The sequence below is a fragment of the Mytilus galloprovincialis genome, chromosome 13 (assembly GCF_965363235.1).
Source record: "Mytilus galloprovincialis chromosome 13, xbMytGall1.hap1.1, whole genome shotgun sequence".
Lineage (NCBI taxonomy): Eukaryota > Metazoa > Mollusca > Bivalvia > Mytilida > Mytilidae > Mytilus > Mytilus galloprovincialis.
Window position 1 is genome coordinate 29,627,397 of NC_134850.1, and position 144,179 is coordinate 29,771,575.

General features: G+C 32.2%; 5 protein-coding genes across 7 annotated transcripts; 3 read left to right on the forward strand and 2 right to left on the reverse strand.

Annotated features, from left to right (window-relative positions):
• Positions 1-47,283: 47,283 nt before the first annotated feature.
• Positions 47,284-59,834, forward strand: LOC143057642 (NACHT and WD repeat domain-containing protein 2-like). Of its 2 annotated transcripts, none has more exons than XM_076230993.1 (9): positions 47,284-47,365; positions 48,015-48,230; positions 50,123-50,211; positions 50,519-50,635; positions 51,089-51,292; positions 51,837-52,231; positions 53,574-53,733; positions 55,031-55,201; positions 55,569-59,834. In XM_076230993.1, exons 2-9 carry the CDS (start codon positions 48,128-48,130, stop codon positions 59,334-59,336), a joined length of 5,007 nt encoding a protein of 1,668 aa, XP_076087108.1. In that variant the 5' UTR covers positions 47,284-47,365; positions 48,015-48,127; the 3' UTR covers positions 59,337-59,834. The 2 variants fall into 2 exon arrangements, with proteins under 2 accessions (XP_076087108.1, XP_076087109.1); XM_076230994.1 differs by having other exon boundaries at positions 47,290-47,319.
• Positions 59,835-65,938: 6,104 nt separating this feature from the next.
• On the reverse strand, positions 65,939-73,736 carry LOC143056357 (globin-1-like). Of its 2 annotated transcripts, none has more exons than XM_076229447.1 (4): positions 73,667-73,736; positions 72,652-72,777; positions 67,631-67,856; positions 65,939-66,265 (listed from the first exon to the last, which is right to left on the reverse strand). In XM_076229447.1, the coding sequence occupies exons 2-4, from the start codon at positions 72,762-72,764 to the stop codon at positions 66,050-66,052; spliced, it is 555 nt and encodes a 184-aa protein (XP_076085562.1). In that variant the 5' UTR covers positions 72,765-72,777; positions 73,667-73,736; the 3' UTR covers positions 65,939-66,049. The 2 variants fall into 2 exon arrangements, with proteins under 2 accessions (XP_076085562.1, XP_076085561.1); XM_076229446.1 differs by lacking the exon at positions 73,667-73,736 and adding an exon at positions 73,292-73,374.
• Positions 73,737-79,842: 6,106 nt separating this feature from the next.
• Positions 79,843-98,187, reverse strand: LOC143056960 (fumarate hydratase class I, aerobic-like). Its single transcript, XM_076230171.1, has 13 exons — positions 98,096-98,187; positions 97,207-97,371; positions 96,734-96,861; positions 92,740-92,878; positions 91,966-92,066; positions 89,060-89,266; positions 87,621-87,747; positions 85,138-85,328; positions 83,970-84,080; positions 83,244-83,450; positions 82,043-82,162; positions 81,244-81,361; positions 79,843-80,316 (listed from the first exon to the last, which is right to left on the reverse strand). Exons 2-13 carry the CDS (start codon positions 97,364-97,366, stop codon positions 80,216-80,218), a joined length of 1,710 nt encoding a protein of 569 aa, XP_076086286.1. The 5' UTR covers positions 97,367-97,371; positions 98,096-98,187; the 3' UTR covers positions 79,843-80,215.
• Positions 98,188-98,245: 58 nt separating this feature from the next.
• LOC143056961 (uncharacterized) lies at positions 98,246-112,814 on the forward strand. Its single transcript, XM_076230172.1, has 8 exons — positions 98,246-98,387; positions 100,338-100,509; positions 101,259-101,395; positions 102,102-102,287; positions 103,269-103,385; positions 104,419-104,505; positions 105,346-105,490; positions 106,216-112,814. Exons 1-8 carry the CDS (start codon positions 98,292-98,294, stop codon positions 106,317-106,319), a joined length of 1,044 nt encoding a protein of 347 aa, XP_076086287.1. The 5' UTR covers positions 98,246-98,291; the 3' UTR covers positions 106,320-112,814.
• A 5,918-nt stretch (positions 112,815-118,732) lies between these two features.
• LOC143056511 (uncharacterized) lies at positions 118,733-123,952 on the forward strand. Its single transcript, XM_076229591.1, has 6 exons — positions 118,733-118,900; positions 119,719-119,937; positions 120,724-120,941; positions 121,216-121,354; positions 121,746-121,958; positions 123,734-123,952. Exons 2-6 carry the CDS (start codon positions 119,721-119,723, stop codon positions 123,811-123,813), a joined length of 867 nt encoding a protein of 288 aa, XP_076085706.1. The 5' UTR covers positions 118,733-118,900; positions 119,719-119,720; the 3' UTR covers positions 123,814-123,952.
• Positions 123,953-144,179: the final 20,227 nt, after the last annotated feature.

Below are 144,179 nucleotides of genomic sequence, written 5' to 3' on the forward strand. Positions count from 1 at the left end.
ATGAAATTCTGATATTTTCTTTCAAATATATGCATTGTAACTGTTTGTTTCAGACTTTTGTAATTTGGATATGTGTTTTAGTATGTTATAAATCAATTATGAGAATTTGAGTGAAATCAAATAAAATGATATCTTGTGGCCCTTTAAGGCAACATTAGTTCAGTCATGTTCAAATCCCGTAAATCGATTGAGAAGAGACTGATAAATATTAAAAGCCAAAATAAGAAATTATGAAATGAACCAAAAAAGAGAACGAGACTCGATGCGTCTTCGGGATAAGGGTCTAATGCTTGTATTTATCATGTGTACCGTTATCCTTAAGCTTGGTGTGTTGTACTATCTTTTATTTTTAGTAAATACCGTTAGCCTCTATGTGCTCTTAGAGAGCAATAGACATATGATTATATTGGATCGTATAGATCTACTTTCACAGATACTAAAATAAAATCTCACAATTTTAAAACTTTAAAACGAATAAAAGATAAAAACAAACGTGTCTGTTTAATTCAAAGTACAAGCAAAATGTCAGAACATATTTGAGGTTGACCTTTCTTTTTAGTTAACTTAGGTTCGACAAGATTTAAACAGTACGAAAAGGCAAAATTTAATTAAATAAGATTATAATACTGTTCATTTATATGTTCAGCTTTTTTGAAATAATAAATTATGTTACATGTCTTAGTATTATCTTTTTGAATTGGATTTCTTAATGATGTTATGCCGAGGTTGTCATTTGACTTTTAATTTCTGAATAATTTGAATAGGTTTTTACAGTTCTTTTGAATTAATTTTAAGTGTTAAATCAATAATCGATGAACTTTTTAAATTAAATAGTGTAAAATTATTGCATGCAGGTGTTGAGATCGTCAATCTCATTTGAAGTATTTGGAAGAATTATTAGAAATTAAATTCTTAAAAAATTAAATGTAATTCACACGAAATAAAAAGTCAATTATATTAAATTTTATTTTCAAATATAATATAATCAATTTTCGTGTTATTTCACACAAACACTTGTTGATATTCAGCACTGCAAACAAGAAAGCCATCATTCAATATAACATAGCATGAGTGCGTAGATTCTTAATGTATTCACAGGATATGAATTATTAGCTATGATGTAACCTCAAGAATAACATGCACATGATCATCTGGAGAATTACATATTTTTACTATGTCCTTTTATGAATGTACCTTAAGTTCATTCCACCAAAAAGAACTAATTTAAAATTCGGTAATGGAACAAACAAGTAAAATAATTCATGCGATTAAACTTGAAATTTCACTTTTGTTGTTTGAATAGCTTTATTTAGAAAATTTAAGTTTTTATAACTTGGAAACAATTCATGTGATGTTTACGTGAAACTATTCGGTTCCCATGAGTTTCGTTTATCAGCTTATATGAGCTGATTTGAGCTGAAGTTCACGTGAGATTCACAAAAATATCAATTATCGCAAAAATCACGTGAGTGAAATTTCTCAATGTATATTATTATTGTATCAGAATTGGTGTGTTTTACTATACTTTGGTCTTTTAAAAGTTGTGTAAACGAAACGCGCGTCTAGCATAAAAAAAAGATAAATCATGGTATCTATGATAAGTTTATTTAAGGATAAAGCACCTCATATTAATGGGCATATTTAAAACATTATTTAGTTCTAATGTTAGATAAGCCGGAAATTCTTCACTATACATGTACATATCCAACAAAATAAAAACATTTAATTTGTAAGTCATAAATGAGTATATATAATCTGGCCAGTATAGAATCACAGTAACATGGGCTTAGTAGCACAATTGGTTTCAGAAGTTTATCAGAAGAGTTAGTATTGCTTTGTTTCATAATTAAATGGTGAACGTAGATACAAGTATCTTATCTTTGGGAGTGATAAATCCTACCTTGTAAAGAATCATTCTGATTCAAACAAAACATTCTCTGAAACTGACATTATTAAAATGGTTGATTTCTTGATTGACAACATATTTGTTACGTTTAGGGAACGCGTTTTTCAATAGACTGTCGGCATTCCAATGGGAATCAATTATGCCTCTCTTCTTGCCGACTTGTTTCTTTATTATTATGAGGCTGACTTCATATAGAAACGTCTTAGGAAGCAAGATAATAAGTTAGCTTTAACTTTACTTCCCGCTATGTAAATGATATTCTCTCACTAAATCATTCAAAAATCGAACTGGAAATAAAGGATACAATAGATACAGTTAAGTCTGTCTCATATCTTGATCTACATCTAGAAATTGACAAAGAGATCGGTTGAGATGATTGCAGCTTCCCAATTGTGAACTTTCCAGTTCTATGTAGCAACGACCACGCAGCGCTTGCATACGGAGTATATATCTCCAAATTGATACGATTTGTCGTAATTACAATCCACTTCCCTTTTCACCACAAATATGACCTGCCAAATTAGACTATTTATCGGGTTTGAAATAACATGATCAACACAACGTTTGCCACTGGAAAAGCAGGATCTTCTTACCCTCCCGGAGCACTTGAGATCGTCCCACTTTTTTGGTAGGGTTCGTGTTGCTAAGTCTTTAGTTGTCTATGTCTCGTGTACTAATATTTGTCTGTTTGACTCTTTAATTTTTAGCCACGGCGTTGTCAGTTTTTATATCGACTGTCTCCCTAGTATAGTTAGTCCCTCTTTGATCGTAAAATTAAATTGGAAACTAGCTTGTAATTCTAAAAGAGGGGTGTAAGATTCAGTCAAACTTATAGATCGAAAATAAACATAAGATAACATTAAACATAAGGTACTCAAAATTATGACATAGATTAGATAATTGTTATAAGAACCATCAAACAGCTATTTAATGATTGAGGGCAAGAAAAATATCTTCATACATCTATATAATTAATAATGATGCAAATGTTATTATATGGCATTACAAACTACTAATCGATGCATTTGAATGATTTAAAAGCAATTAAACTTACAAAACAGCATTCTGAAATATAGATAAAAAGGTTTGAAATATTGTGAATGAGATGTTAAATTATAAACATAAAAGAAAACCTTTTATATAAAGCGAAGTGTAATTAATTGAAGACTATAATTATTATAAAGAGATACATATACTACAATTAATATACCAAAATAAGGAGATGTGGTTAGATTACCAATGAGAAAACTTTCCATCAGAGTTAAAAGGACCTGAATATTAGTAACTGAAGGTTACCGTAAGGCCTCCAATTTTCATGTAAACACATGCCGTTTAAACATACATGCACAAAGAAAAAGATTTAAGCACCCCCACGTTTTTTTGAATTGACAAATATTACGAAAAGGGACATGGGATCCTTGGACAATTGCTGTCATAATTAGTAATGCAGACTGTAAGGATATAACGTTAGCTTTAAGTTATACACAACAAATTTTAACAAAAATGACAATTTAATGAATAGATTGTCACAAAGCCACAATAGATATAGGAAGATGTGGTGTGAGTGCCAATGAGACAACTCTCCATCCAAATAACAATTTATAAAAGTAAACCATTATAGGTTAATGTTCGGCCTGCAACACGGAGCCTTGGCTCACACCGAACAAAAAGCTATAAAGGGCCCCAAAATTACTAAATCAGAACAATATAGCATTGTTCAATGACAACATATAAGTATTGAAAGGATATAGAACTAAAAGTGTTCTAGTTGTTCAAACATTAATAAAACATTTCAATTAAACAAAAAATACACTTGTTACCAAAATGTGAAAGGGATAAACAAGCTATTTTGAAAATCAACTTTTTCCTCAATTTTTTATTCTTTAAATTTGTTTCTTTTCGGAAAAAAGATGTTCACAGGCCAGGATAAGTTTTCTTTACATAAAGGTATTCAGTTACGTGTGGTAACGACATCACTGACGAAATAATTTTCAAATAACACACAAAAAAGTCAAACAGATATAGATAATACAAATAGCCTGAAATTACATTTAAATATATTAAATGACGAAAATGGGAAAACACAGATCTACATAGAAGTATGTATATTTTGATACAATGTTCCAAATTCAAACATATAGAAACCATCATATTCTTATTGCAAAATCCTTTAAAAAATGTCACTTCATAACACTAGATTGATAAGGCCAACAGCAGATATAGTTGTCTCATGTTTAAATCCTGTAGATCGATAAAGAAGAGGCAAATAAAGTTAATAAGCAAACAAGCAAACAATAGAATAAAATGAACTAAAACAAAACAAGACTCGGTTGGTTGACAGGGTAACGGTCTTATGTTATGCATGTATCATATATTCCAGTATCCTTAAAGTCATATGAAACGAGACTGGTGAAAATTCATGTTTATCCAATTCTTGAACCAATGCATGTATATATATCATAAACTTAGTCCTCAGTGCACGACATTTTTTATATGTTTTACTCAAACATATTGTACAATCGTCAATTTTTTTTTCTCTGTCTGTTATGATGTGAAAATATGCAGATTGTCACCTTATAGTAAACAATCAACAAAGAAGCATGGATATTGAGCATGTGTATAACATGTACAATCAGATAATAGTTTATTTCAGTGGAATATCCATGCGTATTGCGATTACCGGATGTTTACGAGAAGGTACACACTAAGGTCACTTGCATATGGAAAATATGTCCGCGAATTGCTTCCTGGAAGCAAGCAATTAAAAAAAAGTAAACTTCTTCTAAATGTTGACAAATTAAAGTATTTCCTTCCGAAAAAAGTACATGCACATAAGTTTAATAATGAAAACTATCCATTTTGGTATAAAAGATATATGCATCAATTTTTATTTCTAATTTGAGGTTTCATATGACTTTGAGGTTAGTGTGTTGTACTGTCTAATATTTTTTTTAAATTTAATCTAATAACTTTAAATCGAATAAAAATTTAAACAAATGTTTCTGTTTAATTCAAAGTACAAGCACAATGTAAGAATATATTTGATGTTGACCTTTATTTTTAGTTAACTTAGGTTCGACAAATTTAATTAAATAAGATTACAATACTGTTCATTTATATGTTCTGCTATTTTTAAATAATCAATTATATTATATGTCTTTTTGAATTGGATTTCGTAATGATGTTATGCCGAGGTTGTCATTTGACCTTTAAGCTCTGAATAATTTGAACAGGTTTTGATAGTTGTTTTGTATTAAACTCAAGTGTTAAATTAATATTCAATAAACTTTTAAAATTAAATAGTGTGATAATATTGCACGTAGGTGTTTAGATCGTAAATCTCATGTGAATTATTTGGAAGTATTATGTGTTGTTAAATTCTTAAAAAAATAAAATTAATTCTTATGAAATAAAAAGTAAATCATATTGAATTTAATTTCCAAATATAATATAATCAACTTTCGTGTTATTTCACTCAAACACTTGTTGATATTCAGCACTGTAAACAAGAAAGGCATCATTTAATATAACATAGCATGAGTTCGTAGATTCTTAATGTATATGAATTATTAGCTATGATGTAGCCTTAATGATAACATGCACATGACCATCTGGAGAATTACGTATTTTTACTATGTCCTTTTATGAATGTACCTTAAGTTCATTCCACCAAGAAGAACTAATTAAAGTTCGGTTATGGAACAAATAGGGTAAAATAAATTATGCGATTAAATTTCACATTTGTTGTTTGAATAGCTTTATTTAGAAAATTTACTTTTTTATAACTTGGAAACAATTCACGTGATCTTTACGTGAAACTATTCGGTTCCCATGAGTTTCGTTTATCAGCTTATATAAGCTGATTTGAGCTGAAGTTCACGTGAGATTCACAAAAATATCAATTATCGCAAAAATCACGTAAGTGAAATTTCTCAATGTATAGTATTATTGTATCAGAATTGGTATGTTTTACTATTCTTTGGTCTTTTAAAAGTTGTGTAGACGAAACGCGCGTCTGGCATAAAAAAAAAAAGATAAATCATGGTATCTATGATAAGTTTATTTAAGGATAAAGCTCCTCATATTTACGGGCATATTTAAAACATTATTTAGTTCCAATGTTAGATAAGCCGGAAATTCTTCACAATACATGTTCATATCCAACAAAATAAAAACAGTCAATTTCTAAGTCATAAATGAGTATATATAATCTGGCCAGTATAAAATCAGAGTAACATGGGCTTAGTAGCACAATTGATTTCAGAAGTTTATCAGAAGAGTTGTTATTGCTTTGTTTCATAATTAAATGGTGAACGTAGATACAAGTATCTTATCTTTGTGAGTGATAAATCTTACCTTGTAAAGAATCACTCTGATTCAAACAAAACATTCTCTGAAACTGACATTATTAAAATGGTTGATTTCTTCATTGACAACATATTTGTTACGTTTAGGGAACGTGTTTTTCAACAGACTGTCGGCATTCCAATGGGAACCAATTATGCCTCTCTTCCTGCCGACTTGTTTCGTTATTATTATGAGGCTGTCTTTATATAGAAACGTCTTAGGAAGCAAGATAAGAAGTTGGCAATATCCTTTAACTTTACTTTCCGCTATGTATATAAACTCATCATAGATACCAGGACTAAAATTAGTATATACGCCAGACTCGCGTTTCGTCTACAAAAGACTCATCAGTGACGCTCGAATCCAAAAAAGTTAAAAAGGCCAAATAAAGAACGAAGTTGAAGAGCATTGAGAACCAAAATTTCTAAAAGTTTTCCCCCAAATAAACGATGTTCTCTCACTAAATAATTAAAAAATCGAACTGGAAATAAAGGATAAAATAGATACAGTTAAGTCTGTCTCATATCTTGATCTACATCTAGAAATTGACAAAGATATCGATTGAGATGATTTCAGCTTCCCAATTGTAAACTTTCCAGTTCTATGTAGCAACGTTCACGCAGCGCTTGCATACGGAGTATATTTTCTCCAAATTGATACGATTTGTCGTAATTACAATCCACTTCCTTTTTTACCACAAATATGACCTACCAAATTAGACTATTTACCGGGTTGGGAATAACATGAGCAACACGACGTTTGCCACTTGAAAAGCAGGATCTTCTTACCCTCCCGGAGCTCTTGAGATCGTCCCACTTTCGGTGGGGTTCTTGTTGCTAAGTCTTTAGTTTTCTATGTCTTGTGTACTATTATTTGTCTGTTTGTCTTTTTAATTTTTAGCCATGGCGTTGTCAGTTTAATATCGACTGTCCCCCTGGTATAGTTAGTCCCTCTTTTATCATGTTCATAAAATTAAATTAGAAACTGCGCTTGTAATTCTAAAAGAGGGGTGTAAGATTCAGTCAAACTTAAAGATCGAAAAAAAACATAAGAAAACATCAAACATAAGGTACTCAAAATTATGACATAGATAACATAAATGTTATAAGAACCATCAAACAGCTATTTAATGATTGAGGGCAAAAAAGAGTATCTTCATACATCTATATAATTAATAATGATGCAAATGCTATTATATGGCATTACAAACTACTAATTGATGTATTTGAATGATTTGAAAGTAATTAAACTTACTAAACAGCATTCTGCAATATAGATAAAAAGGTTTGAAATATTGTGAATGAGATGTTAAATTATAAACATATAAGAAAACCTTTACTATAAAGCGAAGTGTAATTAATTGAAGACTATAATCATTATAAAGAGATACATATACTACAATTAATATACAAAAATAAGGAGATGTGGATAGATTGCCTATGAAAAAACTATTCATCAGAGTTAAAATGACGTGAATATAAGTAACTGTAGGTTACCGTATGACCATTTTCATGTAAACACATGCCGTTTAAACATATATACTCAAAGAAAAAAGTTAAACACCCCCACGTTTTTTCGAATTGACAAATATTACGAAAAGAGACATGGTATCCTTGGACAATTGGTGCCATAATTAGTAATGCAGACTGTAAGGATATAACGTTAGCTTTAAGTTATACACAACAAATTTCAACACAAATGATAATTTAATGAATAGATTGTCACAAAGCCACAATAGATATAGGAAGATGTGGGGTGAGTGCCAATGAGACAACTCTCCATCTAAATAACAATTCATAAAAGTAAACCATTATAGGTCAATGTACGGCCTTCAACACGGAGCCTTGGCTCACACCGAACAAAATGCTATAAAGGGCCCCAAAATTACTAGTGTAAAACCATTCAAACGGGAAAACCAACGGTCTAATCTATATAAAAAACGAGAAACGAGAATTACGTATAAATTACATAAACAAACGACAACTACAAGTCCAGTTTAAACACTAAAACGTGTCAATTTTAAGTATGGACCTTCTGAGTTCGTTATGCATGATGCTAATGTCATTTCACTTAGAAAACGTCCATTATAAGTCTATTAACGTTATCCATAGGTCATTATTCAATATCGGGTGAAAGCAACACGTGATTGGATGCAGGCCTCAACTCTGTGTCTCATCCCTCCAGTTAGTCATCGGATTTCCTGCTGTGGTATTTGCCGCCATTCCCGGTGCAACGCTGCTTACAACTGACGTAAATTTTGAACAGGTGGTTCGGTTGCCTCTACCCGACGTCCTGACGTGTCCCAAACATGCTCTATCAGATTTAAATCCGGGCTCATGGCAGGCCATGGAAGAGCAGTAACTGCTTCGCCTTGCAGAAATGCGGTAACCGCCCTTGAACGATGCGGCATAGCGTTGTCATTCATAAACACAGGTCTTGCAGCTAATGGGTGGTCATCAAAATGAGGCACAACTACTGGCCGAAGAACGTCTCTGATGTATTGATCACCATTAAGGTTTCCTCGTATAGTGACCAAGTCTAATTTGCAGTCATGAGAGATGCATCCTAATACCATCACAGAGCCTCCACCGTAAGGGACAGTTGCTTTGATGTTCCTTGGGGTATATGCTATATTTTTATGTCTCCAAACTCTCAATCGTCCATCTGTTACATGCAGAGAATCGGCTCTCGTCTGACCAATGGATTTTGCGCCAGTTCCTCAAGTTCCAACCACGAGGAGCTAAGCACCATGCCAAACGCAGTTGTTGATGTCGGTCAGTTAACATGGGACGTCTTATTACCCTTCTTGATTTCGGTCCTGCTGATTTCAACCGGCTCCTCAAGGTTCTGATTGATAGCTGTCTATGAGGTAACCATTATCTTTTCAGAAGAGGACTTGTTGCGAATGGCAGTCGTCTAACAAGGCGTTGCAGTGCCCTGTCTTCACGCTGCGATGTTACAAATGGTCTACCGGATCTTGGCAAGTCTTTAACGTTATTGGTTTGGATGTGTTTCCGCACTAGCCTGCTGACTACAGTATAATTGTAGCCCATATGACGCCCTATAGCTTTATAAGATAACTCGGATGACCGCATGCCGATAATCTGCCATCTTTGAGCCTCCGATATTCGTCTTCGTACCATGTTCACAGAGTGTGAATAAAATTTTCAAATACTCAAATTTGAAGCGCGGGGAAACTGCATTTTGTAATTTGCACGGGAGGCATGGTTCAAGTGCATGATACGTCGATATCTTAATAACCGGTCAAACCTGTATGGTCACATCTTTTTAAAGAAACATTGTTCTTGTTAAAATCTATATGTATATTCAAATTAACATTTTGGTAAAAAAAATATAATGCATTATATTAGGGGTGCTTAACTTTTTCTTTGTGTATATATAAAAGGCATCGACATGTAAATTGATACATCAAACGAAATTGTAGCATTGTAATCTTTATATAACTCAACCTAATGTAAAATGCTGGATAATGATAAGATAAGAGTATTGTTAATTTTCATCAATTTTCCATGCATTGAGATTTTCTTTTGCCTGCTGATGTATTTTTCGTGAGGGAAATCCATCTGCCGAGCTTTCTGCAGGCGGAAAGGAAATGAAAATAAATCGACTTTCGAATACCTCTAGACTTCTCGTAGGATACACAATTATAAAAAAAAATGTCTGATATCAAGGTGAAGACAAAAAGTATTGGGTAATATTAAACCAGATCAAATTTGTTAAGGGAGCTCGCTTCTCAGTTTCAAAATAATTAACTTTTTAAAACACTAGTTTATGTTGATAGGGGTTAAATAAAGGAATCAAAAGAGCAAAAAAAATATATAGGTCAATGTGCTTGTTTTCGAGATATTAGCCATTGAAATTTTGGCGGGAATATAATCTCTCTTGACTTTTCATAGCTCTATCATTGACAAGTTAAAGTTCTCAAAAACTATTAAAATATAATTCAAAGGTTATAAGACTTTTACAGATGGCTTACCATTATACATATAAAGGATTTATAAAAAGAAAAATGGGGGTCAACGGGCAAATATTTTTAAGGCATTCATATAGATAAAACCAGAGAGACAAAAATCCCAAAAAATGACAAGCGAACTTCCTTAACCTCTCAACCGGTAATTTTGGTAAAAAAGCCTAGTTCAAAGCATGATATATTTGTATAAACGCGCACTGCATTAACTGCACATAATATTATCTAACACATACATAGTGCCTCTGCCCCTCTCAATAGTATAAATGCCTCAAAAACTAACTCTTATGAAAATATCATGAGCGCATCCATTACAGGATAAAGGGCGATTGTAAAGCGTGATGTATGTTGCGACGGCGGCAGTTGTGTTAAGAATGTTTCAATTTGAAATTAGCTTCGTTGATTAGACCCATATAATTGGTATGTAGTTGTATACGCATTGAAACGTTTCATTAGAAAAAGGAGCAAGACTGGTATTGTGGATTGAATAAGCGTCTCCTGCTAAGAATGCATTAGAAGGATATTGTATGTAGTTTTACAATAAAATTTAAAACATCATTGAATAAGAAGTAAAAATATTACTGTAAAACTCGAAGTAATAACACAATGTATAAAAATTATTAAAAGTTATTTATATTTGTTATTGAACTTAATATCAATCACGAAGAGTAAGTGTGAAAAGGCTTAATGTAATTCAATAAGATTACAATACTATTTGTTAATGAATTTTGAAGAAAAAAAATGATGTAAATATCGTTTCATTATTGTTTTGAAATTGAATTTTGTAATTATGTTATGCTGCTGCTGACATTTGAATTGTAAGGTACCAATAATATAACATTTGGCATAATTTTAAGAGTTTTTATTGTGTTTTTTAATCATCTATAGAATTAAAATAATATTCAGTGACCTTTTTAAATGAAATTAATATAAAAATATTATCACATGCCAATGATCAGATTATGACGTAAATGTGAAAAATTTGGCAGAATTGTTAAATGTTTAATTCGTATTTCATTTCATTTTCAAATATAATATTATGATTTTGAGAGGCTTTCGTGTTATTTCTCTCAAACACTTGTTAATATTCGACACATTCTAATGAGACAGATTGCAATGCAAACATAAAAGTTGTTTATTCAAAATAAAATAGCACAAGTGCATAGAAGGTGGGTATCTGTGTATCAAAAGATATTTAATTGATACCTTTGAGGAAGGGGTTACTGAATAAGAAAATATGCAAGCGTATTAAATTACTATATAGTATCAATGATTCATAACTCATGTTCAGTTCATTGTACCTTCGTCAATATGGCCCTTCACTCATCGGGTACTTTTAAGGGATTTATCTATAAATGTTACATATATACAATCTAGATTTTCAAATGAAGTTTACGGAATACTTAAAAACGTCAAGCATAATATACCGTATAGCGGGTTATTTTCGCGGATAGAACAAACATCGCCAAAATAAATTAGTTTAAAAGAGAACATGCAAAGGTATTGATAAATGTGTTGGATCTACCAGAAAAATAACCGCCAAAATATTTCGTATACCTTATTCAATGAAAATCGCGAAATTTTACACCCGCGAAATCAACCCGGTACTCGATCACACGTGTTATAAGAACCATTTTAAAACAACAATTAAGTGTTTGAGAGTTAAAAAGACTATCTTCATACATTCATATATTAGATAATGATAAAAATGGTGATTGTACCTAATTTCAACCTTCTGATTGATGCATTCAGACGATTTAAAACCAATTAAACCTACTTAACATCATTATAAAATATATGCATAAAGCTTTGATATATTTTAGATGAGATATTGAATTATAAACATTTAAGAAAAAATTAATTTCAAACAGTGAATTGTACATAAATAAACATTATAATTAATATAAAAGATAGTTTAATTTATATAAAAGTAAGGAGATGTGGTAAGAGTTAAAATTATGTGGATATAAGCAATTGTAGGTCACCTTATTTAAAGACATCGACATTAAAAAGTGAAACTTTGAACTGAAACGAGAGAAATAACGGCCTGATTTTTAACAACAATATTTACTAAGAACATAAATGACTGCAATGATCTAACAACAACCACTGGATAACAATGCTCCTGACTTGAAACCGGCACATAAAAATTAGGGTGGTATTAAACATTTTTGTAAGCGCTTAACCTTCTGCCTCTAACACGGGACAGTTGTGTTATAGAACAACATAAGAATAAACTGTCTTAACTATATAACTAGTTGCTTCACTCAATATATCGGTACGAATACAATGTATGTTCTTAACGAAAAAAAAAGTATATAGAATATTTCTATATTTAGGACATCGTTTATAAAAACAGTTTTTAATGGAACTTCTGTTAGTGGAAACCGTATAAGATTACAAACCGTTACTGAAAGATAGTTAAATGATTTTGCCATTTGATTAGGTATTTTCCGTTTTGAGTTTTTCCCAAAGTTCAGTATGATTGTACTTTCTTTTTTTTTCAAAGACTTTAACAACTAATAAAGGAATGAAGTTTTCAAAGATCAAGTAATTTATCTGTGCATTATTATTTTTTCTGCAATATAGCTGCTCCGCTAGAATCTGTACATCATGTACTGTATATCAGCCATAATTGCAGTCGTCGATGAAAGACATCACTCGGGCAACAGCAGATACATTTTTAAAAATGGCTGGTCAAAACATCAAGAGCAACCACATCTCAAAATATAATGAATGAATTTACATTTCTACTAAAATTAACATGGTGTTTAGTATGTATGCTATATCTAGCTTGCTACATTACAATAGAAACTTACATCTGTCGATTTTGATGTGTATCTTGTAAATTCTCCACTTTAACTAGAAAAAGTGTGTTCAAATTAGTAATGGTCTTAACCTGTAAATCTTTTCATAAATTGTCTATGGCAGATTTGCATACTACGTAGTTTTCCGTCACAAAAACAATACGCCATGTAACGTCGAAGCCGCTATTGACGACGACGGTTTTGTTATATAAAAGGAAAAGAAAAAGATCGAAAAGCAAGTTTGCAAGGATCCAAGTAGGAAATACTTATTCCTCCGGGTTACATTATTTCAAGCCTAAAGTCTGTGTTCATTATACAAACAATTATGGAAATGCATCAGAGTACAAATTTGTTTTTCTTATACTGGTTTTTACTTTAAACAGCTCTTTCGGTACCTTTGGACATTTCGACCGGGAAATCATTTGTCAGATATGTACTGACTGGTCCGCCTTTTTCAGAAAATTTGTTAAAGATTTGAAATCTATAAATTTGTTATAGATTAGGAAACTCAAAAAATATCCATGGATTAGGAAACTCAAAAGTTGCCATAGATTAGGAAACTATAAAAAATAGCCTGGATTAGGAAACTAAAAAAATAGCCTGGATTAGGAAACTAAAAAAAATTAGCCTGGATTAAGAAATAGTTATCAAACGTACCAGGATTATGATTTAGTACGCCAGACGCGCGTTTCGTCTACATAAGACTCATCAGTGACGCTCATATCAAAATATTCATAAAGCCAAACAAGTACAAAGTTGAAGAGCATTGAGGATCCAAAATTCTAAAACGTTGCCATAGATTAGGAAACTAAAAAAATAGCCTGGATTAGAAAACTAAAAAAATAGCCTGGATTAGGAAACTAAAAAGTTTCCATAGATTAGGAAACTAAAAAAAATCTGGATTAGGAAACTAGAAAAAATAGCCTGGATTAGGAAACAAAAAAAATAGCCTGGATTAGAAAACTAAAAAAAAACTAGCTTGGATTAGGAAACTAAAAGAAAAACTAGCCTGGATTAGGACACTAAAAAAATAGCCTGGATTAGGAAACTAAAAAGTTGCCATAGATTAGAATTCTAATAACTCTGCAATAGATTTGGGATGACATGAAGTCATTTGTCATAGATCAGCTTGAACCAACCATAATTTGAGTCCTACATATTTAGTGAACTTATGTTCAAAAACATGCAGATATCACGAATGTAAGTACGAAAATTATTATACAAAATTTGATTACTTAAGATTACAATGGAATTCATTGATGTAATCCATTATTTTTAATTATATTATATGATTTCAAATATCTTTTCATAATCTTTATGAACTGAATTTCGTAATGATTTTATGCCGTGGTTGTCATTTGAATTGTTATGTACCGAAGATGTAGCATTTTGCTTAAGTATTTAAGGTTTTATTTGTCGTTTTGAAGTGTTAAAGTAATATTTGATGATTTTTCCAATAAAATATTGTAATAATATTATATGCAGGTGATGAGGTTATGAATTTTATGTGAAAATATTTAGAAGAGATGTTAGGTGTTTAATTCTTATGAAATTAAAAATAATTCATATTTCATTCAATCTTAAATATAATATAATTGAAGCTGAGATGCTTTCGTGTTATTCTGTCTTAACAGGTTGTACTGCAAACACGAACACTATGTATGCAATATATGAAATATCACGAGTGTGTATGCATCTTGTTTCTCAAAAGGTTTTAAATCCTTGCCTTCGAGGTAGAAATACATGAATGTAACAAGTCAGGAGTATCTGGTCTTTGTAAGTTTTGTATGCTTTTTTAATTTTAGTTCATTTATATGTTTTGGAGTTTAGTATGACGTCCACAATCACTGAAATAGTCCACATTTTTTAGGGGCCAGCTGAAGCACGCCTTCTTGTTCTGGATTTTCTCGCTGTGTTGAAGAACAATTAGTGGCTTTCAGCTGTTTTCTATTCTTTGGACGGGTTGTTGTCTCTTTGAAACATTCCCAATTTCCATTCTCTATTTTATGAATGTCTAGATGGTTTACGGAATTGAGAACAAAGTGCAATATATAAAATATATTTAGAATTAGACATGTTTAAAATGAATAACAATACCATGTTATTATGACCTATCTTTATATTAAATTGTCTTGCCTGATAAATGAATGTGCTCATATGTAATCAAAATCTGCGTGAAAACGTACAAAATTGAATCTGAAAATGATGGCAAAAGTAGTGCATGGAATGAGATTAACTATACTATAATTCAACTGACAAAAGATTATGCAACTAGGACTTGTGTCTTACAATCTATTCATGGTTGATTAAAAGAGTGACTGTTTTTAGTTCAAGTACTCGTCTAATTTTCTAGAATGCATTACTTCATTTAATGTATTTGAGGGTGCAAAACTATGTACCTCGAGTATACCACCTTAAACCTTTAGCCCAGAAGAGATATCTCACATACACAATTAATCCACTGCGCTTGCCTTAATACAAGGAAAGATTGATAAATCAATATTATGGAACAGAAGACGTTTTTCGCATACCTTCTACCATGTGGCCTTAATCATATTTGTCTTTTGTTATTTAATATTTTGAGTTTACTGAAATGCTGGTTTACATGTATCTGAGTACTAATACTCGAGCCTATCTCGTGCAAGGATATATTCACAATCCTTATGTAACTGTTTGCATGTAACACATTTTAAAAATTGTGTATGCAGTGTCTAGTAAGTATATTGATTGATTTTTGACCTCATCCATTGAATGTAAGTATTTGCCTTTTCTACATGTATGTGTAAAGAGTATGTCTTTCTACACACTTTATGTTATACATTATAAATAATATTTACTATTAACAATTCTACCATGTGGCCGATTATTAAATTTTTGTTGGTTATTGACAGTTGTAATCTTACGAATTAGCTTGGTAAATTTGGGATTGTTAAGTCAAAGTATGTTGACCATATAGTCATATGTCATTCAATAAATATAAGAATTTGCCATCTTTATCGCGATAGAGCATGTCCTTCTATGTACATTGTACTATCTGTTATTCATTATAATTGATTTTTATTGTGACATGATTTATTCTAAAAGTACAGCATAGCCGCAGATAAAGGATGCGCCTTTTAAAAGTCAGGAAGTTCATCAGAGATTGCATATATATTTGTCATTTAGATAATTTAAATTCGCCTGTCAAAAGACGGAAGCTCGGCTATGATTGGTTATAACTCTTTGTCCTTTAGGGAATTTGACGACGAAGCAGACATTTTACAGTCCGAAATAGATTTGTTCGCCTGGTTTTGAAATAGTATAACTCCTATAATAGTCCTTGTTGGCTTTGAACTAGCTTTCAGTTACTGCGAGTACTCTTATATCGGTGATTGGTGTCTAGTGTTTAAATTTTAATAATATTGTATTTTGTGCTTCATACTTATCGATTAAGTTAAGCCATTTGTAATTGATTTTCACAGTTTGTTCCTATATTGTGCATTTACACCACTGTCTGTCCCCGGTTAAGTGAGCATCAGGGTTGATTGTTGATATATATTCTTCTGGTGTCTGTCTCAAACAATGAGCATGCAATTCATTTGTTGTCGTTGGTGCATTTATGTTTCATTTGTTTTACGTAAGCTCTATTGTTATTAATGATACTGTTGGTTTTAACGTTTTTATTTCGGGGCCTTTGATAGCTGACTATACCATACGACATTTTTGTCTCCTAAGATAAGTCCTTGGTTATTAAGATGTACATGTACGATACGAGCCTATATTTGGTTCTTGAATTATCATAAAAGGTAAAATTCTCATCTCCCATTTCCTTCTAACCGACCTATCTCTCCTCTCTCCTATTCCCACTCTCACTCTCTCTAACACTCTCACTCTCTCTACCACTCTCTCTACCACTCTCACTCTCACTCTCACTCCTCTACCACCCTCACTCTCACTCTCACTCCTCTACCACTCTTACTCCCACCCTCACTCCTCTGCCACTCTTACTCTCAGTCTCACTCCTCTAGCACTCTGTCCTCTCTCACTCTCACACTCACACTCAGTCCTCTACCACTCTCACACTCAGTCCTCTACCACTCTCACACTCAGTCCTTAACCCCTCTCACTTTACCACCCCTCTCACCTAACCTCTCCTCTCACTCAACCCTTCCCACTTAATCCTTAATCACTCCCACTTAATCCCTCTCACTCAACTCCTCCTACTAACCCTCCCATTTCCCCTTCCAACTTAACCCATCCTACTAACTCTCCCATTTCCCCTTCCCAACCCTCCCCACTAAACCCTTCCCACTAAACCCATCCCCGTCCCATGTTATTACCCCTCCCATTATTTTATCTTCCCATCTGAAGTAAACCACAGACTACGACTTGACAGGGTTCTGCTCCGTCAGGGCTGTGGACCATCGAGGAGGACACAAGAGTCTACCATTATCTGGGATTTACTGGTACACAAGCCTTCAGTAAACTTCATTAGGTATGTGTACCCGATTGTTGAATATAGTGTTTTAATTAAAGACGTTTTATTACAATATAAAGTAGATGTTTTGTGGTATTTTATTTTTTTTTATTTGGCAATTTTATTTTAAATAATTGGTTATTTTTCTATTTTGTTTCAACTTACATATCTATTTTTTGATACCTTATCAATAGTCTTTTTCACTTTGCTATACATATTGTGTTGTTTTTTTATCTTAAAAAAACTTCATCTGGATGAAATAAAGGGTGCTAACTGTGATTTCTTTATATTTCATAGTAATCAATAAGAGAGTATAAAACCAGTTCGTGTGTAATCAGTGAAGCATTGAAATGTAAACATAACCTTTGGAGGCAATAACAAACAGAAACCAAATCTTTGTAACCTCCCTCAAAACAAGGTATGTTTTTTGTTTACTTCAACGATATGTCATTTCAAAAGACCACTTCATGAGTATATATAGAGGGAAGTGGGGATGACACTCGACCTCTTTTGGTATCGTTGCCAGCTGAGATATCGATACCTCATCCTTTTCATCTATGATGAATAGCAAATACATAAACCTATTATATGTTTGGACAAAAATATATTTACATCTATCATGCTTGTACGCTATTATACGGAGAAGTTTACAGATTTGACAAATATCTGATACATTTGCGACTGCATCTGTGAAAAAACATCGAAATCTTATAAGTTTTTTAAAGTTTTTATCCTAAAGTCAACCCTGGCATGTGTCAGATGTGGATTTAGGAGGGAGAGGGGATCCGGGCCCCCCTTTGCTGGGAAAAACTTGGTTGATTATGTAGGGAATCACTGACGCATGACCAGAGCGGGACCCCCCTTAGACAGTCATTTCCCCCCCCCCCCCCCCCCATGTGAAAATTTCTGGATCTGCCACTGTGTGTTTCGTCTTGATTTCCCGACCTTATGATATATAATGTAGCTGGCAATAATTACAAAAAACAAGATAACGTATAGCCCTTTTCGTTTTAGTCACAAAATGTAGAATCATACAATATTTCCATCTCACACCGTATCGACCATCCTGATAAAGGTCATCTATATTTGATATATGGGATGGTTGTAAGGTGTGCATGGCTGTCTGGCAGATGAATGACATTCGACCTTGACCTCATGTTCTTCGCTCGTTGGTAAATATAAAGTATTGGTGTTTTGGACTTTTTTTCAAATACTATAATAGTTGGTCTAATTTATTTGGTGTAAGATATACATGTCTATCTGTAGGAAATAATTTTACCTTGACCTCAATTTCATGTTTCTATGGTCAATAGATATAAGAAGATGTAGTATGAGTGCCAATGAGACAACTCTCCATCCAAGTCACAATTTATAAAAGTAACCCATTATAGGTCAAAGTACGGTCTTCGACACAAAACCTTGGCTAACACTGAACAGCAAGCTGTAAAGGGTTACAAAAATGACCACTGTAAAACCAACCAAACGATAAAACCAACGGTCTTATCTATATAAAAAAAACGAGAAACGAGAAACACTTATGAACCACATCAATTAACGACAACTACTGAACATTAGATTCCTGACTTAGGTCAGGTGCAAACAATTGCAGCGGGTTAAAACGTTTTAAAAGGTACCAACATTTACTCTTATCTCAAACAATAGTGTAACATCACAACATAGAAAGACACACTATAAAGATCAATTGAAATCTCTTAACACAATCAAAAGACATATTAACACAGGTGAACATACACTGAACGCATTAATTTGATATATGAAACAATTTTCGTTTTTGATTTTAGGCTAACCTTGACCCTATGGCCATGGCTATTTTAAAAAGGTTTAGGTTACGTGATATTTAACGTATAGACAAATATCAGATTGCAGGATATGCTTAGTACCCTTCCGGTGCACCTGAGAACTTCCCCAGTTTATGGTTGGGTTCGTGTCGCTTGGTATTTAGTTTTCTGTGTTGCGTATTGTGTACTATTATTTGTCTTTTTCTTTTTAGCCATGTTGTCAGTTTATTTTCGATCTATGTGTTTGACTGTCCCTCTGGTATCCTTCGCCCCTCTCTTATTATAACGATGGAAAATATAAAATAACTCGAACTTTTAAATAAAAATAGAATGTATATTGAACACAATTTAGTCTCACTAGACTTGGGTTGGTTTTTTTTGTAATTAACGCCACTTTCACGGACTTTAACTACATCATGACGCCCAAAATGTATAAGAGCTATTTTCCTAATGCGTGTAGTTTAAAGGTTTGGTTGGCTTGTTTGCTTTGTTCATGTTGTTTGTATAACTGTTTGCTGTTAAACCTTTAAACTACATGCATTAGGGAAATAGCTGTAAAACTTTAAACTTCATGCATTAGGAAGATAGCTCTAAACGACCTAGAGAACACTAGTGTTATAAGAAACATCAAACTACTTTTAAACGTTTGAGAGGTGAGAGAAAAAATGAATATCTTCAGACTTTTACATAATTTATTATGATGGAAACTCGGACTTTATTTCAACCTTTTGACTGATATGTTCAGATATCTAATTTGAAACGATTAAACTTACTTGACAGCAATCTAAAAAATAAATATAAAGGTTTAAGATATTTTAAATGAGCTATTAAATTAAACTCTTGGAAGATAACAATTTAATTGCTTACAGCGAAGTGTATTTTATTGCATACTACACTCATAATAAAAAGATAGTATAACTAATATCAAAAATAAGTAGCTATATAGATGTGGTAAGATTGCCCATGAGACAACTATTTATCAGAGTGAAAACGACGTGAATATAAGGGAGCAACCATTTAACTTCAAGAGGTGGGTAATTGGGGGCGGGGTTCTGAGTCCGACCTATTGGAGGAAATCTGGATTCAGAATATTATATTTTGTACACTGCTTGAACAGACTTTTTTTTTTTCATTTAATCGATGATCAGAATATATTTTTAGAGAGAAAAAAAACATCCCCCTCCCCTTGTTTGAAGTTAAATGGTCGTTCCCTTAGCAATTGCCGGTCATAGTTTGGTTTTTAGCTATGAGAGAACTCCATGTCGTTTAGCCAGTTACAAAGAGCCTCGACCTGTTATGTACGAAACACTGAAGTCAAACGAAGAAACTAACAGTCGTATTTATAGCAAAACATTTTACAATAAGCAAACATGACGAATATGCATGAACTATTGACAATCTCTGAAATACATGATCCTGACTTGGGACACCGATAAAAGAGTACTTGCAAGTAAGGCAGGCACAGGCACTCAAAAAGCAGATTAACATTTTGTTTATCAATGTTTTTTCAAATCTTTTTTTCGTTATTCCTGTCTATTTGTATTATTTAATTAACGTATTTAACGTTGGCATCAATATTTCTTTGTTTTCTAGCAATGTGCAGTTTACTATCCATATCCGTATATATACTGAAAATCCTAAAGAGATCTAAGTCGCCATTTTGAATAACCTACCTTTGTTTAAATAAAAAATAATCGAAAAATATTCCTTTGTGACAATATGTATACCTTACAAAGACACTCATGTCCTTCCTAAATGATTCTTCTATCAGAAGTATGCATTGAGTTTCCTATCAACGACACTCGGCTATCGTTTCATGCAGGCCAAAATATTGCAATTCCTCGGCGAAAACAACGTAACTGTTGAACGTGTCGTTCTTCAATAACATGCCATGCACAATCACTTGTCAGTTTTGATTAACATCTTGTTAAATTTTTGAAATAAAAAAAAAAAAAAAAAAAAAAAAAAATCTTGTTCCTCTAATTACTCTTAAGCCATGATTTATATTTTTTTGTGACAAATATTCCATTAAAATCCTTAGAATCTTTTGATAACCTGCAGTGTGTTTCTACTGTCAGTTGTTATTACTACAATCTTAATGCAACACTGTCAAATACATTAATCAAACAAAATTTTTCTAATTTAATTGCGTTTTAGTTCGAAAAATCAGAATGTAACAATATATTTTTCATCCAAAGTATGTTTTAAAGGTGAAAGGGACAACGCTTAAATGTATACCAGTTAATAAAGAATAATTCATATGCTGCAGTATGTGCAAAGGTTCTGACAAAAGCATAAAAAATTGAGATGTTTTCAAAAGTTAAGCTAATGGAGAATACCCCTAATACATTTCGACTGTGTTAATCAATGTAGGTCAATCATAAAGAGAGTGGTCGATGTAAGAACGTTTTTGAATCTCATTCTATGGATGAACTTTAAAAGACCTTTCAAAACATCAGTTATGCCTCCAGATATCAATTATTTCTACGACATTCATTCTCTTGCAACAATTCCCACATTTCTTTACATACCAATGTAATGGCTCCTTTTGTACTTTTCTGTCTTATCCGACATTATAAGTAATAGCTCTTCTTGTTATGATATTGATATCTTTTAACGAATAAAAACGATGTAACTTTCTTTCCCCGTAATTGTTTTTTTTTTTCCGTAGATGTTCCGGTTTTATCATGAAGTATTCATTTCATTGTTGTTTTATTTTGTATGTGTCTGTGGTGAAGGAATTGTCGTATTGTTAATTGAAGTAGCACTCGTTTTTATTACAATACTTGCATTGAAGTCAAAATTGCATCAGAGATACAAATATCATAAAAAAAAACGAAAAACATGTGCCATAATAAGTCAGGTTCTTTTGAACAATCAGTATCGTTGACGCATTTTGCTATGTCTTAAGATTTGTGCAACCATCTGTTGAAAGTTGAAATGAAGATGAAATGAAGATGTCATGATAATAAGTTCTACCCTCACAAATCGTCTGTAAACACAGATTAGATTTTTAACTCATCTCTCATCTATATATAACTCAGTATCCGCTGTTCGTCATGCTTGTCGAATGCGTTTTGTTAATTTGTTAAAATATATCTTTTCACCTTTTATGACTTTTGGAAAATGTTGTTTTTGCTGTATTTAGACCCCTCTACCAAGAAATTTGTTTTGCATGCACACGTATAAAAATTACTTTTTTAATCAAACTCAACCCTATACATGTACCTTTAAATTTGAACGTTGTTTTCAATTTAGAGTTGTTTATATCTTTTTCGTTTGGACTTGTATTATATTTGTCTTCGGTGTTGTATGATCTGTTCATCCTATTTCGACTCTTCAAAATTTAAGAGTCCTAAATTGAGGTGAACTATATGACCTTCCAAAGACCTTTCCAATTCCTAATATCACCGGAGAGACATTAATTGTCGAAATCCGGATATGGTGTACTAATTTTTGCAACTTTTGTGTGCGGTATATAACTTTTCCGCAAGTTTATTGTTACTGAGTTTATTATTACTGTTTGGTATTAAATTAATAATTAAGATCCATTTTGTTACATCTGGTAATCCGTTTATTTGGCAATCGCTAATGGCAGTCAGCAGGGTTTAAGAACATCCATTGTTCGACCTGCTAGTCAAATTCGTTTTGTTAAAAGAATAAACGAAACTGTGACAATTCTTAGGGGATACGCTGGTGACCTGTATTAAATCACTGTTTCGGTCCTTTTTCGTCAGTATCAGTCTAGATCAATTTCCAAACATTCATCCTAATCGATAAATTTTCCAGACCTGGCTTATTGCATTTATAGACATATCTACACTTGTATGCAAATATGTCTACCATTTCTTAAAACCACACAAATTCCTATAAAATATTGCATCACAATAATATTTGACGTCAGAATTCAAAAGTGTGTGTTGCATGACGGATCTACAGTTAGTCTTAGACAATTCAGGTTAAAGGTTAAATATGTCTATTTGTTATAAATGGTTCTCGTCATGAAAATGGATAAAATAAATGTTACTTGACGTCAAGCAATCAATTCAATTTATCAACTTTCTCTTCGTAATTAGATTTTGTCGGACGTATTTAACATGTAGATGTTTCGCACTTGAGAAAACTAATGAAAATTGGTTAAACCGTGATCGAAAAGCCGTTGAGATCTTATTTTTGTTCCGATATATTACCATATCCCATTAAGACAACTGCGGGAAATAGTTTTAATATCATATCAATTAATAGTCATCAATCTCAGGATATCAACCTTGATATTTATTAAGATAACCCGAATAATCCAGTCGTTATATTTTGCTCACTACAATCACTCCATTATAAATAATCTTGAGAAAATTGACCCTAAGAAGGCGCTATTATATTAGATAATTATTAAGGTTGATACCCTTTTGGTTAGGAACATAAAAATAATCCTAGAAAAAAAATCATTGACTGAGGGTTAAACCGGAGTTAATGGTTTATCATGCTTGGAAACCTATTACGATTTGTATTATTTATTTACTTAAGCTTCGATATATGCGATTTACTGATGTGAAATTAATAACAGTAAAGACTATATTAATGCTCTTTTATTTAAACGAGAAGGTCTCGAGGTCACAAAAAAAAAAACAATTATGAGACGACTGTGATTGCCATTCTAATGTTGAAGACCGTACTTATAGTGTAAATTATGTAGGCAAAGGTAATATCTTTGGTTAGCTTGCTTGTTAGCTAAACCGTGAAGTCATTGTTAGGTAAGGTATACTACCCTCCTTTCGAAGTAGCCTGGTCCTACAGACAGAAAGATGTGTCATTTGTCGGACTAGTCGATTCTTAAAGTAGGGTAGTTTACATAACCTAACAATGACTTTTCTGTTCAGCAAGCAAGATAACCAAAGATATTCCCTTTGTCTACACACTCATTGAAATCGGCTTTTATATTGCAAAAGTTCTAGCAATTAGGGCAAAACTTACCGAGTAAAAAAAATTCAAAAGGCCAATGTCTATCTACCTTGCACATTTCAGAAAATTCAGATCAGATAACGAAACTGGGTCCAGCAACATTTATTAGCAATTTAAGATTTTGACCCTCACAGTTTCCATTCACCACAAATATTCTCGTTATAACGAATCATTTTAAATACAAAAATACCAGTTGCAGCCTTTTGTTTATCTATTAATATATGTATACGGATAAAGTTATGAAAGGCAGCAGGGTCACCAGGGTGAGGAGTCCATGTCATCTGAAATAAATGCTAAGCATAAATCTAGAAAGCGAAAGATAATCATGACATTAAAAAAACTCTCTTCTTTTCGACTTTTTTCGAACAAATTGACACATAAAATGAATTATATAGTATTGTGGAATTTTTAACTTGTGTTCAATTCATTGGTTACACCTTTTACTAGGATAACAATCCTGTCAAGTATGAGCTGGGTACAATATTTCAGAAAAGAAGATGGAAATGTAAAAGTTTCCGTGCGTCAGGTGCAACAGCATAGTTACGAACAGCTAACATGCCTCGTCAGGATGGAAGCTAAAAAGTCCACGAAAATTTGATTTAAAACCTTTATTCGTTCCAACAAAGTTATTGAGATTTTGTTGAGGATTTAACCATCTACGACCACAAGAATTTTTTTTTTTTAGAATTTACAGCTCTTCTATAAATATATGCAAAGCAAACCATTGATCAAATTGCTTGCTATGATTGTTTGGATGTTTGTAAACGACAGGTAAGTAGTCTGTTTACTATATACTAGAATTTGTTTGGACAATAAACATTTACTTCAATTCCTGTCAGTTTGTATTTGTCCAATCAAATCCCAGTATGTATTGAAACTCCGCCTACCTATTGTTTGAAAACATCCAAGCAAACATAGCAAGCAAGTCAATCAAAGTTTTTTTTTTGCATGCTTTTATAGAAGAGCTGTACTATATAATGCAAAGAAGCGTTTAAGTCTTTCGCCAAAAAATACTATCAATTTCTTTTTGTCCTATGTAAACTTCCGTACCATTTCCTTCCATTCATGATCATTAAATTGAACTGTAAAATATTTCTTGGTACCTTCTTAATTCCTTTATAAGTCTTATGTAAACATAATTATGACAATAACTGTTGAGAGCACAAGATTCACTGCACACTTTTAAAGTTCTGCTTCATCAAACATTAAAATGTGAACTTAAGTTTTGAGACTTTTTTAATCGACACGATTGGGATTTTTGTATATGAGAACATGGTTTATCTATTTGTTGAAAATGCGGCTTTGAACTAGCTTTCAGTACCTGCGAGCATTCTTTGGTCAATAATGTGTGTCTTTGTGTTATTATTTTATGTGATAAATTGTTGTGTTGGTACACCACTGTAACAATGAAGGAGGAAATGAGGAGGGTTGGTTGGGTGGAAGTGGGGGGGGGGGGTATGCGGAGCGCTAACAAACATGTCTATGCGGCATGGGCTTTAATCATTGTTGAAACATCAATGTAAGGTGCATTTAATATCTTAATAAAACTATTCTTATTTTAGATACTATATATTGTTATCTGATATTGGACGAAAGATGTTGCCCTTTTATGTAATTATGTAATACAAGTTACGATCATTTGAAAACACATATTAAACAGCCAAATGGATGCACAAGAGCTAAAATAGGAGTCATAGATCCTATTGACAACAATTATCTGCCCAATTTTATTAATTTTGTAACATTTGTTTCAAATATGACCAACTTCTTATCCAAAATCACCAGCACCGTATCAGGACCCACCAGCACAATGACAGGACCCACCAGCACAGTATCAGGACATGAATAAATTGAGAAAATGATAAATTTTAATAAATTGCAATGTTTTTTCACAAAATAGTTTTGTCATGTTGATTGTGGTATTAGTCCGGCGGCTACAAGCATATTTCTGACGAATTGTGCACATCCTGCTACAAGCATGAAATTTGGCATAGACCTTCCGCAACTATTTGTCTTTTATTTCAGATAGGGAGGCATTTGAAAAAAAGGTCTCACATCCGGTAAAATCCAAAATGGCGGACATCATACTGAAATCAGCCCTATATCGAAGGCTAGTATGTGAAAAGGTGTTATTATCATAGTACTAACATAATATTTGGTACCAACCTTTGTTATATACTACTGTTGGATATATAATATAGATAAGATGTCTTCAAAAACCCTACTTCCGGTAAAATCTAACATGGCGGATATAGTACTAGATTAAGCTTTTTTTTTAGGGAGGGTAATTGAAATGTGTTTTAATGTAATGCTACTATCATTACATTGGGCAGGAACCTATCTTTTGTGCTTCTCATGGATACAATGTATAAGACATCTCTTTAAAAACCTTACTTCCGGAAATATCCAGAATGGCGGACATAGGCATATCAATTTTCTATTTTAATATTAAACTTTTTTCAAAATGTAAAGAAAATGTTTTTGTTGGGGTTTTTTTTTGCTTGTCATTAAACTATTGGTAGTTAGTTATCCTCAAAACTACTAATTTTATTGTATTGTAAATTTTTAAATCACACTTCCGGTAAAAAAAAAACCAATATGGTGTAAATTTCAAAAATGAGACTTAGATAGATTGGTTAAAACAAAATGAAATTACTGAAGTACTAAAACATTTTTTCAAATTTCTACTATTTGGCTAAAAATACATGTTTATTCACAGTCACCACCACATGCAAACACAGCAGTGCACGGGAGACCCGATTTTCCACATTAACAACGACCGCGACATCCTCTGTATCTGTATAATATGTATGCATACGTTGTCGATACCAATTATGGCTTTAACGGTTTGAGAGAGCGCCGCCGATTTATTGACGAAGCGTTAGAGCAGATTTGATGTTTTCTACGCTTAATGCACGCACTACAGTGTCGTCTAGCTGATTCGACGCGATCACTGTCTTTACAACGAATGAGATTGAGTATTGTGGTGTTTTGCTGAGCGGAATGTCAAAACACTTAGAGTGATTCTTTACTTGCTTTTCCACAATATTTGTTGCGTGGTATTCTTCGAACTTCTTGGCAGTTATGATTCTCATAGGACGTCCTTTTTTGAGAAATTCGTCTGGTTCAATAGCGGGAATCAGCCCCTAAACCACTTTGTACATAAATATCAACTTCTAGCTTGTTTGTCTTGCAATTGTCTGGAGGTATGGTAGTTCCAGTTGGGCAAGCATATTGGAGACACACCTGTCCTCTCTTGACTTGTAATCTATGGTGATAAATCTTGCCGCTTTCCGTTGTATCCTTTCTAGCTTATTTATGTTTGTTACCGTGTAGGGGTCCCATACTATGGATCCATATTCAATCTTTGATCAGCGAGTGAGATGTAAGCTGTTTGTTTGCAGTCTTGTGGGTAGTATTTCAAGTTTCTTCTTTGAAAGCCTAGTGTTGAATTTGTTATCTTTGCCACTTTAATATGTGGGTGGTCCATTTGAGGTCTTCCGAAATTTGTAGGCCTAGGTACGGGTTATATTTGACTTGTTGTAGTATGTGTCCATTTAAACTGTAGATTTTATGGCTTTTGTTTCTGATGCTTAGGATGTAGCATTTTTTGGCATTGAACCGCATTCCCCAGTATATCCACAATGTACAAGCTTCTGCCACAATGATGAGGCCTTAGAAGAGTTATTTAAAAGTTATCATCTTTGTCCCTTCGCCATCCATTAGAACCTGATCTGGGTAGCATAAGATTCAATTCCCAGCTCGTCCCCCTAAACACCTGCCTTAGTATATTGCACGTTTTACATGCTGGAAAAAACTAGACCAAGTTGAAAGAATACCCTCAATTAGTCTTCCCTTTTGCGCAAATAGTTATTTTCTTGATTCGCTAACCGTGTTAACCCCATCTGATAAGTTTGTGTGATCTTATCGTTAAACCTCGGTGATTTAGGCTGATCAATCATCATTCTTTATTTCAAAATCACATTTTCAAATGCCATCAATGTCAACCACGCAGTCTTTTTTCCTTTTCAAGCAATCAGAGAACCATATCTCGACTGGTAAAGACATGGATCACAATAAGTATGTGTAAGCACTCATTGCCAGGTGCATTTGAAAGGTCATTGATATACATTTATCCAAAGCTTTTTGCCCTCCCAAACACAATCCATAGTTCGTCTAGCCCTGTCAAGGAATAGCGAAACAGTAACAACTATTCGAATCATGACTTATTTTAGTTCGTGTTTCATTGCATTAGACACATGCACCATGATTCTATTGTCAGCCCCTTAATGTGAACATTGTGATAAACTTGAAATACATCTCGAGGTAGATAAGATAGAATATCATGAGCACTTGTTATAAGAAGGAAGAGCTACATTTAGGGGAAAAGGGAATACACAGACGAATCCAGAGTCAAAACAAGATTACGACTATAAGAAAGAACGTTTAAGTTTTCATTCGCAACAGCTTGCTCAATAGATTTTGAGGAAAGGGTAGTTGTATTAACAATTGCTCTGGATGTTCTGTGTTATCCACCACATGGTGATATTTCATGCTTAGCATCATGTTCACGTGAAGAGGCTGAAACTTGAATCAAGATGCATGTGTCTAATGCAGTGAAACACAGACTTAACTGAGTCATGACTCGAACAGTCGATACTGATGTTGCTGTCATTGCTGTTTCGCTTTTCAGTGACATAGGGGCAGACAAACTTTGGCTTGCATTTGAAAGTGGGAAAAGCTTCAGATATATATCTATCCATGACCTTCCAAATACACTAGGCATTGAGAGATTACACGTTTGCTGGAAAAGGAACTGCGTTGGTGACATGTATGGTGTTTAAAGATGTGACTCTATCATTTAGAATGATGATTGATCAGCCAACATCACCAGATATGAATTTGACAATGTCATTGATAGAACGATACGTGGTTTTGTTGTAAGATCGAACAAACTTATCAGATGGGGTTAACGAAGCAAGTAAAAATGTGTTTTCGGAAGAGGAAATACTAATTGAGGCTATTCCCACGACTCTAGTCTTTTTCAGCAAGTAAAACGTGCAATATACCATGGCGGGTACGAATGAGTAACAAACTGGGTATTGGTTCCTATGCTAACTAGTCCATGGCTTATGAATGGCGAAGGGGAAAATATGATCCATGGGAACCCTTTTGGACAACTCTTTGTGAGACATCTTCATCTTATCAGGAGCTTGTACATTATAGATGTAAGAAACAATACCACGATAATTGTAAATTTGGAAAATAAGCTCCCGCATTTGAATAAACATGTATTTACGGCCATAAATAAGTCATTATAAACTTAAGATGTTTAAAACTTTAGTGATTTTATTTTTGTTTTAATCAGTCTATCCAAATCTCTACACCGAAGATATGGATTGAGGACTCATCTTTGTAATTTACGCCATATTGGTTTTTTACCGGAAGTGTTAATTTTGTATTTAAACATATATAGCTGAATAGAATTAGTGGTTTTGAGGATGCCGTAAAGCCAAAAATTTAATGAACAGCTAAACAAAACCATTTTAGTTTAATTTTGAAAAATGATTAAAAAAAAAATGAAAATGAAAAATTATCAATATTTCTATGTCCGCCATATTGAATATCACCGGAAGTAAGAGTTTCAAAAACATATGTCTTATACATTGTATCCATGAGAAGCACCAAAGAAAGGTTCCTGCACAATATAATGATAGTAGCAATACTTTAAAACACATTTCAAATACCCTCCCTAAAAATAAGCTTATTCTAGTATTATATCCGCCATGTTGGATTTTACCGGAAGTAGGCTTTTTGAAGACATCTTATCTATATCATATATCCAAACGTAGTACAAAACAAAATTTTGTACCAAATATTATGATAGTAGCATGTTAATAACACCTTTTCACATACTAGCCTTCGATATAGGGCTAATTTAAGTATGATGTCCGCCATTTTGGATTTTACCGGAAGTGAGACATTTTTTTCAAATGCCTCCCTATCTGAAATGAAAGAGAAATAGTTGAGGAAGGTCTATGCCAAAATTCATGCTTGTAGCAGGATGTGCACAATTTTTCACAAAGCCGCCGTACTATATAGAAAGCGGACTCTATGAGCATTTTTGTTTTATTTTTTCAGTTCTAGATTTTCTGAAAATGAGCATTTTTGTGTTACGCTTACTGAAACAGTTTAGAGGGTCAACTTTTTAATGGTTTACATATGAACCCATAAGAAACAAAATTGAAAAAAATCCAACTGTTTTCTTCCATTTTTTATGAGTGAAAACGTCAAAAATCATCACTTTCGTCTTTGTTTACATTTTTTCATTGATCACCAGCACCCGTCAGGATCGAATCACCAGCACAGAACGTTCTCTCGCAGGACAACCATACCCACCGTGTACTAGGTCTATCACCGGTTTGACTTGTCAACAAAACTAGTCGTGAGTTAGGAAGGAAAATTACAATTTATAAGGTCTAGTGCAGGTTTGAACAACACAACTAGTCGTAACTGAGGAAGTAAAATAACAATATACTTATAGGTCTTACGCAGGTTTGAACAACAAAACTAGTCGTAACACTATCACATGCATATGAATGCACTTTTGAAGGATTTTCTTCCTCAGGAATATATTGCCTTACATATATTTGGCAAAATATTTTTTAAAATTGTTGGTTCTCAATGCTCTTCAACTTCGTACTTTATTTGGCCTTTTAAACTTTTTTTATTCGAGCGTCAATGACGAGTCTTTTGTAGACGAAACGTTTGTCTGGCGCCAATATAAAATTTCAATCCTGGTATCTATGATGGGTTGACCTTCTCCACTACTTGTCCAAGTTCGGGACAAATCAGAGCTTGGAATAAGATCTGAATGTGTGACTAGTGATCTTATTGACATGTTGACCTTTAAATGTTTTTGTTTTTGTTTTATTGCATTCTTTGCTGACTCATTTACACATATATCTATAATACTAAAATAACAAGGTCCAAATTGTCAGCCGTCATGGGATAAAAACGACAAATCAAAGAATTCAACTTTATTTATAGCTAATATAGGACAATGGTGTCAAATAAAAATTACACCACTCAAGACCCTTTTGTTTTCCCATAATTGATCATAATTAATATTGCCAATAATTAACAAGTTCCGGGTCGAATCCGATACCGATACCAATAGTATATTCACATATGTTACCTATTACCTTATCTGTACGTTCCGCATCTGACAGGCACACCACCAAACGGTGTATTTAGGATTTGTATACACGGGTCATAATCACAGGGATGACATTACTAAATTATATCATTGTCACATTGTTTCCTATTGTAGTATTCCAATCAGTATGACTTTAAAAGATGACAATACGAATACTAAAAATCTAGACTTAAAATAAGGCGTAAAGGTACAGTTTCCAATTTGTTAGCCCACATGACGCAAACAGAGAAACAAAGAATTCAACTTTATTTATAACTAATATTGGACAATGCTGTTGATAAAAAAAATACTCCATTCCAGGCCCTATTGTTTTTCAAATAATTGATATTACCAATAATTGATAAGTTCAAGGTCGACGAACAGAAAGATTTTGAAAGTAGAGAAAACTGTACATCTTATAATCAGCATGACTTTATCAGATGACTGGCAATATCAATACTAAATAGCCGGTCTAAAATAAGGCGTACACATAGTTACATGTATATACTTTGATTAAGTCACGGACCAGCGATTTCACGGGTGTGTTCTAGTAAATTATATAAATCACCATTAAATTTATATAAACAAGAAATAAAGGAGAGGCTCTGGCTGTATGATTGAGACCACATGAGAAGAATGTTTTAGTCCACAAGTGCTATATTACCAGCTATGAAATACGGATATTATGTTATTGAAATTTGTTATTAAAAAATTATACCGGTATATTTCTTGCAGGCAAAGCTCTTATTCCTTGCAGGCTTTGGCTATACTTTTTGTCATGTTTGGTTTTGTCACCACTTTAATTTTAAATAAGTTTTGGATTTTTAAATATCTTGGCCTCGAGCTTCACTGAAGAGTCATTAATTGCTGAAATACGCATCGGGATTCTGGTGCAGTAAAATTGGTAGCGTTAATGTTTTTAAAATTGCAGGTCTCCATACGAACATGAAAATGAGTTAATTCCATAAGGTAGAGTAAGCCATTTAAGGCTCCAAGAAAACAAAATATGAAACATTAAGAACTCTCTTTACTCTTTTTCGTCTCATTTATTAACCTAAATCTATCGTTAAGAGACGTTATAAACAGAATCTTAACAGCATGTCGAAGAGAAACAACATAATAGCGAATTAGCCAACTTGAATCAATTCCTTGTGTAGGATCCAAGAAAGTTTCCTATTTCATAGATCGTCGATACCCCTTTTCACTTTTTTCAGGAGGCTTGTTGATTACATTTTTTGAAACGCTTTTTCCGCCATCAACATATATGGTATCATAATCAAGACGTTGTAGTCAATTTCGATCTCATTCTAATGTTTCAAGCATGCGTTTTGTCTATTTATCATATACTTAATTAGCATTGATATGATAGCGTTTGTATATGTGTAATGAGCGTCTCGACTCCGTCTCGGGCTGATATGGGGGTCTCGGGATGATACCCAGGCTGATATGGAAAAGGCCATGTATTAATCTCTATGTAATATGATTTTTGACAAACAATTACGTGTATACAGTTGTCACCATCAAAGGGAATATTGGTAATAATAATTTCAATATATTCAACGTTATATCGAAACCCTGTATTAAAATCTTTATTTTTGAGAAAATCCCATGTGTTTAAAATTGAAATCATATTATCAAGCAAAGAGAATGTTGTTTAGACAATCTTTGCCTATACTCCATGGAATACCTCACAAGGTGTCCGTTTAATGTCAGAGTAGTAGCTTGATTCTTTTTGGAATTGGAACCAATTTGATTCCTACAGTTGAAATATATTTTCAAATTGCTACCTAGGTGGTCCTATCACGCCTGTTATTCCGTAGAACAACATGGGTTTTGTGAACATTGCATGGGTTCTGCTCATTGTTGCTAACCATTTGGTCTCTGATAGAAAGTTGTAATAGGCAATTAGACAATCTTCTTGTTTTATTTTCAAAAGTCATATCCTCCACACAAACGTAGTATTGTACATAATTGACACAAGAACTGCGTTTGCTGGTAATGTTCTGTATGTCACTATATTGAAGGATTTCATACCTGAAATATATAACAGATTTTGTTGATCCTGTGTAACTATAATTGAAACGGAAAACGGAAATCTTAACAAGATCGGACAGACGGACGGACGAACAAGAAATTGACATAAACTCACAAATTTGGCAAACGCATTTCAAAATTGAATAGTTATTCAAAGTGAATAATTGTTGTTCATGGCGAATAATAACTGTTGAACTCAAAAAAGGTTTAAAAAATATTAAATGAAAAAGTTAGTGAGAGCATCAAACTATTTCAAATTTACGCAGGAGGTCGTTGGTTCGATTTTATTCGGGTCAAACGCTAGGAATTTGCTGCTTCTCCACAAAGCATGAATGTTACATTTAGGTTGGCCCGAAGTCGGAATAATGTGCCCTAGAAGGGTGACATGTCGTCCTGCTGACAGTCACTTTGTGAACAAGCACGTTAACATTCCGGCTTAGCGTGCTGGACTTCTTTTTAGCAGGGTTCATATTAGGTTATTTTAAGATGTTATAATGTCATGAATGGAATATGTATTCAATTTGTCACTGGAAATTACATATCAAGCCACCATCATCATATTCCCTGAATATGCAAGTTAATAAGTGTTCATGATATTTCTCGTTTGTCGTTTTAATATATAGATTAGACCGTTGGTTTTCCAGTTTGAATGGTTTTACACATATCATTTTTGGGGTCCTTTATAGCCTGCTGTTCGGTGTGAGCCAAGGCTCCGTGTTGAAGACCGTACTTTGACATATAATGGTTTACTTGTATAAATTGTGACTTGGAAGAAAAGTTGTATCATACATCTTCTTGTATTTAATGGTAACCTCTTCCGTTTACTCATAAAAATAAAATCATCTTGTTCAGCCCTGCTGCTACATGTACTCTGACAGCTCACTATAGTCAATACTTTTGGTACTGATATAGTTCATAAGAATCCTTTCTAAAATTTTATTTCGGTCCTCTTTCATCATTGTCTTTCGAATATTTGGCTTTGAGCGTCCCTTATTAAGAAAACTCCAGATAACCTCTTCGGACGTATACATTTTTTAAAGTTTTGTCTCGATTTTTTTCTGACAAATTCACAAACAAATTCTATACGCGGTAAAAATGCTTTATACATGTAGGTCTCAAGCCTTATGCATGTACATGTAGGTCTCATGCTTTATACATGTAGGTCTCATGTTTTATACATGAATGTCTCATGCTTTATACATGTAGGTCTGTTGCTTTGTACATGTCTCACGTTTATGCATGTAGGTCTCATTTTTTATACATGTAGGTCTTATGCTGTATGCATGTAGGTCTCGTGCTTTATACATGTAGGTCTTATGCTGTATGCATGTAGGTCTCGTGCTTTATACATGAAGGTCTGTTGCTTTGTACATGTAGGTCTGATGCTTTATACATATAGGTCTCGCGGGGCTTGTGAAATGTCGATTTAACTCTTATACAACATATACGTTGCTTTTAAAGGGTTCGTGTTATTAAATCTATATATGGTTGTCTTCAAGAGATTTTTAATTGAGTACACATTATCGCTCTTTGTATTTTGGGTGTTTTCTTCTAGCATTTGTTTTGATCATAGTACAAACTGTACTTCGACATCTTTTTTTATAGTCCCTTAGTAACCGAAATGTTTTACTTATACTCAGGTTGTTGTCTCTTTGACACATCCCCCGTTTCAATCCACGTGCACCATTTTCTACATTTGAAAATGCCTGTACCAAGTCAGGAATATGACAGTTCTTGTCCATTCGTTTTTTGATGCGTTTTGTTATTTGATTTTGCCCTGTGATTATGGACTTTCCGAATTGATTTTCCTCTGAGTTCAGTATTTTTGTGATTTTACTTTTCATTCTCAATTTTATCAGAGAGATACAACTATAGAGATTTCTCAAAATTAATGAAACATGATTGAAAACAACCTTTATTCCTTATGGTTATTATTATGTTTCTTAAAAAACTGTTTGTCAATCATAGATTCTATTTACTTTTACAGTAAATTTAGTAAATAGGTATAGTGTAGACTCGTTTCAGTATAGATTCATTAGATAGAAGATAAAGTGCAGAATCGTTTCAGTATAGATTCATTAGATAGAAGATAAAGTGTAGAATTGTTTTAGTATAGATTCAGTAGATAGAAGATATAAAATTAGGAAATTGAGACTCTACCAAAATCAGTGAAAATGATGAAAAATTAGATGATGACACCTTTAATCATATGAGTGCCAATGAGACAACTCTCCATCCATGTCACAATTTACACTATAAGTACGGTCTTCAACATTAGAATGGCAATCACAGTCGTCTCATAATTGTTTTTTTTTTTTGTGACCTCGAGACCTTCTCGTTTAAATAAAAGAGCATTAATATAGTCTTTACTGTTATTAATTTCACATCAGTAAATCGCATATATCGAAGCTTAAGTAAATAAATAATACAAATCGTAATAGGTTTCCAAGCATGATAAACCATTAACTCCGGTTTAACCCTCAGTCAATGATTTTTTTTCTAGGATTATTTTTATGTTCCTAACCAAAAGGGTATCAACCTTAATAATTATCTAATATAATAGCGCCTTCTTAGGGTCAATTTTCTCAAGATTATTTATAATGGAGTGATTGTAGTGAGCAAAATATAACGACTGGATTATTCGGGTTATCTTAATAAATATCAAGGTTGATATCCTGAGATTGATGACTATTAATTGATATGATATTAAAACTATTTCCCGCAGTTGTCTTAATGGGATATGGTAATATATCGGAACAAAAATAAGATCTCAACGGCTTTTCGATCACGGTTTAACCAATTTTCATTAGTTTTCTCAAGTGCGAAACATCTACATGTTAAATACGTCCGACAAAATCTAATTACGAAGAGAAAGTTGATAAATTGAATTGATTGCTTGACGTCAAGTAACATTTATTTTATCCATTTTCATGACGAGAACCATTTATAACAAATAGACATATTTAACCTTTAACCTGAATTGTCTAAGACTAACTGTAGATCCGTCATGCAACACACACTTTTGAATTCTGACGTCAAATATTATTGTGATGCAATATTTTATAGGAATTTGTGTGGTTTTAAGAAATGGTAGACATATTTGCATACAAGTGTAGATATGTCTATAAATGCAATAAGCCAGGTCTGGAAAATTTATCGATTAGGATGAATGTTTGGAAATTGATCTAGACTGATACTGACGAAAAAGGACCGAAACAGTGATTTAATACAGGTCACCAGCGTATCCCCTAAGAATTGTCACAGTTTCGTTTATTCTTTTAACAAAACGAATTTGACTAGCAGGTCGAACAATGGATGTTCTTAAACCCTGCTGACTGCCATTAGCGATTGCCAAATAAACGGATTACCAGATGTAACAAAATGGATCTTAATTATTAATTTAATACCAAACAGTAATAATAAACTCAGTAACAATAAACTTGCGGAAAAGTTATATACCGCACACAAAAGTTGCAAAAATTTAAATATCTTGGCCTCGAGCTTCACTGAAGAGTCATTAATTGCTGAAATACGCATCGGGATTCTGGTGCAGTAAAATTGGTAGCGTTAATGTTTTTAAAATTGCAGGTCTCCATACGAACATGAAAATGAGTTAATTCCATAAGGTAGAGTAAGCCATTTAAGGCTCCAAGAAAACAAAATATGAAACATTAAGAACTCTCTTTACTCTTTTTCGTCTCATTTATTAACCTAAATCTATCGTTAAGAGACGTTATAAACAGAATCTTAACAGCATGTCGAAGAGAAACAACATAATAGCGAATTAGCCAACTTGAATCAATTCCTTGTGTAGGATCCAAGAAAGTTTCCTATTTCATAGATCGTCGATACCCCTTTTCACTTTTTTCAGGAGGCTTGTTGATTACATTTTTTGAAACGCTTTTTCCGCCATCAACATATATGGTATCATAATCAAGACGTTGTAGTCAATTTCGATCTCATTCTAATGTTTCAAGCATGCGTTTTGTCTATTTATCATATACTTAATTAGCATTGATATGATAGCGTTTGTATATGTGTAATGAGCGTCTCGACTCCGTCTCGGGCTGATATGGGGGTCTCGGGATGATACCCAGGCTGATATGGAAAAGGCCATGTATTAATCTCTATGTAATATGATTTTTGACAAACAATTACGTGTATACAGTTGTCACCATCAAAGGGAATATTGGTAATAATAATTTCAATATATTCAACGTTATATCGAAACCCTGTATTAAAATCTTTATTTTTGAGAAAATCCCATGTGTTTAAAATTGAAATCATATTATCAAGCAAAGAGAATGTTGTTTAGACAATCTTTGCCTATACTCCATGGAATACCTCACAAGGTGTCCGTTTAATGTCAGAGTAGTAGCTTGATTCTTTTTGGAATTGGAACCAATTTGATTCCTACAGTTGAAATATATTTTCAAATTGCTACCTAGGTGGTCCTATCACGCCTGTTATTCCGTAGAACAACATGGGTTTTGTGAACATTGCATGGGTTCTGCTCATTGTTGCTAACCATTTGGTCTCTGATAGAAAGTTGTAATAGGCAATTAGACAATCTTCTTGTTTTATTTTCAAAAGTCATATCCTCCACACAAACGTAGTATTGTACATAATTGACACAAGAACTGCGTTTGCTGGTAATGTTCTGTATGTCACTATATTGAAGGATTTCATACCTGAAATATATAACAGATTTTGTTGATCCTGTGTAACTATAATTGAAACGGAAAACGGAAATCTTAACAAGATCGGACAGACGGACGGACGAACAAGAAATTGACATAAACTCACAAATTTGGCAAACGCATTTCAAAATTGAATAGTTATTCAAAGTGAATAATTGTTGTTCATGGCGAATAATAACTGTTGAACTCAAAAAAGGTTTAAAAAATATTAAATGAAAAAGTTAGTGAGAGCATCAAACTATTTCAAATTTACGCAGGAGGTCGTTGGTTCGATTTTAGTCGGGTCAAACGCTAGGAATTTGCTGCTTCTCCACAAAGCATGAATGTTACATTTAGGTTGGCCCGAAGTCGGAATAATGTGCCCTAGAAGGGTGACATGTCGTCCTGCTGACAGTCACTTTGTGAACAAGCACGTTAACATTCCGGCTTAGCGTGCTGGACTTCTTTTTAGCAGGGTTCATATTAGGTTATTTTAAGATGTTATAATGTCATGAATGGAATATGTATTCAATTTGTCACTGGAAATTACATATCAAGCCACCATCATCATATTCCCTGAATATGCAAGTTAATAAGTGTTCATGATATTTCTCGTTTGTCGTTTTAATATATAGATTAGACCGTTGGTTTTCCAGTTTGAATGGTTTTACACATATCATTTTTGGGGTCCTTTATAGCCTGCTGTTCGGTGTGAGCCAAGGCTCCGTGTTGAAGACCGTACTTTGACATATAATGGTTTACTTGTATAAATTGTGACTTGGAAGAAAAGTTGTATCATACATCTTCTTGTATTTAATGGTAACCTCTTCCGTTTACTCATAAAAATAAAATCATCTTGTTCAGCCCTGCTGCTACATGTACTCTGACAGCTCACTATAGTCAATACTTTTGGTACTGATATAGTTCATAAGAATCCTTTCTAAAATTTTATTTCGGTCCTCTTTCATCATTGTCTTTCGAATATTTGGCTTTGAGCGTCCCTTATTAAGAAAACTCCAGATAACCTCTTCGGACGTATACATTTTTTAAAGTTTTGTCTCGATTTTTTTCTGACAAATTCACAAACAAATTCTATACGCGGTAAAAATGCTTTATACATGTAGGTCTCAAGCCTTATGCATGTACATGTAGGTCTCATGCTTTATACATGTAGGTCTCATGTTTTATACATGAATGTCTCATGCTTTATACATGTAGGTCTGTTGCTTTGTACATGTCTCACGTTTATGCATGTAGGTCTCATTTTTTATACATGTAGGTCTTATGCTGTATGCATGTAGGTCTCGTGCTTTATACATGTAGGTCTTATGCTGTATGCATGTAGGTCTCGTGCTTTATACATGAAGGTCTGTTGCTTTGTACATGTAGGTCTGATGCTTTATACATATAGGTCTCGCGGGGCTTGTGAAATGTCGATTTAACTCTTATACAACATATACGTTGCTTTTAAAGGGTTCGTGTTATTAAATCTATATATGGTTGTCTTCAAGAGATTTTTAATTGAGTACACATTATCGCTCTTTGTATTTTGGGTGTTTTCTTCTAGCATTTGTTTTGATCATAGTACAAACTGTACTTCGACATCTTTTTTTATAGTCCCTTAGTAACCGAAATGTTTTACTTATACTCAGGTTGTTGTCTCTTTGACACATCCCCCGTTTCAATCCACGTGCACCATTTTCTACATTTGAAAATGCCTGTACCAAGTCAGGAATATGACAGTTCTTGTCCATTCGTTTTTTGATGCGTTTTGTTATTTGATTTTGCCCTGTGATTATGGACTTTCCGAATTGATTTTCCTCTGAGTTCAGTATTTTTGTGATTTTACTTTTCATTCTCAATTTTATCAGAGAGATACAACTATAGAGATTTCTCAAAATTAATGAAACATGATTGAAAACAACCTTTATTCCTTATGGTTATTATTATGTTTCTTAAAAAACTGTTTGTCAATCATAGATTCTATTTACTTTTACAGTAAATTTAGTAAATAGGTATAGTGTAGACTCGTTTCAGTATAGATTCATTAGATAGAAGATAAAGTGCAGAATCGTTTCAGTATAGATTCATTAGATAGAAGATAAAGTGTAGAATTGTTTTAGTATAGATTCAGTAGATAGAAGATATAAAATTAGGAAATTGAGACTCTACCAAAATCAGTGAAAATGATGAAAAATTAGATGATGACACCTTTAATCATATGAGTGCCAATGAGACAACTCTCCATCCATGTCACAATTTACACTATAAGTACGGTCTTCAACATTAGAATGGCAATCACAGTCGTCTCATAATTGTTTTTTTTTTTGTGACCTCGAGACCTTCTCGTTTAAATAAAAGAGCATTAATATAGTCTTTACTGTTATTAATTTCACATCAGTAAATCGCATATATCGAAGCTTAAGTAAATAAATAATACAAATCGTAATAGGTTTCCAAGCATGATAAACCATTAACTCCGGTTTAACCCTCAGTCAATGATTTTTTTTCTAGGATTATTTTTATGTTCCTAACCAAAAGGGTATCAACCTTAATAATTATCTAATATAATAGCGCCTTCTTAGGGTCAATTTTCTCAAGATTATTTATAATGGAGTGATTGTAGTGAGCAAAATATAACGACTGGATTATTCGGGTTATCTTAATAAATATCAAGGTTGATATCCTGAGATTGATGACTATTAATTGATATGATATTAAAACTATTTCCCGCAGTTGTCTTAATGGGATATGGTAATATATCGGAACAAAAATAAGATCTCAACGGCTTTTCGATCACGGTTTAACCAATTTTCATTAGTTTTCTCAAGTGCGAAACATCTACATGTTAAATACGTCCGACAAAATCTAATTACGAAGAGAAAGTTGATAAATTGAATTGATTGCTTGACGTCAAGTAACATTTATTTTATCCATTTTCATGACGAGAACCATTTATAACAAATAGACATATTTAACCTTTAACCTGAATTGTCTAAGACTAACTGTAGATCCGTCATGCAACACACACTTTTGAATTCTGACGTCAAATATTATTGTGATGCAATATTTTATAGGAATTTGTGTGGTTTTAAGAAATGGTAGACATATTTGCATACAAGTGTAGATATGTCTATAAATGCAATAAGCCAGGTCTGGAAAATTTATCGATTAGGATGAATGTTTGGAAATTGATCTAGACTGATACTGACGAAAAAGGACCGAAACAGTGATTTAATACAGGTCACCAGCGTATCCCCTAAGAATTGTCACAGTTTCGTTTATTCTTTTAACAAAACGAATTTGACTAGCAGGTCGAACAATGGATGTTCTTAAACCCTGCTGACTGCCATTAGCGATTGCCAAATAAACGGATTACCAGATGTAACAAAATGGATCTTAATTATTAATTTAATACCAAACAGTAATAATAAACTCAGTAACAATAAACTTGCGGAAAAGTTATATACCGCACACAAAAGTTGCAAAAATTTAAATATCTTGGCCTCGAGCTTCACTGAAGAGTCATTAATTGCTGAAATACGCATCGGGATTCTGGTGCAGTAAAATTGGTAGCGTTAATGTTTTTAAAATTGCAGGTCTCCATACGAACATGAAAATGAGTTAATTCCATAAGGTAGAGTAAGCCATTTAAGGCTCCAAGAAAACAAAATATGAAACATTAAGAACTCTCTTTACTCTTTTTCGTCTCATTTATTAACCTAAATCTATCGTTAAGAGACGTTATAAACAGAATCTTAACAGCATGTCGAAGAGAAACAACATAATAGCGAATTAGCCAACTTGAATCAATTCCTTGTGTAGGATCCAAGAAAGTTTCCTATTTCATAGATCGTCGATACCCCTTTTCACTTTTTTCAGGAGGCTTGTTGATTACATTTTTTGAAACGCTTTTTCCGCCATCAACATATATGGTATCATAATCAAGACGTTGTAGTCAATTTCGATCTCATTCTAATGTTTCAAGCATGCGTTTTGTCTATTTATCATATACTTAATTAGCATTGATATGATAGCGTTTGTATATGTGTAATGAGCGTCTCGACTCCGTCTCGGGCTGATATGGGGGTCTCGGGATGATACCCAGGCTGATATGGAAAAGGCCATGTATTAATCTCTATGTAATATGATTTTTGACAAACAATTACGTATATACAGTTGTCACCATCAAAGGGAATATTGGTAATAATAATTTCAATATATTCAACGTTATATCGAAACCCTGTATTAAAATCTTTATTTTTGAGAAAATCCCATGTGTTTAAAATTGAAATCATATTATCAAGCAAAGAGAATGTTGTTTAGACAATCTTTGCCTATACTCCATGGAATACCTCACAAGGTGTCCGTTTAATGTCAGAGTAGTAGCTTGATTCTTTTTGGAATTGGAACCAATTTGATTCCTACAGTTGAAATATATTTTCAAATTGCTACCTAGGTGGTCCTATCACGCCTGTTATTCCGTAGAACAACATGGGTTTTGTGAACATTGCATGGGTTCTGCTCATTGTTGCTAACCATTTGGTCTCTGATAGAAAGTTGTAATAGGCAATTAGACAATCTTCTTGTTTTATTTTCAAAAGTCATATCCTCCACACAAACGTAGTATTGTACATAATTGACACAAGAACTGCGTTTGCTGGTAATATTCTGTATGTCACTATATTGAAGGATTTCATACCTGAAATATATAACAGATTTTGTTGATCCTGTGTAACTATAATTGAAACGGAAAACGGAAATCTTAACAAGATCGGACAGACGGACGGACGAACAAGAAATTGACATAAACTCACAAATTTGGCAAACGCATTTCAAAATTGAATAGTTATTCAAAGTGAATAATTGTTGTTCATGGCGAATAATAACTGTTGAACTCAAAAAAGGTTTTAAAAATATTAAATGAAAAAGTTAGTGAGAGCATCAAACTATTTCAAATTTACGCAGGAGGTCGTTGGTTCGATTTTAGTCGGGTCAAACGCTAGGAATTTGCTGCTTCTCCACAAAGCATGAATGTTACATTTAGGTTGGCCCGAAGTCGGAATAATGTGCCCTAGAAGGGTGACATGTCGTCCTGCTGACAGTCACTTTGTGAACAAGCACGTTAACATTCCGGCTTAGCGTGCTGGACTTCTTTTTAGCAGGGTTCATATTAGGTTATTTTAAGATGTTATAATGTCATGAATGGAATATGTATTCAATTTGTCACTGGAAATTACATATCAAGCCACCATCATCATATTCCCTGAATATGCAAGTTAATAAGTGTTCATGATATTTCTCGTTTGTCGTTTTAATATATAGATTAGACCGTTGGTTTTCCAGTTTGAATGGTTTTACACATATCATTTTTGGGGTCCTTTATAGCCTGCTGTTCGGTGTGAGCCAAGGCTCCGTGTTGAAGACCGTACTTTGACATATAATGGTTTACTTGTATAAATTGTGACTTGGAAGAAAAGTTGTATCATACATCTTCTTGTATTTAATGGTAACCTCTTCCGTTTACTCATAAAAATAAAATCATCTTGTTCAGCCCTGCTGCTACATGTACTCTGACAGCTCACTATAGTCAATACTTTCGGTACTGATATAGTTCATAAGAATCCTTTCTAAAATTTTATTTCGGTCCTCTTTCATCATTGTCTTTCGAATATTTGGCTTTGAGCGTCCCTTATTAAGAAAACTCCAGATAACCTCTTCGGACGTATACATTTTTTAAAGTTTTGTCTCGATTTTTTTCTGACAAATTCACAAACAAATTCTATACGCGGTAAAAATGCTTTATACATGTAGGTCTCAAGCCTTATGCATGTACATGTAGGTCTCATGCTTTATACATGTAGGTCTCATGTTTTATACATGAATGTCTCATGCTTTATACATGTAGGTCTGTTGCTTTGTACATGTCTCACGTTTATGCATGTAGGTCTCATTTTTTATACATGTAGGTCTTATGCTGTATGCATGTAGGTCTCGTGCTTTATACATGTAGGTCTTATGCTGTATGCATGTAGGTCTCGTGCTTTATACATGAAGGTCTGTTGCTTTGTACATGTAGGTCTGATGCTTTATACATATAGGTCTCGCGGGGCTTGTGAAATGTCGATTTAACTCTTATACAACATATACGTTGCTTTTAAAGGGTTCGTGTTATTAAATCTATATATGGTTGTCTTCAAGAGATTTTTAATTGAGTACACATTATCGCTCTTTGTATTTTGGGTGTTTTCTTCTAGCATTTGTTTTGATCATAGTACAAACTGTACTTCGACATCTTTTTTTATAGTCCCTTAGTAACCGAAATGTTTTACTTATACTCAGGTTGTTGTCTCTTTGACACATCCCCCGTTTCAATCCACGTGCACCATTTTCTACATTTGAAAATGCCTGTACCAAGTCAGGAATATGACAGTTCTTGTCCATTCGTTTTTTGATGCGTTTTGTTATTTGATTTTGCCCTGTGATTATGGACTTTCCGAATTGATTTTCCTCTGAGTTCAGTATTTTTGTGATTTTACTTTTCATTCTCAATTTTATCAGAGAGATACAACTATAGAGATTTCTCAAAATTAATGAAACATGATTGAAAACAACCTTTATTCCTTATGGTTATTATTATGTTTCTTAAAAAACTGTTTGTCAATCATAGATTCTATTTACTTTTACAGTAAATTTAGTAAATAGGTATAGTGTAGACTCGTTTCAGTATAGATTCATTAGATAGAAGATAAAGTGCAGAATCGTTTCAGTATAGATTCATTAGATAGAAGATAAAGTGTAGAATTGTTTTAGTATAGATTCAGTAGATAGAAGATATAAAATTAGGAAATTGAGACTCGGCTGTAACTATTATTATTACACATTTGATTTGTATTCATAAAAATATTTAAATATAGAAAAGTAGGACACATTGTTCACTTCCTCCCCCGTAATTCTTTATCAAAAATATTTATTTATTTTGGAATTTTGAAATGAAAAAGCTAAGAAATCTTAGTTTTGTTAGTGTTCTCTAGGTTATCTCGTCTTCATTCTCTGACATATTCTAGTCTGCCCTTTCATAAAATAGTGATTTTTTTGTAGTGTTCTATCGAACTTTCGAAAAAAAAAAATACCTGATAACCGTTCAGACAAAAAAATTATGTTGAAAAAATCTTACAGATACAGCAAGTGATTCTTAATAGCTATAAGATACATTTTTCTTTTAAAATACAACTTTTAAATCTTACGGGAAATTATTCCAAGCTTAAAACTTTCACTGTAACCTCGCTCTAACTTATCCCCCCCCCCCCCAAAAAAAAAACAAAAAACAACCCAATACTATTGTCATTCTTATAGTCAGCACTAAATTGTTCACAAACAATTGTGTTTTAAGCTGCTAAAGACATATGATTCAAACGCTCAGAAAGTCCTTTGTTCTATATTTTTGCTCTCCATTTTTATGCAAAACCTTTTACATTTTTATTTTATGGGTTATTGTTGAAGGTCGTACGATGATGTATGGTTGTTAACACATACTTCCTTTGGTTTCTTATGGAAATTTGTCCATTGACAACAAACATACCACATCATCTACTTTATATAAGTATTGTATAAATTACAACGTATTTTGGTGATCTTGCAAAATGATCGTAATCCCGAAAATCGTAAACACATTTTCTTATCTGAAAAGGGGGCAAGAAGGTTTCCATTAACAGGCCAATAAATAAGATTACAGTTAATTTAAAAAAAAATAAAAAAATAGGGGTATTTTTCTCTCATAATAACAGTAAACAGATTCACAACAAGTCAATTTCAAGAAAGCAGACAACAATCAATTAGTCAATAACAGTACAGCATCAATGATCTTGAATATATGCCACTTTAACTAAAATATAAAGGCACAGAACCAGGACCGTTTTTCTTATCACCAGCACAGCGTCAGGACAATTCCATTTAACGAACTTGCACGACTTTTGCAATATAATATTGTTGTAATATACTTTGCATGGTACTTATGACGCATCAGAGAAAAATTAAGCAACAAAACAGTCGTTTTATTGCCGTTCTGATACAATGTAAACAAACCCACCAGCACAGAATCAGGACCCACCAGCACCTGACAGGACCAAATCACCAGCACAGAACGTTCTCTCGCAGGACAACCATACCCACCGTGTAGTATGTTGTAACTTTTCTTCCCCGATAAGTGAAATAAAGTTGAGGGAAAATAGTCATACCAGCAAGAAAATTAACACTATCCATTTTCTAGACGATGATTTACTGTTTATTGCATACTGTCTATTGAAAAATATTTTGCCATGACGCACAGTACTTGATAAACAATTAAACAAGATACACCAATCTCGTATAAAACAATTTCATAGTATTATTCATGTATTTGGAAACAATAAAATCGTCCTTTATAATCTGCGTATTTCTATTTCTATCTCTATGATTTTGATTTTTATATAACAAGCCATACCTTGACCTATAATGGTTTACTTTCATAAATTGTTACTTGGATGGAGAGTTGTCTAACGGCACTCATACCACATCTTCCTATATCTAATCAGAGTGGTATATAGCAACAACATAGCGTATGGTTTACCAGTAAAATGGTCTTCGGCACAACCTAGCTGATAGCTCAAATATTACAAAAATAGATATCTCATGTAATTGACAAAATGTATAACAGTATGAGCAACCACAAACAGTTTTTTTGCGGAATTTAAATTTGTATTTTTTGTTTTATAGAAATGAATACTTTTATTTTGCATAAATTGCGATTTTAAAATATAAGTTTTAATTATTATATGTGTCTCCGCTTGATTTTTTTTATTAAAAAAAAAAGAATCTAAATAAAGACAAATTTATTTTATAAGTCCACCTTGGATATTAGAGTATTTATTTATCAAAATAAAAAATATATTAATATATACATGAAGATTTTTTTTTTCAATTCTCTGAATATACAAAAACACGGAATTGTAACGTCAAGACTTTTTATTCAAAGGTTCTAAATTTACAATTATGGACAGATCGTTTAAATGTTTGATTAATAACAAGAATATAGACCGGTTTAGTGCGTTTATATGACACAGGTATCCATGAGAATATGTAAACAATCACATCACCTGTAATTACAGGTAAACTTATTTCATTGTAATAATTAGACTTTTTATGGTTTTAGCGGTACGTATCTTCATAAATGATAATATATTTAATAGAATAATTCTAATGAATAATGATATATGAATTGCATATCTCATTTCAATTTACCCATTGAACTTGATGACTGATAAATCAATTGCAGAAGCAAAATAACATATATAATGCCAATAGATCAATACAATCTGTTTTTATAATTGTCGTGGACTGTGATCATTTTTTTTTAATTTTGATATAAAGTACATATGTTGTAGTCGTGTGATCAGTCAATATCTATATGGAATTCATATTGCAACACCACATAATTTCTTCGTCCGTAACATCGATAAAATATTTGCCACTGGACGTTGCTTTACCAACAATCAATCGTTGTATTTGTCACTTGGTGTTAAACAAAAATCCATCCATCCATGAAATGCTTTAAATGGATTTTGTTTATAGTCCTTACAAATCCTGAACTGAATGTTAAGCAGTTTTCTTTTTTCTTTTTCATTCTTTATAGACTTCCTTTTATAACTAGGCGTGTCAGTATTTTCCACTAAAACTGGTCACTTCTGATGAATAAGTACTTATATATGCTGCTAAAAGTAATAACGTTTATCCTTCAAAATCACTGACAAAGTAGTTCCTGTATTGCTATATATATATTTTGGTATGATACTGTACATTTCAGTATAATGGGGATATATGTCATATTGCCGTGTCCCCTACAGTTAAAGATTAAGAAGACCATTCCAAAATAGCTTAGTTCCCTTCCTGTTAGACAGTGAAGATTGTCGTTCAAAGATGGACAACTCCAGAAAGATGTCTGTCCTGAGAGGATCTCTTGACAATCTTCCAGCGTTGAACTCAAGAGTTGTTAGAATCTTCATCAGTTCCACTTTTACAGGTTTGTAAATTCGCCGTTTCAGAATCTAATGCATCCTGGGTAATATTTTCAAAAGCGTACACCAAAGCGTTTTGATTGGTTTAAAACGTTATAAACAATGGAAATTCAACCAATGACGTAACGTTATTCTCACTTTGGGGTACGAACAATGAAATTACCCATGATGCTTTAGATTCTGAAACGGCTAATTAAAACATACTTTAACATGGTAATATATCAATTAACTAAATAAATTATAAATGGAGATTTTATTGTCAATTAACACTGCAAGAGGGACAATTTTCGGCTCTCCCTTGACACCATCTGCGAGTATGGTCTTGAGGAAACGATGATAGTCCGTCGGAAGGGGACGATAAATGGCTGACCCGTGTTAAGAGAGAGCCATATCTCTTGCACGTTAAATACACCCTTGTAGAATTCGAAAAAGAGTAGGCTAATGCCGCTACAAGGCAGCACTCGCACCCGCAAAGTGGAAAGGGATTAATATAAGTTGCAAAACTTATTTCCCAATCCACTCTAAATAAATATGTTTAAACTAAACTAAGAGGGACAAAACACGTACATTAATAGATGGGAGCCTTTAATTTTTTTTTAAATAGGACAACTGTCCTTAAATGTCGAACAATTCGTATGAATACTATACAATAGTAATTTATGTTAGATGACACAATTTCTCAAATGGCAAATTGTGAAATGCATAAACCATACGGTGGCGATGACATGATGTTGGTACATGTATTTATCTCGAGAGAAATTCACCGTGCGCATAAGAACTTTAGTTAAATTTATTAATTTGTCTTAAATATAACATTATTATTGACACTGGGAAACTCAGTTGAATCTGGGATGGTCAATATATTATGTCTTAGGTTAAATGCAAAATGTCCCAGTTAGCCCATTAAATCTTTAATAGCTTCCACTTTAGCAATGACGATCAATGACAGACTTTCAAAGTATAAAAACATAATCTTGATAATATTGCACTTAAATTCGTAAATGCACTGTTTTGTTGATATTTAGGATCTTTTGTCCTTTGAAAGAAATTAATGCACTTTATTACCAACTTCGTTCTGATATTGATTGAAATATTCGCCATTGGACGTTAAGCAAACAATCATATCAATCTACCAACTTCTTGCAAGCTGTTGTTAGTGTTATCTGGTATCGGTGCGTTGATAATTCATACTTTTTAGGCAGTTCTTCAAACTTTATTTTGTGTGTGATTGACTTCTATCTCAATCGACTAGGATTGCCTTTTTTCTTAATAAATGTGGGTTGTTTCTTTCGGAGGGTCCGGCTTCCTCCACCATTAAAACCTACAGTCAGTGTTTAGCCAAAAGTGTTAAAAATAGCGGTATATACCAAACATCAATCAGTCAATTTCGGAGATTTAAAAAACCCGTCCTCAGCAAAACTTAATAACATTTGGATTTTATAGATATGTCACATAGTGTGTAGTTGTCGGTCATGATTTTCAAATTCTACCAGATATCATGGACGTATTTTCCCCCTTAAATTAAACATTCAAATTAAATTGGCCTACGTCTATTGTGGTCAAAACACATTAAATGTACACGATAATATTCATGGGTTAAACTCAAAGACCAATTTGGAAAACAACATATAAAATCAAGAACTTAATAAAGGCGGAACAAGGAACTTTAAAAAAAAAAAAAGGAGAGGGGGATGTAATTCCATAACTGATTAGCGGATTAATGACCCAAATGTTTCGACGACTTCATGCAAAAAAATCATGTAAATAGTGTGGAAGATGAGATTTATTTTTGCACCAAAAATGGGAGCTTACTTCCTCAAAGCCATATCCCAAATCCGTTACTGCTACTATATGTTCCATATATGAATATATTTAGACAATTAAATTTGCATTGCAGATACGTATGAAGAAAGGAATATGCTGATGGAAGATGTTTATCCAAAAATAAAGGCTCACTGTAAGGAAAAACATGGACTTGAATTCCAGGTAATTACTTTTTCATGTACCTGGCAACTTTAAGCATCCTTTCATGATAGATAAGTTATGAAATTTCACATTTTGCATTAGATTAAATACTTTCATGGCAATTTGTATCGTTTTATAATGATTTCTTTCTCTAGAATGAAGTTTGAATAAGAAAACATGTTCATGAAGGAATGAGGGAAAAGCGGAGTATACACAATGCTTACACGAGTAGTTTTCCAATATTTATACAATTAAATGTGTGCATATAAAGTGGTAAGAATCTAAGCAATAATTTTCAGATCGAGTTTATTTTGTACATTTCCTTTAGGTAATCGACATGAGATGGGGCGTACCAGAAGAGGCTTCAGATGATCACATGTCTTCTTTGCTTTGTTTACAAGAAATCTACAACTGTCAAAAGGTGTCAACTGGTCCAAGTTTTGTGGTAAGTAAGAAGGTGTTCTACTAATTTAGATTACTTCTTTCGTAAAGAAAAAACTGTCATTATTCGTAGTTTAGTATCCAGCAGGGTATATCGTCCAACCCAATGGGAATATGGTAATTTAGATTTATTCCATCTATGCTAAAAGAAGGGCGTCCGTTTGGATTTATATAGGTTGTTAAAGACACCGGTGTGTGACACTACACACGTCGATCTGGCGTGATAAGGGTTTGAGATACCATGCCGAACTCGTTAATGGTTGGCTTCATTTGAATGTCAAATGTTGTGTTTTGTCTTTATAAAAATTTGTTGTCGGTTCGATAATTTTTAAAGTCGAAGTAAAATTTGTTTTATCTTTTCTATGGCCCACATGCAAAACACATTGCACACACAAATTGTCCATAACACTGTTACCATCCACATTTTTTTTTAATGATTTTTACCGTTATTTTATAGACCTTCTTAAACCAAAAGCATGGCTACCGACCACTACCACTTACTATCGTCAGTTCAGAATACAACTTATTAGTACAAACATTGATTGATTCTGGTGAAGACTCGGCGTTGCTTGTCAAATGGTACGAGGAAGACCTTAATGCAGTTCCACCTGTCCATGTTCTACAGCCAATCAGTGCAACGATACCAGACTATAAATCAAAGGTTAGTACTGATTCACCATCTATGCATTGCGGGTGGACGTTTCGTTCCCGAGTGTATCATCAGGGCAGTAGTCTACACTTTTGTTAATTTTCTATAAACTTGGCTTATAAAAAATATTGTATTATTCAAAACACTTAGTAGATACAAGAAGATGTTGTATGAGTGCCAATAAGACAACTCTCGCATCCAAGTCACAATTTGTACAAGTAAACCATTATAGGCTTGTTTATCCCCGATGCACAGATTGCCTTAGATGTATTTCTTATATGACAGACTCTTAAAGACAATTAATGAACTTAATTTAAGAAATATTTTTTTTCAAGAATTCAAATGCTCTTGGTAATTATGCAGGTATAAGCGGATTTGATGTTTAAATTATATATTTCTATATTTCTAGCTTAAACATTATAAACAATTTAACATAGTGTTAATGAAGATAGTACGGTAATTGTTATGTAAAATTCTGGTTGCGTCTTTCTTGAAAAGTTTTTCAGCTATCTGCAGGAATCTATGACTCATGAAACATTCTTTTTTCTTTTTTAAGACACCCGCTGAAAAATGGAAAGAATGGCAACCAATCTACAATACTCTAGGACAGAAGTTAAGATTGTCCAGTCAAATATGTTTTGAAAATAAGAAACTTAGCGAGGAAGACAAACTTAAATATTTCATGTCCGTAACAGAAGAAGAGATCATTGCAGGTTTACTCAAGTTACCCGGTAACGCCTCGGAACAGTGCCTCTGCTTCATCAGATTGTTTGAGGACATTGACCTCAATGATAAAGTTGCCCCGAGGTTCATCGACATGGTAGAAATTGGAAAAGATGATAAATCTGAAAAGCTAAGAATTATTGACGAAGAGGCACAAAAAATATTGGAGAAACTGCGAGATGAAAAAGTAGCCAACAAAATAAAGGATAAAAAAACAAGTTGGTCAAAGTAAATATTTTAAAGATTCTGCTTTAACCTTACTTTATTACACAGATTCTCCTGGTTTTGCAGTTTTTTACTCTCAATATAAAGCTGTTATCCTGATTCTAGTAAGTTAAAACTTTGGTTGAATTGCTTGCTTTGTTTGCATGGATGTTTGCACAATCATTGTAATTAAGATTGACATATGTAATCAATAGATAGGCATGTATGAATTGCTTAGCTTCAAATGACAATGATAATTATAATATATACATGCTGAAGCCCTGCCTGTCTATTGATAGAAGATGTCAATTTTAATTACAATGCTTGCATTAACATGTATACAAACAGAGCAATCACGTCAAAACCAAACCTTTAACTTGCTAGGATAACAGTTTTAAAAAGACACGATTCTAACTGAACTACATTGTATTAAAGTTTGCAATCAAACATGTGCTTTGACTATAAACCAGTAATAACCATAAAAGTATCATGCAGCTATGAAAACTGGAAAAAGTTAAGAATTAAAAAATCAATTTTAAATGTGAAGTGTGTAAGAACATGTATTAGCTTTTATATTGTAATATACATTATATGTCATACATGAGAGAAGTTAAGCTAGCTATAAAATCAGGTTTAACTAATCATTTCTACATAAGGAAATGACCGTACCAAGTTAGTATTTATGATATTTGTATTCCATTTGTTCAATTGTTTGAGCTTTTGATTTTGCCATTTCCGTTTTCAATTTTCAAGTATGTTAAATTAAAAAAATAATAATAAAAGAACCTTTATCATGTTTACGCACAGCTGTAATAAATATCTTTATACGTATACATAGACCAGTTAATTTGAATTTAAAGCCATTTGATGTCAAAAAAATACACACAGGGGAGGTGTCTATGTTTATTTTCTCCAAAGAGCACAATACAGATGCACTCACAATCTAGTTTTAGTATCGTTTATAAAAAATGTTATTGAAGCCATGCTAGTGCAGACATTTTGAAAGGACATGTGTCACGTAAAATGTATACTTTACATGTTGCTTTGTATTCTCGTCCTGAATATGCAACTGGGGTACAGCAAACTTCAATCAACCAATAACATTATCACATTTAAGACAATATGTTCATACATATTGTTAAATGTTGTTATCAAATTCGCCGTTTCAGAATCTAATGCATCCTAGGTAATATTTTCAAAAGTGTACACCAAAACGTCGTGATTGGTTAAAAATGTCATAAACAATGGAAATTCAACCAATGACGTGACGTTATTTTCATTTTGGGGTACGAACAATGAAATTACCCATGATTTTTAGGATCTTAAACGGCCAATTGACTAAAATATTTTTTGTTACTTATGTCAGATCTCTTGTGAAGTGGGCTCCTGATACGGGAATAAGAAAAGACTTCCATGAATCGTACCTTAAGGAATTTGGAGACAAGTTTTACAATAGTATGATCTCTTTGATTGACAAAGCTGTCACCAACAAACAAATGTTATTACAAGATAGTTTGTATACTGAGGTATAATTGCATAGTATTATCAGATAATAAATAATTATACATTGCATCAATATTAAGTTGACAAAAGGTAAAAATATAAAATTCTTTATGTCGATGGTTATTTCAAAGACCTAGAAATATGGAGATGTGGTATGAGTGCCAATGAGTCAATACTCAACCCACGTCACAATTTGTAAAAGTTAACCCACGGGGGGGGGGAGTTAACTTCGATATTTTATTGGTAGGGGTGTGCCATTTTTGCCTCAAAAAACGTACCCATTTTAATATAACATTCACTGAAATTCAGTACCTATAGTTATATAAATATTTAAGAAAGAATGACCTATATTTATATATTTCCGGGGGTTCATTTGGGAACTTATTTGAATGGTGAACTTTCAAATGAATTGATTTAATTTAATATAATAATTGACCATTAATAATGTAAGATTCGCAATAGCATATTTATAAATGATATGTAGATCATACCCCAAATCAATATACAGTTATCAAACGTAAATGCATTTTAATATAGGATGTCATTAAAAAGGAGGGTCATTTTTATATAAAATCTCGCAAAATTATGACCCATATTTTTGGCACATCCCCGTATACCCAATAATAGGAAGTTACCCCCCCCCCCCCGTGAGTTAACCATTGTAGGTCAAAGTACGGTCTTCAACACGGAGCCTTGGCTCAGACCGAACAGCAAGCTATAAAGGGTCCCAAAATGACAAGTGTAAAACAATTGAAACAAGAAAACTAACGGTCTAATATATGTAATAAAAAAAAACAGAAATGAATATAACACTTATCTTATGAACGACATCAACAAACGACAATAACCGAACATCAGACTGTATACACTTCAACAAAAAATGTTTTTTTTATTAGCAATCATACCTCCGAACTCCGAAACAGCGGTTACGTCCTCTTTACTACGCTACGTTCACTTTAACTAGTTTAGCGAAGCAACGTCACCACTGTTTCGGAGTTTGTCATACCTCATGTCTTTCTTATTCTATTCACTATTCATTACGAAGGTATTTTCAAATAAATCGAATCACTGGGTCACCTTTGATATGATAAATTATTATATTGACACATTCCATATATGCTGTAGTGATTGTTAAAACACTTAACCCAAATCATTCCTTGGATATAAGAATATATATAAAATTACATATTTTCATCTTTATCAAATTGATTCTTATTTTGTCTGAAATATAGATTAAGTACATTTATAAACTGTTGATACGTTTTAAATGTAGTCTATAGATGATTTTTAAACATACCAAATTTATTTTATATGTTATAGGTTTTACAACACGCAACAATGGCAAGGGAAAGATGTGCAATATTCCACGGTAGAGAGACAATCTTAGACAAGATTGCTGATTACTTACAGAGAAAAGACAAGTCGCCGCTTACTGTGTATGGTCCTTCTGGCAGTGGCAAAACCTCTATCATTGCAGAGGCGGCAAGAAAGGTATCTAATATTTTACTGATCTATACATATTTTTACACTCTATACATATTTACACCCAAGGCTTTCAATTTGTTTTTGTATCCCAGATAAAGTTATTCCAGAAAAGCTTATGGGACGCACCAAATTTATAAATCTAAATGGTATCTTAAAGTAATTGCATTTGTTCTTCCAAATTCGTTAAAAGTTTTATGGGTGAAGGATCAAGTATTAAATTTGGAAAGAAAAGCAGCACAGGAGTTATGAGTTAATCAAAAGCCAGGATGAGAAATTTATCAAAAATATTTTTCCCCTGTCAATTCATCTAAATGCTCCCCTCGCTAGAAATCAAATGGTAGCTCTCTAAGGTAAAATTCTTTTGCTTTTACAGGTACAGTTTGTAAAACACAAGGATGCAATCACTATTTTCCGTTTTCTTGGAACTTCACCTGACAGTAGTAATGTCTACAGACTTTTACATAGTCTTTGTCAACAGATAATGTTGGTAACTACAGGGAAGGAGCCGAGTTTACCTCAGGATATTGATGATTTAACCCGTTTATTTCACAAACTAATCCGGGAGTATAAATCGAGTAAACCCTTGGTAATACTTCTCGATTCCTTAGACCAATTGTCAAAAGAACACGCCGCTCACAAACTCCATTGGCTTCCTAAACAACTTCCCGAAGATGTTAAGATTGTAACTTCAACGTATATTGAATCCACCGATATAATTGTATTGCTTAAATCTTTGTTCTCTCCAGACAGTTTTATTCTGGTTCCTAAGCTCGGGGAAGAATTAAGCTGTAAAATTCTTAAATCATGGTTGGATGTAAAAAACAGAACTTTAACACCTGAACAGTTCAATGTAATAGAAAATGCATTTACACAATGTAGTTTGCCAATTTACGTAAAACTCGTTTTTGAGAGTGTCCTGAACTGGCGATCGTATACGGTTGTCGATGATAACAGTCTTGCTTTTACTGTCAAGGAGAGTATTATTAAACTTTTTGAACATCTTGAACACAAACACGGAAAGATGTTTGTATCTAGGGCTTTTGCATACATCACTGCTTCCAATTCTGGTCTCAGCGAAACCGAACTGGAAGATATCCTTTCAATCGATGACACGTTATTGACTGATGTGTTCCGAATCCACGTGCCACCAATAACAAGGATTCCTCCGTTATTATTTGTGCGCTTGCGCCATGATATATCATCTTATCTAGTCGATAGGGAAGTAGATGACACCACCGTATTTTACTGGTACCACAGACAATTTATAGAGGCAGCTCAATCAAGATACCTGTCCGATGAGACATTTGAAGACCAAATCCAATCTACATTGGCAGATTATTTCATTGGAACTTGGTATAACAAACCAAAACCATTCACATACTCAGATTACCAGGTCAAAAGGTTAAAATTATCCGCAAATACTATTGATACTGATAGGAAAACATCTCCACAGCCACTTACTTTCAAATACAAGGTTGAAAACAGAGAAAAAGTGAGATTTAATAAACGAAAATTAAATCGATTACCCTACCATCTAACTATGGCAGGACGCATAGACGAAGTGCGTTCTATGTGTCTATTTAATTATGATTTCTTGTCAGCGAAAATCAAAGCTGTGTCTGTTCAACAAGTTTTGGAAGATTTCACTTTGAGTAAGAATAACGGGAGTACATTGTTTAGTGTACTCAAACAGATTCAGTCGTCGCTGATGGCGTTTCCAAAGACATTAGCAATTGAAATTTCTGGGCATTTGACCCCATTTCTAGCACAGAAAAAATCATCTTTAGAAAAAATGCTTGTTGAAAAATGTTTTAACGTCATCAAATCTGACGAGATGCCTGTACCTTATCAGACCTCTTTCACAATACCACACAACGCGTTGATGTACAAATTCGAACATGAAGCTGTTCCGTTTGGTTCAAAGGTAGCAATGATCTCTAAAGATTCAAAGCATCTACTGGCAATGACAGCTGATAATGACTTGGTTTCCTGGGACCTGACAACAGGAGAACTAGAGAAAGAAATCCGCTTGTATGATCCTCTGCTGTTAAAGATGAATATTTTTACCGTTGACAAAGAAAAGGATGTTTGTTATTTGTGTTCCAGCTATCAGAAGACATCTAATATTCTGATTGTCGTTAACATGGCCGCTTGTGAATTGATCAACACAATTTCACTTTCAAAGACCTACCCCGGTGTTGGTTTTGCCGACAGTTTAAAATTCGCTGTCACGAGTGATAAAATTTTCTGTATGTATGTTGGACACAACATTGATGTTTTTGATAAGGCAACTGGAAAGCATTTGTTTGCTCTGGACCAAGTACCAGATAAGTTTCTGATGTTACCAGACGAAAAGAAGGCTTTGATACATGAGAAAAATTCAACAAAGTTTTTCATGTACAACATTCTGAACAATAATATTGAAAGTCAATTCAACATCAATGAAAAACCTAAAGATTTTATTTTAGCTCCTGTTGGAAAAGAGATCGTAGTATTGTATCGTGATTTGTCATTGGTGAAGGTGTTTAATATAGATGCGACCGAAGGAAACGTTGGCGAATTGGTCTGTGATGTAAAAACAACGGGTAATGAGAAAATTTTATCACTGGAATTTTCAAGCAATGAAACATTTCTTATGTTGAAATATAATACCGGTGTGTATTTCTGGAACTACAAACTTAATAAAATGCAACACCATTTTCGAATTCCGGACGAGGTGAAACCGGTTCATAGGGTCACAGACTTTTTTGGACATTTAACGCCTGATGGTGAACTGTTTGTAGTTGCATACGAAGGGTTTCTTGTTATATACAGTATAAAAACCAATAAAGTAGCTAACATTATTGAAATCAACAGATCAAAGTCTGAAATATTTCTGATGGCCTCTAGTGGTGAATTTTTCGTCAACACGTCATCCAGAGGAAACGCTATTTCAACATGGAGGACATCTGCGTTGACCATGAGTGATAATCAAATTCAACCAATGACGATGAAGACAGCACCAAGGTACATTGCAATCGCGAGGTCGGGTAAAGTGGCGGCAATAAGAGGTAATTTAGGAGGAGAACTTGCAGTTTTTGATTTGATAGCTGGAACTCAAAAATTTTATATTCAAGGGGATATTGATGTGATGAAACCCACTGTAACATGGGATGGTAAATATGCTGTAGTCCGGGAATATCACTCAGACGAAGCTGTTAAAATATTTAACACCACTTCCGGTGCTTTAGAGATGCCATTACCATTAACAAGCTTACAAGTTAAGGGAATCACTACGTGTACTACAATGGTGGCAGTATACGTCCAGGGCGATGATGATAAAGTTACTTATGTAAACTTGTATAGTGTACCAAATGGCAAACTCTTACATAAACTACATAGTGGCAGACCGTCCTTACATGATATGGTTTTTGTTTTCACCAGCAATGAAGAATTTTTAATCGTTTCATCTCCTCACCTAGAAGGTGACCCTACAGTAGCGGATATTACTGCGTATGATGTAAAAACTGGTGAAGAAACCTACTTCTTAGAAAATTGTAGGGTGAGGTTTACTACTATGATACTGAATGAACCAGCTTTATTCATAACGCAAAACGTGAGACAATCTGGTGACATTGTTGTTGTAGTAGATCTCCAGTCAAAAAAGATACTAAGGGAAGGGAAATTGGAGAACATGGACAATCAAAAAGACTGGTCGGCAAGTCCAGATGGACGTTTCTGTATTGACAGAGACCGCCAGCTTTATGACGTTATCAATTTTCAATTTAAGTGGAAATACGATGCCGATGAAGAGTATCGAAAGCAATCAACACAACAAACATATCCACGCTTTCTCTATGACAACCACACGGTTATATTTCCAAATATTACTGCAGGATTATTGAAACTTGCAACCATTGATTCGCCGGAAATCAAGTTTGTTTGTCCGGTACACGGGATACCAGTATGCCTTGACGTGACATCTCTTGGTATGATTATAGTTGGTTGTGATGATGGTCGAGTCATGATGCTCCATAAATCTAATAAAAATGACATCGTTACATCAGCAGGTTTAGACGGTGTAGTTAAAAGGGAAGCAATCCGTATCAAGAAACAACCAAAACAGAAAACAAATAAATCGTCCGTTTGTACAATTATTTGAATACATGTGTCTGTGCAAGAGTAAGATTTGTCATCATCTGTGATAATCAGAAGAAGTGATATATAGTTTCACCATATAAATTAGAAAATGTTCCTGATAGTTTTATAAATTAGATAATTGCACTAGAACTAAAGTGACAACTCTAAATGACAAAGAAATCTTTGATGATTTATCATATTATTTAGACCACTTTTGGGATGTTATCATTTTTTTTATTTAGTTGGCGTACTTAATTTTTTACACTTGATAGATAAAACCTATGTGTAGTCCACAAATATTTTTAGCATGCATTGATTATGGACTTTCCTTTTTGAATTTTCCTCGGAGTTCAGTATTTTTGTGATTTTACTAGTTAATACTTAACATACGTTAACAGAAGTTAAATTTGAAGGTTGTATCTGATTTGTTATAATATATTTTAATACATTTAGTGTAATTGGTACTTGAACATTGTATCCAACTATTGCGCTTATTTAAGGTAGCACAATACAAAGATTTTTCATCCCCAATCAGACATCTTTAAAGTGATGTTATTCCATTCATCCTTCTTTAAATTTTATAAATGAGGTACCAAAAGAAAGAAGAAGGATTAATCTTTCGAATTGTGATAATTTCATTATGAAATAATTATTACATAATTAATTGTTATGTAATTAGTTGCTATATTGTGATGTCCATATTTGAATGAATTTAGCTTCTTTGTTATTCACAGCATCCCAAAATATTTTATAGATTCTTGCAGAACACAGTTTGACCTCCAAAACTGTGTCTCAGATTTTTCCTATTGTATTTAATTCTCTCATAAATCTTCAATGAAGTTTGCAACATCAATTCATAAGAGATCACTAAATTCAATTGGGTATAAAATTTGTTCTATTGATGTTTTTGGAAATCGGAGACACAGTTTTGGAGGTCAAGCTGTGTTCTACAAGAATCTATAAAATATTTTGGGATGCTATGAAAAATAAAGACACTAAATTCATTCAAGTATGGACATCACAATATAGCAACTAATTACATAACAATTAATTATGTAATAATCATGTCATAATGAAATTATCACAATTTGAAAGTTTAATCTTTCTTCTTTCTTTTGGTACCTCATTTATAAAATATAAAGAAGGATGAATTTATTTTATTTTTATTTAGATTTTGATTGGGACTTTATTATAATTATGCATATACATGTACTTATCTTCTCAGGTAATGAAATGATATTTTAAGACCTTCTTTGCTTTTTATTTATTATTTATTTTCATACTAGAATAAATTAGCTGACTTATCCGGATATGAATAAATTTTAAATTAGGCCAAATAAAAATATGTGTGTGGTTCCAGTAGCAATACTCCCCTACTTTTAATAAGAGGCTACCCTTAAACAAGAACTATCTTTAAAAAAGATATCCCACGTATTTAAATTTGGGTATATGTTTAAAACTATCATTTCGATAACCCTCAGAAGCACAAAGATACCATTTAAATAACGTTTTTAGGTGCGTTCTAAAAGTCATGTACGTTCGTACAACAAAGTTTACATTAAACATTATATAATTGTCTCGAATAAACAGCTGTCACGGATGAAAAGAGTTATTGGAGAAACAATTATTTTAATAAAAATATAAATCTTTGTAAAATCTAGTTCAAAGATTTATAGTTTTTCACTTGCTTTCCATCACGATATAATTGACGAGACGTTTTTTCAAACACAACCAAATCACCCACCATGACAGCATTTTGTCCAATCCCAGAAAGTCGAGCATGCGTATTCTGTTGCCATAGTTAAGCGTCCTTAAGTTCAAAGGGCACAAACCGAAACTATACCGACTACGTCGGAAAAAATGTAATTTTTCATTAAGCACTGTTAAAGTCAGAACGGTACTTCATAGACTCAATGTAAAATATATATATATATATATATATATATATATATTATTATTAAATAAAAAAAGATCTCTACCTTCCTATCATTACTTTTTTATTGAAACTGGAACCAAACATACTCTTTTATATGGCCTAAAAGAAAATAAGATAGGAATGATTTCAGTTACTGCGTACATATTTAGCAAATTATAATAGATTAAAATACTTAGTCAGCGTATTCATATATTATTTATTTATGATATTTTGTATTTGTACATATGTAATATTTGAATGTAATTTCAAACTTTGTTGTACCTGAACTTTTAAATACTATATGTTGTTTTTTATTTATGAATATTATACAATTACTGTCTTTTGATGAGGTAAATATGCGGTTTTATTGACTTTTGAAAAAATGATATTCACTGAGGCCGACGGCCGAAGTGAATATCAGTTTTTCAAAAGTCAATAAAACCCCATATTTACCGAAACAAAAGACAGTAACTGTTTTATTCCATAGTCCGAGAGAAGAAAATGTATCTAATGACAAACATATACCAATTTTTTTTTTTACATGAAACATTTTACCATAACGTTGCATGTAAAATCGCGTGACGTTTAGCGCGGTGAATAACACTTTCTCAGGTGAATATGCTTTTTTATTCAAAATCCAATTCATATAGAGAAACCTACTAAAATAATACCAATATGGAATAAATTTTGTTATTCATCTTTAATTGTTAATTGTTAAAACAGTTATAAAAAACTAATAAAATGTTTTCATGAATATGATATTATTAGTAACCTTAGACATTTTGTTCCCCCCATATACATAGATATAGGAAATTGTGGTATGAGTTCCAATGAGACAACTCTCCATTCAAGTAAACATTTATAAAAGTAAACCATTATATGTCAAGGGTACGGCCTTCAACACGGAGCCTTGGCTCACACCAAACACCAAACAGCAAGCTATAAAGGGCCCCAAAAATTACTAGTGTAATACCATTCAAACGAGAAACTAACAGTCTAATCTATATAAAAACGAGAAACACTTATGAACCACATAAACAGACGACAACCATACATGCATGTATAAAATGCAAAAGTTAAAATCGTACAATAGCAAGTTTAACAAATCAAAACGCTCTCTTGCATTTTTTAACACGAATAATTAACAATACATATTCAGAGCTTAAGTATTCATGCAAAAGCTGACCATTGCTGCTTGAGTACATTCGATGTTGCCTCATTTGTCTCGTGTTTAAAAAAAAATGAAGCATGATTGCCTCAATTGTGGGAGGTCATTGGGTCGATCATTGCTTTTGGTAAAACCAATTTGAAAGACTATTACAATTGGTATTTGATGCTTCTTTGCAAAGCTCTCATTTTTTAAGGTATAGGAACAAAGATAAGTCGAACCAGGAATCGGAGGCAGAAGTGTATTTAAGCATAAAGTACAATGATGTGTCTTCCTATTGACCTTTAACTTGCGACCTAGTACTTTAAAACAATCTTGCTAAGCAGGTTGGTGTTTTTAAAGTAGGATATCGTAAATTCATTTATATAAATGTTTCATTGTCCTGATTATTTATTCAAAATTCTCTGCTGGACGTTCAGCTGCAATTAGTCCAGCAACTAATGACTATTTGTGATTTGTGACTGTATTAAGCATACATCATTTCAGGGATATAAGAAGATGTGGTATGAGTACCTATGAGACAATTCTCCATTCAAGTAGCAATGTATAAAAGTAAACCATTATACGTCAAGGTACGGCCTTCAACATGGAGCCTTGGCTCAAACCGAACAGAAAAGGCCCCAAAAATTACTAGTGTAAAACCATTCAAACGGGAAAACCAACGGTCTAATCTATATAAAAACGAGAATCGAGAAACACTTAATATGAACCACATAGACAGTCGACAACCATACATGCATGTATAAAAATGCAAAGTTGAAAACGTACAATATCAAGTTTAACCAATCAAAACTCTCTCTTGCATTTTTTGAACACGAATTATTCACAATACATATTCAGAGCTTAGGTATTCATTCAAACGTGGACCATTGCTGCTTAAGTACATTCGATACTCTATCGTTTGTCTCGTGTTAGCATGATCGCATCAATTATATGGGAGGTCATTGGGACTATCCTTGCCTTTGGTAAAACCAAGGACTTTTACAATTGGTATTTTCTGCTTCTTCTCAAAGCTCAAGTGCAAAGATAAGTCGAATCAGAGGCAGAAAAGTATCTAGGCATAAAATACAATGATGTGTCTTCCTGTTGACCTTTACCTTGCGACCCTAATACTTTAAAAAAAATTCTTGCTTAGCATATTAGTGTTTTATAAAGTAGGAAAATTATATCTTGTTAATATAAATGCAGCAATTATTTGAGCAACCAATGACTACAATGTATACATGTATATATATATATATATATATATATATATATGTAGATATAAGAGGATCTGGTATGAGTGCCAATGAGAAAACTCTCCATCCAAGTCATAATTTGTATAAGTTAACCTTTATAGGTCAAATTACGGTCTTCATCGCAGAGCCTTTGCCCACACCGAACAGCAAGCTATAAAGGGCCCAAAAATAAAGAGTGTAAAACCATCCAAACGGGAAACCATAAGTCTAATCTATACTATTAAACGAGAAGACCTCATTTTGGGTGTCGCTTCTCTTCTTTCCACAATAAATTAATCAACACGCCTCTGTGTCCTATAGGTACAGTGCATAGTCGCATTTGTCATCCATTCATATGATTATTCAGATTGAGTTATTTTGGGAGAAAAACGAGAAAAAGGGCATCCGGATATTGTCCCGTCATTGGACAAAATATTAAGTCAGATTATACTTCCGGTTTGCGTTTTTCTGTATACATACTACGAATAAAGTGTATTTTCAGAATTCTATCTGCTATCATTTTCAAGTTTACTATCCACGGTGGTCACAGAGTTTATTAAATAAAGAGGGTCTGTATACTATATCATAATCAATGACCACCATGTATCGATTAGAAAACTTAGAATTGAAAGTAAATACACGTTTAGAGTTTATTAAATAGAGAGGGTCTGTATACTATATCAATGACCACCATGGATCGATTAGAAAACTTAGAATTGAAAGTAAATACACTTTATTTTATTCATATTGAAATTGATAGAAAACCACAAATTGGGAATTTTGGAAATAAAGGAGGAGGGATTAAAAAACTGAACATTTTCCTGTCCCCAATAACCTATGATTTATGATACTTTTGCTGAAATTCTCCAGTCATTCAATATTTCACAAAATTCTTCCAACAACACTTTACATACCATGCATACTTTAAACTACGCTCTGAATGCCCGCGATTTCGCGGGTGTGTTCTAGTATCTATACTATTAAACGAGAAGACCTCATTTTGGGTGTCGCTTCTCTTCTTTCCACAATAAATTAATCAACACGCCTCTGTGTCCTATAGGTACAGTGCATAGTCGCATTTGTCATCCATTCATATGATTATTCAGATTGAGTTATTTTGGGAGAAAAACGAGAAAAAGGGCATCCGGATATTGTCCCGTCATTGGACAAAATATTAAGTCAGATTATACTTCCGGTTTGCGTTTTTCTGTATACATACTACGAATAAAGTGTATTTTCAGAATTCTATCTGCTATCATTTTCAAGTTTACTATCCACGGTGGTCACAGAGTTTATTAAATAAAGAGGGTCTGTATACTATATCATAATCAATGACCACCATGTATCGATTAGAAAACTTAGAATTGAAAGTAAATACACGTTTAGAGTTTATTAAATAGAGAGGGTCTGTATACTATATCAATGACCACCATGGATCGATTAGAAAACTTAGAATTGAAAGTAAATACACTTTATTTTATTCATATTGAAATTGATAGAAAACCACAAATTGGGAATTTTGGAAATAAAGGAGGAGGGATTAAAAAACTGAACATTTTCCTGTCCCCAATAACCTATGATTTATGATACTTTTGCTGAAATTCTCCAGTCATTCAATATTTCACAAAATTCTTCCAACAACACTTTACATACCATGCATACTTTAAACTACGCTCTGAATGCCCGCGATTTCGCGGGTGTGTTCTAGTATATATAAAAACGAGAAACACAAATAAACCACATCAACAAACAACAACTATTGAACATATAAGATTCCTGACTTAGAACATTTGCAAACAAATGCAGCGGGTTTAAACGTTTTAATAGGCACCAACAATTACCCTTATCTGAAACAACAGTGTAACATCACAACATAGAAAGACACACTATAACATATCAATTGAAATGGCTTAACTCAATTAAAAGACATATTAACACTAGTGAACATACACTGAACATAAAAATTTGATCTAGGATAAATTGTACAATGTTTTATTTTCTAAATAAATGCCTAATGGCAACATGTTCCCGCGCTTGCAATTGTCAAAGATCACATGTTAATAAATAGAATGTCGGAATTCAATGTACAGATGCAGCTGAATAAGTTATGTACAAAATGTTAATACACATCACCATACGGTAATGCAAGCGTTTCAAATAAAGATGCACTTAATGCATATTTTGATTTCTTCTAAAAAATAAATAAAGCTGGCAAGTACCACGAAATGTTATTGCTCCAATTCGCCGTTTCAGAATCTAATGCATTCTGGGTAATATTCTCAAAAGCGTACACCAAAACAATATATGATTGGTTTAAGACTTAGAAATTCAACCAATGACGTAATGTTATTTAATTTTAGTGTTCGAACAATGAGATTACCCAAAATCCTTTAGATTCTGAGAATGCGAATTACTCCCCATCGTGGATTCTGTTCTTAGAACCTTGGACTATTGTGAGGACTTCTCCATACACCAGTCATTTCAGGAATCTGAATTTTATCCAGAGACTCTTCTTTCAGTGTTTTCTGTACATCTGTCGCCACGACAACGAGAGCGTCCATGAGTTTGGTCCATGACGTTTTATGCAGTTCCTTTACGTGTGTACTCTTCATTGTTTCTTTGACCATTGACGTCATGACTGATCCCATCCACTGAAATATAAATCAAAGGTATACTGTATAAAGTAAAATCACAAAAGTACTGAACTCCGAGGAAAATTCAATCGAAAAGTCCCTAATCAAATGGCAAAATCAAATGACAAAACACATCAAACGAATGGACAACAACTGTCATATTTCCTGACTTGGTACAGGCATTTTCAAATGTATAAAATGGTGGTTGAACCTGGTTTTATAGTGCTAAACCTCTCAATTGTACAACAGTCTCATCAAATTCCGTTATATTTAGAACGATGCGTGAACAAAACAGACATGATAAATAAAATAGTCAACATATGGGTACAGCAGTCATCACTGTGTTACAATCTTAAAACAAACAATTTCACAAAAAAGCACAAAAACATCTATCAAATTAAAAATCATTTATTGCTTCGCGTGTCTGACGTAAGAAAATTTATACGTCACATAGGAAGAAGTTTTGTCGTTCAGTGTTTATGCAAAACATTGTGTCTGTTTCAAGTCCTGGACATGTAATTCAATGGTTGTTGATTTCTGTTTGTCTTGCTTTTTGTTTTTTGTTTGATTGATGTCTTATTCATACATCAGGCTGTTGATTTTCTCTATTGTATTGTTTCACCTTTTGTTTTACAGTTGCCTCTTATAGTTTACTATACGTTATTGGTGTTGCTCATACACCTTATCGCTAATCCCGGCTGACCCGGCCGCTTGAACTTTTGACGCATATAACAATCACTTTTCCATTGTGGCGTCAGATATTTTGTTTTGTGACGTCAAAAATTTACGGGAACCTGTGTGATATCTAGTAATAGCGGACAAATAGCGATAAGGTGTATTGTTGAAGGTCTTGTGATGATTAAAATAAAGGATCACAAGAATTTGTCTAGTCACTATACAAATTCTTGTACTGTGTCCCCTTAAGGCTTACTTTACGGTTTGAGTGTAGCTCATTGTTGAAGGTCCTGTGTTGATTATAATTGCCACAGTATTTTGTTTCTGTAGTATTTTTCCTTGTTTAACACTTCGATATACCAAGTTTCCGAAACACATATAAACCCTGTGATACAGATATATATCATAAAAGTTACGCATGAAGTTGAAAAAGAAAAGAGAAAAAATAAAAAATGTCTTTGGTTTTGAGTTGTAAGGACTACACAAATTTTTCTAGACATTATATAGATCATAATATGTAAACACACGCACTTAACTTGTATCAGAAACAATTTTTTTTTCGACAAGTACCTGTGTGTAAATTTGGTCGCGGACTTACAATGTACATTTATTCAGATGTTGGGTTAAACGGTCAATCACATCAATAACCTCTAAACCTATACACTAGTACTCATAATAAAATATTAACTTTTGCTAGAATTAAAGTACCTTAAAATGTTTTGGTCCTAATGCCCGTTTATGATGTGCTTTACATGTGGTGACCATCAGGTCCTCTAGAGTATCAGGATCATCAACAGCATCTATATACTCCGTTAGTTTGTACATGTATTGTAAAGCTAGACTTCGAAAGCGTTTATTTGCAGGCATATCTTGTTCTCGGAGGTCTTTGAATTCTTTATAGAAAGCTCTAGATTCTGGGTGCATTTTAAAAAGTCTGAAAAAAAAGATTTTTTGTTTGTTTGTTAGTTGATGCTTATGTTTTAAACACGTTTTGACCTCGACCGTACGCTCTGTTGGATGTAGCGTTATAGTTTGTCCGTCCGTTTGTCTATCCGTTAGATGAACTACAGTACTAGGAGACAGAAAGCTTTCATACTTTATCTCATTTTCTCATCAAATTCTCTTTAAATTACTATACTACCCGATCATTATGATATGACAATTTTGACATAAGTTATCACCATTTCTTTTTCTTTTGTAAAACAATGACCCGTGTGGATACAACACCTTTGAGGGGAAAACTCTTATTGATTTTACAATTTCTACAGCAGTTATGGTACTTGGACCTTTTTTTCTTAATTCGTACCATAATGACACCACTTAAACGCAGCTTTAAACGACCTCAGTGGTCGAACCCTGAATAGTTTGGGCAAATTTGGTCACAATATTCAAGCTTGATACTGTCTGAAATTGGATTGCGATCAAATTTTTGAAATAATATAGGTTTTTGTCACAAAATAAATGTGGTCAAAGATCTAACAAATCTACTACACAATATTTTGAAAATTAAAGATTTCTTCTTAAAACTTTTCAAAATTTTGAGATTTGAAAAAATAAAAAACAAAAAGGAATCCCTTAAAAAAATTGTAAACAAAAAAATCTCCCCCTCCCAATTTTTTTTACTGAAAACTTGGATCAATAACCCTTAAACTCAATCCCATCCTTTCCTTTGTAGTATGGAACCTTGTAGTACAATTTCAGAGAGATCCATACGCTTAAACACAAGTTATTGTCTGGAAACTAGAAACATGCTTCTTTTTTACCCTTTTTTGGCCCCTAATACCTACATATTTTGGGAAATTAACCAAACACTCAATCCTATCATCCCCTTTGTTATATAGAACAATGTGGTACAATTTCAGAGATATTCATACAACTACACACAAGTTATTGTCTAGAAACTAGAAAAAGGCTTGTTTTTTGGCCCCTTTTTGGCCCCATAACCCCTAAAATGAATCCAAACCTTCTTTTTGTGGTTTTTAACAGTGTGGTACAATTTCAGAGCAATAGAAATACTTATACACAAGTTATTATCCTGAAACTAGAAAAATGCTTGTTTTTGGGACCCTAATTCCTAAACGATTGGGACCATCATCCCCAAAATCAATCCCAACTTTCCTTTTGTGGTATTGAACCTTCTGAAAAAAATCCATATAGATCTTTTCACTTAAACTAAAGTTATTGTCTGGAAACCAATGTGTCTTCGGACGACGCAGACGACGACGACGACATCATACCATTATACGATCCCAAAATTTGTTTTTGCGAAGGCCATGTAGTTACTGCTGGTGGCTCTATTAACCATTTCTATTCATTTTGCTTCCTGTGTGACACGACAAACACCAGTAGTGTAAAATGAGACTTCATGAACAAATTAATATTAAAAGGGTATGTCAAAATGTACTTTAAATGTTGTTGCAGTAGAAATGCGTTTAAGATATTGCTTTTCTTACAAACTATGCTAACAGTTGGACCCAGTTTTTAATGGTGAAAGCAGGCGAGGTATTCGTAGCGTCAGGCCGGAAAACTGTCAATCCTTTTCAATTAAAAGCGGAGTCCGACAATTTGCAACTCGACATGAGCGGGCTTGTGTTATCTATATGGCATAATGTATAGGTATACACGAACCTTTTATAATTCCATTCTATTGAAAGTTGATAAATCACATTATAATGTCTCTGAATGTAAATGTCAGGATGACTATTAAAAGCACTAAATTGGAGTAATAAATCGTTTACTTTTATTCTTTAACAGATTATTATCATCTCAATTTTTTTCCCATCATGGAAGTCTGTTTATTGTAATCTTAATCGTAATGGATTTAATATCTAACCTTTCATCAATACATTAAATGTATTGTATAGAAATAAAATTACTTAAAGTTCAAACATTATAACATTTAATTTTCTCAAATAGTTCGTGTAATAGTAATTATGTTGTTGTGTTACTGATATAATATTATATTATGATTAAGATTCACTAATAATTATAATCTTACTCAAAGAAAAGTTTTATTAATTGTATGCAGCAAAAGTCTCGTCAAAAATTTTAATAAACGTAAAATTAAATAATTAGCTGGTTTAAGTATGAAATTCCAATATATATTTTCAATTTGGATTCACACTGAATTCGCTTATATTTTTGAAATAAATGAATGGAGTGACCTTCGATCACTTGAAACTTATTAACAAAACAATACCGCCTGGTGTTTACGTTCTTCTCCCGATAATCTATAAATATACGTACTTGGTATGAGGCAATGCATTTTCATATATATAATGAAATTTGATACACAGAACCAAGCAAATATATATATACAGATTTTTGTTTTCTTCTCAAAACCATTGATTTAGACAAAAACTCAAAATCGTTTCTCCGAATTTTACTGATTACAAAAGTCCTTTTTCTCGCCAAAAAAAAAAAAAAAAAAAAAAAAACAACGATGTTAAAACTTAAAACATAAACATTGTCTGATAGATATTTTGAATGTCTGTGTAGATATTTGAATACTAAATTATCAAAACTTGTAGGATATAAATAAATGTAAAATTTCTTGTTCAATTGCTTTTGATTTTTCCTTTCTTATGCTGAGTTCACACGTAATTCGAATTCGATTCGCATTAACTAATTTGAATTAGTTTAATTCGCATTCGAAACGTTTGACGTCCTAACGTCAATTCTAATTCGAATTACAATGCGCGTCAAATTCGCTTTACTGTCCTAAACTTTTAATTCGTATTAACAAAAACGTATTTCTAATGCGAATTGGTTAATTCGAATTATCTAATTCGAATCAATTCGAATTAAAACAGAAGAGTGTGTGAACGCGATTAGCGAATTCGATTCGCATTCAATTCGAATTAAATGTACGTGTGAACGAGGCATTAATCAAACATTGTTTGAAATATATGCCAAAATTTAATAGCAAAATCCGATTTTAATTCATTGAAATCTTTTCATAAGATAACATTATTTAAATATTTTTCACTTTTAACAAAAATTTCCAGCCGAGTGAATAAATTTTAGGAAGAGTAAGTTATCATGATATATATAAAGGCGACTTATCTGTACTCTATCAATGAAGTTCATTTCTTAAACATGGATATATCTACTGATATATTAACATAATATTGAATGAAAAAGTATAAAAATTATACAGTGAAAGTTATATAAAAATAGTATAAAAGATAAAGATAGATAGTGTGTTGAAAATAAAAATGTATTAAAAAGGATTTTAGGTTTTACACGTAACGAAAATAAAACAGTCACCTGACGACTAGAAAAAAAACTCATCATCATGATCATAGATACCAAAATTTTGTATTTGCACCAGACGCACGTTTCCTCTACAATTGACTCATCAGTGACACTCGAATCAAAAAAAGTTAAAAAGGCCAAAGAAACTACGAAGTTGAAGAGCACTGAGAACCAAAAATTCTAAAACGTTTTGCCAAATACAGCTAAAAATATCTAAAAATAAGAATACCATCTTCAAGAATAGACAGGTTTTGTACAATATATCGAGTTCTAAACTTTATCGCCTAAGATGAAAAAGGTGGGAATGAATTTAGTCGAGATTATGAAATATATGTCATCAACACAACATTGCCAAAATGGCTACCCCCTCTCCCTAAACAAAATAAAAAAATATTCCCAAAAAAATAAACACACACATTGAAATGCAACGTAAACAAAAAGAACAAAAATTGAATATTCCTTATTTAGATTATGTTTAAGAATATGCGGTGAGGCAAAGGTATTGTTTTGAGATTTATATCACTTTTTCATCAAACAATGACATTACAAAATTTACATTTACAAAAGTACGATAAAAACATGACACAAGAGAAAAGCCTCAAACTGAATAAATCGTAAAAGATAGATAATTGTTGGCAAATTAAATCAATAAGAACGCTTTCACAAAATTCAAATAACTATATATATATATATATATATACAAATGGCTTGATAAATTTTCGTTGATACATACCCCCTCCCTTTTTCCTTATTTTACCCCCAAAAAGAAAACCTTCAAAAACAAAGCTGTGCAAACCTGCATGTCTGCCAAAAACTAGCAGATCTTACATTTTTGGGAGAAATTCAGACCATGTAGAGAAACCTTATTATATAAACAATAAGCAAATATGGATGTCTCCGTACATAGAGAAAAACAGATACAAATGGCTTGTATTTTTATTTTGAGTTAAATTTTTCAGTAAAATCTATAAACGATCGTTTTAACCACACACATTTTAAGACGCAAAAATCTCTGTAAAAGAAAATCCACGTTAAGTATATCATCTTGAAAAGACAAATGGTTTAACATTGCGTTTGCATTTCAATTACCGTACACAAAATATTCTCTGAAAGAAGAAATTTATTTTACAACGTACATGTAAGTCAATATTTCTTCTTTCCAACAATAACGCAAAACATTCTACTTTTATCATAGTAATTTAAATAAGTTTGTTTTCGTTTCATTATTCACACATGACTATTTCCTCACGTTTTTAAAAATATCGCTCTTTTCTTCTATAATGGTATTAATCAGAAATCTTTGACCTGTAGTATAATGCAGTTGTGGATCCACAGAGAAAATGTATCCCCCTTTTGACGAACACTACATTTGAATAAGGACATATGGTTTGACCCCCGCCCCCTTACCTTGGTTTTGGAAACCCGTTTGAAAAATGGCTCGATCCGCTCCAATATTGAGTAGTTTTACTTACTTCATTAGCATTTTAATTCCATTATTCGTTTTGTCTCCCCACATAACATACCAACTTTCTTTTAGTGCCCGGATTTCGTCTTTTGAAAACACTAAAGCTTTTCGTACTGACATGATCAATATCGGACTACAAATACAAAAGTTCATATTAAACAATTGAGTATAAGAATGAGAAGATGTGGTATTATCGTCAATGAGAAAACTTTCTACCGAAAGACCATAGGTACTTGGGGACAAGACAATTTTTGTTTGCCCCCCCCCCTTTTTTTTCAAAATCCGTTATTTTTTGTTTTCCATTAATTTAAATAATTTTTGTCTTTAACAGTATACTTAATATATATAACATAAATATACTAGAAATAACGTGTGTTTGCTATTTACTATCAATTCCAAGTTTACTATCCACAGCGGTCAATTATGTCCTGTCCCAAAGTACCAATGCAAAATACAAAATGACGTAGAATTTAACAATACGGAGTGAAGCCCATTTTATGAGTTAAAAAAAAACCCTGGTTCTAATGTGAAATATAAAATTGAATTTGTCCAATTCAATACATACATCATCATTTGATTATTTTGGTATTTCAAAAAATATCTAATTATCAAAAACAGTTGAACAAATGAACATATTATATACCTACATTAAATTTTCAACGAACGATCCATGTCAAAATATGTTATAAAATAAGTACAAATGTATAAACTTAATCATGTCATTTCTAACGTTATCTAATGAAGTATGGAAGATTCTTTCAGATCGTTTTAACCAATTTTCTTTATGTATTTTAAATCAAAAGCGGATGAATGAAAATCAAATTCGTCGCACCGAGCTCGTTCATTTCACTATGAAAAGACCTTTACAAAAGAGGAATAGTATTCTTTGTATGAATAAGTAAAGAAAATATCTTTTGATGATTTTTTTGGTGTTTAGATGTTATGCTAATAGAATGAAGCGTAAAATATCATAGGTAATGATACTTCTTGTGATTGCATGGCCTTTTTGTAAATATATTTACCTTGGTGATGTTCAGTTGAGCAGTGAAAATCTGTAATATGTTATTGGTTCGTACTTACTGTTCATACTTTTTTATATATAAAAAAGAGTTATCGTTCCTTTTCTATTATGTCATGAAGATACTTGTATAAGATCGTATAACTAATACCAGTTTTGATGTATTGAATATTTACCATACAAATATGTTAATATTTACCATACAAATATTGTTAAAATTTCTTTTCATAGGAACTGTTTTTGTTTGCAAACGATAATTTAAAAATCTTAAATTTTTGACTCTATATACATGTATGATAAATGAATTGATATTATATGTTTGTGCTAACTCATGTCTGATTCTGAATAAATTACTTTCTGTGTAACAAAAATAAATTTTGAAAGATGTAACACAATTTCAAAATAATGATAATAAACATATATGATAAATAAGATTGTTGTCTCTTTGACACATTCCCCATTTCCATTCTCTCAATTTTATTGATGTTATATGTTTGTGTTATTCATGATCAAAACATAAAACTCTGGATGAATGTAATGGAGTAACGAAAAAAACGATGCACTTCTTTTGTTCGTCCTTTTCTTTACATTTGGACATCCACACTAGAGGTTCATCCTTTTATAGCTTCTAACAGCGACTCTCTTTTTTATCTAATAATTGTTTTGTTTTGTTTCTAACAATTATTAGACACAAAAGAGAGTCGCTGTTAGAAGCTAAGAAGGGTGAACCTCTAGTGTGGATGTGCAAATGTAAAGAAAAGGACGAACAAAGAAGTACACCGGGTTAAAAATTATTTCCAACAGAAAAAAGGAATACTAAATAACAACAAATGATCCAGTTTCTAACAGCTATTCAACCTAATTCATAGAAATATGAACTTCTTTTTATTGAGCTTGAATTTATTATTTATGTTCAGTTTCTTTGTAAACGATATAGTTTTCCCTCAAAACACAAACAATGAGTAAAAATCGACATTCAAGGGCAATGACTCCTGTCAGAAATGGTTTTTATTGATTGTTGGTTTTTTAATTTTTAGTTGCAAATGTTTCGTGCATGTTCAGGACGAAATATCAGAAATGGACAATCAATTACTGCTGTAAAGATGCATAGTCATGTGTTGACTTATTTTTACATCATGTTTGTTGATTACTATTGTACTTGATCTTATATACTACATGTCAAAATCGGAAAAAAGGAAGGTTATGAATAGTTTTTTCAGGACAATAATTTCTATAAGGGGTTGGACTGACAATTCTACTAAATGTTTGATTTTGTCATTTATTATGCGTAATGTGATCACTATATTTTGTATGTGCGTACCTTGCAAGGCCGTCATGCCCGTCTTCACTTGACCACGACCTCATTTCATTGATCAGTAAAGAAGTTTTCATGGTTCAGTCTATATCTTAGATATTAATATAAGCAATTGATCTACTATATTTGGTGTATGGAATTATTGTAAGGTGTCCAGCTGGAAGGTGTTATTTGACCTAATTTTCATGGTTCAGTGGTTATAGTTAAGTTTTATATTTTGGTCTGTTTTCTAATACTGTATGCAATGTCTACTATATTTGGTGTATGGAATGGTTTTAATGTAGACATGTCCATCTGGCAGGTGTTAACTGGCCTTGACCTCATTTAAACTGTTCATTGTTTAAGATTAAGATTTGTGTTTTGGTCTGTTGTTCTAAAACTGTATACAATAGACCAACTATATTTGGTGTTAAAAAATATTTTACGACGAACATGTCAGTCGGCATATTTTATGTGGCCTTAACCTCCAATTTACGGTTCATTGACTAAATGTTTAATTTTTTGATCTGTTTTTTTCTCATACTAATTGCAAAAGGTCAACTACATTTAGTGTATGAAATGATTGTAAAGTGTATATGTTTGCCTGGCATTTATCATCTGATTCTTTTTTTGTGATTCATTGGTATTTTGAGTTTTTTCTGGTTAAGTTTGTTTCTAAGATACTATATACAATAGGTCAACTATATTCAAAGCATGTAATGATTTTTATGTGTACATGATTGTCTGGCAGGGTTCATTTGACCTTGACCTCATTTTCATGGTCCATTGAGGAATGTTAATGCAAGTATTCCTGGTTTTGTTAATTCTTAGATGTGCATTAGGTCAACTATATTTAGAGTATATTTGGTGTATGGAATGAATGTAAGGCGTACAAGTATCTCCCGTTTGGTTTATATGACCTTGACCTCATATTCTTGGATCATGTTAAGGTTATGTTATAGTTGTAGTTAAGCTTCATATTTGGCAGTCAACATAAAATCAATAATCAGTAAAAAAGGCGAGACATTTCAGCGCAAGCACTCTTGTTTATTTTTTTGAAACAGAAGTGACATTTTTTTTATTGGATTTTGAATGTCTACATGGTACCTATAATTGCATATAAACTAAATGGTGTTTTTTTTTCTCATTGTTGAAGGTTGTTACATGACCTACAATTGCATATAGCAAGTCTTTAAAATTTAGCTTTAAAATTAGAAAGTTTTTGGTCAAGGTAGTTTTTGATGAAGCTGAAGTCCAATCAATTTGAAACTTAGTACACATGTTCCTTATGATATGATCTATTTAATTTTAAAGCTAAATTAGACTTTGGACCCCAATTTCACGGTCCATTGAACACAGAAAATGAAAGTGAAAGTTTTAGGTTAAAGTTTTTGGTCAATGTAGTTTTTGATGGAGCTGAAGTCCAATCAACTTGAAACTTAGTACACATGTTCCTTATAATATGCCCCTCTACTATCGTAGGTGGGGCATAAAAATGCAAGTCACTGAAGCACGACTTTGAAGGAAGATACTAAAATCTGATTGAACTTAAAATTCATAATTGCTATGAAGCAGCACATCATATATCAACTCATAATTTAAATTCAGAGCCATTTTGGGTACAGTTTATGCTGTATTTGTGTCACTTTTTGATTAAATTTCTTGTATACTTATGTGTAAGTATCTACTGGTGTTAGCATTTTACAGTTGTGCCAGGCCTAGGGCTTTAAAAGATAGTAAGATTAACTCCAAAAATTAAGGTGACAACTTTTGCACTCAGCGGAATTGCAAACTTGTCCCAGAGACTGTTTTATACTAGATGTTCAGTAAGCATGTTCAATGATGTCCACACAAAAATCAGGAACAGATGAAAGCACAAAATTGGTCATTATTTTATGGTTTTACACTAGTCATTTTTTGGGACCCTTTATAATTTGTTTGGTGTAAGCCATGGCTTCGTGTTGAAGACCGTACTTTGACCTACATGTATAATGGTTTACTTTTACAAATTATGACCTGGATGAAGAGTTGTCTCATTGGCACTCATACCATATCTTCTGATATCTATAAACAATGGAATATATAGCAGACTTGAAAGCCTGATATATATATGTGAACTACAAACAAACACGACTCACAGAGATATTATGCTTCAAAAGAAGCTGTCTAGGTATAATTATAATACATTTACACTAGACATCAATATACACATCAATTTGATTGACAAAAAAAATATTGAGGGTCCTTTCAAATAAGAGGATTGCAAGTTTGAATTTTACTGCATGCAAGCCAATGGATAAGTCTATGTGCACACGTCTAATTAACCCCACTTCAAAATGTCAGATTGGAATTATTTTGTTTCAAGCTGTATCATTGATATGTTCATGTGATGAATTACTTTGTATATTTTAAATGCATTTACAAACTATATGTGTTTGATATAAAAAAGAAGATGTGGTATGATTGCCAATGAGACAACTGTCCACAAGAGACCAAAATGACACAGACATTAACAACTATAGGTCACCGTACGGTCTTGAACAATGAGCAAAGCCCATACCGCATAATCAGCAATAAAAGGCCCCGATATGACAATGTAAAACAATTCAAACAAGAAAACTAACGGCCTTATTTATAAAAACTAGAGGCTCTAAAGAGCCTGTGTCGCTCACCTTGGTCTATGTGAATATTAAACAAAGGAAGAAGATGGATTCATGAAAAAATTGTGTTTTGGTGATGATGATGTGTTTGTACATCTTACTTTACTGAACATTCTTACTGCTTACAATTATCTCTACCTATAATGAACTTGGCCCAGTAGTTTCAGTAAAAAATGTTAGTAAAAATTTACAAATTTTATGAAAATTGTTAAAAATTGACTATAAAGGACAATAACTCCTAAGGGGGTCAATTGACCATTTTGGTCATGTTGACTTATTTTTAGGTCTTATACAGTTTATCTCTATCTAAAATAATATTCAAGATAACAGAAAATGGCAAAATTTCCTTAAAATTACCAATTCAGGGGCAACAACCCAACAACAGGTTGTCTGATTCATCTGAAAATTTCAGGGCTGATAGATCTTGACCTGATAAACAATTTTACCCCACGTCCGATTTGCTCTAAATGCTTTGGTTTTTGAGTTATAAACCAAAAACTGCATTTTACCCCTATGTTCTATTTTTAGCCATGGTGGCCATCTTGGTTTGTTGGACGTGTCACCGGACACATTTTTTAAACAAGATACCCCAAAGATGATTGTGGCCAAGTTTGGATTAATTTGGACCAGTAGTTTCAGAGGAGAAGATTTTTGTAAAAGATTACTAAGATTTACGAAAAATGGTTAAAAATTTACTATAAAGGGCAATTACTCCTAAAGGGGTCATCTGACAATTTCGGTAATGTTGACTTATTTGTAAATCTTACTTTGCTGAACATTTTTGCTGTTTACAGTTTATCCCTATCTATAATAATATTCAAGATAATAACCAAAAACAGCAAACTTTCTTTAAAATTACCAATTCAGGGGCAGCAACCCAATAACGGGTTGTCCGATTCATCTGAAAATTTCAGGGCACATAGGTCTTGACCTGATAAACAATTTTACCATGTCAGATTTGCTCTAAATGCTTTGGTTTTTGAGTTATAAGCCAAAAACTGCATTTTAGCGCTATGTTCTATTTTTAGCCATGGCGGCCAACTTGGTTGGTTGGCCGGGTCACCGGACACATTTTTTAAACTAGATACCCCAATGATGATTGTGGCCAAGTTTGGAAAATTTGGCCCAGTAGTTTCAGAGGAGAAGATTTTTGTAAAAGTTAACGACGACAGACGACAGACGACGCAGGACGACCCCACACGCCGGACGCCAAGTGATGAGAAAAGCTCACTTGGCCCTTTGGGCCAGGTGAGCTAAAAAATGAACGAAAAACAAATATTTAACACATAAACAAACAACAACCACTGAATTACAGGCTCCTGACTTGGGACAGGCACATACATAAATAATGTGGCAGGGTTAAACATGTTGTTTGACATTGCTTTGACATCTTTTATTCAGTGTATGTAGAATTGTTATTACAAGTTCAATACCCTATCATTCACTTTATAAACACCAATTTTACATTATTATCAAAATTATCTCCCCTTATGTTGTATGACAAATTATCTCCCTTTGCAGATCTGAATTTAATTTGCTTCTTTCACAATTTTAAATAGTTAATTCCTTCATGTAATTTTTCATTGAACTCCGTGATTTTAAGTGCCATCTTTTAAAAGAAAAGTACCATTCTATGATAATTGAAATAAATACTTGTAAAAGAAAATTCGAAGGTTCTTCCCATTACAATGTCAGATCAACATAATAAATAACATTTGGTATGATTTCCAATAATACAACTATTCGCCTTAGACTAAATGCTGTTGATGTTTGCAACTATAGCCATATGTCACCATAAAACCTTCAATATTGAGCAAAATTCATATCCTATAGTAACCAATAAAAGTCAGAACATAAGATATAGTGTAAGATAAGATGTAAAACAAGAAAACTAGAAAACTAACAGCCTGATGTGTGCACAAAACAATTAATAAATTATAAATATGATAAGACAGCAATCAATGACTTGGGTATGCACATATCAAATGTGGCAGGGTTATGTTTGGAAGAGCTCAACCCTCCTCTCACTTAGGACAGTGCCGGAACACGGGGGCACAACAAAATCACAGTTTAGCATGAAGGGCATCTTTTTTCAGTGTGCAACTTCAACTCTTTGTTAAATCAATCCAAAATTCTTTCAATTGTTTTAAAATGAGACTGTGGTATTCATTGAATGATATCTATTTGCATTATTATAAAGGTAAAAACGGCAAAATAACTCAAACAAAGCATGTATAAATATATTTAACAAATAAAAATCTAACATTTTGTTTATCACATTTAAGAAATACATACATTAAGTAAGCATAGAATTCAATATGCTATAAATATATTAAAAGCTTTAAATTCGGTGAAATGGTTACAAGATTCACATGGAAAAACAGGCAGAATGGCACTCTTGTCATTTTCTTACTTTTATTATAGAATTTACAAAGCAAGTTTCCAAAGGCATATAAACAGTACATGTTGATATTTTCTTTGTCAAAATCTCATCAGATCTTTTTGTCAAAAATTTAAGACAAACTATTCTAATCTAATTGCCCCTTTATATTACTTCTCCTATTCAGTAAAAATATCTATTAAAATCTTCAATCATTTTTTATTCCACCTGCCACTCTTTAAAGAAGTCATTTCCTTTATTATCTACCACAATGAATGCTGGGAAATTCTCAACCTCTACTTTCCATATTGCTTCCATACCTATAACAAAAAAAAATATTTAGTATGAAATAGTTATTATTATTTTACCTTACATATATTACAAACAATCATGTTACATGCAATAATTCAGTTAATTTTCAATTCTAATTGCAAGGAAGGACGAATAACCTTTAAAGTTTACACAAGCAATGATTACCCTATTAAACACCGGCAAATAACCTTTTCAGCTTCTTGATTTGTACATGAGTTATCACCCATGAAAATTACATCACAGACGTAAATAAACAGAAAGGAAACGTTAACATTACAAGAAACCTGTTGAGAGACAGGAAACGTCTTGGACAAGCAACTCTTATAAATGGGCCTTTTCAGGGCAATCAAGATTTTACAAAAAAAATCTACCTTTGTTGTACATACAAGACATTCTAAGACCCAAATGTTTTTTCGAACGTCAACTTGTGTTTGTTATTTAAGTAATGTTAGTGCTTTTTCAATGATTCAAGAGGCCCTTCAACTGTTATTTCAGAGTTCTATTGTGAATTGTGGTCCCTTAGAAGTGATGAATATCCAAAAATGTCAACCCTTAAAAACTATTTCACTTCTGGTTGCACTCTCAGTGAAATAACCTTCTTGTGTTGACAATTTTGGATAATCACCTTTTCTATCTACGGGCCATAATTGTATATTAATCAATTGCGTCTTCTGTCAGGGCTTTAACAAATCAAATGTTTTTCTTAGATGCAAATCTTATTGTGGTTTAAAAAACTTTTGTCCTGTAAATAAACTTATCAAAATTGACATATTACAGGTCGAAATATTTTTTTAATAAAAAAAATATAATCATAATTTCTTTTCATACATTATTAACTAACTAAATTCTAATATAAAGCGTACTTGTATACAGTTTTTATATCAAACTTGATATTAAAATCCTTAAATATATGCAATCTGCTGGTGTAAACTTACCTAATTCTGGATATTCTAAAACTTCAACTTTTTTTATACAGTTTTGTGCTAGTATAGCAGCTGGACCTCCAATGGATCCAAGATAAAATCCACCATATGTTTTACAAGCCTTGGTTACCTGAAAAAAAAAAAAATTGTCAGTTACCCTGGATAAATTTACATCAAAGTTTCTAAATTTCCTGGACAGTACTGGTGATCCATTATTATTCAATTTTTAACATTTCTAATGGTTTTGTATGCAATACTTTTTCAAAACCATGCAGACTTTGGCAAAAACATGAAACCCAATATCCATGAAAAAAATATTTTTTGGCATTACAATATATTGGTACCCCCAATAATAAAATTAATCCACAGTATTCTCCCAGTACAGCATCACTGAATTTTAAATTGCACAATTGCTAAAATTATAGAACACCTTTAAAATACATTCCATTATAAAATATTTTCAGGTGGAACTGTGGTACAAAATTATCGTAGCGAAAAAATAATGAGCCATAAATTCATGTTTTTTTTTATATATAATTACCATGATTCCTTTGTGATATTAATTGTACATTTTCTCAACAGTAACTAAGGGGTGATAAATGTGGCCGTTTATAGCTGACTATGTGGTATGGGCTTTGCTCATTGTTGAAGGCCGTACAGTGATCTATAGTTGTTTTAAAATTGCTGTGTCATTTTGGTCTCTTGTAGAGAGTTTTCTCATTAGCAATTATACCACATCTTCTTTTTTTATAAGGACTATCATACATACCTGTTTACTTCTGTTTCCTTTGGCTAACATGATCATACATACCTGTTTACTTCTGTTTCCTTTGGCTAACATGATCATACTACCTCCATTCTTTTGGAATTGTTCCACATAGGAATCCATTCTACCAGCAGTTGTTGGACCAAATGACCCACTGGCAAAGCCCTAAATAAAATCCATCATATCGTTAATTACATTAGGTAGCATAGCATTTCAATATAGTATGAATAGGTTTCCTATTTCTTAACCATTTCTTTTGACAGTAAATAAATGATTTCTAAGGTTTTGTGTTATTTCTCAGGGGGACCACTTTCTACGTCCAAGGTGATAGGATTTGCCGCTGGAATGAGAAATGGTCATCATGTTCATACATACAACAATAACATAAGTGCAAAATGCAAAATCATCATTTTATTTAATTTGATTAAAATCAATAATATTCACATGAGTTGCCAATATGTTTATCCACCTTAACAAATCTAATATCAAAGAATCTAAAAAAAATTGAATGGGCTTTTTTCTTCTTTGAAACAATTTCTTGCAAATAGACAAATGTCATTATATAAAATTAAAAAACATAATTCCCAACCACTTATACCAACAACAAAAATGCATTAAGTTGAATTTCCCTCTATCCAAAGAGAAAATACTGATGTTAAAGAATTTAAGTGAATTAAATTGACTTCCACATCTACTTTTAATTTGAAAAGTTTTGTTCCAATTTACTGCGACAAATTTCTGATGTATCGATTGTTGATGCAGTTCATTATTGTTTCTTGTTTCATGTTTTTTAAATAGATAAGATTGTTGGTTTTCCTGTTTGATTGGTTTACACCTGTAATTTTTTGGGGTCCTTTGTAGCTTGCTATTTGTTGTGATTTAAGGCTCTGTGTTGGTGACCGTACTTTGAGCTATGATGGTTAATTTTACAAATTGTGAGTTGGATGGAGAGTTGTCTCATTGGCACTTATACCACATATTTGTATACCTACTGTAATTTCAGAATTATTCATATTGCCTGCATTTATCATTGCGATTTAATCATTTTAGACAAAAATGGGATTTTATTTTTGGCAATATCTGAATGATATGAGAAAAATCCTGTTTCATTCATATAAAAAAAAAATTCAAATTTAAAACGCCAGTTTGAATATTTCGATTATAACCCTGTCACATTTTTTGCAATAATAAAAACATCCCAATAATTTCTGAATTTACAGTAATTTTAATTTATTTAGTGACTAACCTCTGGTGTTTTAGCTGGACCAGCGTAATATATTGGATGATTTTTAACATATTCAGGTAATCCTTCCCCGTTGTCAATCCTCTCTTGTAATTTAGCATGAGCAATGTCTCTAGCAACAACCAATGTCCCATTCAAACTAACACGAGTTCTGATTGGATAATTACTTAAAACCTTTAGAACTTCTGCCATTGGCTGATTCAAATTAACCTGAAAAAGTGAAATGTAAACAATAATCTGAAAATTTTATTTGTTCAGAACATTTATTATTTTTACTTAACAACCAAAAGTGAAATGTAAACAATAATCTGAAAATTTTATTTGTTCAGAACATTTATTATTTTTACTTAACAACCAAATATTCATGTAAACAATGAATGCAGAATACTATGTACTAATGTGAAAAAATATTTTGTAAATATAAAGCTATATTAGCTTTGTGTACAATTCAGAATTCTTAAAATAATTAATTTCACATACTGTAGAATCACAATATTCAGGAAATTTGAAATTCCCTACCAACTAAATGAATATAAAAAATATTTTGCAGCCATCTTGTATCTGCACTTATGTATACATAAAGAAACATTTCTTTTCTAATTGTTCAACAGCTAATAAATGAATAATGACGCTCAAGATTATCATCGCCATATGTATGAGTTTTATGTCTACTTTTTTATATTCGTGTATAATTTGCTGCTATACAATATTCCATTAGTTCACACTTACTTGAACAACTTCTGAACTAAGGTCTTTACTTTCTACTTCTGGTAAATATTTAGATACATTTGTTTCTAACTGTTCTAAAAACACTCCATCTTCTGTGATTTTACCTAATGCCTATAAAAATGTAAAATAAAAGGACTATATAGAATCATGTCAATAGAAGTACCATTAAAAATAGTCTTCCTTGATATTTTTCTTGATATTTGTTTAAATCATTCTTACACATTTTGATTACTAAGCTGAGTGGTTAATTTGTTGTTCAGGCTCTTGACAAATTTCATTTTGTAGTTTTTGAAGAATCTACAGACCATTCTAATGCAACAACATTTGTAACGTTCATTTTGATTGGATAACGTCACTTTTTTACATGGCATCAATTGACAATTGATGTTATGGGACGTACGCGCAAGCGCAGACGGCATATGACAGATTTTTATTACATGTTTTAACGTTGTTTTCTGTCAGTTTCATTAGAATGGAGATGTATTATAAGCTCCGACGGCATCAATTGGGGATTTGATGGTCGCAAATACCCGTTTACTGTCTCCGCTAACGCGTCACCATTAAATTTAATTTGCGACCATCAAATCCCCAATTGATGCCATCGGAGCTTAAAATACAATACAGTTATCTCCTAATTTTATTGTGTACTTTTTTTTACAACATTTAAATAAAAGTACACAACAACATAAAAGAAAACTTCATGAGGTACAAATTATAAATGAAATGATTTCAAATCACACAAAATTCCTTCCGCTGAACTTTGGTGATCACCAACTCAATGGCTAGCCATGTCAAAACCCACACTTAATAAGGTTGATACAATTAACCAGAAAACTTTTACTAATTTTTAACAGATAGCCATGCTCTGTGATATTGAGAGTAATAAAACCTTCTTTATCAATTCATTTTTCATCAATTCTTATATACTTGATCAGATTATTTTTCATTCTAATACAATGTGCATGAGTCAAATAATCTTTTGCTGTTCATAATGCCCATTTTATGGCCTTTAACAATGCCTTTTACTGAACAGTGAAATTTACAGATATGGTAAATATTGTGGTGACATGTATTGTGCAAACATAAAGAAAATAAGACAAACACAAAATTTCTTGATATACAGTTCTTAAAAAAATAAAACACTATGTCTTATACAAAACCAACCTACCTGTCGATCTGCAGAACACGAAACACCTATCCCTACAGGACAAGAGGCACCATGTCTTGGAAGTCGGATGACCCTTACATCATGGCAAAAATATTTCCCACCAAACTGAGCACCTATTCCAGCTCTTTGTGTCAGTTTGTGGATTTCTTCTTCTAATTTTCTATCTCTGAATCCTCTTCCATGTTCATTTCCTAGGTAATATACACATACAAAATCAATTGAAGTAATAATTATAAATATATTTTTGGGAATATGTGAATTTTTTAAAGTATTTTTATGTTTTTTCTTGTTTTCAGTGTCAAACCAGATGCTCCGTAGGGTGCAGCTTTATATGACCGCAGAGTTAAACCCTGTACAGTTGGGGCAAGTATGGACACAACATTCAAGCTTGATACAGCTCTGAATTTGGATTGTGATTAAATAGTTGACACAACATAGGTTTCTAACACAGAATAAATGTGGTCTAAGAACTTAAACTTAAAAACTTAAAAATTTTAAATTGGACATTTACCTATTATGGTCCAATATCCAAAATCTAAATACATGGTTAGATTTAGCATATCAAAGAACCCCAAGGATTCAATTTTTGTTGATATCAAACAAAGTTTAATTTTGGACCACGATTTGGACCAACTTGAAAACTGGCCCCATAAGCATAAATCTTAATACATGTTTAGATTCAGCATATCAAAGAACCTCAAGCATTCAATTTTTGTTGAAATCAAACAAAGTTTAATTTTGGACCAACTTGAAAACTGGGCCCATTATCAAAAATCTAATTACATGTTTAGATTCAACATAGCGAAGAACCCCAAGAATTCAATTTTTGTTGAAATCAAACAAAGTTAATTTTGGACCCTGCTTTGGACCAAGTTGAAAACTGGGACCATCATCAAAAATCTAAGTACATGTTTAGATTCAGCAAATCAAAGAATTCAATTTTTGTTAAAATCAAACTAAGTTTAATTTTGGACCCTTTGCAGTGATATTGTTTGCCTCAAATAACAGCCGAAATTCGGCCTTTTCCCCTAGAGAAAATTCCCAATTACTAAATAAAATGGCTTAAAATTCCTCCCAAAAAGTTTGAAATTTTCCCCAAACAGTGATGGCATTGGTAGAAACGTTTGTAAATATCGTATTCATGTTATTATTTTGATATTAGAAAGCTCTTTTGAGATCCGGTTTTCTGATAAGAATCATCATTGTGTTTGAAACACATGTAGTTTTAATTTCAATGCATTAAGTACCATCATTGCTTCTGTTTCTTTCCCCTCTCCGAAAAGTACCTTTCAGGTTGAAAATGTCTGACAACCAAAATATACATGAAAAAAACAGTGCAAAAAAGACAGCAAAGGTCAGCAAAAAATTGGAGATGTGTTTAGAAAAATATATAAAAATTTCCCAATTTCAATTAAAAATATGCATTTTTCCCAATAAAAAACGGTAGAGGTAGTTTTGAAAAAAGACAACAATATCACTGCTTTGGACTTTAATGTAAACCAATTTGAAAACGGGACTAAATATTAAGAATCTACATACACAGTTAGATTCGGCATATCAAAGAACCCAATTATTATTAATTTTTGATGAAATCAAACAAAGTTTAATTTTGGACCCTAATTCCTTAACTGTTGGGACTAAAACTCCCAAAATCAATCCCAACCTTCCTTTTGTGTGCATAAACCTTGTGTTTAAGTTATGGTGCAACAACCAAGAAAAATGCTTATTTGGGCCCCTTTTTGACCCCTAATTCCTTAACTGTTGGGACCAAAACTCCAAAAATCAATCCCAACCTTCCTTTTGTGGTCATAAACCTTGTGTTTAAATTTCATAGATTTCTATTTACCTAAACTAAAGTTATAGTGCGAAAAGTGATGTGTCTTCGGACGACGATGACATCGACGACTACACCAACGTCATACCAATATACGACCGCAAATTTTTTTGCGGTCATATAAAAACTACCTTATTTGGTACATGTATATTGGTAGATATTTAGCAAAGACAATTTTGACATACTGTTGATTCATCTATTTTTGTGGGTATCAATTTTCTTGCATTGAGGAAAAACTAGTGTTTTTGTGTATATATGATTTCATACAAAGCCTATAGAAAATATGTTAGTTGTTGAACGTTTGAATTTGTAGTTCACCTGTACAGTGAAACCCACAAGAATTGATATTCAATGAATAATATGGAATACACAGTACACTATTTTTGATACAACCAAGAAAATAGGCAACTTCACAGTTAGTTATTCTATATTGAATATATAGGGGCAGATTTTTTGGGATAGAGGTGAAAACAGTATGAAAATACGGGAAATCCTATGCATGTTTTAAGCAATTGTTTTGTAATTTTTAAACCATTTTTACCACTATTATGACAATCCGCCGCCTATTCAACATGACTGGATTAATCCTGAAGGGGTCTATTATCAAAACATTTAGCAGAAGCAATTTTCACATACAATTTCTACAAACCTTCACAGGGTAAATTATCTAAATATTTAGCCGAGGCAAGTTTGACTGTCTTCAGATTAAATTCTGCTGATGTTCCTCCAATAACAACAGCCAAATGGTATGGTGGGCAAGCAGCAGTACCAAGGGTCTGAAAACAGGAAGTTTAGAGCAATCAAAATTTATAGGATATAGTAAATGATAAGGCAGTGAAGCTCCAGTTTAAAGGGTCTGAAAATTGGGAGTTTCTAACAACCACAAATTGTAAGGTAAAGTTCAGATGATGTTTCCTGAAGAAGAAAAAAATCTATAGTCAACCTAGAAACAACCACAAATTGTTAGGTAAAGTTCAGATGATGTTTCCTGAAGAAGAAAAAAATCTATAGTCAACCTAGAAACAACCACAAATTGTAAGGTAAAGTTCAGATGATGTTTCCTGAAGAAGAAAAAAATCTATAGTCAACCTATCAATAATATTTAAATGAAATGCTTGTAATTTAGTGGTTGTCATTGGTTCATGCTTGTCATATTTGTTTATATAAACTGTTTTGTAATAAATTAGGCTGTAAGTTTTTCTCAATTCAATTGTTTCATTATTTTCATGAATTGACCTTTCATAGCTGACTATACAGTATGGGTCTTTCTAATTGTTAAAAGATGTTCAGTTGCCTATAATTGATAACATCTACTCCATTTGAACTTTGGTGGATTTCTGTCTCATTGGCAGTCATACCACATCTCCTTATTTTTATGTAGTGACTAACCGCCAATCTTTTAGCAGCCCCAGCATATGTAGAATTAGCATTTTTTATAATTATTTTTTGCAAGGGAATAAGGCCAATGACCTCCTATTTTTATTTGATATTTAAGAAGTTTTATGAAAAGCGATTATAAATATCAATAACTTTTATCTTAATCTATCATTTAATGTTCCCTACAAAAAAAAGGTTTTCCCTTTATTGCCAAGTAGTTCTGTTGAAAATTTGGTTAAAAATGATTTTTAATGACCACTGTTTTGTAGAATTTGTTTCTCCCCTCAGGACAGGTATATTGTCCTATTTTACAGTAAAGAGGTCTTCACCCTGTAATTAATTCTATCATCTTTGCTTTCTCATCCTGACTTATGGAACAAAAACTTTTAGAAATAAAGGCTATTAAGGAGGTAGACCCAGGTTAAGGGAAATAACTCTTAAAATCATCAGTACGTTTGTGTGAGCGTTTTTCATAAATATATTCTAACCTTCTTGGATACATAGATTATTTCCAATCTGTTTCAGGTAAATGCTTAAAATTCATTGACGAAACTTGACTTTTACAAGCGCATAACTGATTTAAAGAGTTATCTCCCTGAACCAAGGTCTACCCCCTTAAAACAAGTGTTTGGGAGAAAAAAACTTTAAAGAAATGGTATGCTGGTATTTTAAACAGTAATGAGGCATCATTCTCTAAATAAAATCTATCACCTTTGCTTTCTCATCCACAAATTTCAGAAGTTTCTCTGGATTCAGTAAAGCTTTAGTCTGTTGATACAGAAATGTTTTATTGGCAGACCCGCCTCCTTTTGCTATAAACAGGAAGTCATACTGACTAGAATCTGTCGAATAGATTTCAATCTGTGCAGGGAGATTTGTCTTTGTGTTAACTTCTGTGTACATATCCAAGGGCGCAACCTGAAAAATAAATTGCAAGTTCAAAAGTATGTTATGGGCATGACAGTTATACATACACTAATAGGCTTAATCCATATACCCGACGGCTATTTGCAAATCTGTGCCGCTTGACCTAATAAACCATTGCTTCTTAAACTTTAAATGTCATACAACAATACTTTTCCATTGTGGCATCAGTTATTTTTTATTATGACGTCCAAATTTTATGGGAACCTTTATGATGTCCAGTAATTGTGGACAAGTAGCTATAGGCAATATGGTGTATGACATAATGGATTCTCCAGACCTACACTATGAATAGAAAGAAAGGCTAAAAGTACTCAAAGATATGTTCCACAATTAGGACTATTTTGTTTTTACAAAAGATAATAATATTTGAAATGTGAAAAAAATATTGGTGTGAAACCCAATGACTAGACAGACAAATAATAATGTCACATTTTAAACCTGTTTGTGATTGCTTAACCACCACCTTACACCACCTCAGTAAACCTGACACAGTGGCGTAACAGCACAGCATTTAAACCTATAGTAAATGTCAGTTGTTTAGGTCTTGGCCAATCAGAATTCTAGAGGCACGACGCACAAAAACATTAAGAAACATATACGTGCCACCATCAGTTTAATTTAGCAATATAGTATACTGTGAAAGTACTTTTATTCGTTTTATATTGAATATTGCTAAATCAGTGAATACTATAATTCTAGTCACAGGGCAAACGCACCATGAACGTCAACTGCAGGCCGGATTAAACCCTTTAATCTTTAAAAACCTAAACTGTACAACTTTTGATCTTATAATTCTCATAAAAAAATTATTTTTGATCGATGAAAGTCAGATTCCCCGTATTGGTATGCTATGATAGAGTGTTCATTTTATATCCTCATAATTCTCGTATGGGAAATAATAATTTCATGGTAGGCTTGCTTTTGATGAGAATTATTTTACCATTCAAGATAGGTTTATGTGTTTATAGAATTTGTTTATGTAACTGTTTACTTAAACAGATAGTAGCTACGATTTTCATTAAAATTATTTTTTTAATCTATATGCCAGATTTTGTATAAAAAGTTTAATAAGTATGATTGAAACAATTACTTGTTACTTTCCATTTAGCATGTGGAAGCTTTTTACCATTTTAACACCTTAATTTATTTCTTGTCTGTAGATAATAATCGATGTTAAGCCAACCCTTATTCATATGACCTAAGTTGATCTATGTCGACTTTAACTCGATGCGCAATTGCACATTGTGCCTCGAAGGGAAAATTGTCCAACAGGGGAATGTTATCACGAAAATGGCATGTGAATTTACAGTTTTTGCAAGTAAAGAAACAAAAAAGAGATGCAGACAAGTTATTGTAAATTAAAAATAAAAAACGGCTATGAAATCAGTCATTAAAATCATACAAAAAACCTGTGACGCAGGCAAAGTCAAACAGAAGAAGACGACGGTATGCTTATATTTTATGTTTACGTTTCGTTTCTTAATTATTCCAGATCACATGAAAATAAATCGCAACGTGTTCATTTTTGTCAAAACTATGTTTATAAATTTACAGGCAGTGATCTCCCACCTTAGAAGAAATTAGAAAATAACTTCCTACAATTTAGTATTATTCTTCCAGTGTATCCTTCATGGAGGCCCCGATCCAACACACAAACACGTATATACATTATCGGCATGGTTTGGTCATACAAATTTAATAACAAGTGTACAATATTGCCATTGTTGGAGAATCTTGCATTGGAATAATGTGAGGGTTTTTGTTATATTTTTTATTTAAATGGCGTCAAATATGTACGTTAATATGAAGTAATTATCAAATACGTAAGAAAACAAAAAGTACATGTTCATATCTATTTATATCTTAGTTAGCTCACTCGCTATGTTGGCAAAGTTCGGGAAGTAAATCCGATGCATAATTAATGAGATGAATAGGCACGCAACACGATATGAATTATCAATTATTAACACTTCTGCAGTTTATGAAAACATTCTAGCGATCTTATTGCTTATTTTTAGTACATATCTTTGATTTTTGCAGCTTTAAAAATGGTTCACAATTTTGTCAAAATCGTAGCTACTATCCCTTTAAGGTGACATGTTTATGGCGTAATCAAGACCTTAGATGGTCTTTTATCTGTTGATCAGTTTATCTTGGGTTGATAAGTGTGATCACTACGATTTACACGGGTCAATGTTTACTTTGCAATTTCCTTCATCCAGACAATTTGTAAACTTCGATTCTAATGGCTCAATTTTATGGATTTCTTTTTAGAAAACTTTAAATCCACGAATTTAAAAACCCACGAACACGTTAATGTTGCTCAAACCACGAAAATCGATACCCACGAATTAAAGTACTTTCACAGTATAACTGTGTATAAGAAAAAATAAATTCATGAATCAAATTTCTGCCCTTTAATTTAAAGAGCTTAAATTTAGCTTTTCATGTTAAATTCTACAAATCAAAGCTATGTAAACTACATAATGTGGAGTTGATATGTAATTATATAATTATATATTTTAAAAAGGTAGCTGAAGCTTGCCTGTGGGTGCAGGATTTTATCGCTGTGTTAAAGACCCATTGGTGGCCTTTGGCTGTTTTCTGCTTTTGGTTGGGCTGTTGTCTTTTTGACACATTCCCTGTTTCCATTTTCAATTTTACATTTACAAATATACTCAGTAAATTACCTGTGAATACCTCAGATTTTTCTGTGTATAAGTGTTATAAACACCTTTGGATAAAGCTGCAGCATCGTTGCCCTCTGTCCATACATACTGACCCTTCTTTCCTGAAAAATATCAAATTATTTTGAGATGTATGTGTCTACAGTCAATGGAAACGTTGATTTTTCATCGGTTTCAGTTTTCACATATTGAGGAAAATATGTATTTCTTTTGGATATTTGATGTTTTGGTTTTGCCTAAGTTTGCATACAAGTCTATAGAAAATGTGTACTTCATTTAGCATTTGAATTCATGTTTTACCTATACACATGCAATCAAGGCCTGATTTCTGACAGAAAAATTACTGTTTTTAAATATTATTTATCTGAATGTTTTTACTTTATTTTTTAATAATATCTCTGAGCTGCGTCCATACACCTTGAAAAATTGATATTAAAGTCTCCAAAAACTCAGTCAGTAAGTTATGCAGTTGAATCCAGTTTAAATTTGAAGGGCAATGGGGTCTGTACTACTGTAGAAAACTTTTCGGTTCATTCTTAAAAGATCCAATGTAAAACTTGAATTTACAAAGTAAAACAAGCATTTAACATGTTTAACACTATATTTACATAATGTGGATCCATTTATTTTCATGGATACCAATTTTTGTGGTTTGAGAAAAATGTGCATATTCAGGGATATTTAATTTCCTGGTTTTGGCAAAGACTGCATACATTCCTTTATAAAATTTGCAATTCGTTGAACATTTTAATTTGCAGTATTTATCATTTAACCTACCCATACAAATAGCAGTTCCTGTATCTTGACATCCTGGCAGAACCATGGCTGATGCTATATTGGCATTCTTCAGAAGTTCTAATGCTACAAACTTGTCGTTCTCTGAAGACTCTGGGTCCTTAAGGATATTTGACAGTTGCTGTAAGATAAAAAAGAATCAGGTTAATTCTACATTTAGTGGTATATTTTATAGGTGAGGAAATAGATAGAGGGCACAAAACACCTCTTTTCATCAGATCTTTTTGTTAAATATTCATAAAAACAGGTCCCTCCCTACACTCGGTGGTATTTTTACCTTGACAAAAAAAAACCGACAATCATGCACCCTTTTCTTGAATCCTTAATCTGTACCTGAATGATCCTTTGTGGCAGCCATACAATATCAGTATTATCCCCCCAGTATGGATAGAATATTATTAAATGAAATGGTTCATGCAAGATGTTTTCTATCAAACATAACTGACATAAGTTGCTGTGTGGCATACTCATGATACTGTATTGAATGTGCTGGCTGTGCCATGAACATTTTTGTTTAAACAATAACCAATTCTATGTCATACCTGTCAACTGACCCGTATTTTGCGGGTGTGACCCGAGATTTTCACAATTCTGAGGGATCACCCGGAACACCCGCCGGGTCACTGAATAACCCGGGAATTTCGAAAATGACCCGTTTTCACCTGGATTTCTAACCCTAGAGAATGATTTCATAAGTGATTTTTCTTTGAAATACCGGCAAATTCGTAATTATTCCATCAATAGAAGTTCAGCCAACTGTGTACTGTGTAGACTGTCAAATTAAGTAATCCATCAAGTGCATGGCTTCACTTGACAGCTTTGGTGTCAAACACACTGTTAATTAACACCAATTACCTTACGGCCTAGCCAAGATCAGATGTGCATTTCATATTGGGTCTATGTTATAGGCTTGTAAAGACAAGAAGATAAACTTTACATAAGTAATACATCTTTGAACTGAAGAAGAGAATGTAGGGTTTCACAATGAATATCAAATATTATGTATAGGTGTTACCGTTTTGAAAAAAAAACACTAAAATACACGCTGAAAATGGGCAAAATTACACGTTATGTTGTTTCATTTGAAATTTACCTGTTTTTATCAATTGATAGTTAATAAGTGAACTTAATTTGAACTACATTATTGGTTCACTGTTATAGACAATTTATTCTTCTTTCTTTTACTGGTTGTTGCAACAAAAAATCTTCAGTGGTTACAAAGTTATGATAAAAAGTTGAATACTATGCGCTTGTTATGAAATTTTGTACTTTTGTTTTTAGCTTGCTCAGTGTAGTGATAAAAGAGAAAAATAAATCAAATTTATGCTGTTATGTGTTTTGTTTTCTCTTCTAGTATATACATTATCAAAAACTACCTCATTTATCAAAATTGCAGTACCCTAGCTGGAGATATATGCCATCAAAGTTGGATATACAAATAAAGTGAAAAAATGTCTTGTCCGTAGACATGCTTTCCCTAGTAAACTGGAAGCATAATTACATTAATGTTGCATTGCTAAGTTCCTGTTCTTTTGTAGATATGAAAACACTACTAACATTTTTTTCTACCATCTATTAATAGAGGAAAAAATTCAAAAATATGTCAGAATGTCTTGTCCGTAGACACATGTCTTGTCCGTAGACATGACTTTTTATCAATATTGCTTGGCTTTATGGGTCTTAATTAGTCCTATGTGTTGTTTAAACTTAGAAATATCTTATTTTTAATAAATAAATGGTAATTTAAGTGTTCTCAATTTTTGTAAAATTACTTTACAGGAGTGGATTTTAAAAAGTGTCAGATTATTAGTCATAAAAAGCATACCTTATTTTACTTCAATATTGTTTATTCCAGTTGATGCATACCTTAAAAGATTAAACTAAATCAAATGAAGAAAAAGTATTTCTCTCTCTCTAACTTTATCTTTTGCATTTCAGTATTAACAGCAGATGAGGAAGTGTCTACGGACAAGACACTTGTACATAACAAGTATTAAATTCAATTATTTGTCTGCTATGGAACTTAAATCTTATTTATAGGTGATGAAAGTTATCTATTCAAATTAAAACTCAGTATTTTCAACATGAATATAGTCACAATTAATTCTAACAGTTTTTTTTTAACTGAAATTGTCTTGTCCGTAGACATTACCACAATATATTTGTATCCAATTTCCTTGATTTCAGCCTAATTTGATAGGTAAAATGTATGTTATTTTTTCAAGAGAACACATTCAACTATGTCAAAATTGAGTTTTAATAATAGTTTGATTGTTTTAAGCAGTCAGATATATGGATTTCAGTTAAAAGAATGTGTCTTCAGTTTGGCTTAATCAATAAATTATTGAGATATGTAAAGAATTATGGGTACATTTTTATATTTTCCAAAATTTAAAAAACACAGCTTAAAATTTAATTAGTATCTTTTAATCTTAACTTTAACAATCATCTTTGAAAGCATTTGATTGAATATCAATAAAATGTCTTGTCCGTAGACATTATCAAAATGTATTTGTTTCCATTGTTCTCGAAGTTAAGCATCATTTGATAGATAAACCTGATAAAATGTATGTTTTTTTTTTTTCAAGAGAACACTTTCAGCTATATCAAAATTAGGTTTTAATAATGCATTTCATTAAATATGAATACAATGTCTTGTCCGTAGACAAAACATATAAATTGTATTGCTAAGTTTGATTCTTTATTGTAAGAATATGCATCAAGTTATTTTAATGTTCTATACACCAAAAGAAAGGTTTTTTTTGGAAGTTTTGTTATTTATAGATAATTTTAGATACAGTTTTATCAGATAAGATTAATGATCAAAGAAAGCTACTGTTGTTTGAAATAACTGTGAGTTAAACATGTTCTTGTCATTTTTTTTTTCAATTAAAATGTTTGATATTCAATAATTCTAAACATATTTTGTTGTCTTTGTCATTGACTAAAAATTTGACACTGGTGACCATGTCTTGAAGCCAACCATTAAAGAAAATAATACAGTTTTTAAACACCATTTATTTAATAAAAATATTAAATATTTCTTCCAAAAACTGCATGTAATTATAGTGTTAGCCTAACGATAGCAATTTTTCATAATTTAAACCATTTTTGAACCAAAATATCAAGAGTTTTTCCCTGAGGTGATACTCATTTTTGACTTCATGTGAAACACAAAATGCACATCTGATCTTGGCTAGGCCGTTAGCTTTAGGTCGTAAATAAATTTCACTGTTGTCACGTTTTACAAAGATTTGTCAACTGAGTTACTTCCCCTTTTTTGTCACCATTCAAAATTGTTCCTTATATTTACGTTTTTTGGGGTAAAAAAGATCAAATCTACTACAAATAGAATTTAAATACATATTAAAATATAACTTTTCATTAAATTCATACCTTAATACAATTATAAAAAAAAGTTGAAAATTATTTTTTATCTATACTTCCTTTAACTGTTTAACTTTATTTTACTATACTCTAATTATGAAAGAGAGTTCAAATAGCTGATAAGCAAAGACTATATAGCCAGTCACAACTTTCTAAAATTAATAAAAAATAGCCAGTCACAACTTGAGGGTGAAATACTATACATATAGATCAATGTAGAAGTGTCAATAATAACATTAACCAAAAGAAGAGGAGAAAGTGTCACAAAGTTATCAAAAGCTTTTCAAAGTGCAATGAAATAATGATTAATAAAGTGAACATGTTCTGGAAACTAATATTTAAATTATAAAAAAAATGTCCCTTAATTACTGAAATTCAGCTTGAAAAAGTTTGTACGCGTTATGACCTGAGATTCCATTCTTCAATGCAGGTCATGACCTGCATTTTCATCGTCACAGGTTGACAGGTATGTCTATGTACATGTACATATCAAGACTATAGATTAGACCATGATGCATGTATATCACCAATAACTAGTTTGAAAAAAATTCAAAATTCAATTGATGTTCCATAATTTAATGAACATTACCTGCAAGTGTCCAGGTCTAAGAAGATGTGCAATATCTATCATTGCCTGTTCAGCCAGCAATGTTAAAGCTTGTGGTTCTACTTTCAGAACTTTCTTCCCCATAACATCAAAAGTTGACACATAGTCACCTGCAAAATACATATACACTGCCAATAACATCAAATGTTGACACATATTCACCTGTAAAATACATGATATACATGTACACATAACATAATATTTCTGACCAGTTTTAATTCCTTTTAGCCTTGCTCAATTTATCACTACATGTAGATCTAGTATTTAGGATCTTTTATCAGAATTTAAGTATCATGTGTATTGCATGTTTCAATTTTGCTAGGCAAATAAATAAATCAACTGTGTAACCCTTCAATGAGTGCCAAGGGAAATAACTCGAATTCAAATCATTTCTGACAGGAGAAATCCTCTTCAAGGAGGAATGGAATGATTACCTTCATTGTTACAGTACATACCAGTTAGTTTTTTCCATGGTGTGTCCAATGGTTTTTCTGATTCCAGTATATCCTGGAAATAAAACGGTTTGATGGCAGCTGCTGCTTGTGCACTTTGGTGTCTTGTACTGACTGAGTAGATCTTAGCACAGATTCTTCTTACACATTTAGATGACTGCATTATACCTAGAGACAGAAAACACAAAATATTGAAAGCTGTAAACAATTATACACCATTATCCAGAATTGATGAACTATAATATGATAATAATATATCAACATGAACATGCATGATGAAGGTGAAACAAACCCAATACACAAAGTAACACATTGTCTTGGCTTTCAACATTGATCTGTTTGTTTCTATTTTTCTAAATAAACATGAATAAAGTAAAAGAATATTTTGTCATAGCAAAAAAATAAAGAGCCTTTCAAGACGCCATAATTATACCAATTATAAAATTGATTTTTTTGAATTGTGGACAAAAGTGCTGTTTTAAAATTTCCAATTGAGAGTCTCCATGGGGGACCCCTCCCCCCCTTTTCTAAATAGTGACAGATGGAAACTCCACTATGCCTTGCATCCTTTGAAAGAGGGAATTCCTTATACAGATACAGATACATGGTAAGGCTGTTGCAAATGTTTTCCCAAATAGACTTGATAGAGCTTGATAAGGGATTCTGAACCGGCCAAATCAGACAGTCGCTCCAGACTCAGAACCCTAAAAGAAATTAGTGTATTGATAAAAATCAGAATCTGAGGAAATATCATGAGCCCCGACTTCAATCAAAATACGTTGAAAATGTATTTAGAACATAATCTAGATTGCTATAGATTGTAATGTTTTGCAGCCATTCATTAACTCTACAGAGGACCTGAAACCCAATGTTTTTCTAACGATCAAATAACCTTCTGAAACAGAATCCTGTTCCAATAAATGCGTCAAAGAGGTTCCGAAAATAAAAGTACTCTGTCTCGTAAAGACGCTTAGAAGTAATATTTCCACCGATTATCTAAACGCTCAGGTGACGTTTGTTACTTTCACTTTCATAATTCGACCAACAAAACGAGGAAGCTAACTATCTTAAAAAAAGATTTTATCAATATGTCTAAAGAAATAGATAATCAAGATGCCCCAATAACATTTGCGGATATTGGAATAACTAAAACACCACAGCTTGCCGATACTCGTTTAGGCAAGGTATAACTATGCTTTAAAACAAAGGAAAATGCTATCATATGTTGATTATTGATTCTTCCTACTTCTGTTTACATGGTTAAAAACATGATATTTTCTATTTTGATAAATAAAGTATATAACAATCTGATGAACAAAATCAAAGGCCTTTCCGCCTTATCAAAAATCAAAATTCAATCATATTTTTTTTCTTGATGAATGCCGCCATGCAGCCTTATGTTTGAAATTTATTTGAAAAATTACAGAGCACGCAAAATAAGCATTTGAAAATCACGATGCATGTTAAATTAAATAAGCAGAACACGTTGAATGAAGCACTTGTCTTGCATGACTAAATGTAAAAACATGTTGAACATCAAATATAAAAAAACAGCGATCATGTTGCACAAAAAGAACCTTTTACCACCCTCTTCATATAAGAAATGCAAACTATAACAAACTATAAAAACAACAAACCCTTCAAACTCATTAGTCAAAATAAGGATGTGTATAGTGAGAAAGTAAGAACTTAATTATTACACATCCATGGTGGAAAACATTCAACTGATAATTCATGTATAAAAACTAAAAATAACAAAAGCATAAACAACACTGAACAGTATACAAAACACACACCAAATTTAAAACTGGGCAACATGAACTCTTCTCTACACAATCTCAATTGTTGATGTCGTTCTGTGTCATTGTATCTCATTCTATTAGACATGTTAGATATAGGAAGATGTGGTATGAGACAACTCTCCATCCAAATAACAATTTATAAAAGTAAACCATTATAGGTCAATGTACGGCCTTCAACGATGGGTGGCAATACGTTTTCATGTTAGCCTGTTTTTAGCCTTTTCAGTTTTCAAGCTGTTGTTAACTGTTATCTGATATCAATATAAACTGTTATCTGTTTTCAACCTACTTTGTTAACTGTTATCAGCATTTTTGCATTTTTTGTTAACTGTTTTGGCCAAAATTGAGGTGTTGTTAACCTATTAACAGACCCCCTACTGCCCCTTCTCTTTAACAAAGAGCCTGGGCCCACAACAATTTTGTAATATTATTTCATTAAAAGTTGAACTAATGTTTTGTAACAATTCACCTTGTTCTTATTTAAGCAGGTAACATTCTCAGAAGAAACTAAATCTTTGAATATGATTTATCTGGTACAAACATAATGCCTACAATGGGTCCACGAAATTACCACAGAACTGTCAGGACATGTCCTGTAAAATTTTCTGTCCTGTCAATTCTTGTTTATTTTGTAATACATTTCTAAAATATTTTTGGTCCTGTTGATTCTTGTTTATTTTGTAATATATATACATTTCTAAAATATTTTTGGTCCTGTCGATTCTTGTTTATTTTGTAAAACATTTCTAAAATATTTTTGGTCCTGTCGATTCTTGTTTATTTTGTAAAACATTTTTAAAATATTTTTGGTCCTGTCTATTCTTGTTTATTTTATAATACATTTCTAAAATGTTTTTGGTCCTGTCGATTCTTGTTTATTTTGTAATACATTCCTAAAAAGAATTTTTGGAAGAATCATTGATTCGGTCCTGTAAATGCCAAATGCCAATATCTATTAATTACTGAGTGTGTAGGATCTTCATACTGTGGATTCACTATTATTTGTGGCATACCAATTTTCATGTGAACACGGTGAACAGGTGAACCAAGAATTCAAATTTGTAATGAAGTATAAATTATATATTGGCTAATATTATAATACAGATATTTGTAAAATCACAAAATAATATGAAAATCAGATATCCAAGAAAAACATTTATTGTCCTTAATCCACAAAATTCACTGGTACCCATGAAAAGAAATAAAGTCACTGTATTTCATGTTCAAATGAAAATTTACATTTTTGTTTTAAATTATAACAAATGTATGTCAAAGATGTTTTAAGATAACAAAAATTTGCACATAAAAAACTTATACTGTTTATATTTTCAGAGACGAGTTTTCAAGGATATCAACAAACAAGAGATAGGATTTTCTACTGTGGCATGTGTATCTTTAGTGGCAGCATTAGTCTTGGCTATTGTCAAAATAGTTGAACTTGCAAAAGATCAAAATACTAAAGATCCAGATTTTACATTTGCTTTGATTGTCATTATAAATACAAGTAAGTACCTGTATATTTCATAAAATAAATTTGCATGCAAAAAAAAAGGGGGAGGGGAGGGGAGGGGAGGGGATAACCTAAGGGACAATTGAAAACTATAAATCAAAGTCAACAGCAGACAACAGTCCTCAACACATCATAGACTGTATTACAAATGTATTATGACTGTTTAAATTTTATATTTTTTCTTATATATAAAAAGAAGATGTGGTATGATTGCCAATGAGACAACTCTCCACAATAGACCAAAATAACACAGAAATTAATAAATATAGGTCACCGTACAGCCTTCAGCAATGAGCAAAGATATGACTGTTCTTGATGTTGTTACATTGGTTATGTACTTCCAATGAGATGTGATGCATAGTTGCTACTTTTCCAATAGCTTTGTTGATGTTACAAAATTGTATCAGAATGAAGAATACCAACATCACTTATCATGCTAATGTAGGCTGTAGGGTGACCTTCAGTTGTTAATTTGTGTCAATTAGTCTCTTGTGGAGAGTTTAACTCAGTTTCATTGGCAATCATACCACATCTTCTTATTTTGTATTGATATTCCAAGTGGCCATTGTACAGTTTGTACATGTTGTATGTAGAACATATAGAATGTCAAAACATCTTGGACATGTCTTTTTCACATTTTTCATTTCTACATTTTTATACAAATTTTAAAATAGTCATGTCAATGTAATTTTGTTTCTCAAAAAAAAATATGTTGCAAGTTTCTTAACAATATTTGATTTCAGTATTTTGCTTGTACTATGTGTTGAATGGGATACTTGCTGAAAGACCATATGAGATTCTAGTTTTTGTCTTAGCAAACATAATAGTGTGGATATATGTCATTGCTAATTATGCTATTAGTCCGGGAGATATCAAATTGGTAAGGAATTGTTTAACATTAAGACATCTTTAATTTAAATGTTTCAGCAAAAATAAATACTTCTTTATACTAAATTTGTTGGATGTGTACTAATTGCTATTTTATTAATTAGTCTATGAGATATCAAATTGGTAAGAAATTGTTAAACATTAAGACATCTTTAATTTAAATGTTTAAGCAACAACAACAAAAAAATACTTCTTTATACTAAATCTGTTGGATGTGTACTGATTGATAGCTTAGTATTGGATATCAAATTGGTAGGAACTTGTTTTACATTTAATATATATATAGTCTACTAAGGGGTACATGTACATCTCTTACTTATAAGTTGAATTTGGACCTTTAACTAGCTTTAAGATCAGTACTGTCATGACTATGTGTCTTTTGTTTTTGTTTTGTGCTTAGGACTGATTTGAGACAAACACAATCTCGAATAACTGTAATTTTTGTTAGTTTTTGAATGAAAGATGTGGGTGTAGTACAGCAACACAACAACAACAAAATTTAAAATATGCATTTATGCATGCATTATTGAATATATCATTGGTATTTTACCTTCAATATATTTGTGCCGTGGTCAGTTTATTTAAGAAAAAACTTTGAACTTTCTTACAGTTTTTGAATATTCTGATACATTTCAGAAATTAAAGAAACCTACATGTTTACACTCAGTTTGAAATATTATAATTCTTATACATTTCAGATAAGGCTTGTACTAGCCTGTATTTTAAGTCCAATATTGATAGTACTTGGAGTACTGATTGCTAAGCTGTATAATGATTCAGGAAAACTTATTTTTAGAACAGTTGGAGCAAATACTGAACAGCAGGCAATGTGTAAAACAATGTTCGCATTTTTTGGGCTCTTAAAATTTGACCTACAATTAGGGGTAGGTATAATTCTGTTACTTCTACAGAATATATATGTTTTATATTCTTAATGTTTTTTAATTTTTGGCATTAGAATGCTTTTCCCAACTGAAGATATTTTTAATTCTTATACCCATGTGCGATAGCAGATTTTGTTTTGTAATCAGATGCATGTTCAGTTTACATACACTGTGAGCTTCAATTAGTTAAGAAATTCCATAGTTTATCTCATTACATAATTTCACTTAAGACAGGTCCCTGTTAAAACAGAGTTTGGTAGAAATTCCATAGTTTATCTCATTACATAATTTCACTTAAGACAGGTCCCTGTTAAAACAGAGTTTGGTATAAATAGGTCTTGTATTTTGTGTATTGCTGTTGCATTTCATTTAAGAAAAGTTTTTTTATTGACAAATGTATGTAATGAATTCAATAGAATAAATGTCCATTGCTCTTTATATTTAGTCAACATGGTAGCAGTACACTCTAGACTTTTTAAGGTGGAATCCAACACTTTCACTAAAATTAATTTGGCTCGTTTAATTTTCATAAAATTTTGTCAAAGTATTTACTTTGAGACTTTAATAAAAATATAAAAATTAAAATTTTTTTGAACCAACTGTTTTGACAGAAAAAATACACTGGTTATATAGCAATTTGACAAACACCAATTTTGATCATTGAGAAGCTTAATATTCCTTTTACAACACAATGTAATTAAAACGTTTAGCTGACTTTACAGAGTTATCTCCCTGTAGTTTTAGGTACCACCTTAACTGACACTCATTCTAAGATTAAAGAATACCCACAACAATGTGTGTAGTCCCATCAATATTAACATACAAAGGATAAGTTAAATTGGTGACATATAGACATAGAAATATTTATTAATATGTTATAATAGATGTAATTGACAATTTAATGCATTGAATTGCAAAAGTTAATTTGTTTATTTGAGATGAAAACAAAAAAAGTTTTAAATTATTTAATTTTGTTTACAGTTGAGTATGGTGGTACTGATCCTTACAAATGGAACCAAGACAGATACCCAGGACATTGTCATTTTATCAGTGGGACCTGTTTATACTGTTATTTGTTTTTTACTTGGATACCTCAGTGTAAGTTTATTCGGTTGTTCCTTTTTCATTCTGTTCTTTGTTCATTCATCCATTCAATCATTCTTTTATTTTGACTTCAAGATTTATTATTTATTTATATATTGCCTTCTTCATTCATTCATTTCATAATCTATTTCATTGATATATTCATTCATTCGTTCATTCATTCATTTGTGCGTTCATTCATTCATTCATTCATTTATTTGTTCATTTATTCATTTGTTTTTTCTTCAACACTTATTCCTTTATGTATTCATTGTAGATATTTATGATCTGATTTTGACTCATTCATGTTATGTTTTACATTATAATCTGATGCTCCTTTAAAACAACTAGACCAAACTCATCTACAATTAACACATATTCTTCATCAGGACATGAAGTTGTGTACCTGCTTTAATCAGAGTGTTATTGTTTATTTTATTTGGAAATGGCTGGTGACACAAATATTTCCTTGAAGACTCACATTCTACCAAACTTGGTCTGAATCAGGGATTGATTGATTTATTGGTGTTAAACACCATTTTCGGTACTATTGGCCATTATGTGATAATCAGTTTCTTATTGGTTAGGAGGAAGACAGAGTGTCTGGAGAGACCCACAGACCTGCCTTAGGAAAACTAACAATCCTACCTAGTCCATTAAGTTTAGAGTGGAACACACCTGCTGTTTGTGGGATTTGAACTTAAACCTTCAGAGTTGACAGGCTAGTGATTCAGTAGGTCGCCTAGTTCAGCCTTGAAGGCCCAGAGGACTGATTTGTTGCAACAGTTGACATAATTTACTCTTTAACTCTAAGTCGATGTATAAATTAATAGGTTACTGGAACATTTATCCCTTGAAATATATTATACAAGTATTTTAGCCTTGTAAGATTTGTTATGAAATGAGTACCATATATTTAATCTATTTATAATTTCTTAATTCTGACATGATATACTTAATATATTGATTGATAAATGATACTTTGTCATGCATGCTAACACTATATTTGAATTCTTTTTTTAAACTTTTTTTTTATTACATTTTCCAGGTGCGATGGGAAAACAGAAAACTGGCTATAGCTTTTGGGATTTCATTGTTAACTCAACCAGGCTATATTTTATACAAAATTATTCAGGTAACCGTTTTATTGATTGTTAATGTCTGTGTCATTTTTGTCTTTTGTGGATAGTTGTCTCATTGGCAATCATATTATCATACCACATCTTCTTTTTTTATATAAAAGTGGTTATTTCTATGAATTAATAGGATACTGATTGATGTAATAGTAACTCCAATCCTACTAACTTGTTTTCAACCTTCTATTACAACTTTATTTTGGTTCTAGAAGGAAGATGATATTTTTGAGAAGGATTTATACCTTTAAAATGCACCCAAACTGCCAATAATTAAAATGATAATACATTGCTTAAGTAATCAAAGTAAACAATTTACACAAATACATTAGGTTTGTTTGAATTTGTATACCTTTTCATTGGCACCAATTATGAGGCCCCTCATGGGGGTCCTAGTAATCACATAATCACCATTTTTTTGCCAATATAATCACATAATCATTAAATATTTGCTTATCTTTAGTAATCAAATAATCATAAACTAAAAATACAGTCCTAGGTAATCAAATAATCATGAAATATTTGGCTTAATAATCAAATAATCATTAAAAAAACGGCCAAGTAATCACATAATCAAAAACCCCATGAGGGCCCTCAATTATTATTTATTGAGAACACATATTTTTTGGTGGCTTTTTTTCTCTTTTCTTTTTTTTTTGTCCATTTTTCTGGGCCACTATTCCATAAACCCCATCCACTCCCTCCAGTAACGGTACTTTATATTAACTTTGGGGGAAAAAAACCTTCAAACTTAACATTGTCTTTCCCTGTCCTTCTAGAAACCTTTAGAATTCCAAAGTATTCTGCCTTTAACTTTTTAGAATGATTTGTTTTGCTTTCAGACTGGTGAGAATATAAATGACGGGAACTTGGCCTTGGCAGCTACCACTTTTACATGTGCTGCACTTGCACTCATTATTCGTATTAGTGTTGCAATATTTGCAGTAAGAACATACTTGAATTTTGGATATGGTTTATCAGAAAAAGGTAAAACTTGATGTAGTTTTTGTTTAGCATCTATTTGAATACCTAGTTACTTCAAATTCCAAGACCTATCATGCCTTTGGTCAATAGCTAGATTCATATAACATCTCTTTAGTTTAAAAAGCAAAATTTTGGGATGAACTTCAATGAGACAACAACCTAATATACAATAACCAGTCTATTTTTATAAAAAGTGTCCATACCTGAATCTCTGTCTTGTCTCTAGATGTTTGAAAAAAAAATTCCTTTATGCATAGATTTCTTCTTTTGTATTTTTGAAAATACATAATATGGTATGATTTTAAAATGTAAGAATAAGAAGATGAGGTATGATTTCCAATAAGAGTACTTTCCTGTAGTGAAAAAATGAAGAAGATGTTAGCAACTATAAGTTGTTGTGACAGCTTTGAACAAATTTTCTTGAAATATTCCTTATTTTTTTATTATCCAATATTTGATTGGATATTGCCATCATTTGCAAATGTTTCTTGGTAGCCAACAAGAATTTCACTCACCTAGGTCATTTTGTTGGTGGTTTTCAATGCATCTGAGATTAAGAACACACTCACGTAGTATAATATGTAAGGATATATATTTGCAGTTGGAAATTAATAAAAATTCATTGTTCAATTCCATGTCTTTTTTTCTGTGTTTTCATAAAAATGATGTCATTTAACTAAGATCATTAACTATAACCGCTAATGAATATTTATTCCTATACATTTTAGTTTTTCCAATGTCAAAACATAGATCTGTTACCGATGGATCAAAAGACATTCAGGATTCTCCTACAAGACATTCTGAAGAAGGATTGAAACAGGATGACAGCTAAGAGAAATAACTCTGCAAGCAAAGCTTTCTGTTGAATACTGTAAATTCATAAATTGATTTGTGCTTTTATCATTGTGAAATACTGATGACTGGTAAAAATACAACATCTTGTTAGCACAAATAAAAAATATTTGTGTCAGATGAAAAATCACTGATGAAATCATAAATGCAAGTTTTTATTTTTGCAAATCTGACAATATAGAATTTTTAGTATTGATAAAAGCATTGGAATAATTTCTGAATTTACAATACTGTGGATTCATTTATTTGTAGATACTAATTTTCGTGGGCTTCGGAAAAATTGTTAATTCGTGGATATTTAAATTTGTGATTTTGCCGATATTTGTAAACAAGCATGTAGAATGAACATCTTAATTTGTTGTTAACTTCCACTCAAAAAATCGACGAAAATTGGTATCACACCAATTATAATGAATTCATAGAATTCAAGTTTTTTAAATTATCAAATAATGCTAAATACTGTTATATTTTTCTAATTATTTAAAATATTATTATTTCTTGTTATTATGTTATTTATTACTATTATAATAATACTACAGCAAGTTGTTGGATATAGGAAGTTTTATGACTTTTGAGATAAGATTTAACCTGTACAATAGAATACAGAACATTATCCATATCATATATACCATGATACAAACCACAAATTAAAATGCAATTTACCAAAGAATTCAGGGTAATCAAAGGGTAGAAGAATCCATGAATTGTGTGCTTCCATGTATAGTTGTATTTAAACTAATTTGTATAATGACTTCTTACTTATTATATTATATTATAATATTGCATTATATTAATAGAATTGAAATTTATTCTGATAATTCATCGAATTGTTTTTCATTTGAAAGGGACCAATTGTCATAATTTTCTTTTTATTTAGCCTTCTTTACGCAAATTTTTAATGAAACTACAAATCCGGTGTAAATTCTGTTATAAATATCAACCTCAAGTGCCAAACATGTTTTTACACATAAAAGAATGAGTTTTTGTTTGATTGAAATTCATTTTTAATTGAATTTATTGATTGAAATCCAATACCAGATAATGAAGATATCCTGTTGCAGCTTAAAGGAAGTTTTAGTTGAACTTAAGGTCAAGTTATGGTAGATAATTTATTATGAGTTTGCATTCAATTTGGCATTTTCAATTTGACCTAGAACTTCTCTTAAAATGGTCCCATATATATTAATACAATTTTAAAAGGAAGATTTAACAACCAAATTGTTTTTCTTCTCTAGAATAACTGTGATACTTGTAAAATGTATAATGGTATACATTTATTTTGGTTTGATTTTAGTGTTTGAAAGCATTTAAAATTTGTATATTTGATTAAATTTGCTTTAACAAATATTTTTTTATTTTACTTAATATATTTTGATTAATAAGACTTCTCACTAAGAATTATAAATACTATATTTTTTTTAATTCAGTGTTTAATTCTTTTAGAAATGTGAGATAATTTTATCATTAATGAAAAACACTTTATAACTTAGATTTGCCTTTATTTGCCTGTTGAATTACTCAATAATGTTTTTTAGAACATGTGTATCACCAGAATGTTTTAAGAACCGAAGATTAGAATAATGCTCCAGATTTTAACTTAGCTTAACTTTAAGTATTCCTGATGAAGGTTGTCCTGAAAATCCATTAAAAAGCAGAGATGAACATGGTTTAGATAAAGCATGAATAAAGCAATCATAATAACCTTAGTTTTCACACAGCATTTTTACTTAAGCATTATTATTTTGTTTAATATTTGGTATTTAAGTTCAGAATATTTGAAACAGTTGCTGTAATTCCTGTTAGTTACCATGGCATTGTCATACATTACATAATATGACATTAATACACACTTTTTTTTTGTTAAATATGTTGTCAAAAATATATTTATATAACTACAATTTTATGCTTAACAAGCATTGATTTGTCAATTCAAGATTATTTTAAGATTGTAGTTTAAAATTCCTTCTGAATATTGATGTATTTGACTGTTTGTGCATTCTGGTTTCTTGCATGCACTTGTAAAGGACCATATATCTATTTTATAAATGGTTAAAAAAAATAGCTATGACATTCCATTCAAGTTTTGACGGGCAGCAATATTTATACCAAATTTATATTAAGTAAAACAAATGTTTTACTCAAAGATGTTTTATTGTTACCATTGTGATATATGATAATCAAAAATATTTATTGACAGTAGAACTTTGATTTCTTGTTTATTAACAATAAGTAGAACCTTATTATTAAGTACCTGAAAGGTTAATACTATACTTGAAATAATGTAGAACTGGAATTAACACATAAGAACAATTTTAAGGGGTCCTTGAATGTTCAAGAAATGGAACTTTTACTGTATACTAATGTTATAATTTTGTTAACTGTATTATTTGTTTGTAAATAGAAATCCTGTTTGTTATAGCTTATAATTATAAGGCTGTCAGTATTATTTAATATATTTATTTAATCGTTATCTAGAAACAAATCAGTGTAACTTGCAATCCATTTCTTTGCTTTGAAAAGAACATTTTTAGATATTTTAAAAAAGTAGTTCTGAAACATTGTTTAGTTATATATGTAACAGCAAAATCAACCCTCCTTTAAAAGTAGACTAGTCTGACAGGTCAGTGGTTGTGGTTTGTTTATGTATTACATATTTGTTTTTCGTTCATTTTTATGCCCCAACTACGATAGTAGAGGGGCATTATGTTTTCTGGTCTGTGCGTCCATCTGTCCTTCCGTCCGTCCGTCCGTCTGTTCGTTCATTCGTTCATTCGTTCGTTCAGGTTAAAGTTTTTGGTCAAGGCAGTTTTTGATTAAGTTGAAGTCCAATCAACTTCAAACTTAGTACACATGTTCCCTATGATATGATCTTTTTAATTTAATTGCCAAATTAGACTTTTGACCCCAATTTCACGGTCCACTGAACATAGAAAATGATAGTGCAAGTTTCAGGTTAAAGTTTTTGGTCAAGGTAGTTTTTGATGAAGTTGAAGTCCAATCAACTTCAAACTTAGTACACATGTTCCCTATGATATGATCTTTTTAATTTAATTGCCAAATTAGACTTTTGACCCCAATTTCACGGTCCACTGAACATAGAAAAGGATAGTGCAAGTTTCAGGTTAAAGTTTTTGGTCAAGGTAGTTTTTGATGAAGTTGAAGTCCAATCAACTTGAAACTTAGTACACATGTTCCCTATGATATGATCTTTCTAATTTAATTGCCAAATTAGACTTTTGACCCCAATTTCACGGTCCACTGAACATAGAAAATGATTATGCAAGTGGGGCATCCGTGTACTATGGACACATTCTTGTTTTATATAAATAAGGCCGTTAGTTTTCTCGTTTGAATTGTTTTACATTGTCTTATTTGGGCCTTTTATAGCTGACTATGCAGTATGGGCTTTGCTCATTGTTGAAGGCCTTACGGTGACCTATAGTTGCTAATGTCTGTGTCATTTTGGTCTCTTGTGGACAGTTGTCTCATTGGCAATCATACCACATCTTCTTTTTTATATAGTCTGACAGGTTACCTATCTATCTGTCTGTAGGACTAAACTACTCCGAAAGGAGAATAATTTACCTAGCCTTATAATGATTCCATGGTTCAGCTAGCAAGCAAGCTTACCTATGCCTACACACTCAAGGCATTATGCCAGGGAAAAAAATGAAAATTTCTGTGATATATTAAGATTATTGTCAAACTTTTTTTAATTGCAAATCTAAAATTTCTATTTGCAATATAAAATGTTTTGAAATTGAATTGACCAAAGATGCCACCACGAGATTCATGACCATTTTTTTTTTACAGTAGTAAATAGTAAGTTAATTCATCTCAGGTTTCGTGATTTTTTGTATGCCAATTATATAAAGCTGATATTAGTATTTTAATCCCTGTATAATTATCTTTTAAGGGGTACAATATCAGCCAGTCTGTTCATCTGTTAGTGTGTTTACTTGTGTCTCTCTGGACCTTATCTTTGTCCTCTGTCCTTGTATCTCTCTTGACCTTATCTTTGTCCTCTGTCCTTGTATCTCTCTTGACCTTATCTTTGTCCTCTGTCCTTGTATCTCTCTTGACCTTATCTTTGTCCTCTGTCCTTGTATCTCTCTTGACCTTATCTTTGTCCTCTGTCCTTGTATCTCTCTTGACCTTATCTTTGTCCTCTGTCCTTGTATCATGAATATTTATTTGGGAAAACAGATTTCCCACAAATAAATTCAATATGATACTTCCCCACTCTTGAGAGTTGATTTTTAAAAATATAATACACTTAACAAGCTTCAAGTTTTAAATTTGAAAATTTTACTGTCTCACATGTAGAAATGTTCAATCAAACTTTATACTTTGGTGGACTATACATATCTTTATATGAAATATGCAAATTGGATACTCTGATTCTTTGTGCCATATTTTTGGTGATTCCAATTATACTTTTATACATCTATTGTATTTTATACATTTTGTCTGCACTGTATTAGTAAGATGTTTTAGATCATTTATACACCTTATCGCTATTACCGGCTGACCTAAGAATTGTGCCACTTGAACTATTGACGTTATACAACAATCACTTTTCAATTGTGGCGTCAGAAATTTTGTATTATGACATAAGAAATTTTACGTAAACCTGTGTGATGTCCAGTAATGGCGGACAAATAGCGATAAGGTGTATTTGTACCATCTTTAAGCTAATACTAATTTTGAGTACCCACCTTTATCAATATACAAGTTTTGCAATACATACATGGTAGATTTCTATTATACTGATCTACATGTAGGCTGCACATTTTGGTCCATTGATGCTTCCTAGTAGAGAAAGCATATTATATTTGCTTAATTGACCAAGTTTGAGCTAAAACTAAGTAAAAGGACTTATTGTCTGTAATTTTTTTCATTTTTTTTATTTTCTATAAGATTATTTTCATCACTTAATTAGCATTTATTATTTAACATTTCTACATTTTCAAATGTATAAGTATTTCTTATTTAGAATTTCTATTTTTTTCAAATGTATACTATTTAGAATAAAGTAATTTCATAACAGTCATGACAGTTTGAATTTTAAAATATTTCCATTAGCACTGAAAAGAGTTGAATATGAAATGTAGATAAAGAACATTAATTTAGATGCATTAAAATATTATTTTGATTTCTTATATTAACTTACTGCTAAACTTCCACTTCTTCAGTATTTTAAACCAAGATAAAGATACATTTTAGTAGGATAATAAGATATATATATATTGAAGGATGATTAAGATTTTTGGTGTTAGGGACTCATTTCTGTGTGAAATACAATTATCTTCGTTTTAACTGGTGAATGGGTAATTTCAGTGTGTGAAATATTCTGAGTGAATGCATTGTTGAAAATATAAACTCGTTTTAACTGGGTTTGTGCAATTTATTATATGATGTAGTTAAGTTTATAAATATTGATATTTTATGTGTGTTATGAATGATTTTAAGGGTGGAGGACAGGAGGAGTCCATTATTATAGTTGATTGGTATTTAAACTGAGAACCTAAAATTTTTCTAAAGGCATAGGTATCTGTATAGAAACACACAACCTCTTTTGCTGTAGAACACTTTTTGAGAGATTAATCATGTAAAAATGTTGAGCAACAAGATTTACTGCATTTAATTCATTTTTTTTTTGTTTAAGAAATAATTGATGCAAGCTATAGTGTAGTTTTAACATGGGAAGGCATTATATTTGTGAGGGCTAAAATAACATGAAATGTTAAAATTACAATAAAGTATAGCTTGCATCAATTTTTATACGACCCCAAAAAAATTTGGGTTCGTATAATGGTATGATGTCGTCGTCTGCGTCGTCGTCGTCCGAAGACACTTTGGTTTCCGGATAATAACTTTAGTTTAAGTGAATAGATCTTAATGAAATTTTTTCAGAAGGTTCAATACCACAAAAGGAAGGTTGGGATTTATTTTGGGGATGATGGTCCGAACCGTTTAGGAATTAGGGGCCCAAAGGGGGCCAAAACAAGCATTTTTCTAGTTTCAGGATAATAACTTGTTTACCAGTATTTCAATTGATCTGAAAGTATACTGCAATGTTTAAAATCACAAGTAGAAGGTTTGGATTCATTTAAGGGGTTATGGGGCCAAAGTTTAGGAATAAAGGGCCAAAAAGGGGCCAAAACAAGCATTTTTCTAGTTTCCAGACAATACTTTGTGTGTAATTGCATGGATCGCTCTGAAATTGTACCACAATGTACCATATAACAAAGGGGAGGCTGGGATTAAGTTTTGAGTTAATTGCCCAAAATATGTAGGAATTAAGGGCCAAAAAGAAGCATGTTTCTAGTTTTCAAACAATCATGACAATAACTTGTGTTTAAGTGTATGGATCTCTCTGAAATCGTACTACAAGTTTCAATATTACAAAGGAAAGCATGGGATTGAGTTTAAGGGTTATTGCTCCAAGGGGGGGGGGGGTCAATGAATTGAGGGGGATCTCAGTTTACCATTTTTTGTAAGGGATTTTTTTTTTTCAACATTTTTCAAATTTCAAATTTTGAAAAGTTTCAATAAGAAATATTTAATTGCACAGTATTGTGCAATAGATGTGTTAGATCTTGAACCACATTAATTTTTTTGCAAAAACCTATATTATGTCAAAAATTTGATCACAATCAAAATTCAGATGATATCAAGCTTAAATATTGTGACCAAATTTGCCCCAACTGTTCAGGGTTCGACCACTGGGGTAGTATAAAGCTGCACCCTGCAGAGCACCTGGTTTCAATTCTGATTAGGACAATTAAGGTAATTTCTATGTCTTATGTGTATAAGTGTAAACGATTGTGTAAGCTATTCCTTGAACCTCCCTTTTTTGTTTGTAAAGAATCAAACGGTCAGCATGAACGGTTGTCGTATTTAGGTCAAATATGTCAATTTCGGAATGCAACACATTACAGTCATAATAAATGAATTAGTAACAACAGTATCATTTAAGAGATGGGAAGTGTTTTAAGTTAATGAAATATATTAAATTCTTGCCAATTTGATAAAATTCATTACTCTGCAGTAGTCAATATACACATGTGCAAAATAAATTTATTGGATTAAGAGCATGGGTTCATTCACAAAGCAAAAGAAGCACGTCATATTAGAATTTATATTTAACTATTTCTACTATGATAATATATAATCTGTTGTTAAGCTGATTGGCCAATATTAAATTGAAGAAGGCCTGCATTCACAATTAAATGAAATGTAAGGAATCTTGTGTGTTTGCTCTAATTGTTTTAATAAGCTTCTCAATAATCAAAATTAGTGCTATATATCCAATTAAATGTTTTCGATGAAGTGTGTGGTTCAAGATGAAATTTTTTGTCAAAGGGTCAAAGTGAATATTTTTTCAATATTTTATGTAAATTAAACAAGCCCTACTGATTCAAGTCAGGGTGTTAGGTACCACCTTGAGGGTTATTTTCATTTAGGATATGGGATGGATGTGCAAAAACAAAATGTACAAATGTGATGATATTTAAATGTTTGTGTTTATAGACAGTTGTCTCATCAATGTTAAATCTCACCTTAGATTTCAGAAAACTTCTTGCAACACTTCCCACCATTCAAAAAGATGATGCCATTAGATAAATGTGAACATAACTGGAAATCTAAATTTTCGTTTGATTTTTAATTGTTTTTTATGTGAACAAGAAGTGTAGAAAGACACTTTTCAATTCTCAAACTATGAATACTATGTTATGGGAGAGAAACATGTCAAAAAGGACAATATTAATTATAATAATCTACACCAAACACATAAAATAGAACAAATGCATTACGTATTAAAAGTGGCCATTGTACTGACACTGACATCTATATGTATAGGTTTTAAACTGGTTTTTTTTCCTAAATCTGCATTATTCTTAAAAATTACTTTTGTAAAAATTTATCATTTACATTATTTTTAAAGACTATAGATTACAATTAAGATGTACATAATGACACCCACCGATGAGTCTGACTCAAACAGGAACTATTTCTAAATGCTTGGTTTTTCCTCAATATAAAGTCATCAGTGCCTGTATTTAAAGGTATTCTTGTTAATGTTGAATGATGACTTTGACCCTCAAAATTAAGTTGTTGCATACTAAATGATTAAAATGACTTGTATTTATTATTTTTCATGCATCCATGTTAACTTGCTTACATATCAAACTACTTTGTTCAATGCTATTGTTTTATAGTATATTTGAATATTATGTGCCATATACCACGACTTGAGAAAAATAAAGCTTTAAAATATAACAATTTTTTTTGTGCAATAGTTAACACTTGCCTTCAGCTTTGTTTTATCGACATAAGATAGATGTACCATTGAAATGTGAGTCCTATAATAAGGTAGTTTAAACCGTAAATATGAATTTATTTTATGATAATATGCAATCCTGCATGTAAGTCACTTTAACCTAAAACCATACGTGTGTTCTACGATTTTGAGTTCAACGATTTTTTTTCAATTGACCAATTCAGTTTGAATATAATTAGGAGCTGTTAAAACAGTTGATTGCTCATTACTTAAACAGCTTACTTCTTCTAATTTAACTGAAAGTTCACAAAAATTTCAAGTGAGCACTTTCGGTATATCCCCCCCAAACATTTAGTACACCATTTTGAAGGGGTAAATGGTTGATTTTCATGTTTGACTAACCAAAATTGAAACCAATAGAAATGCTGAAGATACCAAAGGGACATTTGAATTCATAAGACCAAAATGATCTGACAACATTATTGTTAAAAAAAGAAAATACCAACAGACTGACAGTAAACAAAACACAACAAATACAACATGTGAATCCCTCCAAATGTGATGACAAGCAAAGCAAAAAGAAATTCAATTGTTCAAAACACAATATTTATAATCTAAAAATTCAATTGTTCAAAATACAATATTTATAATCTCTTGAGGTCTGTATAGCAAATTTAATTGTGGCTAATGTATGAAAGCATCTGTCCATATAGACCTGCAACATGTCGGGAAATGGGAAGTTACTCTTGATGAAAATTTGTCAATTAAAATCTATCTTGACCTTTTTTTATTATTAAAGTTTTTTAACATGTGTATGTTTAATGTTTTACATGTAATAATTATCAGTTGTACTGATAACAATGAACCAGCCAATGTTGTAGAGGCCATTTAGTCGTCAGTTTCGTCTGGCGTATCAAATTATAAGCCTGGTACTCTTTTTATAACTATTTACACCACTGGGTCGATGCCACTGCAGGTGGACGTTTTATCCACGAGGGTATCACCAGCCCAGTAGTCAGCACTTCGGTGTTGAAATGAATATCCGTGATATGGTCATTTTTATTAATTAACTGTTTGCAAAAGTATGAGTTATTCGCAATACTAAGGATTTTCTTATCCCAGGCATAGACTACCTTAGCTGTATTTGGCTCAACTTTTTGGAATTTTTGAACCTCAATGATTTTCAACTTTATGATAAGCGTCACTGATGAGTCTTATGTAGATGAAACGCGCGTCTGGCGTATCTCATTATAAGCCTGGTAATTTTGATAACTATATACAAACCAGTGAAGGCTTTTCTATTAAAATTGAATGTCCATTACACAACAGCATATCACTATTTACATAGGGTTAGTATATTGAGAACATTTTGTCTTGGAACAGCAATTTACTTCAGTGCACATACAGTTTATTTATACTGTTAAAAGGTACATTTGTCTTGCTCATTATTCATATGATTAAAAAGTCCTTATTCGTAATTTAAAAAAAGTAGGATATTTTGTCAAGAAACAAATAAATAAACTATGTGAAATATTTCAGCAATAAATGCGAGAAGTCTACATCAAGCCAGCTGCAAGGAAAGGACAAGTTCTAAAATCCAGACCTTATTGGGAATGTACCTTTGAACGAACTATCATAGCTCTGAAACATCGAAGAGGGACGAAAGATACCAGTGGGACAGTCAAACTCATAAATCGAAAAAAAAACTGACAACCAATAGTACAATGACACAACATATAAAACTAAAGAATAAGCAACACGAACCCCACCAAAAACTGGGGGTTATCTCGAGTGCTCCGGAAGGTTAAGAAGATCTTACTCCACATGTGGAATTATCACATGAGCTAGAACATTTTGTTCATCGATAACTTGACTTCATTAACTATATCTTTTGTTCTCAATTTTAAACATGTTAAACTTCCTTCTTGGGTTGCAATAACTGTTTTCTTTTCTTAACGCCCTCCTGGTTTTGCAATTTGGTAACCTAATGCCAAAACGAAGGTGATTTATGAACTGTTAACACTTACCCTCTAGAATGACCTTTACATTGGGATCTGTGTTTTAATCGTGCTATTCTTGTTGATTGGTTGCTTAATTACCATTTATCCGATGAGACTAAGTGATCAGTAGCAAACGGCAAATAGCAAAATCAAAACTTAAACACATCAAACGAATGAATAACAACTGCTATATTCATGTTGAATACAATTATAATTGCCAATTTACAATAAAATTGAAAAAAAAAAAAAACAAATATGCAATGATTTTCATTTCTAGCACTTTAGCAGTCATTGATTCTAATAAGCCTATTTTAGATATCTGCTCAGAATCTACACATCAACAAGTTTTGAAAAATTTAAGAGACCGATGATTTGAGGACTCCCCTGCAAACAATGGCCATTCGTCATGTTGATCAGGTGGCTAAGACTGCGGTATATATGAGGAACTTTGCTTTCATTGAAATCATATGGACAATACTATTACCATCGTCTTGTTTACTTATCATAAGCAACATATTGTTATCCTGTAACAGACAAGAAACTGAGGATGAATACCATTTCTTCTCAGTCTGTCCAAGCCTACGGTGGACTTTCCAACCTCTTGCATTATATTTTTCCGCTGACCATGACATGCAAATCTCAGTATAAATCAAAAGATGTTCTGATTCAATATGTTTTCCAATAGTTATGGACATTTGAACTTAAAAAGCTAGACCTATCGAGTATGCACTTTCTGATCGCAACACCTCTGACATATCTGACATAAAGTTTAAAAGGTTGTTTAATAGAACTTCATGATGAACCTGGATATAGAATATTCTGCGTGGTCCATTGAGTTTTCCCAGAGTTACGACCATTTGCACAATACTTTTGAGCTTATCCAGTATACACCTTGATAAATCTCGACATCGCAACTCCTCGGACATGCATGGTATTTTGGAGATAAAAATAAGTAAAATTTTTCGATAGAATGACCCAGTCCATAGAGTTTTCCAAAAGTTATATACCGTAAACCTAATAGATTTTTTATATCCCAGAACATCTTGTCATTGCAACTACTTTGATATGGTATGTTAGATACTCGTGTGCATGTGACGATGTTCATGTCCATTGAGAATCATTAAAATCAACCCCTTCACCAAAGGACTAGATGGAGGAACGGAGGTATGTTCACAGTTCTAAATTTTCTTGTGTTGAGGGGAGAAAGAGGCATATCTGAACGACATGATTATTTAAAGGAGTGAAGCGGGAGTCGTGTTGAGGGACGCGGGGAAGGAAGCGGGAATTGAATACCCCCTGTCCACCCCCTCATTTTAAATTTTAGCTTTGACAACTTCCTGCGTAAAGAGTCAAAGAAATAAATATAATAGCCTTTCAAAACGACATAATCATTTGGACTAGTAATAACGATGACCAACACATTTGCTGTCACGTAATGAATATACAATTGTAGGTTAATGTCGAGCCCTTCTACAGTTTTGCGTCGATTACACAAAAGTTTATATTTTTCTGACATTGACCTAATATATTGTTTTTATACTGCCACTGAAATTAATACATTGGTATGTATTTAAATTATAAAACTAATTTCAAATTTATTTCCCCCCTCATTGTTGAAAAAGTGTTCAATGCTGAAATTGACATTGCACAAAATATAGCTGTGCTACTATATTTAGGAAATAAACACAACTACATTGTTCACAGTTCTAAATTATAAATTGCTTTATAAGTTGTAGCTTATTTTCTTTATAAATATGACAATGAAAATGATTATGAAAGTATATATGATGCGTCTTAACTGTTTTTTTTTCTTTCAATGATAACCTTCAGATTTGACACTTATACATCCTTCCCGATAAAAATAATTCATCGTATTTATTACCGTATAAATATTAAATACAAGACTCCTGAGATGATTACATTTTTGTATCAATCATTTTACATATCACCTTTTGTTCAGTTATATATGCATATATAGGTTTATTGTACATGTTACCTGCAATGTTTACTTATATACTGTACTTCAGTCAAATGTATAAGTTATTTGATTATTTATCATAATTTATATCACAACCAAACTGAAAGATAAAGATCGATCACGAGAAACTATTCTAACCTAAACATGGCTACTATGATTTGAAGGGTATAGAACTTTGATTGCAATACTATGCGACACATATAAGGAGGAAACCAGTTTTTTTTAGGTATGATAGCCGACCGTGCGAGGGATGAATAGCCAGTCAAGGTCGTTAAACACTTTCAACATCACTTAAGGTATGGGAAGCAACATTTTGTAAAGCAACTTGTTAGTTTGAATATGAAAAAAGTGGGGTATATTGTTTTACCTCTGTCTGTCCATCCGTCCATCAATCCGTCTGCCAGTCCGTCCGTCCATCAATCCGTCTGTCAGGTCGTCCGCCGTCCCATAGATGTTTTCGTCGCATCTTTCTCAGGAATTACATCATAAGGATTTCTGAAATTTGATTTCAGGGTTTATATAAGTCAGTTATACCGTGTGATGCGTTTTCAGATTCATCACTCAACAATTTCCTGCTTACCGAACACTTGTTTCATTTTACATATGACAGTCAAATTGAAAATTTTCAAGCTCATTTTTCTCAAGAACTACAATACAAGGATGATTTCTGAAATTTGATTTCAGGGTATATATAAGTCAGCTATACCATTTCATACGTTTTCACGTTCATCACTCAACATTTCCAGTTTAACTAACACTAGCTTGTATAATTCAACACATGATAGCCAAGTTTCATCACACCTTCCCAAGGAACTACAATACAAGGATTTCTTATATTTGGTTTCAGGATTTATATGAGTCGGCTATTACTCTGTAATGCGTTTTCAGATTCATCACTCAACAACTTCCTGTTTAACGAAATATTTTTGAAAAGTAGAAAACATATTCAAATAACATTAATTGAATTTGAATAGATAGTCAAAATGTGAATATTGTGTTAACAGACTATATACACTTTAAATTAGAACAACAATTTTGTGTTAAACTACGTTTTCTGAATGCCCGCTCTGTATGTTTTTTCCCCACAACAACAATAATGTCCTCTTATTTTCAGAAATGGCAACTTCAATAAGTGCAGAAGAGACCTTTTATCTACGTATTGCAAATTTGATACTCAAAGTAGCACCTACAGCTGTCAGAGTAAAGTTTGATAAGGAATTTAATCCATCAGGATTGCAGATGGTTCTTAATCAAAAGAGAGCGAAAATCCAGGGACTGACGCAAAAGAGGATAATAAATCTGAAACAATGGAACTTACTTTTCCCAAGCTCAGGTATATTTTTAATTAGTTTATGACGTGGACTTGAGTTTTTTTAGGAACAAATGCATCAGGAATCAAATCTTAACAGTTTTGATCGTGGCAGTACAATGCTACACTACATTATAAAAAATAACTTTTACTATTTTAAAACTAAAGACGACTTCGGATTTTGATAAAAGCTTGATTAAAATACTTTATGAAGGGCCTGGGGTTGTGTCAGACCACCCATGCCAGTGCTTTTGGTTTTTTGTGGTATTTAAGTTGTCATCATCTTATATATTTTTTATAGATTACTTACCTCCCCGGAGCAATTGAGGCCACCTCTAGTTTAATTAAAAAGGGGCTCGTGTTGCTGTTGCTTTATTTCAAGTGTCGTTCCTTTTTTTGGGCGATTTTGCTTTCAATAAACGTTCTACAACTTTGTAATTGATTTGACCTTGCGAATATTACGGTTTAAGTGTGGGTGATGAGTATCACGGAGACGAACCGGTTTAGCGTACTAAATATAAAGTCTGGTGTTTTTATCCGTTAGCATAAAATATAACTGATAACTGAAAACAAAGGAGCAAGACTGATATTTATCTTGTCGCTTACTGTGTTAAAAGTTTGATTGGCAATCATACCACATGTTCTTTTTTATATGTTATATCATGGGCTTGTAGAATTTGTATAAAAAAGAGACAAACATTCATTAGCTACCATCAAGTATACTTCGAATAACTATTAAGTGGTCATAAACTGAACCATCATTAACCATACTACCAGCTCATGCATGCATAAAACACAATGTACTTTCAGGTACAGCTGACTCGTCTACATTTGATGTAACTCTTATGATATGCCTACTCAGGAATCTGGCTAAAATAAATATCAAAGACAACCTTCCAGTATCCACTGATACGAGTGAAGGAGCAGCTTTGTCAAGAATTAAATTTTACCGAAATGAGATTGCTCATAACGAAAGTGGAACCTTGACAGAAAAACAATTTCATCAGCTCTGGGAAGAAGTTAGTCAGGTTTGTTAGACTTCTAAGCATTAAGTTACAACAAATGAAAGTTTTGTCATTTCATATTAAATAAATCTCTATTAAGTAGGAATTTACACTTAAAATATGAATTATTTCTTTCAAGTTAAAGGGTTTTCTTGCTATTTTTATGTGTTAACTTTACATTTCATTTAACTTCAAAATAATTGAGAAGGATAACAGTAATTTTAAGGTATTCGCATTTTCTATATGATATTAACTTAAAACTGTTCCACTAAACAATTAAAATAATTATACTTTACAGGCTATAACATTACTTGGAGGTCAAAATTACTCACAATTTTGTGCTGATTTGAAAGTCAGAGATCTTGATGGACATGACAAGGAAGTTTTGATAGAACTTAGAAATATCAGAAGTGAAACTATCCCGAAAGGAGCAATAGGTATTTTTTTTCTTTATTGCAATTTGTCAAAATGTATAAAAGTTTACAAAAGTTCAAATATCGTTACTTGCTTATTTGAAGACAATCAAGGTAGCAACAAAATGTCAGGTAAACTGCCAATTCATTAAAGAATCACAATCAGAACACACATTAGAAATTCTAAACATAACTTCATATTATAGTAAAACTGACTGTATTAAAGGGGGAAACATTGTATGTCTTTGCATATTTTATTTATTATTACTACATTATACAAACACATAAGTTTAATGGGTAAATAATCAATGCACACTATATAATCTAGAAAATGATTTACTGATAATTCTGAAGATAAAATTGTACTTAATGGCTAAATTCAATTTTTTTTATATTTTGTTTTACATCTCTACAGTTGTACATACCAGTCTATTAGAAGAATGGTCCACTATTGATGGAAAGGTTGTTCCAACCAAAGCTTTCCAACGTATATTAGAACTTCTGGAAGAAGAACACGTGTTGACAGTTATAGGTCCACCAGGTTGTGGGAAATCGACAGCGATACACCATGCTGCTCTGCAGCTACGCGACCAAGAAGATTATGTTGTCGTTCCAGTTAATTTTCCAGGTGAAATCATACAGTACTATAATCCAGAGTGCAAACAAGTATTTGTTTATGATGATATATGTGGTAAATATGCTATAAACCATCAAATGCTGGACAATTGGTGTGTACAATCTAATGCAATCCAGGTCATTTTAAGCAGCACAAATGTGAAAATATTAAGCTCATGCAGAAGTTATATTTTCAAAGATAGATGCTTTTCTAAAATAAAACTACTTTCTGAAGTTCATTTTGACGTAACATCAGAAAATTATGCTTTGACTGAGAAAGAAAGATCTCTCATTGCAGAGGTTTACCTATCAGCATATGAAGTTACAGCATTACAGAAATCAAACGTGTTTACGAAATATGACTTCTTTCCCCTTTTATGTCAGTTGTATTCATCAAGAGAATCCACTGATGTAGTAGTATATTTTTCTGATCCTATTGATGCAATTAATGTAGAGCTAGAATCTCTAATGAACGAAAATGATCAAACAACTTTTGCTACACTGTTTTTATTTGTTATCTACAATAACTGCATAGACGAAACCATTTTCAATCAGAAGGTAAAAATAAGAAATACTTTACTGGATTTATCAGACCATTTTGAAATTTCGTCTGTTTTGTCAATAACTGTTGTCAAATTGCAATTGAAAAAACTCATCAATAGTTTTGTAAAGAAATGTGATAACTCTTATAGTATAATACACGACAAGATTTTTGATATCCTGGTTTTGTTTTGCGGTAACAAATATTTTGAACTCTGTCTCGAAGTCGCACATACAGATATAATACGTGACAGGTTTCATTTTGTGTCACTGAATGCGGAAGAGTCCGAAGGTATTATTCGTGTTGCTGCGAATAAAGAAGATGCATATTTAGATAGAATTTCAAATGATATTCGTAATGGTTATATAGCCAACGTATTTACAAATAGTCAAATGAAATATACATCGTATCAACAGAAAATAATTGCACACCTGAAAAAGAACGAGGATTTACTGAACATTGTTTTATCCTTATCTGAGAAAGATTCTTCACCATTACTCAAAGTTGCAAATCAGGGATTCAATTATCTTGTACACTCATTGATTGAAATTGGGTTAAGTGTAAATGTTCGCGACGAACGTGCCCGGTCAGCTCTTTTTCTGGCAACCGATAGTAACCATACTAAAACTGTCGATTTGTTGTTGAATACAGCTGCTAATCCTGATTTATGTAACAACAGACAAATATCTCCGCTCCACATGGCATGCCTGAATGAAAACGTACAAATTGTTAAATTGTTGGTAAACTCAAAGTGTAACATAAACGTTCGGAATGATTATCAACAAACGCCTCTCTTCTTTGCTTCATTTGTTGGTCACACAGAAATAGTTGAATTTCTATTAGAAAATAAGTGTGATGTTAATATAAAGAGTAAAAACAACAGCACACCGTTACATGCTGCATGCTTCTTTGACAATGTTGAGGTTGTGCAATTATTGTTGGATTTTAAATGTGATCCCGATATTTCTTCTGTAGACAATGAATCTCCACTTTTTGTTGCTTGTCTACGAAACAGCATTTTATCAACAGAACTGCTATTAGAAAAGGGGTGCAACCCTAATATATATACGCAAGTGCAAGGACATTACAATGCATTTGGCGCACTAACATATTATAAAACATTTAGTGATTTAATCAAATTAGACAAACCATTTCAGATACGTACGCTTCTTTTAGAATTGCCAGAATTTTATGAACACTTTTGTACAGAACATGTATTGTTTATGGGTTTATCTTGTTTTTTAAAGTTTCAAGGACACGCCATGCCACCAGAAGCATCGTTGGATATGACCCCACTCTTTGTAGCGTCATCAAATGGCTTCACTGAGGTAGTTAAATTGTTGTTGAAGCACAAAGCTCATCCCTTGTTAGGAAATGGTATAAATGAAACTCCATTGTTTTCTGCAGCCGAAAGAGGACACATAGAAATTGTCAAATTGCTTTTAGAATTTAATGCTGATCCAAATTTGTGCAACATTTTTAATGTTTGTCCAATGCAGAGGGCAACTATGAACGGATTTTTGGCAGTTGTTAATGTGTTAGTAATTAATGGAGCGAATCCGAACCATTACGATTATTATACTGAGCCTCCGATGATAATTGCTACACGTCGATTCTTTTATGAAATTGTTCAAATACTGCTGGAATACAAAGGGGATCCAAACATTACCAACTTTGAAGGCAAAACCTGTTTGCATGTTGCATCAGAAAATGGAGATCTAGAGATGGTTGAAATATTGCTAGAAAATCATGCGGATCCAAACGTTATTGATAATAATTCAATATCACCTCTGTGTGTAGCTTCCAAAAGTGTACATCTCAATTTATTTAAAATTTATCTAGCAAGACATGGATATCTAGATGACGATCAAATATTGTACTCAGACCAACTGGCACTTCAAAAACAGTGCACTGCACTAGTTAACTTATTGTTAATCTATAAAGCTGACCCTTTAAGCGTGATTAAATTAGGTTTTAATATTATATAGAATATCAAACCTCATTGTTGTCCTAATTATTCAAATTTTATAAATTAATGAGTTTTACATATTGATATTTAATCTGTATAATTTTTATGACTCTTTTATAACTTCGGTTATGTTCTTTATTGAGTATTTTGTAATTGGGTTGAACAATCAAAATGTTTGATGCCATGTCACATATTCATGTATATATATTAAATAACTTTAGAGTGGTTTCTATGAAATGGAAGTTTATGGATACTAAACCTTTTAGTCTGGTATATTTTTGCAAGAATATGAAGAACAAAATATCAGATAGATTATTTCATTTTACATATTAACATTTAAAATGACGATATACAGATATACATTTGAAAGGATTTAAAAAGCTACAATTCCATGATCACTTTTATACACAGACGATTTGTTGTTTTGAACATTTTATAAATATTATATTACTGATTTTATCAATTGAGATATATAAGGATTTGTCATGTTCCGGTGATTGTTTGTACATGCCCATTAGCAGATGCATACTGTGTAAACACTCCACAGATCTCATGTCAATTGAAAAATGTGTTTCTATTGTTCAATGCAAAAGTTGTCTGTTTTGACTGATGTTTTTATGACACTTAAAATTTACATTCGTGCATTACTTGTATATAAAGTTTAAGTACTGACGTTTAAGTGGTAAATGAGGAACTACACAGTACTCATATCAAAATGAATTTGAACAGATTTTTTTCGGTTAGTTCTTTTTCATGTGAAATGCAGAGTAGTTTTAGTAAATCCAAATTAAAGTGTTCAAGTATAAATTGAAAGATAGCGATGAGGCCTAATTTTGTAGTGAGCTTTAATAGCTACTATCGTGGTATGTGCACATTTTATGGGTTTTTGTTTTGTCAATTATATGTGCCGATATATATATATACAAAAACACTTCTTATTCAATTGTGTATATAAAAGTATCGTGCGATTGTTTATATTTCTGTTTGTCGAAATGAACAATTTTTATTTTTGCACTTTAGAAATTAAAAACAATCAAAGCACTGGAAGTTCAGCAATCTAGCAAGTAACCGCTTCATTTATATTTTGCATAGTTATTCTTATGTTCTTATATAAACCACTTTGCACTTTAGGAATGTGTTGTACATTTATTGTTATGATTTTCATATATCAAAATTATAGTTAAAATTTTTTAAATGTTCCACATGTAACGCAGGTTATATTTTAGCTATGTGTTCCACGGTTATTTTGTAGTTCTTCATGTATCTTCGTTTACCTTTATCGTTATGTCGATTGCATCGCTTATGTTACAGGCTTGTAACTAGTATAACTGTTTATTTTAATTGCAAATTAGAATTTTTGAAGACATACATGTATCATTCAATTTGTCATAGATTTTAACGAACGCAATCAATGCATCACTGGGAAATTATTGTGTCAGGGATTTCGATGCCATAAATTACTAAATTCTGTCATAGATACAAAGATTTGATTAGTAAATTTGGCTGTATCTGTAGAAAACTTATTAAAATTGTATTTCACATCCTAAATTTTTCGGTAATATTGTACTTAAAGCGCGCCGTGTAAACTCATCGAACCTTTTAACAAAATTATTAGTAAGGGTTATCGTACCAATATTGTAATTATATCTCTGAATATAGTTCACATTGGCACTAATATCGATTTTATCAATAGCAAATTAAAATATAACTAAATTTTATTTAAATTTTAGGCGGGGTGTATGTAGACACACACACGTTATTTTTCCCCCTAAAGAAGTCGCTCCTCACTATCCTACATTTTAACTACCTGTCGATACATTTATTTTTGGCATTGCAGAAGTCATGTCTTTTCTGACTGTTCATGACGTTAAAATACTTAATCACTGGAATGTGTTTTTTTTTTAGTTAATTTTAGTCTCTGATGCATGATTTTTTTAATTATTAATTGTTTTGGCTTTTAATTAGCTGTCAGTAACTGCGAGTACTCTCAAATCGTGCTCTCTCTTGTTAATTTGACCTGTTGATACTATTTGTAATGTTTTTTTGTTATTTTATATTAATATAGATCTTGTCTATATACCAGCTTTGATTATTTGGAATATCTACTAAAAAGTAAAATCACAAAAATACTGAACTTGGAGGAAAATCCAATCGGAAAGTCCAAAATAACATGGCAAAATCAAATAACAAAAACACATAAAAAACGAATGGACAAGAACTGTCATATTCCTGACTTGGTACAGGCATTTTTAAATGTAGAACATGGTGGATTAAACCTGGTTTTAGAGCTAATCTTACTATTTTTCACTTCTTCGTACTATGAACATCAAGATTATTCTCCTTAAATCTGTACAGGGAAGTTTTATCTAATTGTATAGTTTTATAGTTGATATTCACCACATATGTATCTAGTGTTGAATAAGGTATTTACATGACAGAACCTTCTTGGTATTCCTAATTATTGGAAGATTTTATATACACAGAAGTAGTATACCTAAAATGACAAAGTTATTTTTCATTTACCTGTATATATTATGAGAAACCGTTTTTTTCAAAAATGATTATTTTCTTAGGGTTGTTAAATATTTCGCAGTAGTGTCTTGCCATAACTTTGTTTGGACTTGTTTGTTTGCTTTTGGCCTTGAATGTTTGTCCCTAATATTTTGTTAACAATGTATTTGCATTCAGGTATCGCAGATAAAATTTATTCGTTCATAGTGTGTTGATTTACGTTTTTTGATTGAGTTAAGCCTTCCAATTGATATTTTATCGTGTGTTTATCTATGTTGTGATGTTATACTATTGTTTCAGAAAAAGGGAGAAGGTTTGGTACCAATAAAACTTGTTATCCCGCTTCAAATGTTTGCACCTGTCCTAAGTCAGGAACCGGATGTACAGTAGTTTTTTGACAATTGTTTGAATATGTAAGAGAAATATCTTAAAATATTTATTTTTTAATACAAATATTCATATTAAAGTTAATGAAATTTATCATTTTACTTGAAAAATTAAGATTTATTTAATTTTAATCATTCAAAAAACATATTTCTTGGCACCATGAAGCAATTTAAGTGCCAATCTACTTTGACATTTTGTTTTCTTAACAATTATTTGATCATCTTTGATATTTGTTTGATAAATTTTGCTTACAAAGTTGGTTAGTATTCAATACTTCAAGAAAAATACAAAAAATGTTTTTGTAAAAATAATTATTTTTTATTCAAAGAAAATAATCAGAAAAAATTAATTGTGACTTTTTGTCCTGTGACTTTTTGTCCGTGACTTTTTGTCCGTGACTTTTTGTCCTGTGACTTTCTGTCCTACATTCTCGTTTGTTTATGTAATTTGTACGTGTTTCTCGTTTCTCGTTTTTTATATAGATTAGACCGTTGGTTTTCCCGTTTGAATGGTTTTACACTTGTAATTGTGGGGCCCTGTATAGCTTGTTGTTCGGTGTGAGCCAAGGCTACGTGTTGAAGGCTGTACATTGACCTTTAATGGTTTACTTTTATAAATTGTTGTTTGGATGGATAGTTGTCTCATTGGCACTCATACCACATCTTCCTATATCTATCTACAGATTGTTTACTTTGGGATAAGAAATGCACTTTTATCGTTGAACAGTTAACTCCGTATTTTTGCTTTTTGTTCTGTATGCTGTATTTTTCAAAGAAATGTCTTGTACGAAACTTTTTTTTTCTATTATTTTTTAGTTTGCATAAAAAGATGTCTGTAAATATCATGCAATGATTTGTAGGACAAGTTTGATTTGAAATAGCTATTTAACAAAGATTTGTACGATTTCTATAACATTAAATGATATATATTAATCATTATTTGTCTGTGTTATGCATATAATATATAAGTAACTTCATGACAATATTAAAATGTAAAATCTTTTTTTGTTACTTACAAATGATTCTGCACTTTAAGTAAAATAGCGTGCATTACAAAAATAACAAGATGTTGTAAAATTGCCTTTGCGACATCTATCCACATAAGATAACAGGACAATGCATATTAAACCTGAAGGTTAGATTGACATCCGTTTGCAACCAAATACCATATGACAAGTTATAAAATAATAAAACAATATGAACAAATTCAAAAGTAGAATCACAAAAATACTGAACTCTGAGTAAAATTCCATCGTAAAGTCCCTAATCAAATGGAAAAATCAAATAACAAAACATACCAAACGAATGGACAACAACTGTCATATTCCTGACATGGTACAAACATTTTCAAATGCAAAGAATAGTGGATTAAACCTGGTTTTATAGCGTAAACCTTTCACTTATATGACAGTCGCATCAAATTCCGTTATATTTACGATTCGTGAACAAAACAGACATATTAAATAAAAGTCAAAGTACTGGTATAGCAATCTCCACTGTGTTAGGAGTAAATCTATAGTTTATTGCCTTGTTATAATTTAAATAATTTACATTAAATATACAAATACTCGGAAGTTTATTTTAAATGCATCTCTCTACAAAACAATTACTATTCATTTCAATGGGGAGTAATCCAAACCCCTCACAATACTCATATGTTCTAGAAGAGTCAGAATTCTTTGCTCCTTTTTTGACAGACAAATTATCAACAATATCAAATGGCAACTTACTTGATGAAGATGAGAGAACACACTTAATGTATATTAAGAACATGAAGAAGGAACCCTACCCGTGTACTTAAAATTATCAGTAGTTCCCCCTGGGATTTGCCATTAACTTGGTCTTTTATCAACACGGAACAAATGATATAACTGAATAACAACAAAAAGGCAGCATTTAATGGATAAAGATTCATTAGGAAAGAGGTCATAAGATTATAAATTGAAAAAAGTAAAAATGAATCAATCATATTAAGTTGTCTCTTTCCTTATGGGATTTACTTATGCAAAAAATGTTTTCGGCCATACACGCTTGTAATATATTCCACTAGATGTAAAGGAAAGCAATCATCATTATCAACAACATGATATATATCCGACAATACTATATGGTCTTCCATTTCCTCACGGTTCAACTTCGTATAAAAGAGGGACGAAAGATACCAAAGGGACAGTCAAACTCATAAATCTTAAACAAACTGACAATGCCAAGGCTAAAAATGAAAAAGACAAACAGAAAAACAATAGTACATATGACACAACATAGAAAACTAAAGAGTAAACAACACGAACCCCACCAAAAACTAGGGGTGATCTCAGGTGCTCCGGAAGGGTAATTAGATCCTGCTTCACATGTGGCACCCGTCGTGTTGCTTATGTGATTACAAATCCAGTAAAAAGTCTAATTCGGTAGGTCACATTCATGATGGGGAAGGGGATTGTTGTTACGACGCAAAGAACATATCCGATATCATTTGTGAAACGGTTATTCCATAACGGTCAACCAACTCGTGATGGCGTCCGTAAAATTTACGAAGTGATGATTTCAACTTCACCATTTGGAACTCTTGGTTTAATAGATTCCTTGTTAGCAGTAACCCTCTATCAAGAAAATCATGATAGGAAATACAAGCACGGGAATATCGTATCAATTGGGAGATATATAACCCGTATGCAGGTGCTGCTGGAATGTTGCTACTTAGAAATGGAAAGTTATAAAGACCACCAGGCGACAACCCTACAATTGTTTCACAGTAGTTACAATCTGTAATGGCATTAAAAGGTCAAATAACAATGTATTAAAAGTAGTTAATAACATTTTCATGATGACAAGTGTAAATTATGTTATAAAGTTAAGGTGAATGTATTTGTTAGTTGCACGGGGGTACCCGCCTAAATAACTTTCTATACTGGGCATGTTTACTATGTCAGAAAACCGGTTTACATTTAATCATGATATTAAGTGTCTGAATATGAAATAAGACGATTCGGTATGGTTGACATAAGGAAAATTGTTATTAGGTATGGAATATCGTCTTTTATTTTAATGATACTTATTTGATTCCGTAAAATGAAAAACCATGACAGCCCGAGACAATCATTGATTCAGGAATCCTTTTGTTTAAAGATCTTACCTGAAATAAATGATTTTGAAACTTGTAGGGATTTATGATTGAAAAACCATCGTCAAACGATTTTCATCTGATATTGCTCTAGAAAGTCAATAATAAGTAAAAAGTAAAATCACAAAATTACTGAACTATGAGGAAAATTCAAAAAAGAAAGTCCCTAAACAAATAATAAAACACATTAAAAGAATGGACAACAACTGTCATATTCCTGATTTGGTACCGGCATTTTCAATTGTCGAAAGTGGTCGATTGAACATGGTTTTATAGCGCTAAACCTCTCTTTTGTTTTGCAATCGCATCAAATACTATCATATTTATATACAACGATGATTGAACAAAACAGAAATAATACAAAAATTTGTCAATAAAATAGGAATACAACAGTCAACGCTGTATCCAAATCTCAATTAGAACAAAAACAAACAAATATCTAACAAAAAAGCACAAAAAGCATCTATAATTTAACAATCGCATACATTGCTTAGTTATATATGTATTTTATATCAACCCATAAAGGATTGAAATATTTGAAGTCATGTGACTACATTCACATCAGTTCTAGTGTAGAGTCGCGTGTTTGATGTCAGAATACTAACGTCACACAGGGAAAAATATAAAATAATTTTGTCGTTCAAATAAAATTGAGAATGGAAATGGGGAATGTGCCAAAGAGACAACAACCCGACCATAGAAAAAAAAAACAACAGCAGAAGGTCACCAACAGGTTTTCAATGTAGCGAGAAATTCCCGCACCCGGAGGCGTCCTTCAACTGGCCCCTAAACAAATATATACTAGTTCAGTGATAATGAACGCCATACTAATTTCCAATTTGTACACAAGAAACTAAAATTAAAATAATACAAGACTAACAAAGACCAGAGGCTCCCGACTTGGGACAGGCGCAAAAATGATGCGGGGTTAAACATGTTTGTGAGATCTCAACCCTCCCCATATACCTCTAGCCAATGTAGAAAAGTAAACGCATAACAATACGCACATTAAAATTCAGTTCAAGAGAAGTCCGAGTCTGATGTCAGAAGATGTAACCAAAGAAAATAAACAAAATGACAATAATACATAAATAACAACAGACTACTAGCAGTTAACTGACATGCCAGCTCCAGACTTCAATTAAACTGACTGAAAGATTATGATTTCATCATATGAACATCAGGCAAAATCCTTCCCGTTAGGGGTTTAGTATCATACCATCATAACATATATGAGAAGAACATAACCCATGTCATGCCAACAACTGGTTTTTGAATAAATTTGTTTAGTTCCGATGCAAAGACCCTATAAGTGAATCAATATAACGCAAAAATATGCAATCTTTAATGACCTGACAACAGTATCGTAACTATATCCCTTCTTAATAAGTCTATTCAAAGGTATTGTTAGTTTTTCAGGTGAATACTGACACCTTTGTGCTTTATAAAGAATATTTCCATAAAAAATTGGATGTGAAATACCTGAACGTATAAGAAGTATTTTCAAAAATATAATTTCACATAGGGAATGGTGGTACACAGAGTTGAAAAATCAAAAGTTTTGTTAGCACTTATTTCAGAAAAAAACGAGATTTAAAATTATCCAGAAGTTCTTAAGTATTTAAAAAAAAATCCACATATGGTTAATTCCACTACGCGAGTAAAATAATTTTGTTGTTCAAAGGATTTTCAAAATAATAGAACAATAATATAATGGCATTATAATATAACAGTATCATAATGGCGGGATCTTTAAAAGAACAGAGCCACGTCATATGTACCAAAGAAACACAAAAAGTCACACGTACAAAACACATCAGCAAAATTGAAAGATTAAAGTACCGAACCACGTCAAATGGATATCACAGAAAACTGACCAAACAGTAAAAGTAATATTTATGATAGAACAAAGACATATAAAAGAACAACATAACACGTTATTACAACGTCAGTACGCAGAATCTATACACCAAGACCATCATGTATTAGTTGTAAAGTTGATACGGAATATTAACAACAAGTTCTTGGTACCTTCCGATGAACTTTTTAAGAAAATGGACGAGACGTTCGTTGACATACCCCCGGTTCATCGTCTAAAATTTTACTTTTAGAAATGCTAAAACTGTGAAGATTTTAGCAATTTAGCATGACTTATTAATGCTAGTACCTGAGCTTTTTATTGTCACAAACAGCCCATATTTATGTAACGGAAGTATTCTACTATCCAATAAATAGTTAACAGTTTACATTTTAACAATTTTGTAAAACTGCTATATTTTGAGGCCAAGAAGAGGTCTTACTGGACCTACTTCTTTCACTATTCAATGAAGTAGACAAATGAAGTTCAATAACAAAAACTCAGGTAATCGCATGAACGGCAAGACCGAGTTCATTTACGAGGTAAGGGCCCATTGATATGCACGCACCATCAATCTATCAAGAATGCAACAGTTGGAAATAAGTCACAATCGATAAACGTACAGGTTAATATTATTTTCAATTTTTAACATCACTATTTATATTAGTTATTTTTGATATATAGCTCTTCAACGGTTTCGGTACTTATACATCTTCGGATTTCAAATGTTTGGCTTTGAGATTTCTTGATGAAGGTAAATCCAGAAAAGCGTTTCGGACGCAAAAAACTATAAAACGTGTTGTTTTCAATTTTTAATATCACTGGTTCGATACCTCTGCTGGTGGACTATCAGTTCCCGATGGTATCATCAGCTCAATAATCAGTACTTCGGTACTAACATGATTTAACAAACTTTGCTAAAATTGTCAGTTTATAAATTTTAAAATTATTTAGAAAACTAAGGTTTTAACTCCCTAAGGCAAAGTTGGCTTTAGATGAATTTGGCTATTTATATTAGGTATTTTTGACATATAGCTCTTAAACGGTTTCGGTACTTATACATCTTCGGATTTCAAATGTTTGGCTTTGAGTGTTCCTGATGAAGGTAAATCCAGAAAAGCGTTTCGGACGCAAGAAATTATTAAACGTGTTGTTTTAATTTTTTAAACGACTATTATGGTACAGTGTAACCTGCTTAAACCGACATCTGAGTATTCCAACATCCTACTTTAACCGACACATGTTCATGGAGCCAAAATATACATATCCTTGCAGAAAAAAAACTTAGTATTTCGACACCCTGGTTTATCCGACATTTTTTTCAGGTCCCCCAGTATGTCGAATTATATAAGTTACACTGTATCTACAAAGATCTAAGACTTAAAAAATATGTCGGTCGGTCACAGACATATCACATCGTTCACATAATTTTTAATAATGTATCTAATATATGAGCAGTATCGATTTCAATCGTTCGTTCTCATAACTCTGCCACAAAAGTTTTAGCATAAGAAGCATATCCCCGATATTGAAGTCCGTAAAGTGTGAAAATCAAGATGTATAATGTATCAATTGAGATATGTATTAACTTTATACGAGGAATAGAGGGTATGTTACTGCTGATGAGAACAAGAACAACCAGTTAAGTCCCTCCCCCTTATTTTCGAAATTGACCTCCAAATTATTATTGTTACCGGGTTTGTACTACCATAAGAAACACAAAGGGTGCCACATGTAGAGCCTGATCTGGATACCCTTCCGGAGCACCAGAGACGCTCCCTTGTTTGATATGTCTCCGGAAATTATTCAGGACGGTATGAAGGCGTGTCTGAGACATGTTTTAAGATGTAACACAAAGTTTTCTTATAACATCCTACATGTAACGCATTTCTCTAATTACTGAAAATAAGTAAAGAATTAAATGAATTATATTTTGATATTCTTTATATAAAGGTCGAGAAGAAACATCTTATATGAAAAAAAAAAAATTAACACAAAATCAATTTTTAATGTAATACTTATAGATACTTTATTATATTATACTATCTAAAATGCAAAATTTAAAAACTTTGATTCATACAAGTACCTCGACCTCGCTGAATGTACATTTAAATATGAATAACATCATTTGAGAATTGGCATAGGCAGCTAGTAGTGCACTAGGTGCTCTATACGGGAAATCTATAAGTATGACTCATCATGCTGTATGAATCAACAGTGGGAATTAGTATATAGCGAACATTATAATATGCTGTGATAGGAATATAAGGTCCTTTCTAATATAAGTTCTAATTGCAAGTCTTATTCTGTAATATAATTTCCATTGGAACAAATATTACAGCATTTGTTCCTTACGGAATAAAGGGTATATAATATTTGTTTCAAAAAAACATTAAAATATAAATGTGTATATGTTATGTATGTTCCATTTTTAAAGTCCGTCGGTATAATACAAATACAGGTAAATTGATTGATCGCCAGAATTGATACGACCTTGAGCATGACTTCTATGGGCTGTAGAATATTCGCCTTCATATTACAATGTAATGTGACCGTGAGTTAGAGGAAATCCTGTTTTGTTGAGGTAAGGTAGATAACACTTGAAAAAGCTTGTTTTTATTGAAAAAAAGATATGTTATTTTCGATATTTTCGAAAATCGAACCAGGAACAAGTATAAGCAGAGACTTTCATATTTCACATTCGTTTATGATTTATATTTTGGATATTGAGTAAACTGGGTCAAACAGATAGAAAAAAATGTACAGACTATCTTAAATGTTTGTTTTAATTGCTGTAGTAATAAATATAACATATCGTGATGTTAAACACAGAAAATGCTATGTGTTCACATGGAGACTACAAGTGTTGTATGATAAATTGTAAAACGATAGTCAAAATGAAATTTAATGTCATCATAACATGTACATTTAATAACAAGTTTTAATAATGACTGCAAAATCTATCTGATGAATAAATGTTTACCGTTTGAAATTGAAAGAGACAAGTCGAGCGTAAATTGAAGACATTTAAATTAGGGATCATCTCAAAAGTAGAAATTTAAATTTGATTGAATAGGTGCATTATTCATGCTAATATCTTAACTACATGTCAGTTAACTGCTAGTAGTCTGTTGTTATTTATGTATTATTTAAGGAATAACAGTACTGTAGTTGAAGAGTTGCCACCGTCAATTGTAGATTTGACGGTCGCAAATGCAGTTTTACTGGCGACGCGTAGCGGAGACAGTAAAACGGAGATTTGCGACCGTCAAATCAAAATTGACGGTGGCAACTCTTCAACTACAGTACTGTTATTCCGATTCTAATGCATTTCAAAAAGATATAATACGATAAATCTTGGAAAAATGTCTAAATTTGACAAAAAATCCGCGAAACTTCATGAATGATTTTGGCGCAAAGACGTCATGGGTAAACGCGACGTCGAACAAATGAAAACTTACAAACCGGAGGTTATTACGTTACCTGTACGCTTTAAATTCGGATAAAATAACATTAAAACGGCGAATTCGAGGTAGGTGTTGTTTTATTTCGATTATATAGTAGTAATCGAACATTTGTTGATTCAATCATTTCAAAATGGTTGTTTCTCCTTAGTTACGCCTGGTCAACTGTGGATTTGACGGCAACTTTTAGCCAATGAAAAAAAATGTTACATACAAATTGCATTAGAATGTCATTTTATTTATTTTCTTTTGTTACATCTTCTGACATCAGACTCGGACATTTCTTGAACTGAATTTTAATGTGCGTATTGTAGTGGGAGATATTATGGACATGATTGTGCAAATCGTGATACAAGCATGGAATTTGGTATAAAGGTTGACTAAATGATACTTAAGAAAAATCCGCTGCTGGCCCGAAAAATAAATCATTTTTTTCAAAACGGCCACCACACATTTCGGAAATGGCGTCATTACAAATTGGCAATAATTCGTTAATCCTTTGAAAGGTGTGTTATATGTAAAATCCAATTTTAGATTTGATAAAAATCAAATGACAGTTCCTTAATTACAACTAGACAATACATGAATGAAACTAAAGGTGACTTCCGGTTTCAAAATGCCGGCAAAAAAGTCAAATATTTAAATTTTTATACTTTCAAGCAACTTCACAAGGGATGTAAATCCTTGAAAGATGTGTGATAGGTATAATCCAATGTAAGTTATGATTAAACGTTTAAAACAGTTCCTAAGTACAACAAAACAACATATTAATGAAAAAATGGTCACTTCCGGTTTAAGAAATGGCGGTAATTACGTAGAAAATATTTTTATAATTTCCATCAACTTAACAAGTGTTAACACTCTTTGTTAAAGTTAAATGCCTAATTTGGTTAGAAAGACAGGTTGATTATCTTATAATTATCTGATAGTTGCCTATACAACAACCCGTACAAGGAAGGCCAGAACGGAAGCATCTACAGTTACCAACACAGCTGTATTTCGCCTCCACATTTCAAAATTTCCTGACAGGAGGATGCAACGGCAGTCAAAGAAGTCCATTTTGGTTTCCAACTGTCATTCTTTCTTTCATCCAACCCCAGTGTTCATGACTTGGTACATGTACCTGTAGAATACATGAATCAGGCTGAGCCCAAACAACTCCTCCTTGATATACTTATCTTTTGATGTGCTCTGGAAAATAACCTCTTGTAGGCAGAATTGCATCACAATGCCGCTGCTTCCTGGCAAACAATTCACATCGTGCCTCGCTTTATACTTCAGCCATAAAAAAAAACGTCCTTTAAATCTGGAAAACCTTTCATTGTTATCCAAGCTGACATCTTCATTTTCTTACGACAATTCGACAAAGTGCCAAATCCACTGAATGCATGGACGAAAGTAAGATCAGCTACACAAGAACCAAACGCATTTGATATGTCGCGTACAGGAATCCATCAAAAGACGTTATTCCTTCCATAACCTATCCACAATTTGTTCTATCTAAGTTTGCGATTGCTGCAATTCCTGAAACTTTTACATCTGTGTCAGTACTACATAAAATTACATTTTACAACACCTTTCATAATCATGCCGAACATGGACAAACATTCGTGTATCTGCTTCTTCATGATTACAAGGGGATAGATAGGAAGTATCTTTATTGAAATTGCAAAGAATATTTACACCATGAGTAACATACACATTTTTATTAGTCTCTTAAGAAGCAATTTTGTCAGCAAGAAACATGAATAATTTCATTTCGTTGTCATCTTCACAGAGAAAACTACTACAAACCCTTGGTGTTCTACCAGAATCAACACCTTTCCATCTGGCACAAGAACCTGGCCTTTGTCTTGTCACAACCTTTAAATTATTCATTTAAATTTAGTAAACATCAAATACAATGTCTACTTTTGAAAACTTATCGATGCAAGATTTTATATAAGGCTGTATGACATCATTAGCATAATCATTAAATATTTTTGCCCAACTTTGTGACCTGTCCCACCAACGATAAATGAGTCCAAATTTGGATCAGCAAATCGCAGAATGTTTCAAGAAAACCCATTTGAAGTGATTTAATACCACTATTTCAAGTGACATCCTGAGATAAAGACGGAGGAGCAGTTAAGTTTTTATGGATAAAGAAATATTCCAAGTAAAACTGTCTACTGTAACAAGAAATGAAAAGTCTAGAAAAGATATCGCAATCACTTTTAAAATTCTCTAGCTTAGTTTTTGACAAAGACGTTTCCAGTTAAATTTTAGGGCCAAAATAGGAAGTTGTTCTTTTTCATTTGGTTATAAAAAGCAGGTTCTCCTTCGTTTTGCATTTGCTTCAAAAGATCTTGTTTTGTTTTGAACAATATCTTGGAATTTATTTACATATCTTACCTGTTTCCAAATCAACATTTTCCTAAATGGAGTAATTTTTTTTACAAATCTGACGACTCTTCTAGAAATGAATTTCCAAACTCGTTGATCACTTTACAATTCCTTTAAAGCTGTTTAAAGAAATCTTTTTGTGTTTTCGTAGAGTCTTCATTATGGCGTTCGTATGTTGTAGAATTACCCAAACCACTAGATCTTTCAAATTCATCTTCTAGTATACTGACTCCTGGTCCAGCTACCATCAATTTGTCTAAAGGGGGTCTTCAGTTAATCCTATGGCACCAACATCGCCCTTCACAATTGCATTATTCTGTTTTTGTGCCTGATCAATTGTGTTATAAGAAAGACATTTGCTGGTCTTAAGGACAGTGAAATTTTCATTTTCAAATTCCATTGCCACCTGTGGATGATGTTCGGGAAGGGAAGTTATATCTCGAAGACGGTTCGGTAACGATCTAGCATAATTTACACGATCAAGACCTAAAACAATACGCTATCATGCTTTATATGGACTGTTTGAAAGTACGACATCTCACTCATATTATGAGTATAATACCAAAATCAGAAGAAGTTCTTAATTCATAATTGAACGCTAGGAATTAAACTGGTCGAGATGACTCTATTTCCTTACACCAGTCTTTTAAATCATTGAACGCCACAGTCATGACATAATTATATATTCTGAGTTGAGCTTTCATAATCCGAAATTAACAATTCAAGCAAAATACATGCGGTTGTCTGATGCACCTGTCTAGTTCTAGGTACATTTGAACATACATAAAAAGAATCTGCCTTTCTTGGTGTTGCAATATTGGCTTCAGTAAGACGACATGTCCATCCCCTGTCACGTAATATATCACCCAGAGTTTTATAACAAGTCATTCCAATGTGCAAGCCACCAAACATGACGATACACTTATCTTTTACTTACAAATCAGGCCATTCCCACTGAATTTGATTAGGCATTTCCAAAAGTGGCTGATCTGCAGTTACAATTAATGCTTCTCCGGGATTAACCACATTTTCGCCTTAACCATCGAATACCTGAGAATTGCCCGGTAGTGCATACAAATCGATCTTGATGTCTATAAATAGTTTGCATATGCGCAAAAGTGTAAAACACATGTGTATCATAACCTTGAAAAATTATTAAACCAATTCATAATATCATTAGAAATCCAAAAACACTTAATATATGGTAAATAGTTCAAATGTTTTTGAAAGAATTTTGTTTCATTTTCGCGCATGAACAAATACTGGATATGTCAAATATTAATTTTTAATAAACATGTGATGTAAGGAAGGTATCCACCAAACCAGGTAATTGGTTTTTACTTAAAGAAGTTCAAAGAAAAGTTTTCCAGAAATATCAGTATTTTCAAACTAAAGAAAACGGCCATTTTAGAAAATCTAAAATGGCCGTGGTCATCTTGAAATTTTTTTTTTAATGGTCAGCAGTTATTTCTTAAAAAGTATATAATAATGATGCTTTGTGGTAATTTTCATGCTTGTATCATCATTTGCACAATTCCCTCGATTTTGCTTGCTAATATCTTCCACTATTGTTATGCCTTTACTTTTCTACATTGGCTATATGTATAGGGGGAAGGTTGAGATCTCATAAACATGTTTTACCCCGCCGCATTTAGTACCTGTTCCAAGTCAGGAGCCTCTGGCCTTTGTTAAACTTGTATTATTTTTGATTTTAGTTTCTTTTGTACAATTTGGAGTTTAGTATGGCGTTGATTATCACTGAACTAGTATATATATTTGTTTAGGGGCCAGCTGAAGGACGCCTCCGGGTGCGGGAATTTCTCGCTGCATCGAAGACCTGTTGGTGACCTTCTGCTGTTGTCTGTTCTATGGTCGGTTTGTTGTCTCTTTGTATGCTTTAATTGTTTTAATAACATCGAGTACAAGGTCAAGTCACAAAAGAGAAAAGAAAGATACTGAACGGACATTCAAACCCATGAAACGAAAATAAACAGACAACACAAACATGCAATACTTTACTTCAAGAAACAAATTAGAAATCAAAGAAACAAGGACTAGTCCCCTGATTACAAATATAGAACTTTGTTTCTGGAAATAAACAAGAAACAAAATACCAGGGAATTTTCAGCTTCAAACATTGCTACAAAAGTACAACTTTATAATACAAAAGCATAGATTCAGATTTAAATCAACTGACAAAACAAAATGCACTCATAACGATGATAGAATCCCAAAATTCGGGGTCCCTAGAAAATCAATTATTAAGAAAGATGCAGGTACAAAATTTTGTCAAGGTGGTTAAATCAATGTTTGTTCCCATTTAATAGAGGAGGTATAATTTCTTAATGCTTGTAGATTAAGATTGTGATAAGTTTGCTCGCTTTTTTTTTGTAGGAATATTTGCTCAAGAATTATATTTAAGAGTTTAACCTGTATACATTAAACTAACATGTGATTGGATGGTATATTACAGGTTAGGATCATCCATTGGCAATTGAACTTGTAAACATAAGGGACAAATATTATTCAAACATATTTGATAAACTGGATTTTATAACATTATATAAACCGTTTGAAATACTTGTAAATAAAAAAGTTGGGAACATTTATTTAAATTAATAAAAAGTCACATATGAATGATCATTTGATTGCTTTTATAGTCCTACTTATGATAAATTTACAAAATTCTTACAAAATAAATCGTTAATAACAACACGAGGATGTTCTTTTTTCAGAAATGGCAACTTCAATAAGTGCAAAAGAGACATATTATCTACGCATTGCAAGTTTATTGTTTCAAGTAGCGCCTACAGCTGTCAGAGTAAAGTTTGATAAGGAATTTTATCCGTCAAGATTGGAAACGGTTCTTAATCAAAAGAAAGTCGAAATTAAAGGACTGAAGCAGAAGAAGATAATCACTCAAAAACAATGGGACCTAGTTTTTCCAAATACAGGCAATTTTTAATTAAATTAAGACGTTAGAGTTTGTTATAAGGGTGGAGTGATTTATACAATACACTACGGCCAATACGACCCCCCAAAATAACCTGTTTTAGTCATGAATATAAATGTAGCATGCAACAATTCATTTAAAATTGGATTTTCTTTTTGTTAACACCAAGAATTACTTGACTTCCATGGTATCTCGAATAACAAAATAGCTTCTGCTTGATTGCATTGTATTTTGCTTCAATCAATTATAGGGAAGGTGAATATTGGACTGCTAAATAAATATTTTCGTTGGTTTCATCTGTAAAGCGCGTTGTCCACATGATAAATTCCATATTTAAAAAAACAAAATTATTTTTATATCGTCAACTTTTAAACTAATTTGTAAATGGAGTTAGATAGAAAAATTGAAATGCAAGAGAAATGATGTACATTTGTACAGTTTCGCTTTTTTTTTTTTAAATCAGATTAACCCATGCAACATATGTTTATTTTCAACTTGAAATCTGCGCTTTCATAACAGGAATAAACTTTGACCCTCCAGTCCACTTTTCCAAAGGTTGCATCGGAAAGTATTTCTAAAATTGGTTTATATCAATTTACAAGTTAGGAGCGACCAGTTACAGGTAATTCTTTGGTATACATTGCATAACTGTATATAATAAAAATCTAAAACTATTCTCTGCATGCTTGATTAAGCTTCAAGTTGAGAAAGAAAGTATAAACTGTGAATGTGTTTTAGGTACTGCTGTCTCGTGTACTTTTGATGTTACACTTATATTATGCTTACTCAGGAATTTCGCTAACATAGTTATCCAAGACAAGCTTCCTGTTACAGCTGATTCGACTGACGCTGCAGCATTGTCAACAATTAAGTTTTACCGAAATGAGATTGTTCATAAGCATACAGGAACATTTACTGAACATGAATTTCATCAGATCTGGAAAGTACTAAGTCGGGTAATATTGACCTACTTTACACATGATAAAACGAAAGTAAATTATCTAAATCTAAATGACTTTTCGATTTTTTTTCTCAAATTTATATGTATTTATCTTCAACTACTATATCATGTATATATATTTTGAAATAGTGAGAATGGAAATTCAAATAGGGTCTTTGATAATTTGGTTAATTTCGAATAATTTACCATATATAATGTTTAAATCACAAAATACTTGCTTCACTAGTGAACGAAAATGATCAAACAACTTTTGCAACATTGTTTTTATTTGTTATCTACAATAACTGCATAGACGAAAACATTTTTAATCGGAGGACAGAAATAAGAAATATTTTACTTAATTTATCTGACCATTTTGAAATTTCGTCCGTTTTGTCAATAACTGTTGTCAAATTACAATTGGATAAACTCATCAACAGTTATGTTAAGAAATGTGAAAATTCCTATAGTATAATTCACGACAAGATTTTTGACATCCTGGTTTTGTTTTGCGGTAACAAATATTTCGATCTCTGTCTCGAAGAAGCACATACCGATATAATACGAGACCGATTTCAGTTGTTGTCCCTGAATGCAGAGGTGTCCGAAGGTATGATTACTGTTGCAGCAGATAAGGAACACGCATATTTTGACAGAATCGCAAATGATTATCGTAATGGTCACATCGAAAATGTGTTTTCCAACATTCAGATAACCTATATTTCTTATCAACAAAAACTTATGACACACTTGGTAAATAACGAGGATTTGCTTAAAATTGTTTTATCCTTATCAGAGAAACAATCATCACCATTAATTACTGTTACAAATCAAGGTCTCAGTTATCTTGTAGGCTCGCTGATTGATTTAGGATTTAATGTAAATATTCTCGACAAAAATGGTCGATCCCCTCTGTTTCTTGCTGTCGATTTTGACTATACTGAAACTGTCGAACTGTTGTTGAATAAATCCGCTAATCCTGATTTATGTAACGACAAAAAGATATCTCCACTCCATTTAGCATGTCTAAATGAAAGCATCGGAATGGTAAAACTATTGATAAACTACAAGTGTAGCAAAGACATTCGTAGCTACTATTGGCATACACCACTCTACTTTGCATCAGTGTTGGGTCATACAGAAATTGTCGCATTTTTGTTAGAAAATAAAAGTGATGCTAATATTTGCAGCAAAAACAACAACAACGCATTGCATGCTGCCTGCCACAGTGACAATGAAGAGATTGTAAAATTACTTATAGATTATGAATGCGATCCCACTTTATTGTCTGTTTATAATGAATCCCCCCTTTTTGTTGCATGTCTTCATAACAGTATTTTATCAGCAGGCTTATTATTAGAAATGGGATGCAACCCTAATGTGTATACACATGTGGAAGGGAATTATAATCCGCATCCTAGTATAAAGAATATTGAAAAAATACTCCATTCGATAGAAAATGACACATACGAGCATATGTGTGCATTACTTTTAGAGAATGCAGAGTTCTTTAAAAATTCGTGTGCAAGACTTGTAATGGATATGAACGATTTTTCTTATATTAACTTGGAAGGCCCCTTGACCAAACCACATTCATCATTTAATATGACTCCACTTTTTGTTGCATCATCAAACGGATACGTTGATTTAGTTAAATTGTTATTAGAGCGAAAGGCTAATCCAAATTTGGGAAATGGTTTTAACGAAACTCCATTATATTCTGCATCTGAAAAGGGATACACAGAAATTGTAAATATACTTTTCGAATTTAAGGCTGATCCAAATTTATGTAACAATCATAATATATCCCCCCTACAGGTAGCAACTCTAAATGGATTTTCAGAAATTGTTTCTTTGCTTTTAATTAATGGAGCAAATCCTAACCATGATGATGATGTCAATGGCCCACCAATAATCCTTGCTACACACAGATGTGTTCATGATATTGTTGAACTGCTGTTGAAATTTAATGCTGACCCAAATATTTGCAATGGCAAAGGCGAGACGTGTTTGCACCTAGCTTCCAACATTGGTGCAGTTCAAATTGTAAGAACACTCCTGCAACACCACGCGAATCCTAATATTGTTGATAATAATTTGAATACA

Excerpts from the sequence above, each read along its gene's own strand:
- LOC143057642 (XM_076230993.1), top strand. The coding sequence starts at position 48,128 with ATGGACAACTCCAGAAAGATGTCTGTCCTGAGAGGATCTCTTGACAAT. Across the intron at positions 50,212-50,518 it reads AACATGGACTTGAATTCCAG|GTAATCGACATGAGATGGGG; the intron begins GTAATTACTTTT and ends CATTTCCTTTAG. Across the intron at positions 55,202-55,568 it reads TTGCAGAGGCGGCAAGAAAG|GTACAGTTTGTAAAACACAA; the intron begins GTATCTAATATT and ends TTGCTTTTACAG.
- LOC143056357 (XM_076229447.1), bottom strand. The coding sequence starts at position 72,764 with ATGTCAGTACGAAAAGCTTTAGTGTTTTCAAAAGACGAAATCCGGGCA. Across the intron at positions 67,857-72,651 it reads GGAATTAAAATGCTAATGAA|ACTTTTTAAAATGCACCCAG; the intron begins GTAAGTAAAACT and ends CTTTTTTTTCAG. Across the intron at positions 66,266-67,630 it reads TAGGACCAAAACATTTTAAG|TGGATGGGATCAGTCATGAC; the intron begins GTACTTTAATTC and ends TTTATATTTCAG.
- LOC143056960 (XM_076230171.1), bottom strand. The coding sequence starts at position 97,366 with ATGCAGTCATCTAAATGTGTAAGAAGAATCTGTGCTAAGATCTACTCA. Across the intron at positions 92,879-96,733 it reads TTAGACCTGGACACTTGCAG|CAACTGTCAAATATCCTTAA; the intron begins GTAATGTTCATT and ends TTTATCTTACAG. Across the intron at positions 81,362-82,042 it reads AAGGAAACAGAAGTAAACAG|GTAACCAAGGCTTGTAAAAC; the intron begins GTATGTATGATC and ends TTTTTTTTTCAG.
- LOC143056961 (XM_076230172.1), top strand. The coding sequence starts at position 98,292 with ATGTCTAAAGAAATAGATAATCAAGATGCCCCAATAACATTTGCGGAT. Across the intron at positions 103,386-104,418 it reads TTTTACTTGGATACCTCAGT|GTGCGATGGGAAAACAGAAA; the intron begins GTAAGTTTATTC and ends TACATTTTCCAG. Across the intron at positions 105,491-106,215 it reads ATATGGTTTATCAGAAAAAG|TTTTTCCAATGTCAAAACAT; the intron begins GTAAAACTTGAT and ends TATACATTTTAG.
- LOC143056511 (XM_076229591.1), top strand. The coding sequence starts at position 119,721 with ATGGCAACTTCAATAAGTGCAGAAGAGACCTTTTATCTACGTATTGCA. Across the intron at positions 119,938-120,723 it reads CTTACTTTTCCCAAGCTCAG|GTACAGCTGACTCGTCTACA; the intron begins GTATATTTTTAA and ends ATGTACTTTCAG. Across the intron at positions 121,355-121,745 it reads TATCCCGAAAGGAGCAATAG|TTGTACATACCAGTCTATTA; the intron begins GTATTTTTTTTC and ends ACATCTCTACAG.